We start from the raw sequence: 144,179 nt of genomic DNA, 5'->3' as shown, positions 1-144,179 counted from the left end.
GGTTATTACTGAAGGAGAGGCAACCAGAGAGCCCTCTGCTGGTAAGAGAGGTTGATGGTCTCTCTCAGAGCTAGAGAGCCCTCTGCTGGTAAGAGAGGTCAATGCTTTCTCTCAGAGCCAGAGAGCCCTCTGCTGGTAAGAGAGGTCAATGCTTTCTCTCAGAGCCAGAGAGCCCTCTACTGGTAAGAGAGGTTGATGCTTTCTCTCAGAGCCCTCTACTGGTAAGAGAGGTCAATGCTTTCTCTCAGAGCCAGAGAGCCCTCTACTGGTAAGAGAGGTTGATGCTTTCTCTCAGAGCCAGAGAGCCCTCTACTGGTAAGAGAGGTCAATGCTTTCTCTCAGAGCCAGAGAGCCCTCTACTGGTAAGAGAGGTTGATGCTTTCTCTCAGAGCCAGAGAGCCCTCTACTGGTAAGAGAGGTTGATGCTTTCTCTCAGAGCCAGAGAGCCCTCTACTGGTAAGAGAGGTCAATGCTTTCTCTCAGAGCCAGAGAGCCCTCTACTGGTAAGAGAGGTCGATGCTTTCTCTCAGAGCCAGAGAGCCCTCTACTGGTAAGAGAGGTCGATGCTTTCTCTCAGAGCCAGAGAGCCCTCTACTGGTAAGAGAGGTTGGTGCTCTCTCTCAGAGCCAGAGAGCCCTCTACTGGTAAGAGAGGTCGATGCTTTCTCTCAGAGCCAGAGAGAAAGCGCCTCCTGTGTGGGTTTTATTCAGATCCGCCTTGGCAATTTTGAGACAGCAGCTCAGTGTGTGTGGGCGGGGCCCCTTGAGTATGACAGCCTGTCAACTTCCTGTGACGACAAGACCTAGACAGGAAGTGTTTCTCCTGGGAGTTCAAATGCATAACTTTGGCTGCACCTCAACCATAATTCACCCCCTTCCTGTCTCCTCCCTCCTCCTCTCCTCTCCTCCCTCTCTCCTCTCCTCCCTCCTCCTCTCCTCCCTCCTCCTCTCCTCCCTCCCTCCTCTCCTCTCCTCATCTCCTCTCCTCCCTCCTCCTCTCCTCTCCCCTCCTCTCCTCCCTCCTCCTCTCCTCTCCTCCCTCCTCCTCTCCTCCCTCCTCCTCTCCTCTCCTCCCTCCTCCTCTCCTCTCTCTCCTCTCCTCTCCTCTCCTCCCTCCTCCCCTCTCCTCCCTCCTCCTCCTCTCCTCTCCCCTCTCCTCTCCTCTCTGACCCTCATCCCTTCCTAAGCAGCTGTGACTCATCTGAACAAACATCCTAATCCACCTCACCACTGGAGCTATAGGCCTAATACACACACACACACACACACACACACACACACACACACACACACACACAACTCCTCAGGTCAGTTACCAGAAACAGATGATTCAGCCAGTCAACTCCTCAGGTCAGTTACCAGAAACAGATGATTCAGCCAGTCAACTCCTCAGGTCAGTTACCAGAAACAGATGATTCAGCCAGTCAACTCCTCAGGTCAGTTACCAGAAACAGATGATTCAGCCAGTCAACTCCTCAGGTCAGTTACCAGAAACAGATGATTCAGCCAGTCAACTCCTCAGGTCAGTTACCAGAAACAGATGATTCAGCCAGTCAACTCCTCAGGTCAGTTACCAGAAACAGATGATTCAGCCAGTCAACTCCCCAGATCAGTTACCAGAAACAGATGATTCAGCCAGTCAACTCCTCAGGTCAGTTACCAGAAACAGATGATTCAGCCAGTCAACTCCTCAGGTCAGTTACCAGAAACAGATGATTCAGCCAGTCAACTCCTCAGGTCAGTTACCAGAAACAGATGATTCAGCAAGTCAACTCCTCAGGTCAGTTACCAGAAACAGATGATTCAGCCAGTCAACTCCCCAGGTCAGTTACCAGAAACAGATGATTCAGCCAGTCAACTCCTCAGGTCAGTTACCAGAAACAGATGATTCAGCAAGTCAACTCCTCAGGTCAGTTACCAGAAACAGATGATTCAGCCAGTCAACTCCTCAGGTCAGTTACCAGAAACAGATGATTCAGCCAGTCAACTCCTCAGGTCAGTTACCAGAAACAGATGATTCAGCCAGTCAACTCCTCAGGTCAGTTACCAGAAACAGATGATTCAGCCAGTCAACTCCCCAGGTCAGTTACCAGAAACAGATGATTCAGCCAGTCAACTCCTCAGGTCAGTTACCAGAAACAGATGATTCAGCCAGTCAACTCCTCAGGTCAGTTACCAGAAACAGATGATTCAGCCAGTCAACTCCCCAGGTCAGTTACCAGAAACAGATGATTCAGCCAGTCAACTCCTCAGGTCAGTTACCAGAAACAGATGATTCAGCAAGTCAACTCCTCAGGTCAGTTACCAGAAACAGATGATTCAGCAAGTCAACTCCTCAGGTCAGTTACCAGAAACAGATGATTCAGCCAGTCAACTCCTCAGGTCAGTTACCAGAAACAGATGATTCAGCCAGTCAACTCCCCAGGTCAGTTACCAGAAACAGATGATTCAGCCAGTCAACTCCCCAGGTCAGTTACCAGAAACAGATGATTCAGCAAGTCAACTCCTCAGGTCAGTTACCAGAAACAGATGATTCAGCAAGTCAACTCCTCAGGTCAGTTACCAGAAACAGATGATTCAGCCAGTCAACTCCTCAGGTCAGTTACCAGAAACAGATGATTCAGCCAGTCAACTCCCCAGGTCAGTTACCAGAAACAGATGATTCAGCCAGGCAACTCCTCAGGTCAGTTACCAGAAACAGATGATTCAGCCAGTCAACTCCTCAGGTCAGTTACCAGAAACAGATGATTCAGCCAGTCAACTCCTCAGGTCAGTTACCAGAAACAGATGATTCAGCCAGTCAACTCCCCAGGTCAGTTACCAGAAACAGATGATTCAGCCAGTCAACTCCCCAGGTCAGTTACCAGAAACAGATGATTCAGCCAGTCAACTCCTCAGGTCAGTTACCAGAAACAGATGATTCAGCCAGTCAACTCCTCAGGTCAGTTACCAGAAACAGATGATTCAGCAAGTCAACTCCTCAGGTCAGTTACCAGAAACAGATGATTCAGCCAGTCAACTCCCCAGGTCAGTTACCAGAAACAGATGATTCAGCCAGTCAACTCCCCAGGTCAGTTACCAGAAACAGATGATTCAGCCAGTCAACTCCCCAGATCAGTTACCAGAAACAGATGATTCAGCCAGTCAACTCCCCAGGTCAGTTACCAGAAACAGATGATTCAGCCAGTCAACTCCTCAGGTCAGTTACCAGAAACAGATGATTCAGCCAGTCAACTCCTCAGGTCAGTTACCAGAAACAGATGATTCAGCCAGTCAACTCCTCACCGCAGGATGTTGGGCTTTTATCAACCAAGTGTCTTCTACAGGTATATGTGTCTTACATTCTCCTCTAGTCGGTTGATTCCCACCACACCCCTCTGCCTCACAGGAAGAAGCTGCGTCTCAGACGTAATCCATAGATACGGAACGGTAAACTCCAGTTCAGATACGGAACGGTAAACTCCAGTTCAGATACGGAACGATAAACTCCAGTTCAGATATGGAACGGTAAACTCCGGTTCAGATACGGAACGGTAAACTCCAGTTCAGATACGGAACGGTAAACTCCAGTTCAGATACGGAACGGTAAACTCCAGTTCAGATACGGAACGGTAAACTCCAGTTCAGATACGGAACGGTAAACTCCAGTTCAGATACGGAACGGTAAACTCCAGTTCAGATACGGAACGGTAAACTCCAGTTCAGATACGGAACGGTAAACTCCAGTTCAGATACGGAACGGTAAACTCCAGTTCAGATACGGAACGGTAAACTCCAGTTCAGATACGGAACGGTAAACTCCGGTTCAGATACGGAACGGTAAACTCCGGTTCAGATACGGAACGATAAACTCCAGTTCAGATACGCAACACTAAACTCCAGGTTTGCCTCTTCTATCTGTGCACGAGGGAGTATTAGTCCCATGTCCCAGTCTGAACAACATGCATCCGTTCTCTTCCTCCGTTACTGACCCCCGAAAATAACGGCAGGTGCATTGTTGTCCTCCTCGCGCTGTTGCTCACTCTATTTAGCTAATTATGATCCCCAGGACACGACAGTGCAGGAGAGAAGGAGGGGTGGGATTCATAAGAGGATTAGAACGCCTGAGCCATCTGTGTTCAGGGGGAATTAACCACTACTGTACCGTACACACAATCAGGCAGACAGACAGAGACAGGCACACACACACACAAGCACTGATACACGCAGACACACAAACAAAGACAGAAAGACAGGAGTACAGACATAGAAAACACCAAAAAGTGTAATGACATTGGGCGATTGTCATTGGGTCTACACTCTTCTAGCCTGAATTAATGTACAGTGGGGCAAAAAAGTATTTAGTCAGCCACCAATTGTGCAAGTTCTCCTACTTAAATAGATGAGAGAGGCCTGTAATTTTCATCATAGGTACACTTCAACTACGACAGACAAAAGTAGAAAAAAAATCCAGAAAATCACATTGTAGGATTTTTAATGAATTTATTTGCAAATTATGGTGGGAAAAAAGTACTTGTTTGTTGGCAATGACAGAGGTCAAACGTTTTCTGTAAGTCTTCACAAGGTTTTCACACACTGTTGCTGGTATTTTGGCCCATTCCTTCATGCAGATCTCCTCTAGAGCAGTGATGTTTTGGGGCTGTGCTGGGCAACACGGACTTTCAACTCCCTCCAAAGATTTTCTATAGGGTTGAGATCTGGAGACTGGCTAGGCCACTCCAGGACCTTGAAATGCTTCTTACGAAGCCACTCCTTCGTTGCCCGGGCGGTGTGTTTGGGATCATTGTCATGCTGAAAGACCCAGCCACGTTTCATCTTCAATGCCCTTGCTGATGGAAGGAGGTTTTCACTCAAAATCTCACAATACATGGCCCCATTCATTCTGTCCTTTACACGGATCAGTCGTCCTGGTCCCTTTGCAGAAAAACAAAGCATGCCCCAAAGCATGATGTTTCCACCCCTGCTTCACAGTAGGAATGGTGTTCTTTGGATGCAACTCAGCATTCTTTGTCCTCCAAACACGACGAGTTGAGTTTTTACCAAAAAGTTATATTTTGGTTTCATCTGACCATATGACATTCTCCCAATCTTCTTCTGAATCATCCAAATGCTCTCTAGCAAACTTCAGACGGGCCTGGACATGTACTGGCTTAAGCAGGGGGACACGTCTGGCACAGCAGGATTTGAGTCCCTGGCGGCGTAGTGTGTTACTGATGGTAGGCTTTGTTACTTTGGTCCCAGCTCTCTGCAGGTCATTCACTAGGTCCCCCCATGTGGTTCCATTAATACAGGTAACGAGTGGAGGACAGAGGAGCCTCTTAAAGAAGAAGTTACAGGTCTGTGAGAGCCAGAAATCTTGCTTGTTTGTAGGTGACCAAATACTTATTTTCCACCAAAATGTGCAAATAAATTCATTAAAAATCCTACAATGTGATTTTCTGGACTTTTTTCCCTAATTTTGTCTGTCATAGTTGAAGTGTACCTATGATTAAAATTACAGGCCTCTCTCATCTTTTTAAGTGGGAGAACTTGCACAATTGGTGGCTGACTAAATACTTTTTTTGCCCCACTGCATGTGTCTGTCTGACAAAAGAAAAAAACAGTTGGGACAGCTGAAAAGATATGGGACTGTTCTGAGATGACAGCTGAAAAGATATGGGACTGTTCTGAGATGACAGCTGAAAATATATGGGACTGTTCTGAGATGACAGCTGAAAGGATATGGGACTGTCCTGAGAGGACAGCTGAAAAGATATGGGACTGTCCTGAGATGACAGCTGAAAAGATATGGGACTGTCCTGAGATGACAGCTAAAAAGATATGGGACTGTTCTGAGATGACAGCTGAAAAGATATGGGACCGTCCTGAGATGACAGCTGAAAAGATATGGGACTGTCCTGAGATGACAGTTGAAAAGATATGGGACTGTTCTGAGATGAGAGCTGAAAAGATATGGGACTTTTCTGAGATGACAGCTGAAAAGATATGGGACTGTTCTGAGGTGAGAGCTGAAAATATATGGGACTGTTCTGAGATGACAGCTGAAAAAATACGGGCTGTCCTGAGATGACACCTGAAAAGGGACTGAGATACAGGACTGTCCTGTGATGACACCTGAAAAGGGACTGAGATACAGGACTGTCCTGTGATGACACCTGAAAAGGGACTGAGATACGGGACTGTCCTGTGATGACACCTGAAAAGGGACTGAGATACAGGACTGTCCTGTGATGACACCTGAAAAGGGACTGAGATACAGGACTGTCCTGTGATGACACCTGAAAAGGGACTGAGATACGGGACTGTCCTGTGATGACACCTGGAAAGGGACTGAGATACAGGACTGTCCTGTGATGACACCTGAAAAGGGACTGAGATACGGGACTGTCCTGTGATGACACCTGGAAAGGGACTGAGATACGGGACTGTCCTGTGATGACACCTGGAAAGGGACTGAGATACGGGACTGTCCTGTGATGACACCTGAAAAGGGACTGAGATACAGGACTGTCCTGTGATGACACCTGAAAAGGGACTGAGATACGGGACTGTCCTGTGATGACACCTGAAAAGGGACTGAGATACAGGACTGTCCTGTGATGACACCTGAAAAGGGACTGAGATACAGGACTGTCCTGTGATGACACCTGAAAAGGGACTGAGATACAGTACTGAAAATAGTTGATAAAATATTGAATTTGTCCTTTAATACTATGGCCCATAGAAACACATTGAATAACACATTCATAAATGGCAGTAAAGACAATCCTAAGGAATAAGGTTTTGAAGTGTCTGTCCTACATCTAAGATATAAGATAAGATATAAGATAAGATATAAGATAAGATATGAGATAAGATATAAGATAAGATATGAGATAAGATATAAGATAAGATATAAGATAAGATATGAGATAAGATATAAGATAAGATATGAGATAAGATATAAGATAAGATATGAGATAAGATATAAGATAAGATATGAGATAAGATATAAGATAAGATATGAGATAAGATATAAGATAAGATATGAGATAAGATATAAGATAAGGTATGAGATAAGATATAAGATAAGATATGAGATAAGATATAAGATAAGGTATGAGATAAGATATAAGATAAGATATGAGATAAGATATAAGATAAGATATAAGATAAGATATGAGATAAGATATAAGATAAGATATGAGATAAGATATGAGATAAGATATGAGATAGGATATAAGATAAGATATGAGATAAGATATAAGATAAGATATGAGATAAGATATAAGATAAGATATGAGATAAGATATGAGATAAGATATAAGATAAGATATAAGATAAGATATAAGATAAGATATGAGTTAAGATATAAGATAAGATATGAGATAAGATATAAGATAAGATATAAGATAAGATATAAGATAAGATATGAGATAAGATATGAGATAAGATATGAGATAAGATATGAGATAAGATATAAAATAGCAGGAAATATTTTTGCCTTTTTGGACACACATTTATCCCCTTATTTTTGTTGGTACTAACTACAGTTCTTTGCGAAAGTATTCATCCCCCTTGGTGTTTTTCCTATTTTGTTGCATTTCAACCTGTAATTTAAATAGATTTTTATTTGGATGTCATGTAATGGACATACACAAAAGAGTAAAAATTTAGTGAAATGAAATGAAAAAAATGACTTGTTTCAAAAAATTAAACAAAATATAAAACTGGAAAAGTGGTGCGTGCATATGTATTCACCCCCTTTTCTATGAAGCCCTGAAATAAGATCTGGTGCAACCAATTACCTTCAGAAGTCACACAGTTAGTTAAATAAAGTCCACCTGTGTGCCATCTAAGTGTCACATGATAAGTCACATGATCTCAGTATATATTCACCCGTTCTGCAAGGCCCAGAGTCTGCAACACGACCAAGCAAGCGGTACCATGAAGACCAAGGAGTTCTCCAAACAGATCAGGGACAAAGTTGTGGAGAAGTACAGATCAGGGTTGGGTTATAAAAATATATCAACATTTTTGAACATTAAATGTATTGTAAAAAATGTAAAGAATTTGGTACCACAACAAACCTGCCAAGAGAGGGCCGCCCACCAAAACTCACACACCAGGCAAGTATGGCATTAAACAGAGAGGCAACAAAGAGACCAAAGATAACCCTGAAGGAGCTGCAAAGCTCCACAGCAGAGATAGGAGTATCTGTCCATAGGACCACTTTAAGCCGTACACTCCAGAGTTGGGCTTTACGGAAGAGTGTCCAGAAAAAATCCATTGCTTAAAGAAAAAAATGAGCAAACACGTTTGGTGTTCACCAAAAGGCATGTGGGAGACTCCCCAAACATATGGAAGAAGGTACTCCGGTCAGATGAGACAAAAATGTAGCTTTTTGGCCATCAAGAAAAATGCTATGTCTGGCGCAAACCCAACATTTCTCACCACCCTGAGAACTCCATCCCCACAGGGAGCTAGGGTATAACAAATGCTGCCCTGCCATACCCACTGATGTCCCTGCCCTGGGCCCCCGTAATACACACTCTATACACACCGGACACACGCACACACAGACAGACAATACAGACAGACAATACAGACAGACAATACAGACAGACAATACAGACAGACAAGACAGACCAGACAGGGAACATCAGAATAGACAAACAGTGATGTTGAAGGTTAGGTAGCCTCAGATATCGGAGGAAAACTGCTGGAAATAGACATCAGCAGAGACTGAGAAATAGACATTAGAATGTAAAATCGAGGGAGATTCCAGTCAGCTGAGGTCACCAGCCCAGGTCAACACCTGCACAATGATTCCCGTAGCAACCAAAACGCCCCCTTGACAACGCTGAAACCACCCCAGAAGCCCCCTGTTGAATCAACAAGTTCTCTACGGAGACGATATATTTTATGGTGGCTGGTGGGGTGGTTCTGAAAACACCACACACACACACACACACACACACACACACACACACATCGTAGTTAAGACATTCTGCCACAAAGTAGGCTACCAGGATAAATATAGTTTGTCCATGTAATGTATCTGTCTATCTTACCTTCAGTAGATGCACACGCCCGGCCCACAAAACAACGAACGACAGATGTGCGTGAACAGCAGGAGATTCTGCGCGCAGCCTATGGAGACTTTAACCATGACATCATAAAAATAATGCTTTATTTGTCCAGTGCCTTATGAGTTTTTATTTTCTTGGGAAGGCTTCCACCTTTAAAGAGGGTATGTACTGTAGAACATTTGTCTCTGGAGGTGCTGTAGAACCAAAAAAAAAAGGTCCCTAATTGGACATAAATTCTGTCCAGAAATAACCAATGGCCAATTGGGGCACAACTTCCCACACCCATGAGCAAAAGCATATCGTTTGCCTAAAAATATTATTTGTGTGGTTTCCTGAGATAATATTCTATTACAGTGCATTCGGGAAAGTATTCTGTCCCCTTCACTTTTTCCACGTTTTGTTACGTTGTAAAATGTATTACATTTATTTTATTTCTTCATGAATCTGCATACAATACCCCATAATGACATCACAATACCCCATAATGACATCACAATACCCCATAATGACATCACAATACCCCATAATGACATCACAATACCCCATAATGACAAGGCAAAACAAGTTTTTAGAAATGTTTGCAAATGTATTACTATAAAAAACTGAAATATTACATTTACAGTAGTATATTCAGACCCTTTACTTAGTACTTTGTTAAAGCACCTTTGGCAGTGATTACAGCATTGAGTCTTCTTGGGTATGACGCTACATGCTTGGCACACCTGTATTTGGGGAGTTACTCCCATTCTTCTCTGCAGATCCTTTCAAGCTCTGTCAGGTTGGATGGGGAGCATCGATGCACAGAGATGTTCGATTGGGTTCAAGTCCGGGCTTTGGCTGGGCCACTCTTGGAAGGTGAACCTTCACCCCCAGTATGAGTTCCTGAGTACTCTGGAGAAGGTTTTCATCAAGTATCTCTCTGTACTTTTATCTGTTCATCTTTCCCTCGATCCTGACTAGTCTCCCAGTCCCTGCCACTGAAAAACATCCCCACAGCATGATGCTGCCACTATCATGCTTCACAGTAGGGATGGTGCCAGGTTTCCTCCAGATGTGACAGTTGGCATTCAGGCCAAAGAGTTTAATCTTGGTTTCATCAGACCAGATAATCTTGTTTCTCATGGTCTGAGAGTATGCCTTTTGGCAAACTCCAAGTGTGCTGTCATGTGATTTTTACTGAGGAGTGACTTCCGTCTGGCCAGTCTACCATAAAGGCCTGATTGGTAGAGTGCAGCAGAGATGGTTGTCCTTCTGGAAGGTTCTCCCATCTCCACAGAAGAACTCTGGAGATCTGGCGGAGTGGCCATTGGGTTCTTGGTCACCTCCCTGACCAAGGCCCTTCTCTCTCCCCCGATTACTCAGTTTGGCCGGGTGGCCAGCTCTAGGAAGAGTCTTGGTGGTTTCCAACTTCTTCCACTTAAGAATGATGGAGGCCACTGTTTTCTTGGGGACCTTCAATGCCTAGACACAATCTTGTCTCAGAGCTTTACGGACAATTAATTTGACCTCATGGCTTGGTTTTTGCTCTGACATGCACTATCAACTGTGGGATCTTATGTAGACAAGTGTGTGTCATTCCAAATCATGTCCAATCAATTGAATTTACCACAGGTAGACTCCAATCAAGTTGTGAAAACATCTCAAGGAAAATCAATGGAAATAGGATGCACCTGAGCTCAATTTCGAGTCTCATAGCAAAGGGTCTGAAAACTTACAGTTGAAGTCGGAAGTTTACGTACACCTTAGCCAAATATATTTAATTTCCGTTTTTCACAATTCCTGACATTTAACCCTAGTAAAAATTCCCTGTTTTAGGTCAGTTAGGATCACCACTTTCTTTTAAGAATGTTAAATGTCAGAATAATAGTAGAGAGAATTATTTATTTCAGCTTTTATTTATTTTATCACATCCCCAGTGGGTCAAAAGTTTACACACACTCAATTAGTATTTGGTAGCATTGCCTTTAAATTGTTTAACTTTGGTAAAATGTTTTGGGTAGCGTTCCACAAGCTTCAGGGCTTTGTGATGGCCACTCCAATTCCTTGACTTTGTTGCCCTTAAGCCAATTTGCCACAACTTTGGAAGTATGCTTGGCGTCATTGTCCATTTGGAAGACCCATTTGCGACCAAGCTTTATCTTCCTGACTGATGTCTTGAGATTTTTTGTCAATATATCCACATAATTTCCCTGCCTCATGACGCCATCTATTTTGTGAAGTGCACCAGTCCACCTGTAATGTGGATATAGATTCTTTCGTACCTGTTTCCTCCAGCATCGTCACAAGGTCCTTTGCTGTTGTTCTGGGATTGATTTGCACTTTTCACACCAAAGTACGTTCATCTCTAGGAGACAGAATGCGTCTCCTTCCTGAGGGGTATGACGGCTGTGTGGTCCCATGGTGTTTATTCTTGCGTACTATTGTTTGTACAGATTAACATGGTACCTTCAGGTGTTTGGAAATTGCTCCCAAGGATTAACCAGACATGTGGAGGTCTACAAATTTTCTTGGCTGATTTCTTTTGATTTTCCCATGATGTCAAGCAAAGAGGCACTGAGTTTGAAGGTTGGCCTTGAAATACATCCACAGGTACACCTCCAATTGGCTCAAATGATGTAAATTAGCTTCTCAGAAGCTTCTAAAGCTATGACATCATTTTCTGGAATTTCCAAGCTGTTTAAAGGCACAGTCAACTGTGATGTGGCTGATATCTTTAGATTTTTTTTGAAGGTAGGCCGTGAAATACATCCACATGAACACGTCCAAGTGACTCAAATGTCAAGCAAAGAGGCACTGAGTTTGAATGTCTATGTGTCAGGGGAGAAGCTCCAGGTGGTATCCGATTTTAAGTACCTTGGCATCATACTTGATTCCAACCTCTCTTTTAAAAAGCATGTGAAAAAGGTAATTCAAATAACCAAATTCAACCTAGCTAATTTCCGATTTATACGAAATTGTTTGACTACAGAGGTAGCAAAACTGTACTTCAAATCTATGATACTCCCCCACTTAACATACTGCTTGACTAGTTGGGCCCAAGCTTGCTGTACAACATTAAAACCTATTCAGTCTGTCTACAAACAGGCTCTCAAAGTGCTTGATAGGAAGCCCAATAGCCATCATCATTGTCACATTCTTAGAAAGCATGAGCTCTTGAGTTGGGAAAATCTTGTGCAATACACCGACGCATGTCTTGTATTCAAGATCCTTAATGGCCTGGCTCCCCCTCCACTCAATATTTTTGTTAAACAGAAAACCCAGACATATGGCAGCAGATCCACAAGGTCTGCCATGAGAGGTAGTTCCCCTAAGGAAAAGCACCTTTAGTAAATCTGTATTCTCTGTGAGAGCTTCCCATGTCTGGAATACACTGCCATCAGACACACATAACTGCACCACATATCACACTTTCACAAAATGCTTGAAGACATGGCTAAAGGTCAATCAGATTTGTGAACATGGTCCCTAGCTGTGTGTTGCCGCTTTCCATGTTGTCTGTTGTCTGTAGCTTGTGAGGTGTGGAAACACTTTGTTGCTTTTATGAATTTTGTCTTGCTGCTTTTTGTTTTATGTTGCTCTGTCTGTATGCTACGTCTTGGTTGTCTTATGGTACTCTGTCTGTATGCTACGTCTTGCTTGTCCTATGTTGCTATGTCTGTATGCTACGTCTTGCTTGTCCTATGTTGCTATGTCTGTATGCTACGTCTTGCTTGTCCTATGTTGCTCTGTCTGTATGCTATGTCTTGCTTGTCCTATGTTGCTATGTCTGTATGCTACGTCTTGCTTGTCCTATGTTGCTCTGTCTGTATGCTATGTCTTGCTTGTCCTATGTTGCTATGTCTTGCTTGTTCTATGCTGCTATTGTCTATATTGTAATTGTTTTTAATAACCTGCCCAGGGACTGCGGTTGAAAATTAGCCGGCTGGCTAAAACCGGCACTTTTACTGAAACGTTGATTAATGTGCCCTGTCCCTGTAAAAAAAAAAAAAATGATGTAAATTAGCCTATCAGAAGCTTCTAAATCCATGACATAATTTTCTGGAATTTTACAGTACGGTATTTCTGTTGTTTATTTGCAATAAATCTGCAAACATTTTCAAAAACCTGTTTTCGCTTTGTCATTATGCGGGATTGAGTGTAGATTGATAAGAAAAAAACTAGTTTTTAATCAATTTTAGAATAAGGCTGTAACAAGTGAAGGGATCTGTATTCTCTCTGAATGCACTGTACATGTTTATGAATCATACAGCCAAATTCCAAGACAAATTGTGACGTAAACAATAATCATCTAGTACAGTGGCTTCAGGAAGTCTTCACATCTCTTGACTATTTCCACATTTTGTTGTGTCACAGCCTGAATTTAAAATGGCTTATATTGATATTTTGTGTCACTGGCTTACTCACAACACCCCATGATGTCAAAGTAGAATTATGTTTTTCAAAAGTTTATCAAATGAATTGAACATGAAAAGCTGAAATGTCTTGAGTCAAAAAGTATTCAACCCCTTTGTTTTGGCAAGCCTAAATAAGTTCAGGAGTAAAAATGTGCTTAACAAGTCACATAATAAGTTGCATGAGTGCAATAAAAGTGTTTAACTTGATTTTTGAATGACTACCTCATCTATGTACCCCACACATACAACTGTTTGTAATGTTCCTCAGTTAAGCAGTGAATTTCAAACACAGATTCAATCAACCACAATGTCCAGGGAGGTTTTCCAATGTCTCACAAGGAAGGGCACCTATTGGTAGACAGGTAAAAATAAGAAACGGACATTGAATATCTCTTTGAGCATGGTGAAGTTACTAATTGCACATTGGATGGTGTATCAATACACCCAGACACTACAAAGATACAAACGTCCTTCCTAACTCAGTTGCCAGGAAGGAAGGAAGGAAGGAAGGAAGGAAGGAAGGAAGGAAGGAAGGAAGGAAGGAAGGAAGGAAGGAAGGAAACTGCTCAGGGATTTCACCATGAGGCCAATGGCGACTATAAAACAGTAACAGAGTTTAATGGCTGTGATAGGAGAAAACTGAGGATGGATCAACAACATTGTAGTTACTCCACAATACTAACCTGATTGACAGAGTGAAAAGAAGGAAGCCTGCACAGACTAAAAAATATTAGAAAAACATGCGTCCTGTTTACAGCAATGTACTAAAGTAATACTGCAAAAGATGTGGCAAAGCAATAAACCTTTTGTCCTGAATACAAAGTGTTATGTTTTGGAAAAATACAATACAACACATTACCTCATATCACTCTCCAAATTTGCAAGCATAGTGGTGGCTGCACCATGTTATGGGTCTGCTTGTAATCGTTAAGGACTGGGGAAAATTCTAGAGGAAAACCTGGTTCAATCTGCTTTCCAACAGTCTACCAATACTTTCTGAAGGCACTATATACAATGTATATTTTTGTGAAATGCAGACTTCATATGGATAAATTGGTTTCCAGAGCTCTGTTAACTCTACTGTGTTTTGTCAAAGAGTGGATGCTGTGCTAATGCTGAGTGGTCACTTCTCGTGGCTGGAGTTCTTGGGGGAGATTTATATGGCAGAGCCCTCAGCAGTTTGTTTACAACTGTGCCAAGTTTGTGTCGGATCGCGGCCTGCCCCGGAGCGCTGTCAGATCAATAGCCGGGATGATCCGAGACCTGTTCCCTCAGCTAGCTGGTCAGTCAGATCTTTAACCTTTATTCAGCGATTCTTAAACTTTTTTCACCTCGAGAAATTGACCATCCTCCAGTGAACCAAATCGTCCACCAACAACCAAAATTAAGAAGAAACTGTTTGTGATTCTAGATATATTCTCATAACTTGTGACCAACCTCTGACATGCCCAGGGCCCACTTTGGGTCCCAAACCATAGTTGAAGAAACCCTGCCTTTCTCATATTGATATATTGCATGTTTATTTCCCCTAGATTGGACTTGCCCAAAATGCTTTCCTTAATCTCTGATTGGCTGACAGTGTTTGCCCCGCATCCCTCCTGTTCACCAGAGCACACTCTTCCACTTCCTAACTGACACCTGTGTCACTGGGCGTGTGTCTGTGTTGAAGTGATGGTGTATATACACAAAGTTCTGTTGCCATCATCTAGGCAAATGCTGCTACAAGCTGTTGTGGGCGGAACCAGTCACCTGTCAATCAGACAGAAACACCTGGAGGTGGATGTACCCCCTACACCCTTCCCCCAGGCACAGGTGATATAGAACGTGTGTGTGTGGTTCCACTCTCTCTCTCTGGACGATGATGAGTGTGTTCTGTCTCTCTGGACAATGATGAGGGTGTATTGTCTCTCAGGGTGATGATGAGGGTGTACTGTCTCTCAGGGTGATGATGAGGGTGTTCTGTCTCTCAGGGTGATGATGAGGGTGTACTGTCTCAGGGTGATGATGAGAGTGTTCTGCCTCTCAGGGTGATGATGAGTGTGTACTGTCTCTCAGGGTGATGATGAGGATGTTCTGTCTCTCAGGGTGATGATGAGGGTGTACTGTCTCTCAGGGTGATGATGAGTGTACTGTCTCTCAGGGTGATGATGAGGATGTTCTGTCTCTCAGGGTGATGATGAGTGTGTACTGGCTCTCAGGGTGATGATGAGTGTGTACTGTCTCTCAGGGTGATGATGAGTGTGTACTGTCTCTCAGGGTGATGATGAGGATGTTCTGTCTCTCAGGGTGATGATGAGTGTGTACTGTCTCTCAGGGTGATGATGAGGGTGTTCTGTCTCTCAGGGTGATGATGAGGGTGTACTGTCTCTCAGGGTGATGATGAGTGTACTGTCTCTCAGGGTGATGATGTGGGTGTTCTGTCTCTCAGAGTGATGATGAGTGTGTACTGGCTCTCAGGGTGATGATGAGTGTGTACTGGCTCTCAGGGTGATGATGAGAGTGTTCTGTCTCTCAGGGTGATGATGAGTGTACTGTCTCTCAGGGTGATGATGAGGATGTTCTGTCTCTCAGAGTGATGATGAGTGTGTAATGTCTCTCAGGGTGATGATGTGGGTATTCTGTCTCTCAGAGTGATGATGAGTGTGTAATGTCTCTGGAAGAGCTCCGGAGGCTCAAAGAGGAGGAGGGGCCAGACTGAACATACCACAGGACCATAGTCTAGACGGACAGGTAGACACACACACACACATACACACACACTGCTAGCTTGCCTGCCCCGGTCTGCTAATTGCTAGCTTGCCTGCCCCGGTCTGCTAACTGCTAACTTGCCTGCCCCGGTCTGCTAACTGCTAGCCCCTGTTAATTGATTGCTTGCTAACCCGGTCTGCTAACTGCTAGCTTGCCAGCCCCGGTCTGCTAACTGCTAGCCTCAGCCTACTAACTGTTAGCGTGTTAGCATCGGCCTGCTAACTGTCTGAATCGCCGCGTCCCCAGTCAGCCCAACCACTCACTGGACCCATATGTTCACTTGGCTATGCATGCCTCTCTCTAATATCAATATGCCTCGTCCATTACTGTCCTGGTTAGTGATTACTGTCTCATTTCACTATAGAGCCTTTAGCCCTGCTCAATATGCCTTAACCAACCATGTTGTCCCACCTCCTATATATGCGATAACATCACCTGGTTTAAACGTCTCTAGAAACTATATCTCTCTCATCATTACTCAATGCCTAGGTTTACCTCCAATGTACTCACATCGTACCTTACCTTTGTCTGTACACTATGCCTTGAATCTATGCTATCGTGCCCAGAAACTTGCTCCTTTTACTCTCTGTTCCGAACGTGCTAGACGGCCAGTTCGTATAGCATTTAGCCGTACCCTTATCCTACTTCTCCTCTGTTCCTCTGGTGATGTAGAGGGTAATCCAGGTCCTGCTGTGCCTAGCTCCACCCCCACTCCTTAGGTGCTCTCATTGGTTGACTTCTGTAACCGCAAAGCCTTGGTTTTATGCATGATAACATTAGAAGCCTACTCCCTAAGTTTGTTTTACTCACTGCTTTTGCACACTCTGCCAACCCGGATGTCTTAGCCGTGTCTGAATCCTGGCTTAGGAAAACCACCAAAAACCCTGAAATCTCCATCGCTAACTATAACATTTTCCGCCAAGATAGAACTGCCAAAGGGGGCGGTGTTGCAATCTGCTGCAAAAATAGCCTGCAGAGTTCTGTATTACTATCCAAGTCTGTACCCAAACAATTTGAGCTTCTACTTCTAAAAATTCACCTTTCCAGAAACAAGTCTCTCACTGTTGCCACTTGCTATAGACCTCCCTCTGCCCCAAGCTGTGCCCTCGATACCATATGTGAATTGATTGCCCCCCCATCTATCTTCTGAGCTCCTAGCTACTAGCTACTAGGTGACCTAAACTGGGACATGCTTAATAACACCCCTGCCATCCTACAATCCAAACTTGATGCCCTCAATCTCACACAAATTATCAATGAACCTACCAGGTACAACTCCAAATCCGTAAACACGGGCACCCTCATAGATGTCATCCTAACTAACTCGCCCTCCAAATAGACCTCCAAGACCACCCCTCAATGCTGTCAAACGCTCCCTAAAACACTTAAGCAAGCAGGCCTTTCTAATCGACCTGGCCGGGGTATCCTGGAATGACATTGACCTCATCCCGTCAGTAGATGATGCCTGGCTATTCTTTAAAAATGCCTTCCTCATCATCTTAAATAAGCATGCCCTATTCAAAAAATGTAGAACTAGGAATAGATATAGTCCTTGGTTCACTCCAGACCTGTCTGCTCTTGACCAGCACAAAAACATCCTGTGGTGTTCTGCATTAGCATCAAACAGCCCCCGTGATATGCAACTTTTCAGGGAAGTTAGGAACAAATATACACAGGCAGTTAGGAAAGCTAAGGCTAGCTTTTTCAAACAGAAATTTGCATCCTGTAGTACTAACTCAAAAACGTTCTAGGACACTGTAAAGTCCATGGAGAATAAGAACACCTCCTCCCAGCTGCCCACTGCACTGAGGCTTGGAAACACTGTCACCACCGATAAATCCGCTATAATTGAGAATTGCAATAAGCATTTCTCTACGGCTGGCCATGTTTTCCACCTGGCTAACCCTAACCTGGTCAACTACCCGGCACCCTCCACAGCAACCCACCAAAGCCCCCACCATTTCTCCTTTACCCAAATCCAGATAGCTGATGTTCTGAAAGAGCTACAAAATCTGGACCCCTACAAATCAGCCGGGCTAGACAATCTGGACCTTCTCTTTCTAAAATTATCTGCCGAAATTGTTGCAACCCCTATTACTAGCCTGTTCAACCTCTCTTTCGTATCGTCCGAGAATCCCAAAGATTGGAAAGCTGCCACGATCATCCCCCTCTTCAAAGGGGGTGACACTCTAGACCCAAATGGCTACAGACCTATATCCATCCTACCCTGTCTTTCTAAGGTCTTCGAAAGCCAAGTTAACAAACAGATTACCGACCATTTCAAATCCCACCGTACCTTCTCCGCTATGCAATCTGGTTTCAGAGCTGGTCATGGGTGCACCTCAGCCACGCTCAAGGTCCTAAACGACATCATAACCGCCATCGATTAGAGACATTACTGTGCAGCCGTATTCATCGACCTGGTCAAGGCTTTTGACTCGGTCAATCACCACATTCTTATTGGCAGACTGGACAGGTTTCTCAAATGATTGCCTCGCCTAGTTTACCAACTACTTCTCTGATAGAGTTCAGTGTGTCAAATCGGAGGGCCTGTTGTCCGGACCTCTGGCAGTCTCTATGGGGGTGCCACAGGGTTCAATTCCCGGGCTGAATCTCTTCTCTGTATACATCAATGATGTTGCTCTTGCTGCTGGTGATTCTCTGATACACCTCTACGCAGACGACACCATTCTGTATACTTCTGGACCCTCTTTCTCTCACGTTAAGCATCTCCAATCCAAAATTAAATCTAGAATTGGCTTCCTATATCGCAACAAAGCATCCTTCACTCATGCTGCCAAACATACTGACCATCCTACCGATCCTCGACTTCGGTGATGTCATCTATAAAATAGCCTCCAACACTCTACTCAACAAACTGGATGCAGTCTATCACAGTGCCATCCGTTTTGTCACCAAAACCCCATACACTACCCACCATTGCGACCTGTACGCTCTCGTTGGTTCGCCCTCGCTTAATACTCGTCGCCAAACCCACTGGCTACAGGTTATCTACAAGTCTCTGCTAGGTAAAGCCTCGCCTTATCTCAGCTCACTGGTCCCCATAGCAGCACCCACTCGTAGCACGCGCTCCAGCAGGTACAGTGCCTTGCGAAAGTATTCGGCCCCCTTGAACTTTGCGACCTTTTGCCACATTTCAGGCTTCAAACATAAAGATATAAAACTGTATTTTTTTGTGAAGAATCAACAACAAGTGGGACACAATCATGAAGTGGAACGACATTTATTGGATATTTCAAACTTTTTTAACAAATCAAAAACTGAAAAATTGGGCGTGCAAAATTATGCAGCCCCTTTACTTTCAGTGCAGCAAACTCTCTCCAGAAGTTCAGTGAGGATCTCTGAATGATCCAATGTTGACCTAAATGACTAATGATGATAAATACAATCCACCTGTGTGTAATCAAGTCTCCGTATAAATGCACCTCACTGTGATAGTCTCAGAGGTCCGTTAAAAGCGCAGAGAGCATCATGAAGAACAAGGAACACACCAGGAAGGTCCGAGATACTGTTGTGAAGAAGTTTAAAGCCGGATTTGGATACAAAAAGATTTCCCAAGCTTTAAACATCCCAAGGAGCACTGTGCAAGCGATAATATTGAAATGGAAGGAGTATCAGACCACTGCAAATCTACCAAGACCTGGCCGTCCCTCTAAACTTTCAGCTCATACAAGGAGAAGACTGATCAGAGATGCAGCCAAGAGGCCTATGATCACTCTGGATGAACTGCAGAGATCTACAGCTGAGGTGGGAGACTCTGTCCATAGGACAACAATCAGTCGTATATTGCACAAATCTGGCCTTTATGGAAGAGTGGCAAGAAGAAAGCCATTTCTTAAAGATATCCATAAAAAGTGTTGTTTAAAGTTTGCCACAAGCCACCTGGGAGACACACCAAACATGTGGAAGAAGGTGCTCTGGTCAGATGAAAACAAAATGGAACTTTTTGGCAACAATGCAAAACGTTATGTTTGGCGTAAAAGCAACACAGCTGAACACACCATCCCCACTGTCAAACATGGTGGTGGCAGCATCATGGTTTGGGCCTGCTTTTCTTCAGCAGGGACAGGGAAGATGGTTAAAATTGATGGGAAGATGGATGGAGCCAAATACAGGACCATTCTGGAAGAAAACCTGAGTCTGCAAAAGACCTGAGACTGGGATGGAGATTTGTCTCCCAACAAGACAATGATCCTAAACATAAAGCAAAATCTACAATGGAATGGTTCAAAAATAAACATATCCAGGTGTTAGAATGGCCAAGTCAAAGTCCAGACCTGAATCCAATCGAGAATCTGTGGAAAGAACTGAACACTGCTGTTCACAAATGCTCTCCATCCAACCTCACTGAGCTCGAGCTGTTTTGCAAGGAGGAATGGGAAAAAATGTCAGTCTCTCGATGTGCAAAACTGATAGAGACATACCCCAAGCGACTTACAGCTGTAATCGCAGCAAAAGGTGGCGCTACAAAGTATTAACTTAAGGGGGCTGAATAATTTTGCACGCCCAATATTTCAGTTTTTGATTTGTTAAAAAAGTTTGAAATATCCAATAAATGTCGTTCCACTTCATGATTGTGTCCCACTTGTTGTTGATTCTTAACAAAAAAATACAGTTTTATATCTTTATGTTTGAAGCCTGAAATGTGGCAAAAGGTCGCAAAGTTCAAGGGGGCCGAATACTTTTGCAAGGCACTGTATATCTCACTGGTCACCACCAAAGCCAATTCCTCCTTTGGTCATCTTTCCTTTCAGTTCTCTGCTGCCAATGACTGGAACGAACTGCAAAAATCTCTGAAGCTGGAGACTCATATCTCCGTCACTAATTTTAAGCACCAGCTGTCAGAAAAGCTCACAGATCACTGCACCTGTTCATAGCCCATGTAAACAGCCCATCTATCTACCTACCTCATCCCCATACTGTATTTATTTATTTATCTTGCTGCTTTGCACCCCAGTATCTCTACTTGCACATTCATCTTCTGCCTATCTACCATTCCAGTGTTTTATTGCTATATTGTAATTACTTCACCACCATGGCCTGTTTATTTCCTTATCTTACCTCATTTGCACTCACTGTATATAGACTTTTTGTTTTCTTTTGTTCTACTGTATTATTGACTGTGTTTTGTTCATTCCATGTGTAACTCTGTGTTGTTGTAAGTGTCAAACTGCTTTGCTTTATCTTGGCCAGGTCGCAGTTGTAAATGAGAACTTGTTCTCAACTGGCCTACCTGGTTAAATAAAAATAAAAACACACACCACTGTGGAGTGGAGTACTGTGACTATGTAGTTGTACTGTTTCTCCAGAAGGGGGCAGACCTTGTCCAGTCTACTGTGAAAGCCAGAGGAGAGCTGCTGCTGGGGAGACTGTTGAAGAAGAGCTGCTGCTAGGGAGACTGCTGAAAGAGGCTGGGGTTACAGACACAGCCAAACTCAAGAGGAGGTGAGAGGGTCTGGGCAAGAGGCTGGGGTTACAGACACAGCCAAACCCAAGAGGAGGTGAGAGGGTCTGGGCAAGAGGCTGGGGTTACAGACACAGTCAAACCCAAGAGGAGGTGAGAGGGTCTGGGCAAGAGGCTGGGGTTACAGACACAGCCAAACCCAAGAGGAGGTGAGAGGGTCTGGGCAAGAGGCTGGGGTTACAGACACAGTCAAACCCAAGAGGAGGTGAGAGGGTCTGGGCAAGAGGCTGGGGTTACAGACACAGCCAAACCCAAGAGGAGGTGAGAGGGTCTGGTAAAGAGGCTGGGGTTACAGACACAGCCAAACCCAAGAGGAGGTGAGAGGGTCTGGGGAAGAGGCTGGGGTTACAGACACAGCCAAACCCAAGAGGAGGTGAGAGGGTCTGGGCAAGAGGCTGGGGTTACAGACACAGCCAAACCCAAGAGGAGGTGAGAGGGTCTGGTAAAGAGGCTGGGGTTACAGACACAGTCAAACCCAAGAGGAGGTGAGAGGGTCTGGGCAAGAGGCTGGGGTTACAGACACAGCCAAACCCAAGAGGAGGTGAGAGGGTCTGGTAAAGAGGCTGGGGTTACAGACACATGTTTTGTTAAAAAAAACACAGTAATAAACAATATTTCAACTACAGTCCTTTAAAAGTTGTGAGCTTAGAGGTACCCAGCGTCATCACGGCGTCATTGCTCCAGACCACCACAAGGGGGAGTTAGAGCACTCATTATGCATTTGGGTCCCAAGGTTTTTATGTGACAAATCATATTGAGTGGTTCCAATGACGAATTTGACGCAAGCCACCAGTCCCTGGTGACTTTCTTCAGCAAAGATGGCTGACGAAACTTTATAGTGGAAACAAATGTAAGTAATTATAACGTCATAATGAGTCAAGCAAAAAATGTTCAATTGACAGGAATATGTTAGTCAAATGATTGTGCATATTTTTGTCATAAAGTTAATTTATGAAAATCGCTATTTAGCAAGTTTATTTCCAATTCAAATCCAAGACCAGGTGTATCAAACTCCATTATTTGAATGATGCTGTGTCTGCATGTATGTATTACATTTATACACTTCAACAGTGTTTACCACTCCTGCTCCTGGGACATCAGCGATTACACATTGCAACTATGCAATAGACTAGAAACATGATTTAAGTAAAGGCTGATTTGTAATTCATATATACAGAATAAAAAACAGTACTTCGTGCCAGCACGCCCACAAGCGAGCCACTCAGGCGGAGAATGACATGTGGAAGAGGGGGAGGAACGAGATGGGAGTAACAATCCAGGCTATTTCCTCTGAGACCTGCATAAGAATGCAATGAAAGAAGCAAGGAGCAGGTTTCGCACCCTCAACATTCTAGCCTGAAGTCCAGCACGCCATCGACTGTGCATAAATGTATTATTTGGGGTTGGGGCTGATTGTGGCTAAAAACAACTTTATCTTTTGGAATCATGAACATGAGGAAAGGGGACTATTATTATTAGCTTTTCACAAGCGTAGCAGGATGGGCTATTAGCTGAACAATACACTATTCAACCTTTACTAAAGAATTGTCTAATAGCAGAGCTAGGTGTGAACCCCCCCCCACCCCTCCCCAACCTGAGCTAGGTGTGAACCCCCCCCCCCACCCCTCCCCAACCTGAGCTAGGTGTGAACCCCCCCCCCACCCCTCCCCAACCTGAGCTAGGTGTGAACCCCCCCCACCCCTCCCCAACCTGAGCTAGGTGTGAACCCCCCCCCACCCCTCCCCAACTTGAGCTAGGTGTGAACCCCCCCCCCCCCCCAACTTGAGCTAGGTGTGAACCCCCCCACCCCTCCCCAACTTGAGCTAGGTGTGAACCCCCCCCACCCCTCCCCAACCTGAGCTAGGTGTGAACCCCCCCACCCCTCCCCAACCTGAGCTAGGTGTGAACCCCCCCCCCCCACCCCTCCCCAACCTGAGCTAGGTGTGAACCCCCCCCACCCCTCCCCAACCTGAGCTAGGTGTGAACCCCCCCCCACCCCTCCCCAACTTGAGATAGGTGTGAACCCCCCCCACCCCTCCCCAACCTGAGCTAGGTGTGAACCCCCCCCCACCCCTCCCCAACTTGAGCTAGGTGTGAACCCCCCCCCCAACTTGAGCTAGGTGTGAACCCCCCCCCCACCCCTCCCCAACTTGAGCTCGGTGTGAACCCCCCCACCCCTCCCCAACCTGAGCTAGGTGTGAACCCCCCCCCACCCCTCCCCAACCTGAGCTAGGTGTGAACCCCCCCCCCACCCCTCCCCAACCTGAGCTAGGTGTGAACCCCCCCACCCCTCCCCAACTTGAGCTAGGTGTGAACCCCCCCCCACCCCTCCCCAACCTGAGCTAGGTGTGAACCCCCCCACCCCCCCACCCCTCCCCAACCTGAGCTAGGTGTGAACCCCCCCCCACCCCTCCCCAACTTGAGCTAGGTGTGAACCCCCCCCCCACCCCTCCCCAACCTGAGCTAGGTGTGAACCCCCCCCCCCCCCACCCCTCCCCAACCTGAGCTAGGTGTGAACCCCCCCCCACCCCTCCCCAACCTGAGCTAGGTGTGAACCCCCCCCCACCCCTCCCCAACTTGAGCTAGGTGTGAACCCCCCCCACCCCTCCCCAACTTGAGCTAGGTGTGAACCCCCCCCACCCCTCCCCAACTTGAGCTAGGTGTGAAACCCCTCCCCTCCCCTCCCCAACTTGCAACAAATAATTTGTATATACCTTTCCACATCTACCTACACACTACACACCTACACACGGTTAATGTTCTGAAAAAAAAAAAATATATATATATATATATATTGGTCATTGCTCCAGAGTGGCGCAGTGGTCTAAGGCACTGCATCTTGGAGCAAGATGCTTTACTTCAGTCCCTGGTTCTAATTCAGGCTGTATCACATCCGCAGCCATAGGGCGGCGTACAATCGGCCCAACATCATCTGGGTTTGGCCGGGGTAGGCCGACATTGTAAATAAGAATTTGTTCTTACCTGACTTGCCTAGTTAAATAAAGGGTACATTTAAAAACAACTGGTGGCAACTGCAGCACAATCAATAGGAGAGGAACAGGGGCTGGTGCTGAAAATATAGCGAACTTGTTGCACGGCAACAGATGGGGGAAACCTACACCAGTCGAGCATTTCATTTCAACAATAATCTTCATTTGAATTTGACTTTACAAACAACAAGAGGGCTTAATTTGAGTATTTCTTCGGAGCCTAGACCTTTATGAAATAACTTAACTGGCTGAGGTAGGCTATGTGAGGGCGAAGGCCCATATAAAGAACTTAACTGGCTGAGGTAGGCTATGTGGGGGCGAAGGCCCATATAAAGAACTTAACTGGCTGAGGTAGGCTATGTGGGGGCGAAGGCCCATATAAAGTAACTTAACTGGCTGAGGTAGGCTATGTGGGGGCGAAGGCCCATATAAAGAACTTAACTGGCTGAGGTAGGCTATGTGAGGGCGAAGGCCCATATAAAGAACTTAACTGGCTGAGGTAGGCTATGTGGGGGCGAAGGCCCATATAAAGAACTTAACTGGCTGAGGTAGTCTATGTGGGGGCGAAGGCCCATATAAAGAACTTAACTGGCTGAGGTAGGCTATGTGGGGGCGAAGGCCCATATAAAGAACTTAACTGGCTGAGGTAGGCTATGTGGGGGCGAAGGCCCATATAAAGAACTTAACTGGCTGAGGTAGGCTATGTGGGGGCGAAGGCCCATATAAAGAACTTAACTGGCTGAGGTAGGCTATGTGGGGGCGAAGGCCCATATAAAGAACTTAACTGGCTGAGGTAGGCTATGTGGGGGCGAAGGCCCATATAAAGAACTTAACTGGCTGAGGTAGGCTATGTGGGGGCGAAGGCCCATATAAAGAACTTAACTGGCTGAGGTAGTCTATGTGAGGGCGAAGGCCCATATAAAGAACTTAACTGGCTGAGGTAGGCTATGTGGGGGCGAAGGCCCATATGAAGAACTTAACTTGCTGAGGTAGGCTATGTGGGGGCGAAGGCCCATATAAAGAACTTAACTGGCTGAGGTAGGCTATGTGAGGGCGAAGGCCCATATAAAGAACTTAACTGGCTGAGGTAGGCTATGTGGGGGCGAAGGCCCATATAAAGTAACTTAACTGGCTGAGGTAGGCTATGTGGGGGCGAAGGCCCATATAAAGAACTTAACTGGCTGAGGTAGGCTATGTGGGGGCGAAGGCCCATATAAAGTAACTTAACTGGCTGAGGTAGGCTATGTGGGGGCGAAGGCCCATATAAAGTAACTTAACTGGCTGAGGTAGGCTATGTGGGGGCGAAGGCCCATATAAAGAACTTAACTGGCTGAGGTAGGCTATGTGGGGGCGAAGGCCCATATAAAGAACTTAACTGGCTGAGGTAGGCTATGTGGGGGCGAAGGCCCATATAAAGTAACTTAACTGGCTGAGGTAGGCTATGTGGGGGCGAAGGCCCATATAAAGAACTTAACTGGCTGAGGTAGGCTATGTGAGGGCGAAGGCCCATATAAAGAACTTAACTGGCTGAGGTAGGCTATGTGGGGGTGAAGGCCCATATAAAGAACTTAACTGGCTGAGGTAGGCTATGTGGGGGCGAAGGCCCATATAAAGAACTTAACTGGCTGAGGTAGTCTATGTGGGGGCGAAGGCCCATATAAAGAACTTAACTGGCTGAGGTAGGCTATGTTGGGGCGAAGGCCCATATAAAGAACTTAACTGCCTGAGGTAGTCTATGTGAGGGCGAAGGCCCATATAAAGAACTTAACTGGCTGAGGTAGGCTATGTGGGGGCGAAGGCCCATATAAAGAACTTAACTTGCTGAGGTAGGCTATGTGGGGGCGAAGGCCCATATAAAGAACTTAACTGGCTGAGGTAGGCTATGTGGGGGCGAAGGCCCATATAAAGAACTTAACTGGCTGAGGTAGGCTATGTGGGGGCGAAGGCCCATATAAAGTAACTTAACTGGCTGAGGTAGGCTATGTGGGGGCGAAGGCCCATATAAAGAACTTAACTGGCTGAGGTAGGCTATGTGGGGGCGAAGGCCCATATAAAGTAACTTAACTGGCTGAGGTAGGCTATGTGGGGGCGAAGGCCCATATAAAGTAACTTAACTGGCTGAGGTAGGCTATGTGGGGGCGAAGGCCCATATAAAGAACTTAACTGGCTGAGGTAGGCTATGTGGGGGCGAAGGCCCATATAAAGTAACTTAACTGGCTGAGGTAGGCTATGTGGGGGCGAAGGCCCATATAAAGAACTTAACTGGCTGAGGTAGGCTATGTGGGGGCGAAGGCCCATATAAAGAACTTAACTGGCTGAGGTAGGCTATGTGGGGGCGAAGGCCCATATAAAGTAACTTAACTGGCTGAGGTAGGCTATGTGGGGGCGAAGGCCCATATAAAGTAACTTAACTGGCTGAGGTAGGCTATGTGGGGGCGAAGGCCCATATAAAGTAACTTAACTGGCTGAGGTAGGCTATGTGGGTGCGAAGGCCCATATAAAGAACTTAACTGGCTGAGGTAGGCTATGTGGGGGCGAAGGCCCATATAAAGAACTTAACTGGCTGAGGTAGCCTATGTGGGGGCGAAGGCCCATATAAAGTAACTTAACTGGCTGAGGTAGGCTATGTGGGGGCGAAGGCCCATATAAAGTAACTTAACTGGCTGAGGTAGGCTATGTGGGTGCGAAGGCCCATATAAAGAACTTAACTGGCTGAGGTAGGCTATGTGGGGGCGAAGGCCCATATAAAGTAACTTAACTGGCTGAGGTAGGCTATGTGGGGGCGAAGGCCCATATAAAGTAACTTAACTAGCTGAGGTAGGCTATGTGGGTGCGAAGGCCCATATTAAGAACTTAACTGGCTGAGGTAGGCTATGTGGGGGCGAAGGCCCATATAAAGTAACTTAACTGGCTGAGGTAGTCTGAGGCTTAACAGCCTAATAGAAGTAGGATTTATTTTATTTTATTTGGTCTACTTACAATTGCAACTGGTCAAAAATGTAGCATTCGACATAGAACAATCATTTAAATAGAAAAAGTCTGCACGTTCAAACTAAAACAATGTAATTAAAAAAGAAAGTACATATTTGTAAACCCCAAAATTTAAAAGTAATTGGAAAGGTAGATACAAATGATGTGTGTCATTGGTGTTTACAATAAAGAAAGAACAAGAATGTAAACAAGACGCTGTGTTTTTATGTACAGTAGTGATGGACAACTGGAGGCATTTTGAAAACACCTGTTTTGCACAACTATAGCAGGTGAAGCCCATCATGCAAACGGTTCCTATTAGCAGGACAATAGACTTTTTTTATAGCCCAACTACTGTGGTGAAAATCCCTCAACTTGCAATGTATTCGATTGCTTAAGTACTCTAAAGTGTTACATTTCTAACTCAAAACAGCAGTCCAGTATTTATTCATCAACATCTTTATGCTCTGTTAATAGAATAACAAGAAAAAAAAATGCAAATGCAGATGTTTTTATATAAACTACATTATTAGTCACACTTCCACCCAGCTCCACGACCACAGGTAAAACCTTGCTGAGATGATCAACGATTTCCCTTTTTCTCGGAATAGAAACACCATAATGTTAATAAAATTAATGAAGCCAAATTTCTTAAAATCAATCCCATTTACCATGTTATTAAAAAAAAGGTTTTAAATTCTTTGGTAATGCCAATATGGAAAACTATCAAATGCTTCTCAAAGATGCCCTCTGGTGGTCAAACTAGCAATAACTTGCATTAACAGAAAAAATGGCTGACAATTAGATAACGTGCCACAGAATGCTGCAGCAGCACGAAAAGGTGAGCTGCAGTATAACACAACCCTTTAAATGTGGAACCACTGTACTGCTTAAAAATTATGACAAGGGCTTTGATATGTTATTCATCAGGACAGATATATTTCCATTCAGTTATCAACATCGTAATAACACTGGGAGAAAGCTTAGTAATATGAATATGGTCAGATAAAGCAAAATGTCACATTGTTAACAATGCATTTGATGAAATCTTCAATGGGATGTACAGTATGAATGATGTTCTCAACTAATTATCAAGTCATATTTTTTAAGACAAATCACCTAACCAGTTACAAAATATGCTAATTCAAAAAATAGTTATTCAGCAAAGAGACGGAATGTACATCAATCAAATCAAATCAAATCTTATTTGTTACATGCTTGTAAACCAACAGTGAAATGCTTACTGACGTGCCCTTCCCCAACAATGCAGAGAGAGAAAAAAAATTATATATATTAGAAAAATAATAACATGACGACAGGGTTTTATGGCTTGGGAGTAGAAGCTGTTCAGGGTCCTGTTGTTTCTAGACTTGGTGCATCAGCACCGCTTGCCGTGCGGTAGCAGAGAGAACTGTCTATGACTTAGGTGGCTGGAGTCTTTGACCATTTTTAGGGCCTTCCTCTGACACCGCCTGGTATAGAGGTCCTGGATGGCAGGGAGCTCAGCCCCAGCTCAGCCCTAGTGACTACCATCTGTAGTGCCTTATGGTCGGATACCAGGCAGTTTCCATACCAGGTGGTGATGCAGCCAGTCAAAATGCTCTCAATGGTGCAGCTGTAGAACTGTTTGAGGATCCAATCAAAATCAAATCAAATCAAATGTATTTGTCACATACACATGGTTAGCAGATGTTAATGCGAGTGTAGCGAAATGCTTGTGCTTCTAGTTCCGACAGTGCAGTAATAACCAACGAGTAATCTAACCTAACAATTCCAAAACTACTACCTTATACACACAAGTGTAAAGGGATAAAGAATATGTACATAAAGATATATTTAATTTTTAACCCAGGCAAGTCAGTTAAGAACAAATTCTTATTTTCAATAATGGCCTAGGAACCGTGGGTTAACTGCCTGTTCAGGGGCAGAACAACAGATATGTATGTACCTTGTCAGCTTGGGGATTTGAACTTACGGTTGCTAGTCCAACGCTCTAACCACTAGGCTACCCTGCCGCCCCATATATGAATGAGTGATGGTACAGAACGGCATAGGCAAGATGCAGTAGATGGTGTTGAGAACAGTATATACATATGAGATGAGTAATGTAGGGTATGTAATGAGGGCCGAATCTTTTGAACCTCCTGAGGGGGAAGAAACATTGTCATGCCTTCACAACTGTGTTGGTTTGTGTGGACCATGATAGATTCTTAGTGACACCGAGGAACTTGAGGCTCTCGACCCACTCCACTACAGCCCTGTTTGTGTGGATGGGGGTGTGCCACCCCCCATTTCCTGTAGTCACGATCAGCTCCTTTGTCTTGCTGACTTTGAGGGAGAGGTTGTTGTCCTGGCAAAACACTGCCAGGTCACTGACCTTCACCCTATAGGCTGTCTCATCGTTGTCGGTGATCAGGCTTACTTACCACTGTTGTGTCGTCAGCAAACTTAATGCTGATGTTTCGGTGTCATGCGCGGCCACGCAGTTGTTGATGAACAGGGAGTACAGGAGGGTAATGGATCAGTGAAGCAATTATTTTTCTTTCGGCTCTATACTCCAAAAGTTTGGATTTGAAATAAACCAATGAATATGAATGTGAGATTTATTTGAGTGTATTTTTTATCCATATCAGGTGAACCATTTAGAAATTACACCACTTTTTGTACACCATCCCCCCATTTTAGGACACTAAAAGTTATGGGACAAATGCACCTGTATGTGTATTGAAGTAGTCAAAAGTTTAGTAGGTCCCATATTCCTACCACATAATGATTACACCAAGCATGTACTTTCTAAACGGTTCACCCGATATGGATGAAAATACCCTTCAGTTGAAGCTGACAGTCTGCACTAACCTCATACGCATTGTATCATTTCAACTCCAAAGTGCTGGAGTACAGAGCCAACAAAAAAAAACATGTCACTGCTCCAATAATTATGAAGGCCACACTGTATGTGAGAATGAATCGAGCGGACAGGAAGCAGGCTCTCTGTGGCAAGAACAAACGCTTCATGACCAATAAGTGGTGCGATAGGAGGGGGGGTAGCAATATAGGAACTTGCGAGCTTCTGCTTGGAATACTTGGACATCAAATGTCGTCCTTTTAACCTTCCGAGAGAGTTCTCAGGGATTATCGCCATGGCTGTGTACATCCCGACCCCTTAAGCTGGCACCAAAAAGGCTCTCAAAGATGTTCATTGGACCCTGAACAAACTGGAGACAGCGTATCCTGAGCCAGCATTCATTGTCGGAGGGGGACATTAACAAAAGTAATTTAAGGACTGTGCCGTATTACTATCAACACATTGACTTTCCAACTCACGGACATTCAACTCTTGACTACTGCTATGTGCCTTTTCCACAATTTTATAAGGCCCATCCTCCCTTTGGCAAAGCTGACCACGACTCCATTTTGCTCCTCCCTACCTGCAAACAAAGATTCAAGAGGGAAGTTCTGGTGGTCAGGTCTGTACAACGCTGGTCTGACCAATCAGAATCCATGCTACAAGACAGTTTTGATCACGTGCCCTGGAATATGTTTCGGGTAGATAGTATGGTTAAACTACAAACACGAACCTACGTAGATCGTTCAAGATGCCGAGACACAGGTATCGGGACAAAGTAGAGGAGAAATTCAGTGAGTCGGACACGAGGCATATGTGGCAGGAACTTCTAATGATTACTGATTACTAAAAGAAAGCCAGTCACGTCGCGGAAACCAATGCCGCCCTACCAGACGAGCTAAACACCTTTTTCTCACGCTTTGAGCATAACAACTCTGAGTTGCAGAGGAGAGCCCCTTGCGGTGTCCATGGAGGACATATGTAAGTCATTCAAGTGCGTTAACCCTTTCAAGGCAGCCGGCCCAGACATTGTGTTTTCGGACATTTTCTCTCTCTAGCTCAAGCCATTATCCCCACCTGCTTCACGATGTCCACTATCATCCTAAGTGTCCAAGAAGGGGAAAGTAACTGACCTGATTGACTACCGACCCGTAGCACTCACTTGCTTCGAGAGGCTAGTCAAAGATCACATCACCTCCTCTCTCCCCGACACACTTGACCCTAACACTCGACCCTACCGCCCGACAGATCCACGGAAGATGCAATTGCCATTGCACTGCACACTGCCGTCACCCAGCTGGACAAAAGTAATGCATATGTCAGGATGCTGTTCATTGACTACAGCTCTGCCTTCAATTCCATAGTGCCCTCTAAGCTCAACATAAAGCCCACAGCCCTGGGTTTGAACTCCTCCCTATGCAACTGGGTCCTGGACTTCCTGACAGGCCGCCCTCATGTGGTGAAGGTAGAAAACATTACCTCCTCCACACTGATCCTCAACATGGGGGCCCCACAAGGGTGCGTCCTCAGTCCCCTCCTGTATTCCCTGTATACCCACGACTGCGTGGCCTCACACAGTTCCAACTCCATCATCAAGTTAGCTGATGACACGACAGTAGTAGGGGCCTGATTTCCAACACCGACGGCGTGGTGCCAGGTAAACAACCTCTCCCTCAATGTCAGCAAAACAAAGGGAGCTGATTGTGGACTTCAAGAGGAACCAGGCCGGGCACGCCCAAATCCTCATCAATGTGGCCAGCATGTAGATGGTCAAAAACTAATAGTTCCTCTGCGTAGTCATTTCCGAAGAGCTGAAATGGTCAAACCACATTGACACCATGGTGAATAAGGCATGACAGCGACACTTCAACCTTCAACAAGAGGGCTCTCAAAATGTTCTACAGTTCCACCATCGGGAGCATACTGTCGGGTTGCATCACAGCCGGGTATGTCAACTCCACCGCCACTGACCACAAGGCTCTACAGAGGGTTGTTCGCTCAGCCGAACGCACCATCGGGAGCATACTGTCGGGTTGCATCACAGCCGGGTACGTCAACTCCACCGCCGCTGACCACAAGGCTCTACAGAGGGTTGTTCGCTCAGCCGAATGCACCATCGGGAGCATACTGTCGGGTTGCATCACAGCCTGCTACGTCAACTCCACCGCCACTGACCACAAGGCTCTACAGAGCGTTGTTCGCTCAGCCAAACGCACCATCGGGAGCATACTGTCAGGTTGCATCACAGCCTGCTACGTCAACTCCACCGCCACTGACCACAAGGCTCTACAGAGCGTTGTTCGCTCAGCCAAACGCACCATCGGGAGCATACTGTCAGGTTGCATCACAGCCGGGTACGTCAACTCCACCGCCACTGACCACAAAGCTCTACAGAGGGTTGTTCGCTCAGCCGAACACACCATTGGGTGCACACTGCCTGCCCTCCAGGGACCTCAGCCAGCCCAACCATGGCCTGTCCTCCCGGATTCCATCACTCAGACGCAGACAGTATGAGAGGTATCATGGCAAAAAACTGCACCTTGCCAAGCATTTGCCATACCAAGCAGTGATGCAGCCAGTCAAGATGCTCTCAATATTGTGCAGCTATAAAACGTTTTGAGGATCTGAGGACCCATGCCAAATCTTTTAAGCCTCCTGGGGGAGAAGAGGCATCAGAGCCAGCGTAGTAGGATTCTTCTTCCATAGAAAGATCTTATGCTTTGCAATAATGGAAAGATTTTCAGAGTTGACATGTTAGACTGCAGTGTTTCATTTTCGCTTCAATAATTGAAATAACACCTCAAGTACTTCCTCTCATCAGGTGCATCGATTTATTTTTGTCAAAACTGCAACATTTCGCTTGCACCATTTAAACAGGCTTCCAACGGGAAGTGCAAATGAATCCTTCCAATTTCTGAATCCCGGGCTGAATCAAACACATGGAATCTGAGACGACATAACTTGAGTATGAGGAGAGACATGCTAAAAACAGTACCACATTGGTTGCAGTGAGAGTGATCCATACCATGGGCAGTTAGGCTGGAGAAGAGGGATCTTTTTCCATTTGAGGGTGACGGAAATGTGTAAGAAGTGAAAAGCCCCTCTGCAGAGTCACACATATTCTAACCTCCAGGCTATTCCCGAAAACTGTAGACGGCAAAGAATATATTGTAAACTATATCCTCCTGTATTGTATTTACTCTAAAATGTTTATTCTATTCTACTTTCGTTTACTTTAGGTTCATTCTCATCGTTAATTATTTCTTATTGTTGTTGCATTGTCCAGAAGGAACCTGCCACCAGTAAGCATTTCGCTGGGTGTGTATCCTGTACATATGACATATAAAACGTGGAACTATATTGCCCTTACATCTGTTATTGTTAGCGTTCGGGAAGCATTCACAGCGTTGTGCTCCCTTTCCAAATACATTCTTAACAATGTTTTTCAAAACAACAATACATTTGAATCATGGATTGAATGTGTAAGATACATTTCGAGGTCTGTTGCCGAGAGTCTTGGACGTTTGAAGTCCTGCTCCCTTTGAAATATGACAAAATCAACATTAATTTATTCAAAATGTAGATGTTAACTATGTTCTTTATTATTGAGAGGAATAACTCATAGCCGTATGGCTGAAGGTTCTGTTGATTAGACACATAAAGGCCTAACTAACCATTTTAATCATGGAAATCCATGCTTAATAAAACATTAGTATACATTGTTTTTTTAATAATATAAAATGAATTTAATTTTCTTACAATGACAACAGGTGGAGACAACATACAGGCGGTGTGTTGTGCGCCTCACCAATCACGACACAGAACGCAGCGAAGAGCAGCCGTAGCTGTTTTAACCTCACTTATGGATTCATCTAGCTAACATTTTGAGCTGTGCATCTATTTTCAGATAGTTACCATTAATTGCGTGACTATCTACCAGATCTAGAAACACCGTCGGGAAATGTCACATAGCGACTAGACAGTGCACTGTTGAGCGAAGTAGTCTGCCTGCCTACCTTTGAAGTCTACCCCGTTGCGCACTGGCTATATGCTTGGTCAGTCTGCTCTTCCGTGTGTCTCTTGGTGAATGGGACGTTGTAAAACGGCATTAACCGACTATTGTTGGATAAATGACTCACTCATGAAAGTCTCTTCGAGGTCTTGCGGACAGAGCCAGCGGCTGAATGGGAAATGAATGTGACCGGGAAACAGCTACCAGAACAGATAGTGCGTCCAGCCAGCCTCTTGGTTCCAACTTGGGCAAGTACAGGCTCTCTCTCTCTGCCTTTTTAAAATACCCTACTAAATATGTATTTTGTTTAGTTTGTTTAATCAGATATGCCCCCAGTTCTGCTGGAAAGAAAATGTCAGGATTTAAAACAAAATATCACATCAGTAGATAATTTCCCCCATGGATGCTTGAGAAGCAGGAAGTAGGAGAATTTTTATAAATATTCCATCATGTAGCTCGCTATGCAGCTTGCACTCAAAGAAAGTTGTTTTTATTCTACCTTGACACAATCTATTCTGCATTCACGCGTTCATTGTGTTCCTATATGGATGAGTTATTCTGTTCCTACATGGCGTGTGGTTCTCAATAATCGCCGATTTGTCCTCCTGCAACGCTATAGGTAAATAAGATGATCAAAGTAGATTGAAGTTGTGATTGTAAAAAGTACACAATGAACCCTTTTACCTTATTCTCAACCTGCTGGTAGAGCCTTTTTTTTTGACAGTGGATTTAAAAGTTGATGTGAAAACAATCTTAACTTGAACACGATTGGTCAACTCAGCCCCCTGCATCAATTGAAATAATTTGTATTCTTTTGCGTTTCTGCAGTTCAGTCATGGCTGTGGTACTCTAATTTAGCCCAGTCAGAGGAACTGTAAGAAAACTCGGGAGTTGGTCCCCAAAGATATGGGATAAAAGGCAGGAATTCGGTTGGTGAGGGATTAATGTTCCACTATTCCTGCTAGTACTGTAGAGACCTTGAAGAGGAGGAATGTGAAATAAATAGTCAAAATGTAAAAAGACTCAAAAAGCTAAAATTGGCCAACCAGGTGGTTCATATCTCAGTACTGTGGACTAAGAAAAGGGTACTTACTATATTATAACAAATACTTAATTTAGTCAAACATATGATTGAATTGTTGACAACACACTAGATTATGCATCATAACATAGCATTCATTGTCCTCTGAGATCAAGGTCCAATCCACCAATCTGATATTTCAGTCCCCCCCTCCTCCCTAACGTGACCTTAATTGTTACTTGTTAATAATTGTTGTTTGTTAATAATTGTTACTTGTTAATAATTCCCCCTTATGTTCTTCCATTAATGAAAGTGAATATCCCTAATTTATTTGTTTTTATAAAACAACCCTCCAATTTATTTATTTTTATTTCACCTTTTTTAAACCAGGTAGGCTAGTTGTTCTCATTTACAACTGCGACCTGGCCAAGATAAAGCATAGCAGTGTGAACAGACAACACAGAGTTACACATGGTGTAAACAATTAACAATATCAGACAGACCTGTAGTGATGCAAGTTGATTATTTGATATAAGAGAATCCACAGTTCCTACACCCATTTTTATTTAATTTTTTACGTATAAATTAAATGTAATTTTGATATCATAGATGGTCAGTCCTTGCACCCATAGCTCTGCCTATACATTTGAGAGTGGTTCCATTTCTCCAGGCCCATCCGTCTTTTTTTTTTCCACTACCAAAACAAAGGCAGGGTTGGCAGTTTGTTATGGTTTCTAGCTTTTAAAAAGGTTGATATGACCGTAATCATAAGTAGAGCGGTAACTTCAGACACACACACACACAAAGATAGTAGCGTACAAAACATTAAACAATAAAACATTCATAAGAACACAAGTGAATAACAGAAGCATTGTCTTCTGCTATGAATCTCAGTAATGATTCAAGGTGTTTAACCATTCATCTTCTTCCCACGGGATCAACAGCCCCTATTTCCACAGATGCTCTGGGTTTTTTTTTAAGGATAATTACGGAGACAATTGGACGTCTGTATACCATTTTGTTGTTTATTTGTTCTAAATGGATTTGATGCTCTGTTGCTTTTCAATGTGAGCCTCTAAACTGCCCCGGTCTGCCCTTTAAAACTCTTTAGAATTATGTTTACACTCTTCTTTTTCTGTTTAGATGACTCCACGTCCTATAGCTGTAGATTCAGCCATAAGGCTCAAGCCCAACGAATGGGAAAGATACTACCTGATCTAGTCATGTCAATTAGTTCTAGTCTTAAGTGTCATGGGATGGGCCTACCTGGCGCTCGTTAAGTCCCATCACTTCAGTTACATTCCCCAAGGAATGATCATCCATTGTGAGGTATATTCAATGTTCAACATTCCTGTCTGTGGTGCCAGAGGCCAAGCAGTATGTGTACTATCAAGCCATGTTGTAGTCTGCCTTCAGGATCTGATCTTTTTGGGTTATTATTCTTTAATGAAACACCTCCTTTGATTTTTGCTGTAATGAAAACTGTGATGTACATGGGGGGGAGCATGCACAACTCCCCCTGGTCAAAGGCCTGGAGGTTCCTCTTAGCATGGAACATAATTACACCCCAGTGGAGTGTGAAAGTCGATGGAGTTGTAGCCAGGAAATCAATCAGGCTTAATATTAAACCATGTGAGTCCTACTGACGTTTCTGTTTGGAAAATGTCATATCCACAGCCACCTTGGTGGCTTTTAACTTGACTCTCTATATGATACTGGCTGTAAGCGATGCAATCTCAACCAGATAATGATTCTCCTATATATGATTCCTATAAGTTCAGCTAGGCTGATACCGATTTTAAAATCCTTTCCTGAGATGTTTACTTATCAAATAAAAAAAAAATGCAACTCCTCCACTGCATTGTTATTAGTGACCCACAACATTTTCATTTTGATCTAAGGCAGAGAAAGAGACCTCATGAATTTGAATGATGTCCAATGCATTTCAAAATGAGATTTTTTTTTTTGTTGCCTTCTCTAAAAATGGGATATTTCCGAAGTGTTTGCTCACACCAGGTTCTACTGATTTGCATAATACCTGTTTAACCTCGCTGTCATACTGCTGATGATGTGTAATTATTATTAATATTATATTTACTGTGTATCATTATGCTGGATTGTATTCCCCTTGAATTCCTGAATGATCACAGATCACAATAGGTGTACTTTTGGTGTAATTTTGACCGCCCAAAATGGTATTACAATTTAGGATATTCCCTTAAAAGTGTAAACAGATTATGCTTGGCCCTCAACTGAGCATCGCTTTGCTGACATTATCCCTCGAGGGAAGGTTTAAATGACCTCCAACCAGAGGGAAGGTTTAAATGACCTCCAACCAGAGGGAAGGTTTAAATGACCTCCAACCAGAGGGAAGGTTTAAATTACCTCCAACCAGAGGGAAGGTTTAAATGACTTCCAACCAGAGGGAAGGTTTAAATGACCTCCAACCAGAGGGAAGGTTTAAATGACCTCCAACGAGAGGGAAGGTTTAAATGACCTCCAACCAGAGGGAAGGTTTAAATGACCTCCAACCAGAGGGAAGATTTAAATGACTTCCAACCAGAGGGAAGGTTTAAATGACTTCCAACCAGAGGGAAGGTTTAAATGACCTCCAACCAGAGGGAAGGTTTAAATGACCTCCAACCAGAGGGAAGATTTAAATTACCTCCAACCAGAGGGAAGGTTTAAATGACTTCCAACCAGAGGGAAGGTTTAAATGACCTCCAACCAGAGGGAAGGTTTAAATGACCTCCAACCAGAGGGAAGGTTTAAATGACCTCCAACCAGAGGGAAGGTTTAAATGACCTCCAACCAGAGGGAAGGTTTAAATGACCTCCAACCAGAGGGAAGATTTAAATGACCTCCAACCAGAGGGAAGGTTTAAATGACTTCCAACCAGAGGGAAGGTTTAAATGACCTCCAACCAGAGGGAAGGTTTAAATGACCTCCAACCAGAGGGAAGATTTAAATGACCTCCAACCAGAGGAAAGGTTTAAATGACTTCCAACCAGAGGGAAGGTTTAAATGACCTTCAGTTCACCTGTGTTCTACTGGGTTCATCTGTATTCTTCTTAGTTCATCTGTATTCTACTGAGTTCATCTTTATTCTACTAAATTCACCTATATTCTACTAAGTTCATCTGTATTCTACTGAGTTCACCTGTATTCTACTTAGTTCACCTGTATTCTACTGAGTTCACCTGTATTCTACTGAGTTCACCTGTATTCTACTGAGTTCACCTGTATTCTACCGAGTTCACCTGTATTCTACTGAATTCATCTGTGTTCTACTGAGTTCACCTATGTCCTACTGAGTTCACCTGTATTCTACTGAGTTCATTTGTATTCTACCACACCTGTATTCTACTGGGTTCACCTGTATTATTCTTAGTTCATCTGTATTCTACTTAGTTCATATTTATTCTACTAAATTCACCTGTATTTTACTAAGTTCATCTGTATTCTACTGAGTTCACCTGTATTCTACTTAGTTCACCTGTATTCTACTTAGTTCACCTGTGTTCATCTGAGTTCACCTGTGTTCATCTGAGTTCACCTGTGTTCTACTGAGTTCACCTGTGTTCTACTGAGTTCACTTGTATTCTACTTAGTTCACCTGTATTCTACTGAGTTCACCTGTATTCTACTGTGTTCACCTGCATTCTACTGTGTTCACCTGCATTCTACTGAGTTCACCTGTATTCTACTGACTTCACCTGTATTCTACTGAGTTCATTTTGATTCTAAACTGAGATCACAAAGGGAAACAGATAGAAGACCAAGCTTGACGATAGCACTGATTACGACACCTACTAAGAACACCCAGTACTTGCCATGTATCTATATCCTTTTGTGAATATATCTATCCATTGCTGCATGTGAAATAGTTTGTATGCTTTAATAATTAATGACATTATGACAAATGTAAAGAAAATGTTGAAAAATGTAATCATTTCAAATAAGCTACATTACGCGTTATGTTGGCTGACATTGCAGGGTGGCAGATAGCCTAGTGGTTAGAGCGTTGGACTTGTCACCAAAACTGTTGCAAGATCAAATCCCCAAACTGACAAGGTAAAAATCTGTCATTCTGCCCCTGAACAAGGCAGTTAACCCTCTGTTCCTAGGCCATTGAAAATAAGAATGTGTTCTTTTAACTGACTTGCCTATTTAAATAAATGTTAAATATATATATTTTTTAATTGTTAGCTACGCTATTCTTACGAACCACGTAGCTTTACAGCAGTTACCTAATGTTAGTTGGCTACTAATACATTGAAGTTGCCAGGCATTATATTAACTGTCTGCTATCTAACTAACTTCCCAAAGTTGAATGACTTGATTATTTACATTCTAAGTGTTATTAGTCATGCGATTCAACAACGATCTACTCCGATTTCAGAGCACTCTCGCGCAGAATAACTCATGAATTTACGAATGCTCGTTGAATATGGCCGGTGTCAGTAAACATAGGCAAAAATAAATGCAATTGTTGCCAGCAGCACAGATACAGTCACCAACGCGCTGGATAACATGAAAACAGCCTAATCAGCTCTGCTAGGGCGAGTAAAATAGTCAGTGAGGTGTTCTCTCACTTGTGTCTGGAAGTAGCTAGCCAACGTTAGCCAGTTAGCTTGGGTGCTTGACTGCCGTTGAAAGCTCGGATCAAACCTACTCCTCGGCCAGAGAGTTCTGTGTGGGCTCTAAACGCTCTGAGAGTGAAACACTCCGAATTTATGAACGGACAATCTGACAACGCACTGGATTTACATCTGACAACGCACTGGATTTACATCTGACAACGCTCTGGATTTACGAAGGGTTTAGCTAGTGATTTGTTATGCTAACAAGCTAGCAAGAGGTTGCATAACAATAGCATCAACTTCCGGTAGACAGGCGAAGCCTAGTACACTCAACTGCAAGGATACCGTTTGTTTACAGTATCCTAAAATGAACTAAAAGTATGTAGTTAGTATGGGTATTCGAACCAAGCTTATGTGTTCACTGTGTTCACTGCTATGAACTGTACTTCAGTTCTGTTTTAAGTGGCTTTCCCACTAAACTTGAACCACATTGTCATTCTGTAATCTGCGATGATGGAATTTATTAAAATTATTCAAAACAATACCTACCTGGAACCAGATGAAACATGGTGAGGTTTTTGTAAAAGGAAGTGTAGTTACTATGCAGTTCTCAGGTAATTATCATTTTAATAATTCATTTCTAAGTAACGTTCTAAGCAGTGGTCTGTAAAATCAAGTGTTACTATATTTACCCTAATGAGCTGCCCCATAATGCATCAGCATTTAAGACATCCTACACAAACACTTCATAGAAATAATCCATTATTTGAAATATTCATTCAACACTGTAATCATTTGTGACACTGGTGTGGGTCTGTTTACCAGATGACATTTGTTCTATGTCAAGATAAGACCAGTGTTACCATGAATCCTGAAAGTCATGAATATTTCATGTACAGTATATTTTGTTTCACTGCCCAGCTCTGTTTCCTCCCAGTTCATCATTTTGTTATTGTAGCCTTTGGTAAGAACGTTGAGACGGTAACCTAAAGGTTGCTAGTTCGAATCCCCAAGCCGAAAATGTGCACAACCTGCCGATGTGCACCTTGAGCAAGTCACTGAATTATAATCGCTCCAGGGACGCTGGACAACGGTGACCCTGGGCTTGACTCCACTTTCCGAGGGTGTCTCAGAGGGATGTTGGGATATGCAGAACACACATTGCAATTTACACAGGCGTATTAGTACGCACTTCTACACATGTGAAATAGAACAAATATAAACCAAATTATTATTATAAAATATGTTTCTATTGGGGTGAGAACTTTATTCATGAATTAATTAATTTATACTTATTTATTTATAGAGATGGTGGCAGTGCTCTTATTGTCCATTCAGGAACCCTCACCCATTCACCCACAATGTTGTCATTACGACTCTGAACCACTTCCCTGTGGTTTTTAACGTGTGGCTGTGTTCGGGCTTGTTAAACATCATGTTTTTGCGGTACGTTACTACGGAAAAAACCTCCAACGACAAACGTAGTGAAAACCTCCATTTAGGTAGATATTATTTGCAGTCATTGGCTTATTGCACTAATAAGATGCCAGGATTCAATTTACGCTTTCTTTTCACCCCAACTGCATCCCCTAGAGAGAGAATGCCAGATATAATTATTGTCTTGTGTCCCCTCATGTATATTGTCCAGATGCGTTTTCCCTTAGTCGCTACATAACGCTTTAAATAATAGTTATCTCCTTCTGGAAGTCAAGGGAAAATGCCTGACCTAAATTCCAAAACTGTCTTTGAAAAAGAATTGGGACCCTCCTCTACAACTTTAAAAGAGGCATGGATCAAACATTTGTGCTATCAAGAGATTACATCCCATCTACTTCCTAACGCGGTATGGGAATCAAACATAGTACCTTTATAGAGTCAAGTATTTTATTTAAAAGAAATGTTTTAACTAGGCAAGTCAGTTAAGAACAAATTCTTATTTACAATGACTGCCTGGGAACAGTGGGTTAACTGTCTTGTTCAAGGGCAGAATGACCGATTTCTACCTTGTCAGCTCAGGGATTCGATCTAGCAACCTTTCGGTTACTGGCACACAACACTAACCACCTGCCGCAAAAACCTGTTGTCTCTTTGTCATTATGGGCTATTGTGTGTAGATTGATGAGGGGAAACAATTAATTTAATACAATTTTAGAATAAGGCTGTAACCGTAACAAAATGTGGAAAAAGTCAAGTGGTCTGAATACTTTCCCGAATGCACTGTACGGTACTTAGGGCTTCAACAAAAAATGCTGCTTAGTTAAGCATTGTTTTAATTCAAATGTATTGTTTCGTTTTATCTGTATTGCCTCTGATAAAATCCGATAATACCCGAGTGGAGCTTTGTTAAGAAAGACAGAGTTCTAGAATTTTCAAAGATTTGAAATAATTTGCCAAATGTGCTTTCTGTTCATTTTTGATCGTCCTTGCAGGTTTTTTTCCTTTCTTCTTCTAGCCTATTAGGGCAAAAAAGCAAGAGATGGAACGACAAACAAGGCATAGAAATAATCCATGGAGGATATCATGTGAACAGAAGTAAAAGCACAACACTTTAGAGGGGGGAAAAAGTTTGTAAAAAAAAAAAATACAAAAGCCTTTTTTTTTTTTGTGAAGCAGCTCTTTGAGTTCCTGTTGTTAGTGAGAGAACTAGGTCACTATAGCAACACAGTAACTCAGGCAGGTAAAATGTATTTTTTTTCTATCTATCTCAACAGACAAAATCTGGAATTGCCCTGCTGTATAACAAGGAGACCAGTAATACTTATGATGTCCATCTGAAGCTGACCAAAGAGGTGTTGACCATACAGAAGCTGGATGTGGTTTGCACGAGAGGGGGTGACCCACAATTAAATGTAAGTACTGAGGCTTTACCTTGACATTAGGGGGTGGGTTTGCCCATACTTGGGTTAACCAGGCACACATAACTAACACTTTAAACTCAAACTGGTATTTGTGCTCCTGTTACTCATTGTTCATTGACAAGAAATGACTTCAGTTCCGTTCACATTAATACCTATCCCTGATGATGACGAGACCACAGCTGACTCAAGCTTTTCACATCCTGACACTGATGTGTATAGCTTACGATAGCTTTAGTTGGATGTAATGGGGACATGAAAGATGTGATTCACATTTAGCCTTAGTATAGTAGCTTTAGTTGATATGCTTTGCGTCAACCCTTTCTAAAGAAGCCACACCCTCTTGTGTACATTTGTTTTAATATACTGTATTGAAAGTATCTAAAATGGCAGGGGCGGACTGGCCATCTGGCAATTCTGGAAAATGCCAGATGGGCTGCACCATTTTTTTTGTTGGGTCTGTTAAGATTTACAAAGTCAAGTGTTTCATCAAATAGAAGAGAATATGGATAGTTAAACATGTAAAGGGTGCCTTTAAATGTTTGGTCAAACAGTAAAATGCATTATCCTCATGATTCCGGTAATTCAATTGTCTGCCCTGCCGCTGTGCCTGTTCCCTCGCTTGGGCCTGCTGCTGTGATGAGCGAGCCACTCTCCTCTCCCTTGACGCGCTCAATCATTTTTTGTTTGTTCTGATTAAGATTTCAAAATGCAATTGCGGGAAAAACACAGCTTAGGAAGTTTCCTCACCTTGTCCACGTCGAAGAAAGGATGGTCTCAACTTGCTGTTTGTACAGTGCCTTCAAAACACAGGAAGTTGGTGGCACCTTAATTGGGGACGACTGGCTCGTGGCCGGAGCGGAATGGAATCAAATACATCAAACATGAGGCCATTCCATTCTCTCCATTATCCATTATTTATTAAGTCAGTTAAGAATAAATTCTTATTTACAATGACTGCCTACACCGGCCAAACCCAGACGACGCACCAGCCAAACCCAGACGACGCACCAGCCAAACCCAGACGACGCTGGGCCAATTGTGCGCCACCCTATGAGACTAACAATCACAGCCGGTTGTGATATAGCTTGGATTTGAACCAGGGTGTCTGTAGTGATGCCTGCGTCACTCAGGAGCCCCATAAGAGTGTAAACCCTGTCTAAGCCAGGGAAGGGGGTTTCTTACTAAGCTATATGGAATTGTTTTAGGAAGATATTAATATTAAGACCTCTTGAATTATCAAAAAAATATATAAAAAAGTATTTGATGACACATTCACCTCAAATATAAAATATATTTTGATTTGTTTAACACGTTTTTGGTTACTACTTGATTCCATATGTGTTATTTCATAGTTTTGATGTCTTAACTATTATTTTACAATGTAGAAAATAGTAAAAATAATGAAAAACCCTAGAATGAGTAGGTTTAGGTTGGAGTCATTAAAACTTGTTTTTCAACCACTCCACAAATCTCTTGTTAACAAACTATAGTTTTTGGCAAGTCGGTTAGGACATCTACTTTGTGCATGACACAAGTAATTTTTCCAACAATTGTTTACAGACAGATTATTTCACTTATAATTCACTGTATCACATTTCCAGTGGGTCAGAAGTTTACATAAAACTAAGTTGACTGAGCCTTTAAACAGCTTGGAAAATTCCAGAAAATTATGTCATGGCTTTAGAAGCTTCTGATAGGCTAATTGATATAATTTGAGTCAATTGGAGGTGTACTTGTGGATGTGTTTCAAGGCCTACCTTCAAACTCAGTGCCTCTTTGCTTGACATCATGAGAAAATCAAAAGAAATCAGCCAAGACCTCAGGAAATAAATTATAGACCTCCACAAGTCTGGTTTATCCTTGGGAGCATTGATCAAACGCCGGAAGGTACCACGTTCATCTGTACAAGCAATAGTACGCAAGTATAAACACAATGGGACCACGCAGCCGTCATACAGATCAGGAAGGAGACATATTTTGTCTCCTAGATATGAATGTACATTGGTGCGAAAAGTGCAAATCAATCCCAGAACAACAGCAAAGGACCTTGTGAAGATACTGGAGGAAACAGGTACAAAAGTCTATATCCACAGTAAAACAAGTCCTAGTTCGACATAACCTGATAGGCCGCTCAGCAAGTGAGAAGACACTGCTCCAAAACCATCATAAAAAAGCCAGACTACGGTTTGCAACTGCACATAGGGACAAAGATTGTACTTTTTTGAGAAATGTCCTCTGGTCTGATGAAACAAAAATAGAACTGTTTGGCCATAATGACCATCGTTATGCTTGGAGGAAAAAGGGGGAGGCTTGCAAGCTGAAGAACACCATCCCAACCGTGAAGCATGGGGCTGGCAGCATTATGTTGTGGGGGTGCTTTGCTGCAGGAGGGACTGGTGCATTTCACAAAATAGATGGCATCATGAGGAGGGAAATTATGTGGATATATTGAAGCAACATCTCAAGACATCAGTCAGAAAGTTAAAGCTTGGTCGAAAATGGGTCTTCCAAATGGACAATGACCCCAAGCATACTTCCAAACTTATGGCAAGATGGCTTAAGGACAACAAAGTCAAGGTATTGGAGTGGCCATCTCAAAGCCCTGACCTCAATCCTTTTGTTGGCAGACATTTGTTGGCAGAACTGAAAAAGCGTGTGTGGGCAAGGAGGCCTACAAACCTGACTCAGTTACACCAGCTCTGTCAGGAGGAATGGGCCAAAATTCACCCAACGTTTTGTGGGAAGCTTGTGGAAGGCTACCCGAAACTTTTGACCCAAATTAAACCATTTAAAGGAAATGCTTCCGAATTCTGATTGAGTGTATGTAAACTTCTGACCCACTGGGAATGTGATGAAAGAAATACAAAGTTGAATAAATCATTCTCTCTACTATCATTCTGACATTTCACATTCTTAACATAAAGTCGTGATCCTAACTGACTTAAGACAGGGAATTTTTAGTAGGATAAAATTAGAGTACATGGCCATTAAGGCCAGATCGATCTTCGAGATGTTCAAACGTTCATAGGAAAGGTCAAATAATAATCACAGTGGCAACTGGTCAGCACCTCAGGAGTAAATGTCAGTTGACTTGTCATAGCTGATCATTAAGAGGTCGTGACAGAATATATGTTAGACAGAGAGAGAGAGAGAGAGAGAGAGAGAGAGAGGCAGAGAGAGGGAGAGGCAGAGAGAGAGGGAGAGGGAAAGAGAGGGTCGAAACAGTTGGTCTGGGACAAAGTAGCACAACCAGTGAACAGGTCAGGATTCCATAGCTGCAGGCAGAACATCAGAAACTGGAACAGCAACACAACAATGTAGCACGTCTGTTGAACAGGTCAGGGTTCCATAGCTGCAGGCAGAACAGTAAACACTGGATTAGCAGCATGATCAGGTGGACTGGGGACAGCCAGGAGTCGTCAGGCCAGGTATTCCTGAGCCATGGTCCTAGGGCTCAGGTCCTCCAGGAGTGGAGATAGAGAGAGAGATAAGAGAATTAGAGAGATTATACCTAAATTCACACCAGACACCAGATAAGACAGGGAAATTACACCAGATATAACTGGCTGACCGTAGCCCCCCGGCACATACACTATTGCAGCACAGGTACTGGAGACTGAGACGGGGGGTCGGGGACACTGTGACCCCGTCCAAAGTGCTTTGCCAAAGCACAGCACCCACACCACCAAAAGGATATTGCTACCCTAAGACAAGTGCGAGCATAGCCCACGAAGATACCCCACCCACTGCCCGAGGACATGAAAAAATATCACGTCAGTGACTCAACCAACTCATGTTGAGTATAGTGAAGGAAGCCTGGCACAACATGATGCACCCCTCCCAAGGACGGCATGGGAGAGCACAAGCAAGCCAGTGACTCAGCCCCCGTAATAGGGTCAGAGGCAGAGAATCCCAGTGGAGAGAGGGGAGCCAGCCAGGCAGAGACAGCCAGGATGGTTCGTCATTCCAGTGCCTTGCCATTCACCTTCACACGCTGGGCCAGACAACACTCAATCATAGGACCTACTGAAGAGATGAGTCTTCAGTAAGGACCTAAAGGTTGAGACCGAGTCTGCCTCTCTCACATAGATTGGCAGACCCTTCCATAAAAATGTAGCTTTATGGAAGAAAGCCCTGCCTCCAGCTCTTTGCTTAGAAATTCTAAGAAAATTAAGTAGGCCTGCATCTTGTGACTGTAGCAGACGTGTACGTATGTACGGCAGGACCAAATCAGCGAGATAGGTCCATGTAAGGAGCAAGTCCATGTAATACTTGGTAGGTTATCAGTAAAACCTTGAAATCAGCCCTCGGCTTAACAGAAAGCCAGTGTAGAGAGGCTAGCACTGGAGTAATATGCTTATTTTTGGGGGGTTCTAGTCAAGATTCTAACAGCGATATTTAGCACTAGCTGAAGTTTATTTAGCGCTATCCAGGTGGACAAGGAGTGAAGCATTGCAGTAGTTCAATGTTGATGTGACATTAGCATGGCTTAGATTTTCTGCATTTTTTTTGGTAAAGAGTGTCCGATTGTTTTGCAATGTTACGAACATGTAAAAAGGCTGCTCCTGAAATATTTTGAATATGTTCGTCAAAAGAAATATCAGGATCCAGAGCAACGCCAATGTCCTTCAAAGTTTTATTTGAGACGACTGTACAACCATCAAGATTCATTGTCAGATCCGACAGAAGTTTCTTGGGACCTAGAACTAGCATCTCTGTTTTGTCCGAGTTTAAAAGTAGAACATAAGCCGCCATCCACTTCCTTATGTCTGAAACACAGGCTTCCAGGGTAGGTGATTTTGGAGCTTCACCATGTTTCATCAAAATATACAGCTGTGTGTCATCTGCATAGCAGTGAAAGTTGACATTGTGTTTCCAAATACACCCAATCACTACATAGATACGTGGCGTCCTTACTAACTCAGTTGCCGGAGAGGAAGGAAACAGCTGAGGGATTTCACCATGAGACCAATGGTGACTTTAAAACAATTACAGAGTTTAATGGCTGTGATAGGAGAAAACTGAGGATGGATCAACAACATTTTAGTTCCTCCACAATACTAACCTAATCGACAGAGTGACAAGAAGGAAGCCTGTACACACAAAAAATATTCCAAAACATGCATCCAGTTTGCACCAATGTAATATTGCTAAATATCTATACTTTGATTTACTGAGTACCATTCTCCATATTTTCAAACATAGTGGTGGCTGCATCGTGTTAAGAATATGCTTGTAATCATTAAGGAGGTTTTCAGGATAAAAAAAAAGAAGCAGAAGGGAGCTAAGCACAGGAAAAATCCTAGAGGAAAACCTGCTTTCCACCAGACACTGGGAGATTAATTCACCTTTGTTAGAATTTTTTTTTCAAATGTTTCTTTTACTTTGAAATTAGAGTATTATGTGTAGGTCGTTGACAAAAAAAAAAGTCAAATTAAAACCAATTTTAATCCCACTTTGTAATACAACAAAATGTGGGGGAAAAAATCAAGGGGTGTGAACACTCTGAAGGAACCGTATACTTCATATTTCTCAACTCTCAATATTTAGCTCAATGGCAACTATTTTAAAACGAAGGAATTTGAAATGGCTTTGAGATATGGAGCGGTAACACGCTCTAAATCCTCACCGGCCATTACGAGCCCATAGGCCAATAGGTAGCCTACAATTGCAAAGTTTTTTAAATATTTACTGTTGGATGACTACATGGCTAGTAGCAGTGGGTATTGTATTTAGAGTTATGAGATCTAGATTAAGGATGAAACGTTTACCGGTTTCACGATAAACCACGGTAACATTCCAGACGGTTTGTCTTACCGTTTCAAATGTTAATTATCATTAAAACCGTGTTTGAATACCACAGTTTGAAAAACTCATGGTAAATACTGTGTAGGTTTTGTTTTGTGTGAAAACATGGAGGAAGGCAGGGAACGTGCTCAGGAGATTTTTCAGTCTTCAAAGAGGACCAAATCTGAAGTGTGGTCGTATTTTGGGTTTTACAAGAGTGCTGAGGGAAACTTAATCGAAGATGATCAACCCGTCTGCAGAATATGCAAAAAAAAAAAAAAAAAACGCACTTCAAATCTCTCGAGTCATCTTTGTGACCACCACCCACTACTTTATAGCGAATGCAAGGTAAGTTAACTTTTACCTCAATGCATGATGTGGAGACTTCGGAATGGGGGGGAAAATGTCATAGTTTGTCTAACTTGTTAATAGCTTGTCAATAATGTAAACTGAAGCGTTCAGTTTGACCTACTGTTGTAAAACACGACGCGTTGTCTGCAGACTCTATTCGCCCATTACACACGATAACACGTTATGTAGTTTAGTCACCCAACCAACACATTTTGTTCATTTAAAATCCGTCAGTCGTCGACTTGGTTGTAAAAGTGTTCCAACAGGAGACTCCTATACAAGACTCCTGTAATGATGTCAATTGTTGGGCTCATTGCAATTACTATCACTGTCTACTTAAGACTCATTTGTATTTATGTACATTTGTGCATGGGGTCATTGCATATACTAAAATGTAACTTTGAAGATAGACTGTGTGTGTGTGTGAGTGAATAATTATAACAATAATTCTAATGTAACAACACTAATAATAATAATAATGCATTTGCCATTGACTTGTTTACAGAGTGGCCATGCAGCAGGCAAACCCAGTGATGCTACTGGTCCCTCCTCATCTACAGTTGTGACACAGACAAGGCAGGCTACTTATGCATCCACATCAAAAAATGTTCAAGACTTCACTGCAGCTCTTTCATATTACATTACAAAGGACATGATGCCATTTCAAACTGTTGAGAGGCCTGGCTTTCTGAGGCTGATGAAGGCTGCCGTGCCTCGAGGCCTGGCTTTCTGAGGCTGATGAAGGCTGCCGTGCCTCGAGGCCTGGCTTTCTGAGGCTGATGAAGGCTGCCGTGCCTCGAGGCCTGGCTTTCTGAGGCTGATGAAGGCTGCCGTGCCTCGCTAAAAAGTGCCATCACGAACATTCTTTTCCAAGCCTGAAATCCCAAACTTGTACTACCAGGTTAAATCTGATGTTGGAAAAAGTTTGGCTCAAGACACATGGTTTTCTGCAACTACTGACCTCTGGAACAGTGAAAGCTAAGGGTGGTCAACCCTACAACTGTGGAACCCTACAACTGTGGAAACACAGTTGTTCCTAGAAGATCATTCGGCTCACAACATCAGAGTTTTTTGAAAATATTTTGGAAGAGTGGGGGAGGGGTCAACAAAAATACCTGGTCTACATAACCACAGACAACGCAACAAACATTATTTGTTTAAATCTTTATTTAACTAGGCAAGTCAGTTAAGAAGAAATTCTTACTTTCAATGATGGCCTAAGGAACAGTGGGTTAACTGTTCCCAGGTGGTCTAACATACATACAGGATGTTAGACCAGCAGCACATTATGTAGGTGACCAAATACTTATTTTCCACCAAAATGTGCAAATAAATTCATAAAAAATCCTACAATGTGATTTTCTGCATTTTTTTCTCATTTTGTCTGTCATAGTTGAAGTGTACTTATGATGAAAATTACAGGCCTCTCTCATATTTTTAAGTGGGAGAACTTGCACAATTGGTGGCTGACTAAATACTTTTTTTGCCCCACTGTAGATGTACATTACCATTCAAAAGTTTAGGGTCACTTAGAAATGTCCTTGTTTTTGAAAGAGAAAATATGTTTTTGTCCATTTAAAATAACATAAAATTGATCAGAAATAGGGTGTAGACATTGTTTATATTATAAATGACTATTGTAGCTGAAAACGGCAGATTTATTTATGGAATATCTACACTGGTCACGATAACAACACACACCCGTAGCACGCGCTCCAGCAGGTATATGTCACTGGTCATCCCCAAAGCCAACACCTCCTTTGGCCGCCTTTCCTTCCAGTTCTCTGCTGCTAATGACTGGAACGAATTGCAAAAACTGCTGAAGCTGGAGACTTATATTTCCCTCACTAACTTTAAACATCAGCTATCTGAGCAGCTAACCGATCGCTGCAGCTGTACATAGCCCATCTGTAAATAGCCCATACAATCTACCTACCTCATCCCCATATTGTTTTTATTAACTTTTCTGCTCTTTTGCACATCAGTATTTCTACTTGCTCATCACCATCTGCTCATTTATCATTCCAGTGTTAATTTGCTAAATTGTAATTACTTCGCTATTATGGCCTATTTATTGCCTTACCTCATCACTCCATTTGCACACACTGTACATAGACTATTTTTTGTGTTATTGACTGTACGCTTGTTTATTCCATGTGTAACTTTGTGTTGTTTGTGTCGCATTACTTTGCATTATCTTGGCCAGGTCGCAGAACTTGTTCTCAACTAGCCTTCCTGGTTAAATAAAGGTGAAAAAAATAAAAAAATAAAAATAGGTGTAAAGAGGCATTCCAATGGCACGTTGTATTAGCCAATCCAAGTTTATCGTTTTAAAAGGCTAATTGATCATTAGACAACCCTTTTCCAATTATGTCAGCACAGATGAAAACTGTTGTTCTGATTTAAAGAAGCAAGAAGTCTGTCCCTCTTTAGACTTGTTGGAGCATCAGCAATGAGGCCCTTTATCTACTTGCCCAGATTCAGATGAACTCATGGATACCATTTTGATGTCTCTGTATGAACATTAGAGGTAGTTTTGCCAGCCAATGCTAACTAGCATTAGCGCAATGACTGGAAGTTTTTTTTTTTTACCTTTATTTAACTAGGCAAGTCAGTTAAGAAGAAATTCTTACTTTCAATGACGGCCTAAGGAACAGTGGGTTAACTGCCTGTTCAGGGGCAGAATGACAGATTTGTACCTTGTCAGCTCGGGGATTTGAACTTACAACCTTCCGGTTGCTAGTCCAACGCTCTAACCACTAGGCTACTAGCATTCTAAACTACCTTGAACTTCCTTCATACTGGACACAAAGACATAAAAATGGTATCCGGTGGGAGTTGGCAGCAGGCACTGTGATATGGGCTGGTGTGTATAAAGTGCCAGGGACGGATTCTTGTCCCAGTCCTCCCCTGATAAGAAGCTGTTACTGCGTTCTTTATTTATTTTTCTATGGAGGCATGCTGTATCTTTCAATGCTATGGTTTTGATCGTAAAGACTATCAACTGGAAATTTAGCACCACAGTGTTACACTCCAAACTTGTTTCAATATTTAAATATTATTTTACCAAGGTCAATTCCCATTTTTTAAAGCACAGAACTGTCGTACTCCGAAGACAGGCAGCTCGAGGTCTGGGTATCAGCATCAAAGTAAGTGGTTCATTTTCATCAATACAAATACTGGGCCTTTTAATTGGGGGATTTCAATGCACACATGGTATAGATGAGGAAGTTCCTGGTACTTTGTCTGCTAGATCAACGTACAGTTCACACATGGTACAGATGAGGAAGTTACTGCGTCTGCTACAGTTGAAAGTCGGAAGTTTACATGCACCTTAGCCAAATACATTTAAGCTCAGTTTTTCAAAATTCCTATAATTTAATCCAAGTAAAAAATCCCTGTCTTAGGTCAGTTATGATCACCACTTTATTTTAAGAATGTGAAATGTCAGAATAATAGTAGAGAGAATAATTTCAGCTTTTATTTATTTTATCACATTCCCAGTGGGTCAGAAGTTTACATACACTCAATTAGTATTTGGTAGCATTGCCTTTAAATTGTTTAACTTGGATCAAACTTTTCGGGTAGCCTTCCACAAGCTTCCTACAATAAGGTGGGTGAATTTTGGCCCATTCCTCCTGACAGAGCTGGTATGACTGAGTCAGGTTTGTAGGCCTCCTTGCTCGCACACGCTTTTTCAGTTCTGCCCACGAATGTTCTATAGGATTGAGGTCAGGGCTTTGTGATGGCCACTCCAATACCTTGACTTTGTTGTCCTTAAGCCATTTTGCCACAACTTTGGAAGTATGCTTGGGGTCATTGTCCATTTGGAAGACCCAAGATTTAACTTTCAGACTGATGTCTTGAGATGTTTTTTTTCAATATATCCACATAATTTTCCTCCCTCATGATGCCATCTATTTTGTGAATAGCACCAGTCCCTCCTGCAGCAAAGCACCTCCACAACATAATGCTGCCACCCCCGTGCTTCACGGTTGGGATGGTGTTCTTCGGCTTGCAAGCCTCCCTCTTTTTCCTCCAAACAGTTCTATTTTTGTTTCATCAGACCAGAGGACATTTCTCCAAAAAGTACGATCTTTGTCCCCATGTGCAGTTGCAAACTGCAGTCTGGCTTTTTTTGGCGGTTTTGGAGCAGTGGCTTCTTGCTTGCTGAGCGGCCTTTCAGGTTATGTCGATATAGGACTCATTTTACTGTGGATATAGATACTTTTGGACCTGTTTCCAACAGCATCTTCACAAGGTCCTTTGCTGTTGTTTCTGGGATTGATTCGCACCAAAGTACGTTCATCTCTAGGAGACAGAATGCGTCTCCTTCCTGAGCGGTATGACGGCTGCGTGGTCCCATGGTGTTTATACTTGCGTACTATTATTTGTACAGATGAACGTGGTACCTTCAGGTGTTAATAAATTGTTCCCAAGGACGAATCAGACTTGTGGAGGTCCACCATTTTCTTCTGAGGTCTGAGGCTCATTTCTTTTGATTTTCCCGTGATGTCAAGCAAAGAGGCACTGAGTTTGAAGGTAGGCCTTGAAATACATCCACAGGTACACCTCCAATTGACTCAAATTATGTAAATTATGTCAATTAGCCTATCAGAAGCTTCTAAGCCACATAATTTTCTGGAATTTTCCAAGCTGTTTAAAGGCACAGTCAACTTAGTGTATGTAAACTTCTGACCCACTGAAATTGTGATACAGTGAATTATAAGTGAAATAATCTGTCTGTAAACAATTGTTGGAAAAATTACTTGTGTCATGCACAAAGTCGATGTCCTTAACCGACTTGCCAAAACTATAGTTTGTTAACAAAAAATGTGTGGAGAGGTTTAAAAACGAGTTTTAATGACTCCAACTTAAGGGTATGTAAACTTCCGACTTCAACTGTATATCAACGTACAGTTCTTTGTGGAATGAAACTTTGATCTGCTTGCTTGTTCAGTGCATATTTTCCGTAGATTTATATGAAGTTACACTTTGTGATTAATAATGACCTTTCTCTTGTGACTCTCAGGGCGGTGCTGAGCATAAAGTGCCTGTGGTCATTTCAAAGATATTTAAAGATCAAGCAGGTAAGTATTGAATGTTTCTCCCAGTGATGTGGACTGAAACATCTGACATTTACACTGCTGTTAAGAAGGATATCAAGTTACAACATTTTAGGTTAAGTTGCTTTTATGTCATGCAGTTACTGTATGACTACTAAACCAGAATGCAGTTGCTCAGGTATAGATGGAAATCTGCTGATGAGGTATAAATCAGTGGTTTAATTGTAATGGATAGAAACTAGACACGTTCTGTTTCAACTTAGCCATTAGAACCCCCCCCCCCCCCCCCCCCCCCCCCCTCCCTTCTGGTAGTGAAAGCATGAATGCATGCTTCTAATAACCCAGAGAGTAAGTTAACATCTTGCCTCTAATCAACCAGAGAGGAAGTTAACATCTTGCCTTTAATAAACCAGAGAGGAAGTTAACATCCTGCCTTTAATAACCCAGAGAGGAAGTTAACATCCTGCCTCTAATAACCCAGAGAGGAAGTTAACATCCTGCCTCTAATAACTCAGAGAGGAAAATGTCTTTAATAAACCAGAGAGGAAGTTAACATCCTGCCTCTAATAACCCAGATAGGAATATGTCTTTAATAAACCAGAGAGGAAAGTTAACATCCTGCCTCTAATAACCCAGAGAGGAAGTTAACATCCTGCCTCTAATAACCCAGAGAGGAAGTTAACGTCCTGCCTCTAATAACCCAGAGAGGAAGTTAACATCCTGCCTCTAATAACCCAGATAGGAATATGTCTTTAATAAACCAGAGAGGAAAGTTAACATCCTGCCTCTAATAACCCAGAGAGGAAGTTAACATCCTGCCTCTAATGAACCATAGAGGAACATGTCTTTAATTAACCAGAGAGAAACATGTCTTTAATTAACCAGAGAGAAACATGTCTTTAATTAACCAGAGAGAAACATGTCTTTAATTAACCATAGAGGAACATGCCTTTAATTAACCAGAGAGAAACATGTCTTTAATTAACCAGAGAGGAACATGCCTTTAATTAACCAGAGAGGAACATGTCTTTAATTAACCAGAGAGAAACATGTCTTTAATTAACCAGAGAGGAACATGTCTTTAATTAACCAGAGAGAAACATGTCTTTAATTAACCAGAGAGGAACATGTCTTTAATAACCCAGAGAGGAACATGTCTTTAATAACCCAGAGAGGAAGTTAACGTCCTGCCTCTAATAACCCAGAGAGGAAGTCAACGTCCTTCTTCAAGAGAGCCATGGAAATCTTTTCACCAGTTAAGAAGTTTCATTGTTTAGTAAATCGCTGCTGCAAATGACTTATTAGTTCCATATTTCATGGTTTCCTGTGTTCCTGAGAGCTCTGTGGTGTCAGTGGAGATTAAGCAGACAGGAACATTGATTGCTATTTCCATCGTGAATGGGAATTAGTAATTATTTTCTAATGTTTTCATTAACCTTTGACTCTCAACGATTGCCTCCTGCAGCAGATCAAACTGGGAAGCTGTTCGTCGGGGACGCTATGTTACAGGTTAGTAACACTGGCTCTTAGCTTTTATCTGTCAAAGCTGCCTGAGGTCAGAGGTGAGAGACAGAGAGATATGCTCTTTTGAATTTGAATTGAGCTGCCCTCTTCCATCGGAGTGTGAGTTGTAATTTCAAAAGATGCTATTTGACCCTGCCACAAAATACATAGAATTTGAATTTGATCATAGATCCAACCGATAAACAAAAATGTATATTTATTTGCTTAACTTTTCTGCTCTGTGTGTGTTCTCTCATCAGATTCAACGTATGGCTGTAAAATAACCGAACAATATTTACACTTTTAAATCAGTTAGTTTGCTAACTGTGCTTCATACTCTCTCCTTTACTCTGTTTAGATCAATGGCATTAATGTCGAACATTGTAGTCATGAAGAAGCTGTGAGTATCATTTAATTAGCTGCTGCACAGACATTGTCACGTACTCTTTTCCCAGATTTGAAAGCAAAATCATTCCACGTGATTGCCAAAAGCTGAGACATGCTTCGTCAAGCGAACAGCTCTGTCATGTCATACAGGAGACTAATTTAGTTTGTCTTGTTTTCTCGTCCTGACTGTGACAAATCAATATGGAGTATATTCATTAGACAAAAGCTGCACAGAACTTGAGTCTCCGAGTTTAGGGGAACTATCAGCAATTCTAGCTCTCATGCTCTCTCTCTCTCTCTCTCTCTCTCTCTCTCTCTCTCTCTCCCTCTCTCTGTCTCTCCTCTCTCTCTCCTCCCCCCCCCCCCCTCCCTCTCTCTCTCTCTCTCTCTCTCTCTCTCGCTCTCTGTCTCTCTCTACTTAGCTCCAAACAGCTGTTCTCTTCTATTCACCTCCAGAACGTCAGAGACATCATGAGCAATTCATTTCGGGAAAATGTAAAGCGTATATAGCCAAGCTGTCTCAATAGTCACCGGCTATAGCAACAAGGGCAAACGACTGATGTTGTTGGGAAGAAGTAGAATATATTAATTGCTGACAACAAAGCTGAGGGTAGTTGGAAAGGAAAGGCTTTCATTTGGATACAAATCTGAAAAATAAGCATGAACATTTGTATAATTGTAGGCCTACTGCTAAAAAACAACCTTATTTCTTGACTTGGCTCTGTCTGTGCCATATCAAGTGCAGATACCTTCTAGAAATCAGATAATGGGTTTGTGTGATCTCAGACATTGAGAGAGTAATTACTTTATATTATTGGCTTGTATTTTGCTAGCTTCTCACCAGGCAAATGAATGGCTATATTTGAAGTTATGGTATTGTATGTGATTACTGAAGTGACATCAATTCAGACAGGGCTTAACTGCTGATTGCATATTCTGTATTTTGCTCAAGTGGTGCGTTGCGTGTGCTTAAGTGCTGTACAGCTACATGTACTTGTGGCTTGCTATTTTATTCATCTGAGATGACAAGCTCTCATTCTCTCTCTCTCTCTCTCTCTCTCTCTCTCTATCTCTCTCTCTCTCTCTCTCTCTCTCTCTCTCTCTCTCTCTCTCTCTCTCTCTCATCCTCCCATTCTCTCTCTCATCCTCCCATTCTCTCTCTCATCCTCCCATTCTCTCTCTCTCTCTCTCTCTCTATCTCTCTCTCTCTCTCCTCTGGCAGGTTCATCTCCTGCGGACTGCCGGGGAGGAAGTCACCATCACTGTGCGGTACCTCAGGGAAGTTCCATCTTTTCTAAAGCTCCCATTGGGTAAGAGTTCTGAGTGGATTCACCATTACATGTTTCATGTCGTATTCTGTACTGTAACTAGAGGCATCACTACAGATACAGCCTGGATTTGAACCAGGGTATCACAACCGCCCGTGATTGGGAGTTTGGCCCAGGTTTGGCCGGTGTAGATCGTTATTGTAAATACGAATTTGTTCTTAACTGACTTGCCTAGTTAAATAAAAAGCAAAACATTTTTATTAACCTCTGAGGTTTGCTGTATTCTTCAGAAGATTGGCTAGAACAGTAGCTGGGGCTTCAGTACCTAAGCTAATGCCACATCAAACACCTGCATTTGTCTTTGTTGGCCTCCCTGCTTGACCTACAGCATGCAAGAATACACAGTGAAGGGGAAAGTCATGCAACAGACTGCTGTCATCTGCTCTTACATTGTTGTTTTTTTTGGTCTGTTTTTGACCATGTGATCACCCAATAGCACCCAATAGCTTTGATGTCCAGAATCCTAGCAACCTTATTGAGTCTAGAAATGGACCTTTGAAGTTGTCGGCTTGATGACTCAACAATGAAGAAGTAGAGCTTTATGCTGATTGGTTGGATGAGAGAGTGTAAAAAGAGCTCCATTAGACCTAGTTGTATTCTTAGCTATGCTAATGAACCACATGGTCCGGGTCCCAGGTTAGACACATACTAGCACAAGAATCTTAAGATTCTCTACTGACTGGCCACGGTGTTATGATACCTGTGGTGCCCAGAGAGGCAGCCACGGTGTTATGATACCTGAGGTGCCCAGAGAGAACAATGCTGTCTCTATACTGTATACACTGTTTATCATCTGTACATTCTATATATATATATATATATATATATATATTCTGTCTATATATATTCAATATTCTGTCTGTTTATTCTGTTTACTGTGGCACATTCTGTTCATGTACTGTACATGAACCTGGCCTATAAAGGTGATTGAGGTAGAGCCTAAGGCTGATTTTGAGGCTGATTCTCAGGCTGAGGCTAATTCCCAGGCTGATTTCTGAGACTGATTCCCAGGCTGATTTCTGAGACTGATTCCCAGGCTGATTTCTGAGACTGATTCCCAGGCTGATTTCTGAGACCGATTCTGAGACTGAGGCTGATTCTCAGGCTGATTCTGCGGCTGAGGCTGAACACATGAAGTATTTCATGTTTCAACAATATAACATTTGCTCTCATGGTTTTCAGGCTCTCCTGTACCACCCGCTGATCAAAGTAGCAGAGTATCTTCACCACTATGTGACAGTGGTTTACATTTAAATGGGAATTCTAGCAACACGGTAAGTAAACCTTTATACAATTGCATTGTTTTTCTTCCATTAAATGTGCTTGTGATTCCAGTAGCAGGCATTAAAGTCACACTAATACAAACTGACAATTTGAGAAAGCTCCCAATACCCGGTTTGAGGATTTGATATCTGGTTTAGACTGAGGGAGGCGGTGAGGATGGAAGTTGACAGGTATTCCTACAGTCTCCCCGTAGCCAGATTTAAAGCACAATTCTTGAAATTAACAAAGCATTGCTACAACCATGCTCACTTGGCAGTGAACCAATGATGTAGATGGAAGCCAATCAGAGTGATCTTAGCATGTGGCAAAGCGACGTTGCCTTCCTCGGCCCTGAAGTAATGTAACCCATGTTCATAACAGCTCCCAGATTCTGTAGTATTAGTGGATATGACAGGGACTAGTTTAGGAGGGCAGGATACTGTTGTGGCTCCTCTCATGAGACCTGTCTCCCTGAAAAACATCTTGAACCTCTGCGATCTACTGGCAATAGGGGAAACTGAGTGTACTATTGAAACCGAGACCGTTAGTACACGCTACAAAAAATATTTTAACTGGCCAATTGTTCCTTGTCTTGCAGCTAGACTGTGAGTGGTTTCCCATTCTACATTCTTCACAGTGATTTGAATGTTCCTGGTCTAAAAACAGTGCAGAATATTTTCCCAGCATGCACATTTCCTGCCATGCAAATGGACCTTCTTGCAACAGCTATCTATAGTTTTCACACCTGATGGAAACCAAAAGCACACTCCGATTGTGTTTTGTAATCTCTAGTACTGGTACCTGACTGACCTTAAGCTTTATTATGAATGAGTGTAGCATATTCAATTCTCAAAAGACTTCATTCCCTGGTAGTCTTTGAACATGAAATATTTAGGATGGCGCAGGAAGGACGTCAGAAGGCCCCATTTTCAGAGGAAATCTAGCCCTGTGTCTGTTCAGTCTATTGTTATCTTCCCCAACAGCTAGAGAATGTCAATCCTGGAGCACTGAGCTCTGTGGACTGCATTATCACTGCATTATCACTGTATTCAATTGCGGTATCGCTGCATCATCTCTGCATTATCACTGTATTAACGGTGTTGTCACTGTATTCGCTGCAGTATCACTGTATACTCACTGCATAATCACCACGTAATCGCTGCATTATCACTGCATTAACAACATGGTCACTGTGTTCGCTGCAGTATCACTGTATACTCACTGCATAATCACTACATAATCACTGCATTATCACTGCATTAACAACATGGTCACTGTATTCGCTGCAGTATCACTGTATACTCACTGCATAATCACTACATAATCACTGCATTATCACTGCATTAACAACATGGTCACTGTATTCGCTGCAGTATCACTGTATACTCACTGCATAATCACTACATAATCACTGCATTATCACTGCATTAACAACATGGTCACTGTATTCGCTGCAGTATCACTGTATACTCACTGCATAATCACTTCATAATCACTGCATTATCATTGTATTAACAACACGGTCACTGTATTCACTGCAGTATCACTGTATACGCACTGCATAATCACTGCACTATCACTGTACTAACAACATGACCACTGTATTCACTGCAGTATCACTGTATACTCACTGCATAATCACTACATAATCACTGCATTATCACTGTATTAACAACATGGTCACTGTATTCACTGCAGTATCACTGTATACTCACTGCATAATCACTACATAATCACTGCATAATCACTGTATTAACAACATGGTCACTGTATTCGCTGCAGTATCACTGTATACTCACTGCATAATCACTGCATTAACAGCATGGTCACTGTATTCACTGCAGTATCACGGCATAATCACTGCATTAACTATATTATCATTGTATTCACTGCACTATTACTGCATTCATGTGTTCTTTTCAACTGTGGGATAATATACTCTGACACATGCTTACCTATGCGTAAACAGGTCAGGTTTTGACTTAATGCGACATCATGGATCAGCTGTCTGGGTTCTCGTAATAGATCATCTGTCTGGGTTCTCGTAATAGATCAGCTGTCTGGGTTCTCGTAATAGATCAGCTGTCTGGGTTCTCGTAATAGATCATCTGTCTGGGTTCTCATAATAGATCATCTGTCTGGGTTCTCGTAATAGATCAGCTGTCTGGGTTCTCGTAATAGATCAGCTGTCTGGGTTCTCGTAATAGATCAGCTGTCTGGGTTCTCGTAATAGATCAGCTGTCTGGGTTCTCGTAATAGATCAGCTGGCTGGGTTCTCGTAATAGATCAGCTGGCTGGGTTCTCGTAATAGATCAGCTGTCTGGGTTCTCGTAATAGATCAGCTGTCTGGGTTCTCGTAATAGATCAGCTGTCTGGGTTGTCGTAATAGATCAGCTGTCTGGGTTCTCGTAATAGATCAGCTGGCTGGGTTCTCGTAATAGATCAGCTGGCTGGGTTCTCTACATTAAATTCTGAGGTTGAGAGTGCAGGTGGCTGACAAACACGATTAGCTGGTCGGTTTTCTAACCAGCAAAAGCTTCACGCTACGACAAACTGCTCCAGTCAAGAGTAGTAGGCTAACTAACACCAGTCTAATTCGGTTTATTATTTCCTTAAAGCGTTTGTTTTTATTCCTTGCTCTTTTTCAATGCAGTATCAATTATGCCTCCTAGTGTTTTTCATAGTGAAAAAGTAGGACTGAAATGACAGCCATGTTTTAGTTTGGTTTATTCTACAGAATTATATAATATATCAGTGAACAAACTTTCAAGCATGTAGACTAAATACTGGAAACCATGTAGACTAAATACTGTAAAAGAAATAGACTAAATACTGGAAACCATGTAGACTAAATACTGTAAACCAAATAGACTAAATACTGGAAACCATGTAGACTAAATACTGTAAACCATGTAGACTAAATACTGGAAACCATGTAGACTAAATACTGTAAACCAAATAGCCTAAATACTGGAAACCATGTAGACTAAATACTGGAAACCATGTAGACTAAATACTGGAAACCATGTAGACTAAATACTGGAAACCATGTAGACTAAATACTGGAAACCATGTAGACTAAATACTGGAAACCATGTAGACTAAATACTGGAAACCATGTAGACTAAATACTGGAAACCATGTAGACTAAATACTGGAAACCAAATAGACTAAATACTGGAAACCAAATAGACTAAATACTGGAAACCAAATAGACTAAATACTGGAAACCATGTAGACTAAATACTGGAAACCATGTAGACTGAATACTGTAAACCAAATAGACTAAATACTGTAAACCAAATAGACTAAATACTGTAAACCAAGTAGACTAAATACTGGAAACCATGTAGACTAAATACTGGAAACCAAATAGACTAAATACTGGCAACCATGTAGACTAAATACTGTAAACCAAATAGACTAAATACTGGAAACCATGTAGACTAAATACTGGAAACCATGTAGACTAAATACTAGAAACTATGTAGACTAAATACTTGAAACCATGTAGACTAAATACTAGAAACCATGTAGACTAAATACTTGATACCATGTAGACTAAATACTAGAAAACATGGTTGACTGGCCTTTTTTCACCTGATTCTCTCTGCAACTAAAGGAGGTACGATCTTAGAAAAAAAGGCGCTATCTTTAACCTAAAAGGGTTATTTGGCTGGCCTGACAGGAGAACCCTTTAAAGATCCCTTTTTGGTTCTAGGTAGAAACATTTTTCTTCCAGGTAGTACTCTTTTGGGTGCCATGTAGAACCCTTTCCACAGAGAGTTGGATCCCTGGATCCCAAAAGGGTTCTACCTGGAACCCTTCTACCTGGATCCCAAAGGGGTTCTACCTGGAACCCTTCTACCTGGATCCCAAAAGGGTTCTACCTGGATCCCAAAAGGGTTCTCCTATGGGGACAGCCAAAGACCCCTTATGGAACCCCTTTTTTTCTAAGCGTGTAGATGAAGCGTGTAGATGAAGCGTGTAGATAAAGCGTGTAGATGAAGCGTGTAGATGAAGCGTGTAGATGAAGCGTGTAGATGAAGCGTGTAGATGACACTGCTGGTGGGAAAACATAGTGCCCTGTAATTGCATAGTTAACACATAATGCTTAACCCAGACAATATTTCCCCCACTATTTTGCCTTCCTTTAGCATTCTTGTGTTTGCATTGCCTGCAGGTGATTATAATTCTCTAAGCTTGTCATCTCCTGTCTCCGGCGTTGACATTGAAATGATTGACAGTGTTTTCCTTTCATTGCCCCCAGGATAGCTTCCTATGGATTCATTTACATGCCTCCAAAATAATTACGCTTCGGTCTATTTTGTCGTCTCAGAAATATCACGAGCTATGGGAGAGTGAATGATATGAAGGACAGGAGTGGCAGCTTAGCATCTTGTTTCCCAGGTCCTTGGTGAAAACTGACAACTCGTCACGATAGTATTCCATTTCTTGTCATCTTTACCACTCCCTTGCGCAGCACAACTTGAAAGTCAAGTGTAATTATTAAGCATTGGTCTCTAATTGCTCTCTACATGAACTGACAAAGGGAGAATCATTTGCTCTGAAAAGTAGACATAATTGGTCATAGCCTTTGATTTGCTCAGAGGGGAGGAAAAGCAAATCATTTGTGCAAGAATATGTGCCAGGTGCTGCGATTGACTTGTAGAGAAATGCCATTGTGAAATCCCAGGACACAGTAAGTAAAAGGTGTGCTCGCTAGGTGACCATAATGATCATCAATAATTAATAGCATACAGTAGCTAGGAAGTAACAAGGATATCATCCTTTCAAGTGCAGTAGGAACTGAAAGTAGGACATTGTTGTTTTCGAATGCACTTTGAATGCACAATGATTAAAGTGACCTAGCCTGTGATTGAGACGAGACCATCACTGTCTTCTTCACTTGTACCCTGTAGGCTCCATCCTCGCCTTCCTCACCCTCGGCTAATGAGCCAAAGTATGAGAAGCGCTGGCTGGATGCAGTGTCCCTACCCTTGTTGATGGCCCGAGTCTCTAAATACAAAGCCGGAACGGATAAATTAAGGTAAGGTAATCCTGTGTGATGAAATTCACCTCTGAGGCGCACAGTTCACCAAGCGCTGCTGTTGGTTTTGCAAGCACTTTTCATTTAGGTGAAAGGTTGTAACTCCAATATCTATGCACAGGCATGCAATGTGTTAAAAGGTCAGCACTGCTGCAGGGCCCAGATGGTGAAGCCATGATAGGATGGGAAGGTTTAACTTTAATACACTGAATTGGTTCTTTTTAGAGATTTAAACAATATCAAATGAAGGCAGGAAATCCCAGGCAATGTTATTTTCATTCCTTCCTCTGCTAGATAACATGATGTAAGAGATATGGCTGTCCTCTAGATCCCTAATGGAGCTGTTATTTAGAAAGAAATAAAGTGGTAATCAATGGGTATCTTTCTTACGTAGAACTCAAATAAGTTATCGTTGTTAGTCACAACCTGATACAATATGATGCATTATGGTGCTTGTTTCTGTCAATTCCAAAGAAAAATGAACTCCATGTATGAAAAGAGTGGAAGTATAATAATTTTTTAAAAATTGTATTGATACCCATAATCACACTTTTCACGCTTAATCCTTGAAGACAAGACTAAGTGGACATATTTTATGAGAAGTAAAGCATTTCTTCAGGCATATTAATGGGAAGACTTCAAATAAACATAAGACAGAGATTGAGTATGGCTGATGCAAACAACGTCTTGATTGCAGATATTCCATTTTATGAGTTCAATCCTAATGAAGGATGATACCGGATTAGTGTTATTATCGTTAACAACGTGGCATAACTTCATTTGAATAACTGAGTGGTTATGATTAACTTTTTACCAGAATGTGTATGTAAACATGAGACATGAATCATCTGTGAACAAGATTCTTTCTCTCTCTTGTCATCATTACCCCCCACCATCTACATCATTTCCCCCACCAGCCACATAATTGTCCCTACCATCTACATCATTTCCCCCACCAGCTACATCATTATCCCTACCAACTACATCATTTCCCCCAACAGCTACATCATTATCTCTACCATCTACATCATTTCCCCCACCAGCTACATCATTATCCCTACCATCTACATCATTTCCCCCACCAGCTACATAATTATCCCTACCATCTACATCATTTACCCCACCAGCTACATCATTATCCCTACCATCTACATCATTTCCCCCACCAGCTACATCATTATCCCTACCATCTACATTATTTCCCCCACCAGCTACATAATTATCCCTACCATCTACATCATTTCCCCCACCAGCTACATCATTATCCCTACCATCTACATCATTTCCCCCACCAGCTACATCATTATCCCTACCATCTACATCATTTCCCCCACCAGCTACATCATTATCCCTACCATCTACATCATTTCCCCCACCAGCTGCATCATTATCCCTACCATCTACATCATTTCCCCCACCAGCTACATCATTATCCCTACCATCTACATCATTGTCTCCATGGTCTACATCATTATTCCATCAGCTAAATCATTATCCCCACCAGCCACATCATTATCCCACCAGTTAAATCATTATCCCACCAGCTAAATCATTATCTCCATGGTCTACATCATTATTCCATCAGCTAAATCATTATCCCCACCAGCCACATCATTATCCCACCAGTTAAATCATTATCTCCATGGTCTATATCATTATCCTCACCTACTAAATCATTATTCCTAACAGCTACATCATTATCCTCACCAGCTACATCATTATCCCACCAGCTAAATCATTATCCCACCAGTTAAAGCATTATCTCCATGGTCTACATCATTATCCTCACCTACTAAATCATTATTCCTAACAGCTATATCATTATCCCACCAGTTACATAATTATCCCACCGGCTATATCATTATCCCCACCATCTACATCAATTTTCCCACCAATTACATCATTATCCCCACCAGCTACATCCTTATATGTATATACTGCACTCAATACCATCTACTGTATCTTGCCTATGCCGCTCTGTACCATCACTCATTCATATATCTTTATGTACATATTCTTTATCCCCTTACACTTGTGTCTATAAGGTATTAGTTTTGGAATTGTTAGCTAGATTACTTGTTGGTTATTACTGCATTGTCGGAACTAGAAGCACAAGCATTTCGCTACACTTGCATTAACATCTGCTAACCATGTGTATGTGACAAATAAAATTTGATTTGATTTGATTATCCCCACCAGCTACTTCATTATCCCCACCAGCTACATCATTATCCTCACCTTCTAAATCATTATCTCCACCAGCTACATCATTATCCCACCCGCTCCCTGTCTCTATTGCTCTTATTGAAGTCTCGATTGCTCTTGACATCCCCTGAAAAAGTGTGTACAGGCAAGGAGGCCTACAAACCTGACTCAGTTACATCAGCTCTGTCAGGAATGGGCCAAAATTCACCCAAGCTTTTGGAAGGCTACCTGAAATGTTTGACCCAAGTTAAACAATTTAAAGGCAATGCTACCAAATACTAATTCAGTGTATGTAAACTTTTGACCCACTGGGAATGTGATGAAAGAAATAAAATCTGAAATAAATCATTCTCTCTACTATTATTCTAACATTTCACATCCTTAAAATAAAGTGGTGATCCTAACTGACCTAAGACAGGGAATTTTTACTAGGATTAAATGTCAGGGATTGTGAAAAACTGAGTTTAAATGTATTTGGCTAAGGTGTATGTAAACTTCCGACTTCATCTGTACTTGCATACATACATGCATACATACATACATACATACATACGTACGTATGTCCGTACATACATAAACTCAGAAAAAAAATAAACTCCCCTTTTCCAGGACCCTGTCTTTCAAAGATATTTCGTAAAAGTCCAAATAGCTTCACAGATCTTCATTGTAAAGGCTTTAAACACTGTTTCCCCTGCTTGTTCAAAGACCCCCCAAAAATAAATGAAAATGCACCTGTGGAACCGTTGTTAAGACACTAACAGCTTACAGATAGTAGGAAATTAAGGTCACAGTTATGAAAATGTAGGACACTAAAGAGGTCTTTCTACTGACTCTGAAAAACACCAAAAGACCCTGCTCATCTGCGTGAACGTGCCTTAGGCATGCTGCAAGGAGGCATGAGGACTGCAGATGTGGCCAGGGCAATAAATCGCAATGTCCGTACTGTGAGACACCTAAGTCAGCGCTCCAGGGAGACATGATGGACAGCTGATCGTCCTCGCCGTGGCAGACCACATGTAACAACCCCAGCACAGGATCGGTACATCCGAACATCACACCTGTAGGACAGGTAGAGGATTGCCAAAACAACTGCCCGAGTTACACCAGGAACACGCAATCCCTCCATCAGTGCTCAGACTGTCCACAATAGGCTGAGAGAGGCTGGACTGAGGACTTGTAGGCTTGTTGTAAGGCGGGTCCTCACCAGACATCACCGGCAACAACGTCACCTATAGGCACAAACCCACCGTCGCTGGACCAGACAGGACTGGCAAAAAGTGCTCTTCACTGACGAGTCGCGGTTTTGTCTCACCAGGGGTGATGGTCGGATTCGCGTTTATTGTCGAACGAATGAGCGTTACACCAAGGCCTGTACTCTGGAGCGGGATCTATTTGGAGGTGGAGGGTCCGTCATGGTCTGGGGCGGTGTGTCACAGCATCATTGGACTGAGCTTGTTGTCATTGCAGACAATCTCAACGCTGTGCGTTACAGGGATGACATCCTGCTCCCTCATGTGGTACCCTTCCTGCAGGCTCATCCTGACCCTCAGCATGACAAGGCCACCAGCCATGCTGTTAATTCTGTGCATGATTTCCTGCAAGACAGGAATGTCAGTGTTCTGCCATTGCCAGCGAAGGGTCTGGATCTCAACGGCCAAGACAGAGACAGTCTGGGTTTTAGAGGACCAAGACAGAGACAGTCTGGGTTTTAGAGGACCAAGACAGAGACAGTCTGGGTTTTAGAGGACCAAGACAGAGACAGTCTGGGTTTTAGAGGACCAAGACAGAGACAGTCTGGGTTTCTGAGGACCAAGACAGAGACAGTCTGGGTTTCTGAGGACCAAGACAGAGCAGTCTGGGTTTTTGAGGACCAAGACAGAGACAGTCTGGGTTTTAGAGGACCAAGACAGAGACAGTCTGGGTTTTAGAGGACCACGCTGCAGTGTGCTGATAGTTGAAGCAGAACATTCCACTATCCAGGCAATCTCAGAAACAAGTCAAGCAGACAGAGTAAAGCTGTATCTATCACTGCGGCTTGCATTCATTCAGATAATGTTATCTCCAAACGGTTGTTTTATATGTTTTGATCTCTCTCTTCATATATATTCTCACTGCATTTTATATAGGGCAATTTACACGTGCACCCTACCCTACACATCAAGAGGATTTGTACTTAACTTTACAATTGAGCATCCCTCAGTCTGCACTCAGTGGAACAAAGATTTATAACAAGCCAATTGTACACTTGCATTGCATATTATTAAGGGCGTTTTCAACAGAAGAACCAAGGTTTCCTAAAGGATCTTTGTAACATTGTAACACGATGTCTGAGTTTCAGGGAGAGTGTGTGCAAGCTCTGGTTATTTTAATCATTGATTGCAGTGCTTTCATAATTCTCTACGTTGTCCTCATGTTTCTCAACATCCCTCTATAGAAGATTCTCCTCAAATCAAAATCAAATCAAATGTATTTATAAAGCCCTTCTTACATCAGCTGATGTCTCAAAGTGCTGTACAGAAACCCAGCCTAAAACCCCAACCAGCAAGCACTGCAGGTGTAGAAGCACGGTATATCCTCAAATTTCTCTTCTCAACATCCCCCTACAGAACATTCTCCTCAAATTTCTCTTCTCAACATCCCCCTACAGAACATTATCCTCATATTTCTCAACATCCCTCTATAGAACATTCTCCTCATATTTCTCTTCTCAACATCCCTCTATAGAACATTCTCCTCATATTTCTCTTCTCAACATCCCCTTCAGAACATTCTCCTCATATTTCTCTTCTCAACATCCCTCTATAGAACATTCTCCTCATATTTATCTTCTCAACATCCCTCTATAGAACATTCTCCTCATATTTCTCTTCTCAACATCCCCCTACAGAACATTCTCCTCATATTTCTCTTCTCAACATCCCCCTACAGAACATTCTCCTCATATTTCTCTTCTCAACATCCCCTACAGAACATTATCCTCATATTTCTCTTCTCAACATCCCCCTACAGAACATTCTCCTCATATTTCTCTTCTCAACATCCCTCTATAGAACATTATCATCATGTTTCTCAACATCCCTCTACAGAACATTCTCCTCATATTTCTCTTCTCAACATCCCGTACAGAACATTCTCCTCATATTTCTCTTCTCAACATCCCGTACAGAACATTCTCCTCATATTTCTCAACATCCCCTTCAGAACATTCTCCTCATATTTCTCAACATCCCTCTATAGAACATTCTCCTCATATTTCTCTTCTCAACATCCCTCTATAGAACATTCTCCTCATATTTCTCTTCTCAACATCCCTCTATAGAACATTCTCCTCATATTTCTCTTCTCAACATCCCCTTCAGAACATTCTCCTCATATTTCTCAACATCCCGTACAGAACATTCTCCTCATATTTCTCAACATCCCGTACAGAACATTCTCCTCATATTTCTCAACATCCCGTACAGAACATTCTCCTCATATTTCTCAACATCCCGTACAGAACATTCTCCTCATATTTCTCGACATCCCTCTATAGAACATTCTCCTCGTATTTCTCAACATCCCCTTCAGAACATATTCACTGCTGGATGTCCAACACTTCATCCCAGCCTATGGAGAGTTTGCTTAACATTTGACACTTTTCAAGATCTGTGTGATAAATGTGATTGCCTAACCGTCAGAGAAAAGCTGTTTTGATGGCATCGTCATGTTCAATGCTGTTTTTGTTTTAAAACTATTGACAGTTGTTTCTAAGTCTAATTGATCTGGAGTGTTTTTCAAATGCACAAAAAAATGAAATGGTAACAAGCGTCACCTTTAAATATAAATGATGAAAGGGATTCGATGCACCTGTACGCCATTTTACCCTGCCGGTGTCCTTATCGGTGACATGCAACAAACGATGATGTACTTTGAAACCGAGCTGTAATTTGCAACCATCTGATATTCTGATTTTGCGCTTGCTCCTGAAGTCATTCGGGTGTGCTGTGGCCATTACATATGCAATCAAATATCTCAGAATTAAGTCTTTTTTTTTTTTTTTTCTCTATACTTTTCTCTCTCTAGTAAAGTGTGGAGTGCATTGTAAAGATCAGCCAAAATAAAGGCTATAACGCTACAGAATGTGGAATCTGTTTAAGAGTGTATATGTACTTGTTCAGGGCTCTGTATTTCCTTAATTCTCTATGTTAGTTGCTATGGTTATCGAATGCAGGTGAACTGTAATGTTAATTAGCATCGTAACACTGCCTGTCCTCACTTCAGTGAAAGAAACAGCTTGGTTTAAAGGTTTTCCACTCTGACCATTCTAGTTCAAAAAAAGTGCTTTTAACTGTACAGTACTGTACATCTCTAACCTGAACGTTCGTACCCCCTCCAGGTCGAACAGCTTTGAAGTCTGCGCCTTAGATGGAACGAGCATCAATATTCTACAATTTTGCACTGCAGCAGAAAGCACTGACTGGCTTCAAGCAATATCAACCAATATCAGTGATTTGACACTGGAGAATGTAAGTCTACTGTATAACCAGGTAAAAATGTATTATTTTAAATTTTTTTATCCAGATACAGATTGAATGGACAGGATCAAGGGCCAAAGCACAAGTAACTCAACAGAAGATGTGTGCTAAAATCCCAGGGGTATCCGAATTTTTGAATTCCATTCTCATTAGAATGTGATGCCTATTATTAATGTCCTCTCCTTCTCTTCTAGAAAATAGGTATTCATGGGCATAATGAATTAGTGCCTTGTAGTAATCCATCATTAATACTCTCACGTGATCGCTAGCGTTTAGCTATCTCATTTCCATTATTCCCTGTTGATTAGTACACTGATGATCTATCACTATGTGTCGCTAAGGATCCAGAAAGGCTGCTCTGAGCTACACAACTACACAGCTGCTCTTTTTTCTAAAGTAGGATTCATTCAGTCGTGCGTCACCTGATTATGGATGAGTAGTCGGATGGATGAGTAGTCGGATGGATGAGTAGTCGGATGGATGAGTAGTCGGATGGCGAAACGTTCATTCAGCATGTAATTGTGAGAGGAGCTGGTGAAGCAGAACTCCTGACTTTTATTGTGGTGACCAACAACCTAGAAATAGACTGTGACATCCTAATGGGTCCTGGCATGTTCATCAACAGAGAATGACTTGATATGATACTGCAGCTGACTTGCAGCTTGCTTATTAGAACGTCAGTTGTTGTTGATTTGACCATGCCACAGTATCAGTCTCAGTAAAATATAAGAGCTAGTCTGACCATGCCACGGTATCAGTAAAGTATAAGAGCTGGTCTGACCATGCCACAGTATCAGTAAAGTATAAGAGCTGGTCTGACCATGCCACAGTATCAGTAAAGTATAAGAGCTGGTCTGACCATGCCACGGTATCAGTAAAGTATAAGAGCTGGTCTGACCATGCCACAGTATCAGTAAAGTATAAGAGCTAGTCTGACCATGCCACAGTATCAGTAAAGTATAAGAGCTAGTCTGACCATTCACAGTATCAGTAAAGTATAAGAGCTGGTCTGACCATGCCACAGTATCAGTAAAGTATAAGAGCTGGTCTGACCATGCCACGGTATCAGTAAAGTATAAGAGCTGGTCTGACCATGCCACGGTATCAGTAAAGTATAAGAGCTAGTCTGACCATGCCACGGTATCAGTAAAGTATAAGAGCTAGTCTGACCATGCCACGGTATCAGTAAAGTATAAGAGCTAGTCTGACCATGCCACAGTATCAGTAAAGTATAAGAGCTGGTCTGACCATGCCACAGTATCAGTAAAGTATAAGAACTAGTCTGACCATGCCACAGTATCAGTAAAGTATAAGAGCTAGTTTGACCATGCCACAGTATCAGTAAAGTATAAGAGCTAGTCTGACCATGCCACAGTATCAGTAAAGTATAAGAGCTGGTCTGACCATGCCACGGTATCAGTAAAGTATAAGAGCTAGTCTGACCATGCCACGGTATCAGTAAAGTATAAGAGCTAGTCTGACCATTCACAGTATCAGTAAAGTATAAGAGCTGGTCTGACCATGCCACAGTATCAGTAAAGTATAAGAGCTAGTCTGACCATGCCACGGTATCAGTAAAGTATAAGAGCTAGTCTGACCATGCCACGGTATCAGTAAAGTATAAGAGCTGGTCTGACCATGCCACGGTATCAGTAAATTATAAGAGCTGGTCTGACCATGCCACAGTATCAGTAAATTATAAGAGCTGGTCTGACCATGCCACCGTAGCAGCATGGGATTTGTTATAAAGTTATAAAGTTCTGTGTGGTTTCATTGCATCCAATGTCAGTGTCCACAGTAAGATAACACAAGGAGTGCGCCTGTGGATTTGCCAGCTCTAACGCAGTTCCACTTAAAATTGCAATCCCTTGTTTTCTCCTCTAACAGATGAAAATGATTAACAGATATTGCTCTCCGGATGATCAGGTATGTCCTCACCCCATGAGCTATACGTATCTTCGTCTATAGCTATCTTCATCTATAGCTATCTATAGCTGTCTACATCTATAGCTATCTTCATCTATAGCTATCTATAGCTGTCTACATCTATAGCTATCTTCATCTATAGCTATCTATAGCTGTATACATCTATAGCTATCTATAGCTATCTACATCTATAGCTATCTTCATCTACAGCTATTTATAGCTATCTTCATCTACAGCTATCTATAGCTATCTTCATCTATAGCTATCTATAGCTGTCTACATCTATAGCTATCTTCATCTACAGCTATTTATAGCTATCTTCATCTACAGCTATCTATAGCTATCTTCATCTATAGCTATCTATAGCTGTATACATCTATAGCTATCTTCATCTACAGCTATCTATAGCTATCTTCATCTACAGCTATCTATAGCTATCTTCATCTATAGCTATCTATAGCTGTCTACATCTATAGCTATCTTCATCTACAGCTATTTATAGCTATCTTCATCTACAGCTATCTATAGCTATCTTCATCTATAGCTATCTATAGCTGTATACATCTATAGCTATCTTCATCTACAGCTATCTATAGCTATCTTCATCTACAGCTATCTATAGCTATCTACATCTATAGCTATCTTCATCTATAGCTATCTATAGCTGTCTACATCTATAGCTATCTTCATCTACAGCTATCTATAGCTATCTTCATCTATAGCTGTCTATAGCTGTCTACATCTATAGCTATCTTCATCTATAGCTATTTATAGCTATCTTCATCTACAGCTATCTATAGCTATCTTCATCTATAGCTATCTATAGCTATCTACATCTATAGCTATCTTCATCTACAGCTATTTATAGCTATCTTCATCTACAGCTATCTATAGCTATCTTCATCTATAGCTATCTATAGCTGTCTACATCTATAGCTATCTTCATCTACAGCTATTTATAGCTATCTTCATCTACAGCTATCTATAGCTATCTTCATCTATAGCTATCTATAGCTGTATACATCTATAGCTATCTTCATCTACAGCTATCTATAGCTATATTCATCTATAGCTATCTATAGCTGTCTACATCTATAGCTATCTTCATCTATAGCTATTTATAGCTATCTTCATCTACAGCTATCTATAGCTATCTTCATCTATAGCTATCTATAGCTGTATACATCTATAGCTATCTTCATCTATAGCTATTTATAGCTATCTTCATCTACAGCTATCTTCATCTATAGATATCTATAGCTGTCTACATCTATAGCTATCTTCATCTATAGCTATCTTCATCTACAGCTATCTATAGCTATCTTCATCTATAGCTATCTATAGCTGTATACATCTATAGCTGTATACATCTATAGCTATCTTCATCTACAGCTATCTTCATTTATAGCTATCTTCATCTATAGCTAAATTGATCTATAACTATCTTTAACTATAACTATTGTCATCTGTAACTATGTTCATCAAACTCAGCAAAAATAAATGTCAACTGTGTTTATTTTCAGCAAACTTAACATGTGTAAATATTTGAATGAATGCAGGTGTAGAAGCACGGTGGCAAGGAAAAACTCCCTAGAAAGGCCAAAACCTAGGAAGAAACCTAGAGAGGAACCAGGCTATGAGGGGTGGCCAGTCCTCTTCTGGCTGTGCCGGGTGGAGATTATAACAGAACATGGCCAAGATGTCTAAATGTTCGTAAATTACCAGCCTTTCTAGGGAGTTTTTCCTAGCCACCGTGCTTCTACACCTGCATTGCTTGCTGTTTGGGGTTTTAGGCTGGGTTTCTGTACAGCACTTTGAGATATCAACTGATGTACGAAGGGCTATATAAATAAATTTGATTTGATTATGTTGGGATGTACCGATCCTATGCAGGAGTTGTTACATGTGGTCTGTCACTGCAAGGATGATCAGCTGTCCGTCATGTCTCCCTGTAGCGCTGTCTTAGCCGTCTCACAGTACAGACATTGCAATTTATTGCCCTGGCCACATCTGCAGTCCTCATGCCTCCTTGCAGCATGCTTGAGGCACGTTCACGCAGATGAGCAGGGACCCTGGGCATTTTCGTTTTTTTTTTTTTCAGAGTCAATAGAAAGGCCTCTTTAGTGTCCTAAGTTTTCATAACTGTGACCTTAATTGCCTACCGTCTGTAAGCTGTTAGTGTCTTAACGACAGTTCCACAGGTGCATGTTCATTAATTGCTTATGGGTCTTTGAACAAGCATGGGAAACAATGTTATTAAACCCTTTACAATGAAGATCTGTGAAGTTATTTGGATTTTAACAAATGATCTTTGAAATACAGGATCCTGAAAAAGGGATGTTTCTTTTTTTGCTGAGTTTCTAACTCTGTAACTATAGCTACAGTTGAAGTTGGAAGTTTACAAACATCTTAGCCAAATACATTTAAACTCTGTTTTTCACAATTCCTGACATTTAATCCTAGTAAAAATTCCCTGTCTTAGGTCAGTTATGATCACCACTTTATTTTAAGAATGTGAAATGTCAGAATAATAGTATAGAGAATGATTTATTTAAGCTTTTATTTCTTTCATCACATTCCCAGTGGGTCAGAAGTTTACATACACTCACTTAGTACTTGGTAGCAATTGCCTTTAAATTGTTTAACTTGGGTCAAATGTTACGGGTAGCCTTCCACAAGCTTGCCACAATAAATTGGGTGAATTTTGGCCCATTCCTTCTGACAGAGGTGGTGTAACTCAGTCAGGTTTGTAGGCCTCCTTGCTCGCACACGCTTTTTCAGTTCTGCCCACAAATGTTCTATTGGATTGAGGTCAGGGCTTTGTGATGGCCACTCCAATACCTTTACTTTGTTGTCCTTAAGCTATTTTGCCACAACTTTGGAAGTGTGCTTGGGGTCATTGTCCATTTGGAAGACCCCGCGACCAAGCTTTAACTTCTTGACTGATGCCTTGAGATGTTGCTTCAATATATCCACATAATTTTCCTGTCTCATGAAGCCATCTATTTTGTGAAGTGCACCAGTCCCTCCAGCAGCAAAGCACCCCCACAACATGATACTGCCACCCCCGTGCTTCACAGTTGGGATGGTGTTCCTTGGCTTGCAAGCCTCTCCCTTTTTCCTCCAAACATAAGGATGGTCATTATGGCCAAACAGTTCTATTTTTGTCTCATCAGACCAGAGGACATTTCTCCAAAAAGTACGATCTTTGTCCCCATGTGAAGTTGCAAACCGTAGTCTGGCTTTTTTATGGCGGTTAAGGAGCAGTGGCTTCTTCCTAGCTGAGCGGCCTTTCAGGTTATGTTGATATAGGACTCGTTTTACTGTGGATATAGATGCTTTTGTACCAGTTTCCTCCAGCATCTTCACAATGTCCTTTGTTGTTGTTCTGGGATTGATTTGCACTTTTCGCACCAAAGTACGTTCATCTTTAGGAGACAGAACGCGTCTCCTTCCTGAGCTGTATGATGGCTATGTGGTCCCATTGTGTTTATACTTGGGTACTATTGTTTTTAATGATGTCAATTAGCCTATCAGAAGCTTCTAAAGCCATGACATCACTTTCTGGAATTTTCCAAGCTGTTTAAAGGCACACTCAACTTAGTGAATGTAAACTTCTGACCCACTGGAATTGTGATACAGTGAATTATAAGTGAAATAATCTTTCTGTAAACAATTGTTGGGAAAATGACTTGTGTCATGCACAAAGTAGATGTCCTAACCGACTTGCCAAAAACTATAGTTTGTTAACAAGACATTTGTGGAGTGGTTGAAAAACGTGTTTTAATGTCTCCAACCTGGGTGTATGTAAACTTCCGACTTCATCTGTATCTTTAATAAAGACAGATCCACTCATAGCATATTGGTTCATTAAAAATAACACAAAAAAAATGCAACCGAATGGATTTTCATCCCTTGAACCTTGCCTCTGCAGATTGTCCACATGGGTTGGGTGTGTGGAAACCCGCATCCTGATGATGCTGCTCCATCCAGTACCTTCAAGTTCCTGGCATTGAGAGGCCCTTGGCTCTACATCTTCAGGAGTCCTCCTGTACGAACCTCTCATTGATTTCCTCCTCATCCATTAACTGTTCAGGAGTCCAAGGATTTACACGTTCAGATTTTATTCCACCATGATAGTCCATTAAATTTTCCTTTAGCCGGGAGCATGTTGGTGGGCTATGCTCAGTGTGTAGCTACAGTTCAGGTTATTCTGTGGTGGGCTACGCTCAGTGTGTAGCTACAGTTCAGGTTATTCTGTGGTGGGCTACGCTCAGTGTGTAGCTACAGTTCAGGTTATTCTGTGGTGGGCTACGCTCAGTGTGTAGCTACAGTTCAGGTTATTCTGTGGTGGGCTACGCTCAGTGTGTAGCTACAGTTCAGGTTATTCTGTGGTGAGCTACGCTCAGTGTGTAGCTACAGTTCAGGTTATTCTGTGGTGGGCTACGCTCAGTGTGTAGCTACAGTTCAGGTTATTCTGTGGTGGGCTACGCTCAGTGTGTAGCTACAGTTCAGGTTATTCTGTGGTGGGCTACGCTCAGTGTGTAGCTACAGTTCAGGTTATTCTGTGGTGGGCTACGCTCAGTGTGTAGCTACAGTTCAGGTTATTCTGTGGTGGGCTACGCTCAGTGTGTAGCTACAGTTCAGGTTATTCTGGATCTTTTCATTCCTGCTTTTACAATTACATCGTCTATTTCTGAAATGAGTTTTGACCCCGAACCACCGACAATACAAATCATGGGTATTGAAACCATGTAATTGTCTTCCCAAGGTTAGGTTATTTGATTGGGTAAGATGGGTTAATGTAGAGCTTCCAAATGACGTTTGTCAGGCACACTATGTGTTGGTTCATTTACTGTGGTTCAAAGTGTCTTAAATCCTGTCTGTAAGACATTACATTGATGAGAAGATGAAGGCTTATAATATACTCTCACTTTTGTCGTCCCCCCCCCATCTCAGGTTAGTGCAACTGACTGGGGACAAGCTGAAACCCTGTATATCCTTTATGAGGTTCTGTTCAAGGTTCACAAGGTACTTTCAAAATTCGCATGCAGAATAAGATACTAGGATCGACTGTCGGCGGAATTTGAATTATGTGCATGTTACTCTAAATTTCGCGTGGATCATGTGTTGATGTAGATCTGCACCAGTTACTCATATAGAAGGCTGTTCATATCAAGTTAAAATATGGTTCCCAGTGAATAGAACTGATGATTATGATGATGTTGGATGTGGTGTTGTAGCTGTGGATGGCAGAGGACTGTTGGATCCAGGCCAAGTTCTACCTTGGCCTCCAGCAGGATGAGGAGCTGCAGGACGGAGAGCCTTTCTGTTTCAGTATCCTGGTCGGCCACGGCCAGAGTCACACCTTCAGTGTGGAGATGACCTCTGACCTCTCCGTGTGGGAGAAGTCCTTCCAAAGAGCCGTCTTCATGGAGGTGCAGAGAGTCGGGGTAAGTGGAGAACAGCAAAGTGGTTTGTTTGGAAATGACGTGATGCTTGGGGGTTCTTAGAAGTAGTGCTGAGATATGACTGACATTTTGCTAATTTTGAACTGGGCCACATTCCCCAGAGAGCCTTCATAGTGTTATCACACATTGAAAAATGTTAACTGCAGCGAAATACAGTGCCAACCCAGTGGGAACACCACATCATTCCAGAGTGGATTACTGGGTAATAATAGGTTGAGTCGTTGATCAATGAGAAATAATTCAAGTTTAAGAACAAGACTAAATCAAATCTAACTTTAAATTAACTTTCACAGAAAGTTTGAGTTGATTTGCTCCTATTCTTTATCTTCAATTGTTGGTTGAGGTGGAGACGTGAATCCAACATATCAATTATTCATTTAAATGATATATGAGTGATATGGTGTTGTGAGTGATATGGTGTTGTGAGTGATATGGTGTTGTGAGTGATATGGTGTTGTGAGTGATAAGGTGTTGTGAGTGATATGGTGTTGTGAGTGATATGGTGTTGTGAGTGATAAGGTGTTGTGAGTGATATGGTGTTGTGAGTGATATGGTGTTGTGAGAGATATGGTGTTGTGAGTGATATGGTGTTGTGAGTGATAGGGTGTTGTGAGTGATATGGTGTTGTGAGTGATAAGGTGTTGTGAGTGATATGGTGTTGTGAGTGATATGGTGTTGTGAGAGATATGGTGTTGTGAGTGATATGGTGTTGTGAGTGATATGGTGTTGTGAGTGATAGGGTGTTGTGAGTGATATGGTGTTGTGAGTGATATGGTGTTGTGAGAGATATGGTGTTGTGAGTGATATGGTGTTGTGAGTGATATGGTGTTGTGAGTGATAGGGTGTTGTGAGTGATAAGGTGTTGTGAGTGATAGGGTGTTGTGAGTGATATGGTGTTGTGAGTGATATGGTGTTGTGAGTGATATGGTGTTGTGAGTGATATGGTGTTGTGAGTGATATGGTGTTGTGAGTGATATGGTGTTGTGAGTGATATGGTGTTGTGAGTGATATGGTGTTGTGAGTGATATGGTGTTGTGAGTGATATGGTGTTGTGAGTGATATGGTGTTGTGAGTGATAGGGTGTTGTGAGTGATATGGCGTTGTGAGTGATATGGCGTTGTGAGTGATATGGCGTTGTGAGTGATATGGTGTGGTATTGGTATGTGGTATGGTCACATTTCTTTTGCTCTCTGTTAAACCTACCCTGTGGAATGACTTTGACAGGAAGAGTGAATCTATTTTTTTTTTATTTTTTTTCCCAGTGTAGATTTGCTCAACAATCACTCTCACGATAGCACATTGGTAAGAGCCAAGTGTCATAGCTGGGACAAGGGACAAGTGTCATAGCTGAGCAGGGCCTGATTAAAATCCTGAATAGAAGACCAAAGGACATCTGTAGATACATCATTTGTCCAGTAGGAGGTGCTTCCCAGTCTATTGTTTTATTCTTCTTCTGATCGTGGATATACTGTAACGTTGAAGACAAGACATTGTTTTAAAGGTACAAATTCAACATATTTTAAACAAAGTTTGTCTATGTTGAAATGTGGTTACCAATGATGACATTATCCCGTGGTTGAAATTTCACCCTCAAAAAAAAAAACAGTTAACTTTTTTATTTTTATTTTTTAAATCCAATGTATTTTCCATGTAGATTCCACGTCATGTTGACCGATTACGTTGAAACAACATTGATTCAACCAGTTTGTGCCTGGTGGGAATTCATTAAATTCAGCAATGCATTCATTTTTATAATCTCTTAATTTTAGTGGATTATTCAAGAGAAGTACTCAGAGTTCACGTGACAAAGCTTTGCAAAATGTATGTCACTATGAGGAAGAACATACTTAATGCATTTTTTTTGGGGGGGGGGGGGGGGCACGATACAACTGCTAGAGGCTATGTGATAGTTTTTTTATGGAAACTTTAATTTGTCCAAGTAGGTGACATTTCCAAGATACAAAGTGGATTTTAATTACTGATCCAGGGCTGCTTTTAATTTCTCTGACAAGGAAATCAATTGCACAGAGAATTGGAAGACGGCAGTTTCTTTTCACGGTTTGTTCTTTTTGAAAACATTAGTGTTAGTTTAATAAAATGTAGCTTAAAGGGATCTAAAGAATTAGTCCTCACCTCATTGAACCATTAAATTGCCTGTTACAGTAAGGTCTGTAACAATATGGTGATGAGCTCTGGTACGGTAAGGTCTGCAACAATATGGTGATGAGCTCTGGTACGGTAAGGTCTACAACAGTATGGTGATGAGCTCTGGTACGGTAAGGTCTGTAACAATATGGTGATGAGCTCTGGTACGGTAAGGTCTGCAACAATATGGTGATGAGCTCTGGTACAGTAAGGTCTGCAACAATATGGTGATGAGCTCTGGTACGGTAAGGTCTGCAACAGTATGGTGATGAGCTCTGTTACCGTAAGGTCTGCAACAATATGGTGATGAGCTCTGGTACGGTAAGGTCTACAACAATATGGTGATGAGCTCTGGTACGGTAAGGTCTACAACAGTATGGTGATGAGCTCTGTTACGGTAAGGTCTGCAACAATATGGTGATGAGCTCTGTTACAGTAAGGTCTGAAACATGATGGTGATGAGCTCTGTTACCGTAAGGTCTGAAACATGATGGTGATGAGCTCTGTTACCGTAAGGTCTGAAACATGATGGTGATGAGCTCTGTTACGGTAAGGTCTGAAACATGATGGTGATGAGCTCTGTTACAGTAAGGTCTGTAGCATAATGGTGATGAGCTCTGTTACCGTAAGGTCTGCAACAATATGGTGATGAGCTCTGTTACAGTAAGGTCTGCAACAATATGGTGATGAGCTCTGGTACGGTAAGGTCTGAAACAATATGGTGATGAGCTCTGTTACCGTAAGGTCTGCAACAATATGGTGATGAGCTCTGTTACAGTAAGGTCTGCAACAATATGGTGATGACCTCTTTCACGGTAAAGTCTACAACAGTATGGTGATGAGCTCTGTTACAGTAAGGTCTGCAACAATATGGTGATGACCTCTTTTACGGTAAGGTCTGCAACAATATGGTGATGAGCTCTGTTACAGTAAGGTCTGCAACAATATGGTGATGAGCTCTGTTACCGTAAGGTCTGCAACAATATGGTGATGAGCTCTGTTACAGTAAGGTCTGAAACAATATGGTGATGAGCTCTGGTACGGTAAGGTCTGCAACAATATGGTGATGAGCTTTGGTACGGTAAGGTCTGTAGCATAATGGTGATGAGCTCTGTTACCGTAAGGTCTGCAACAGTATGGTGATGAGCTCTGTTACAGTAAGGTCTGCAACAATATGGTGATGAGCTCTGTTACAGTAAGGTCTACAACAGTATGGTGATGAGCTCTGGTACGGTAAGGTCTGCAACAATATGGTGATGAGCTCTGTTACAGTAAGGTCTGAAACATGATGGTGATGAGCTCTGTTACAGTAAGGTCTGTAGCATAATGGTGATGAGCTCTGTTACCGTAAGATCTGTAGCATAATGTTGATGAGCTCTGTTACCGTAAGGTCTGAAACAATATGGTGATGAGCTCTGTTACCGTAAGGTCTGCAACAATATGGTGATGAGCTCTGTTACGGTAAGGTCTGTAACAATATGGTGATGAGCTCTGTTACGGTAAGGTCTGAAACAATATGGTGATGACCTCTTTTACGGTAAGGTCTGCAACAATATGGTGATGAGCTCTGTTACCGTAAGGTCTGCAACATGATGGTGATGAGCTCTGTTACGGTAAGGTCTGCAACAATATGGTGATGAACTCTGTTACAGTAAGGTCTGAAACAATATGGTGATGAGCTCTGTTACAGTAAGGTCTGAAACAATATGGTGATGAGCTCTGTTAAGGTAAGGTCTGAAACATGATGGTGATGAGCTCTGTTACAGTAAGGTCTGAAACAATATGGTGATGAGCTCTGTTACAGTAAGGTCTGAAACATGATGGTGATGAGCTCTGTTACAGTAAGGTCTGGAGCATAATGGTGATGAGCTCTGTTACAGTAAGGTCTGAATCAATATGGTGATGAGCTCTGTTACAGTAAGGTCTACAACAATATGGTGATGAGCTCTGTTACAGTAAGGTCTGAAACATGATGGTGATGAGCTCTGTTACAGTAAGGTCTGAAACAATATGGTGATGAGCTCTGTTACAGTAAGGTCTGAAACATGATGGTGATGAGCTCTGTTACAGTAAGGTCTACAACAATATGGTGATGAGCTCTGTTACAGTAAGGTCTGAAACATGATGGTGATGAGCTCTGTTACGGTAAGGTCTGAAACAATATGGTGATGAGCTCTGTTACAGTAAGGTCTGAAACATGATGGTGATGAGCTCTGTTACAGTAAGGTCTGAAACATGATGGTGATGAGCTCTGTTACAGTAAGGTCTGCAACATGATGGTGATGAGCTCTCTTACAGTAAGGTCTGAAACAATATGGTGATGAGCTCTGTTACAGTAAGGTCTGAAACATGATGGTGATGAGCTCTGTTACAGTAAGGTCTGAAACAATATGGTGATGAGCTCTGTTACAGTAAGGTCTGAAACATGATGGTGATGAGCTCTCTTACAGTAAGGTCTGAAACAATATGGTGATGAGCTCTGTTACCGTAAGGTCTACAACAATATGGTGATGAGCTCTGTTACAGTAAGGTCTGAAACATGATGGTGATGAGCTCTGTTACAGTAAGGTCTGAAACAATATGGTGATGAGCTCTGTTACAGTAAGGTCTGAAACATGATGGTGATGAGCTCTGTTACGGTAAGGTCTGAAACAATATGGTGATGAGCTCTGTTACAGTAAGGTCTGAAACAATATGGTGATGAGCTCTGTTACAGTAAGGTCTACAACAATATGGTGATGAGCTCTGTTACAGTAAGGTCTGAAACATGATGGTGATGAGCTCTGTTACGGTAAGGTCTGAAACAATATGGTGATGAGCTCTGTTACAGTAAGGTCTGAAACAATATGGTGATGAGCTCTGTTACGGTAAGGTCTGAAACATGATGGTGATGAGCTCTGTTACAGTAAGGTCTGCAACAATATGGTGATGAGCTCTGTTACAGTAAGGTCTACAACAGTATGGTGATGAGCTCTGGTACGGTAAGGTCTGCAACAATATGGTGATGAGCTCTGTTACAGTAAGGTCTGAAACATGATGGTGATGAGCTCTGTTACAGTAAGGTCTGTAGCATAATGGTGATGAGCTCTGTTACCGTAAGATCTGTAGCATAATGTTGATGAGCTCTGTTACCGTAAGGTCTGAAACAATATGGTGATGAGCTCTGTTACCGTAAGGTCTGCAACAATATGGTGATGAGCTCTGTTACGGTAAGGTCTGTAACAATATGGTGATGAGCTCTGTTACGGTAAGGTCTGAAACAATATGGTGATGACCTCTTTTACGGTAAGGTCTGCAACAATATGGTGATGAGCTCTGTTACCGTAAGGTCTGCAACATGATGGTGATGAGCTCTGTTACGGTAAGGTCTGCAACAATATGGTGATGAACTCTGTTACAGTAAGGTCTGAAACAATATGGTGATGAGCTCTGTTACAGTAAGGTCTGAAACAATATGGTGATGAGCTCTGTTAAGGTAAGGTCTGAAACATGATGGTGATGAGCTCTGTTACAGTAAGGTCTGAAACAATATGGTGATGAGCTCTGTTACAGTAAGGTCTGAAACATGATGGTGATGAGCTCTGTTACAGTAAGGTCTGGAGCATAATGGTGATGAGCTCTGTTACAGTAAGGTCTGAATCAATATGGTGATGAGCTCTGTTACAGTAAGGTCTACAACAATATGGTGATGAGCTCTGTTACAGTAAGGTCTGAAACATGATGGTGATGAGCTCTGTTACAGTAAGGTCTGAAACAATATGGTGATGAGCTCTGTTACAGTAAGGTCTGAAACATGATGGTGATGAGCTCTGTTACAGTAAGGTCTACAACAATATGGTGATGAGCTCTGTTACAGTAAGGTCTGAAACATGATGGTGATGAGCTCTGTTACGGTAAGGTCTGAAACAATATGGTGATGAGCTCTGTTACAGTAAGGTCTGAAACATGATGGTGATGAGCTCTGTTACAGTAAGGTCTGAAACATGATGGTGATGAGCTCTGTTACAGTAAGGTCTGCAACATGATGGTGATGAGCTCTCTTACAGTAAGGTCTGAAACAATATGGTGATGAGCTCTGTTACAGTAAGGTCTGAAACATGATGGTGATGAGCTCTGTTACAGTAAGGTCTGAAACAATATGGTGATGAGCTCTGTTACAGTAAGGTCTGAAACATGATGGTGATGAGCTCTCTTACAGTAAGGTCTGAAACAATATGGTGATGAGCTCTGTTACCGTAAGGTCTACAACAATATGGTGATGAGCTCTGTTACAGTAAGGTCTGAAACATGATGGTGATGAGCTCTGTTACAGTAAGGTCTGAAACAATATGGTGATGAGCTCTGTTACAGTAAGGTCTGAAACATGATGGTGATGAGCTCTGTTACGGTAAGGTCTGAAACAATATGGTGATGAGCTCTGTTACAGTAAGGTCTGAAACAATATGGTGATGAGCTCTGTTACAGTAAGGTCTACAACAATATGGTGATGAGCTCTGTTACAGTAAGGTCTGAAACATGATGGTGATGAGCTCTGTTACGGTAAGGTCTGAAACAATATGGTGATGAGCTCTGTTACAGTAAGGTCTGAAACAATATGGTGATGAGCTCTGTTACGGTAAGGTCTGAAACATGATGGTGATGAGCTCTGTTACAGTAAGGTCTGAAACATGATGGTGATGAACTCTGTTACGGTAAGGTCTGAAACAATATGGTGATGAGCTCTGTTACGGTAAGGTCTGAAACATGATGGTGATGAGCTCTGTTACGGTAAGGTCTGAAACAATATGGTGATGAGCTCTGTTACAGTAAGGTCTGAAACACGATGGTGATGAGCTCTGTTACGGTAAGGTCTGAAACATGATGGTGATGAGCTCTGTTACGGTAAGGTCTGAAACAATATGGTGATGAGCTCTGTTACAGTAAGGTCTGAAACATGATGGTGATGAGCTCTGTTACAGTAAGGTCTGAAACATGATGGTCTTTCTTTCAGCATTTAATGTATTGTTATTTAATCTTTAATATTATCTTGACCTGTATATGTAAAAGATGTGCTAAAGGTTAGACTGCATTAAATGACTTAGATACTCATCATTACAGCCAAAAGGTACAGTCTCTTACACCTAGACTGACTCACCTCAGCTAATGATAGGAATAACCTACTCAATCTACACAGTGGGCCTGCTACTGTCAACCGTGTGTATAGAGGTGTTATTGATTGTTTCAAGACAAAAGTACCAATAGGGTCATTTCTGATACTCACGTAGAGCATTTTAAAGGAATGTACACGGCTTCATAACACCTGAAGTGTCTCTATGAGTGTTCCAGGACACTTCATAACACCTGAAGTGTCTCTATGAGTGTTCCAGGACACTTCATAACACCCGAAGTGTCTTTATGAGTGTTCCAGGACACTTCATAACACCTGACTTAGCACTGTCTGTTCAACTGGACACTCGTCGAAACCTTTACAGATACTTTTTTCACAATTAGATTTTTCCCCACAATAACTATGCTCCCTTTTTTTTAAAACTCATTTCTTTTCATGATCATTCATTTGAACCAAGAGTTTTTTTTTTAAATTATACAAATAAAAAGTATGCTAGATGTCAAGTCGGGACCTCATGGAATGGCCGGCAGGGTTCTGTATAATCCTCCTCTTCAAAAGCAGCCAACCAAAGGCAAAAGGCTGAGTAAAAAGCACAGTTAAGCCTGAGGGCTATGATGCTCAGGAACCCCTTTAACTACAGACATGTATAAATAATACAGAGGAAAGAACCTGTCAGAAGAGATGTAAATCACCGCAGTGCTGAAATACATTTCAAGGGCAAAGTGTGAACCGACAAAAAAATTCCACAATTTGGTACCGCATCAACTGTCCTCACCAACCCATGTCAGTTATTCTGTTAAGGCCATCCGACTGTTAAATACTGTTAAATAGCCATCACTAGCACATTAGAGGCTGCTGCCCTATATATATATATATAGACTTGAAATCACTGGCCACATTAATAATGGAACACTAGTCACTTTAATAATGTTTACAGTATATACTGTATTCTATACTATTTAGTATCTTAGTCTATGTCTTACTCATCTCATATGTACATACTGGATTCTGTTCTATTCTACTGTATCTTAGTCTATGCCGCTCTGACGATTGCTCATCCAAATATTTATATATTCTTAATTCAATTCCTTTACTTAGATTTGTGTGTATTGTTGTGAAATTGTTAGATATAACTGCACTGTTGGCGCTAGAAACACAAGCATTTCGCTACACCCGCAATAACATCTGCTAAACAAGTGTATGTGACAAATACCATTTTATTTGATTTTGATATTAAACTAGCAAATGTAATCACACAGCTTTAAATGGTTTACCAGACGCAGGTTCCTAAAATTCATTGGCTGTTGAGAAAATAAGTCATCAATCTGACAATCTTTGAAGGCAAATATTTCCCTTTTATGTTCCATAGAGTGCGTGTGCGGTCATGGATAGTTTAGGATCATGAGTCAATTAAGTTTCCTCTTAATTCTGAGGACATTCATTCCTTAGGCAAGTTCTCAACTGTACCAGAAGAAAATGTCAACATATGAACTGCAGACTCAAACAAAATTAAGCCCAATGAAATAACAGCCTCTCTTAATCTTTCATAGAATGAACCCTTGAAAGCAGGAACAGATTGGAATGTCCTGTGTGCTCTGATGTATCCTGTACTTCAGTGGACTGGGACTTGCTGTTTATTGAAAAAAGTTTTTTCTAAATACAACATTAATACGACGTACAGTAGTTGGCCTTGTTCACTTTGAAGGACATAGTTGGCCTTGTACACTATGAAGGACATAGTTGGCCTTGTACACTATGAAGGATATAGTTGGCCTTGTACACTATGAAGGACATAGTTGGCCTTGTACACTATGAAGGACATAGTTGGCCTTGTACACTATGAAGTACATAGTTGGCCTTGTACACTATGAAGGACATAGTTGGCCTTGTACACTATGAAGGACATAGTTGGCCTTGTACACTATGAAGGACATAGTTGGCCTTGTACACTATGAAGGACATAGTTGGCCTTGTAAATTACAAAGGACATGGTTGGCTTTGTACACTATGAAGGACATAGTTGGCCTTGTACACTATGAAGGACATAGTTGGCCTTGTAAATTACAAAGGACATGGTTGGCTTTGTACACTATGAAGGACATAGTTGGCCTTGTACACTACGAAGGACATAGGTAGCCTTGTACACTATGAAGGACATAGTTGGCCTTGTACACTATGAAGGACATAGTTGGCCTTGTACACTATGAAGGACATAGTTGGCCTTGTACACTATGAAGGACATAGTTGGCCTTGTACACAATGAAGGACATAGTTGGCCTTGTAAATTACAAAGGACATGGTTGGCCTTGTACACTATGAAGAACATAGTTGGCCTTGTACACTATGAAGGACATAGTTGGCCTTGTACACTATGAAGGACATAGTTGGCCTTGTAAATTACAAAGGACATGGTTGGCTTTGTACACTATGAAGGACATAGTTGGCCTTGTACACTATGAAGGACATAGTTGGCCTTGTAAATTACAAAGGACATGGGAGGCTTTGTACACTATGAAGGACATAGTTGGCCTTGTACACTATGAAGGACATAGTTGGCCTTGTAAATTACAAAGACATGGTTGGCCTTGTACACTATGAAGAACATAGTTGGCCTTGTACACTATGAAGGACATAGTTGGCCTTGTAAATTACAAAGGACATGGTTGGCGTTGTACACCATGAAAGACATAGTTGGCCTTGTACACTATGAAGGACATAGTTGGCCTTGTAAATTACAAAGGACATGGTTGGCTTCGTACACTATGAAGGACATAGTTGGCCTTGTACACTATGAAGGACATAGTTGGCCTTGTAAATTACAAAGGACATGGTTGGCTTTGTACACTATGAAGGACATAGTTGGCCTTGTACACTATGAAGGACATAGTTGGCCTTGTACACTATGAAGGACATAGTTGGCCTTGTACACTATGAAGGACATAGTTGGCCTTGTACACTATGAAGGACATAGTTGGCCTTGTACACTATGAAGGACATAGTTGGCCTTGTAAATTACAAAGGACATGGTTGGCTTTGTACACTATGAAGGACATAGTTGGCCTTGTATACTATGAAGGACATAGTTGGCCTTGTACACTATGAAGGACATAGTTGGCCTTGTACACTATGAAGGACATAGTTGGCCTTGTAAATTACAAAGGACATGGTTGGCTTTGTACACTATGAAGGACATAGTTGGCCTTGTACACTATGAAGGACATAGTTGGCCTTGTAAATTACAAAGGACATGGTTGGCTTTGTACACAATGAAGGACATAGTTGGCCTTGTACACTATGAAGGACATAGTTGGCCTTGTACACTATGAAGGACATAGTTGGCCTTGTACACTATGAAGGACATAGTTGGCCTTATACACTATGAAGGACATAGTTGGCCTTGTACACTATGAAGGACATAGTTGGCCTTGTACACTATGAAGGACATAGTTGGCCTTGTAAATTACAAAGGACATGGTTGGCTTTGTACACTATGAAGGACATAGTTGGCCTTGTATACTATGAAGGACATAGTTGGCCTTGTACACTATGACGGACATAGTTGGCATTGTAAATTACAAAGGACATGGTTGGCTTTGTACACTATGAAGGACATAGTTGGCCTTGTACACTATGAAGGACATAGTTGGCCTTGTACACTATGAAGGACATAGTTGGCCTTGTACACTATGAAGGACATAGTTGGCCTTGTACACTATGAAGGACATAGTTGGCCTTGTACACTATGAAGGACATAGTTGGCCTTGTAAATTACAAAGGACATGGTTGGCTTTGTACACTATGAAGGACATAGTTGGCCTTGTATACTATGAAGGACATAGTTGGCCTTGTACACTATGAAGGACATAGTTGGCCTTGTACACTATGAAGGACATAGTTGGCCTTGTAAATTACAAAGGACATGGTTGGCTTTGTACACTATGAAGGACATAGTTGGCCTTGTATACTATGAAGGACATAGTTGGCCTTGTACACTATGACGGACATAGTTGGCATTGTAAATTACAAAGGACATGGTTGGCTTTGTACACTATGAAGGACATAGTTGGCCTTGTACACTATGAAGGACATAGTTGGCCTTGTTCACTATGAAGGACATAGTTGGCATTGTAAATTACAAAAGACATGGTTGGCTTTGTACACTATGAAGGACATAGTTGGCCTTGTTCACTATGAAGGACATAGTTGGCCTTGTTCACTATGAAGGACATAGTTGGCCTTGTAAATTACAAAGGACATAGTTGGCCTTGTTTACTACTAAGGACATACGGTACATTCGGAAAGTATTCAGACCCCTGGACGTTTTCTACATTTTGTTACGTTACAGCCTTGTTCTAAAATGGATTAAAGGCATTTTTTCCCTCATCAATCTACACACAATACCCCATATTGACAAAGCATTTTTTTTGCATATTTATACAAAATTTAAAAACAGAAATATCTTATTTACCTACGTATTCAGACCCTTTGCTATGAGAATCAAATTGAGCTCAGGTGCATTCTGTTTCCATTGATTATCCTTGAGATGTTTTTACAACTTGATTGGAGTCCACCTGTGGTAAATTCAATTGATTGGACATGATTTGGAAAGGCACACACCTGTCTATAAAAGGTCCCACAGTTGACAGTGCATGTCAGAGCAAAAACCAAGCCATGAGATGGAAGGAATTGTCCTTAGAGCTCCGAGACAGGTTTGTGTCGAGGCACAGATCTGGTGAAGGGTACCAAAACATTTCTGCAGCATTGAAGGTCCCCAAGGACACGGTGGCCTCCATCATTTTTAAATGGAATAGGTTTGGAACCAACAAGACTCTTCCTAGAGCTGGCAGCCTGGCCAAACTGAGCAATCAAGGGAGAAGGGCCTTGGTCAGGGAGGTGACTAAGAACGCGATGGTCACTCTGACAGAGCTCCAGAGTTCCTCTGTGGAGATGGGAGAACCTTCCAGAAGGACAACCATCTCTGCAGCACTCCACCAATCAGGCCTTTATGGTAGAGAGGCCAGACGGAAGCCACTTCTCAATAAAAGGCTCATGACAGCCTGCTTGGAGTTTGCCAGAAGGCACCTAAAGGACACTCAGACCATGAGAAACAAGATTCTCTGGTCTGATGAAACCAAGATTGAACTCTTTGGCCCGAATGCCAAGCGTCATGTCTGGAGGAAACTAGCACCATCCCTACGGTGTAGCATGGTGTTGGCAGCATCATGCTGTGGGGATGTTTTTCAGCGGCAGGGACTGGGAGACTAGTCCGGATCGAGGGAAAGACGAACATAGCAAAGTACAAAAAGATCCTTGATGAAAACCTGCACCAGAGTGCTCAGGACCTCAGACTAGGGTGAAGGTTCAACCTTCCAACAGGACAAAGACCCTAAGCACACAGCCATTACAACACAGGAGTGGCTTCGTGACAACTCTCTGAATGTCCTTGAGTGGCCCAGCTAGAGCCCAGACTTGAACCCGATCTAACATCTCTGGAGAGACCTGAATATAGCTGTGCTGCAACACTCCCCATCCAACCTGACAGAGCTTGAGCGGATCTACAGAAAAGAATGGGAGAAACTCACCAAATACAGATGTGCCAAGCTTGTAGCGTCATACCAAGGAAGTCTCAAGGCTGTAATCACTGCCAAAGGTGCTTCAACAAAGTACTTAATAAAGGGTCTGAATACTTATCCAAATGTGATTTAAAAAAAAAAAATATGTATACATTTGCAAACATTTCTAAAAACTCGATTTGGCCTTGTACACTAGGATATAGTTACCCTTGTACACTACCAAGGACATAGTGTACAAGGCCAACTATATCCTTCATAGTGTACAAGGCCAACTATATCCTTCATAGTGTACAAGGCCAACTATATCATTGGTAGTGTACAAGGCCAACTGTGTCCTTCATAGTGTACAAGGCCAACTATTTTTCGTTGTGTACAAGGGTAACTATGTAGGACGTAGTTGGCCTTGTACACTATGAAGGATATAGTTGGCCTTGTACACTATGAAGGATATAGTTGGCCTTGTACACTATGACGACTCTGGGAGGAATCCCTGTCCTGCCGAAGACAGATTAAATCCACTTCATGTTCAAAGTGATCAAGCATTATGGTCCATGTCTCAGCAGAACCACAAATACAAATAGAATAGAATAAATTGTCCATGTGTATTCTCTGAGTGAGCCTAGTCTGAACATTATACTGAGGTGTTAACAGCTGATAGTGAGCCTAGTCTGAACATTATCCTGATGTGTTAACAGCTGATAGTGAGCCTAGTCTGAACATTATCCTGAGGTGTTAACAGCTGATACAGTGAGCCTAGTCTGAACATTATCCTGATGTGTTAACAGCTGATACAGTGAGCCTAGTCTGAACATTATCCTGAGGTGTTAACAGCTGATACAGTGAGCCTAGTCTGAACATTATCCTGATGTGTTAACAGCTGATACAGTGAGCCTAGTCTGAACATTATCCTGAGGTGTTAACAGCTGATACAGTGAGCCTAGTCTGAACATTATCCTGATGTGTTAACAGCTGATAGTGAGCCTAGTCTGAACATTATCCTGAGGTGTTAACAGCTGATACAGTGAGCCTAGTCTGAACATTATCCTGATGTGTTAACAGCTGATACAGTGAGCCTAGTCTGAACATTATCCTGAGGTGTTAACAGCTGATACAGTGAGCTTAGTCTGAACATTATCCTGATGTGTTAACAGCTGATACAGTGAGCCTAGTCTGAACATTATCCTGAGGTGTTAACAGCTGATACAGTGAGCCTAGTCTGAACATTATCCTGAGGTGTTAACAGCTGATACAGTGAGCCTAGTCTGAACATTATCCTGATGTGTTAACAGCTGATAGTGAGCCTAGTCTGAACATTATCCCGAGGTGTTAACATCTGATACAGTGAGCCTAGTCTGAACATTATCCTGAGGTGTTAACATCTGATACAGTGAGCCTAGTCTGAACATTATCCTGAGGTGTTAACAGCTGATACAGTGAGCCTAGTCTGAACATTATCCTGATGTGTTAACAGCTGATACAGTGAGCCTAGTCTGAACATTATCCTGAGGTGTTAGCAGCTGATACAGTGAGCTTAGTCTGAACATTATCCTGATGTGTTAACAGCTGATACAGTGAGCCTAGTCTGAACATTATCCTGAGGTGTTAACAGCTGATACAGTGAGCCTAGTCTGAACATTATCCTGAGGTGTTAACAGCTGATACAGTGAGCCTAGTCTGAACATTATCCTGAGGTGTTAACAGCTGATACAGTGAGCCTAGTCTGAACATTATCCTGAGGTGTTAACAGCTGATACAGTGAGCCTAGTCTGAACATTATCCTGATGTGTTAACAGCTGATAGTGAGCCTAGTCTGAACATTATCCTGAGGTGTTAACAGCGGATACAGTGAGCCTAGTCTGAACATTATCCTGATGTGTTAACAGCTGATACAGTGAGCCTAGTCTGAACATTATCCTGAGGTGTTAACAGCTGATACAGTGAGCTTAGTCTGAACATTATCCTGATGTGTTAACAGCTGATACAGTGAGCCTAGTCTGAACATTATCCTGAGGTGTTAACAGCTGATACAGTGAGCCTAGTCTGAACATTATCCTGAGGTGTTAACAGCTGATACAGTGAGCCTAGTCTGAACATTATCCTGATGTGTTAACAGCTGATAGTGAGCCTAGTCTGAACATTATCCCGAGGTGTTAACATCTGATACAGTGAGCCTAGTCTGAACATTATCCTGAGGTGTTAACATCTGATACAGTGAGCCTAGTCTGAACATTATCCTGATGTGTTAACAGCTGATAGTGAGCCTAGTCTGAACATTATCCTGAGGTGTTAACAGCTGATACAGTGAGCCTAGTCTGAACATTATCCTGATGTGTTAACAGCTGATACAGTGAGCCTAGTCTGAACATTATCCTGAGGTGTTAACAGCTGATAGAGTGAGCCTAGTCTGAACATTATCCTGATGTGTTAACAGCTGATACAGTGAGCCTAGTCTGAACATTATCCTGAGGTGTTAACAGCTGAAACAGTGAGCATAGTTTGAACATTATCCTGAGGTGTTAACATCTGATACAGTGAGCCTAGTCTGAACATTATCCTGAGGTGTTAACAGCTGATACAGTGAGCCTAGTCTGAACATTCTCCCGAGGTGTTAACAGCTGATACAGTGAGCCTAGTCTGAACATTATCCCGAGGTGTTAACAGCTGATACAGTGAGCCTAGTCTGAACATTATCCCGGGGTGTTAACAGCTGATACAGTGAGCCTAGTCTGAACATTACCCGAGGTGTTAACATCTGATACAGTGAGCCTAGTCTGAACATTATCCTGAGGTGTTAACAGCTGATACAGTGAGCCTAGTCTGAACATTATCCCGAGGTGCTAACAGCTGATACAGTGAGCCTAGTCTGAACATTATCCCGAGGTGTTAACAGCTGATACAGTGAGCCTAGTCTGAACATTATCCCGGGGTGTTAACAGCTGATACAGTGAGCCTAGTCTGAACATTACCCTAGGTGTTAACAGCTGATACAGTGAGCCTAGTCTGAACATTATCCTGAGGTGTTAACAGCTGAAACAGTGAGCATAGTCTGAACATTATCCTGAGGTGTTAACATCTGATACAGTGAGCCTAGTCTGAACATTATCCTGAGGTGTTAACAGCTGATACAGTGAGCCTAGTCTGAACATTATCCCGAGGTGTTAACAGCTGATACAGTGAGCCTAGGCTGAACATTATCCTGAGGTGTTAACATCTGATACAGTGAGCCTAGTCTGAACATTATCCTGAGGTGTTAACAGCTGATACAGTGACCCTAGTCTGAACATTATCCTGAGGTGTTAACAGCTGATACAGTGAGCCTAGTCTGAACATTATCCTGATGTGTTAACAGCTTATACAGTGAGCCTAGTCTGAACATTATCCTGAGGTGTTAACAGCTTATACAGTGAGCTTAGTCTAAACATTATCCTGAGGTGCACAGTGTGGGCAGCACAAACGGCATAATTAAAATGTGGTCTTACCCCTCTGTCACTGTGAAAAAGCATTAATAATTAGCATTTTCCACCATTCATTATGTAAACTTGGGACAAGCCTCCTGTAGTTTCAGACCAGAGTTGAACTAAGCCTCCTGTAGTTTCAGACCAGAGTTGAACTAAGCCTCCTGTAGTTTCAGACCAGAGTTGAACTAAGTCTCCTGTGGTTTCAGAAAAGCTGTCAACAGAGTTGAACTTGGGCTGTCTCCTGTGGATTCATATCGGAGTTGAACTTGGGCTAAGCCCGGAACTGAAAACTGATTGGATGGGCGTCAGCTTTAAAAAAATAAAAAATAAACATTATTTAGGACAAATGTACACTGTCTGTCCCTTACATTTTTACATGGAGTTAAGTTTTTATTTAACCCTTATTTTCCCAAGTAAGTTGACTGAGAACACATTCTCATTTACAGCAACAACCTGGGAAACAGTTACAGGAATGAGCCAATTGTAAGCTGGGGATGATTAGGTGACTGTGTGAGGGCTCGATAGGGAATTTAGCCAGGACACCCGTTTAACATCTGATCTGAAAGACAGCAACCTACACAGGGCAATGTCCCAAATCACTGCCCTGGGGCATTGGGATATTTTTTTAGACCAGAGGTGTTTGGAAGGCCTATTGGCCCTCCAAACACCACATCCAGCAGCATCTGGTCTCCCATCCAGGGACCGACCCTGCTTAGGTTCAGAAGCAAGCAATGGGATGCAGGGTGCTATGCTGCTGGTGTTGGAGCATTCACATTAAACTTAGACAGGGTTATACTCATGAGCCAATTTAATATATGTTTTTTGTTGTATTGTGTTGAGTAGAACGACAGCACTAACCCTATCTCTGGAATAGAAGTTTCTTAAAACCACTGCATGTTGAATTCTCCCAATCCCTGTTGAGGAAGCTGTCCAATTAGCAACGTGTAGTCTGTGTTTAGCGTGACACAACAAATTATCACACAAGGATTTTTTTTCTTTCTTTTCATGGCAACTCAATTTCATCCAGGCACCTCTGTGGAGAAGAGGTTATTTTTAAACAGCAAGACACTCAAGAGTCCAACTGCATTCACTGTTCACTGGTAGTCAATCATTAAAAACAGCAGGTTTCCCCAACAGCCTTGTGAGAGAGAGAGTGTGAAAGGAGCAACACCTGAAATTCACAGCAAAATGTGTCAAAGTGACCGAAGCGGTAAGGAACGGTAGTTGTATCCCTTTTTTGAGTTCAGCTTCGTTTGCTGAAGAACGGAAACATGGGGAAGATAGGGTTTCTACACAGCACCTTATTCATTTCCACAAAGATCTACACTTCACTACAGAGACACATGCTCACACATCACTGCTTTCAGTAAGACTTGTGAAAAGCATTATGTCACACGTTTGGTTGTTCTTGTCGGGGGGGCAGTAAAATGGAAGGCTACAGACTGGAGGCAACCCTGTAGATATTTCACTTTGTTCTTTTAAATGTTCTATTGTCAGGTTCTGAACAAACAGAGTAAAAACTCAAACTGACAACTAAGGAAAAGCTCAAACCAAGTTTATTCACCCACTGGGTCATACAGCTGCAAAGATAAGTTATGATGACACAAGCATAGCTATTTTATAACCTCTTACTAGCTTGGGTCAACTCCTTACACATCTAGACAGCCAATACACATCAAATCAAATTGATTTAGTCACATGTGCCCGAATACAACAGTTAGAGTGACTATATACAGGGGGGGGGGGGGGGGTGGTATCGGTACAGAGTCAATGTGTGGGGGGCACCGGATCGTTGAGGTAATATGTATATGTAGGTACAGGTGTTAAAGTGAGATAATAACAGAGAGTAGCAGCGGTGTGTGTGTGTGTGTGTGTGTGTGTGTGTGTGGGGGGGGGGGGGGGGGGGCAATGCAAATAATCTGGGTAGCCATTTGTTTAGTTACATCTCTGTTGCTAGGCAGGAACTTAATTGGTTCCTCCCACTGGTGTAGTCATGGCCCTGCCTTATGCTAAAACATTGATGGGCGTGTAAATAATTATGCTTGACACGAGACTGCAGTAGGAGGGTCGTTGTGGTGGGCCACTCTGTGTGAACATAGGACATCAGTAGGAGGGTCGTTGTGGTGGGCCCCTCTGTGTGACATAGGACATCAGTAGGAGGGTCGTTGTGGTGGGCCCCTCTGGCCCCACCTCTAGAGGTTTTTCTCACTTCATCTGTTGACTTGACCTGGAGCCGAATTCCTCGCTCCTTCCTAGTTACGCAGCTGGCCTGCCTATCAGTGACGACCTGTTGCCCTTCAGCTGGCCTGCATATCAGTGACGACCTGTTGCCCTTCAGCTGGCCTGCTTATCAGTGACGACCTGTTGCCCTTCAGCTGGCCTGCTTATCAGTGACAACCTGTTGCCCTTCAGCTGGCCTGCTTATCAGTGACGACCTGTTGCCCTTCAGCTGGCCTGCTTATCAGTGACGACCTGTTGCCCTTCAGCTGGCCTGCTTATCAGTGACGACCTGTTGTCCTTCAGCTGGCCTGCTTATCAGAGACGACCTGTTGCACTTCGCCTCCCTCCTTAGAAACATTGATATTAAACAATAACATGTTTGAACAGAATATTAAGTTTATGCACTCCCCCTTGTCTCACTCAGTAACTTTCCATACACCCCAGATCCTATCCACCCTCCATTGACCCCAACCTATTACATTCCTAATACGTGTAAAGTAATCAATACGTTCTAGTATGGTAACATGAATAAGTATATTTTAACTAGTTTAGAAGAATTCTCAATTGACACAATCTAAATTCCTCTCAAGCATATTGGATTGAACACACCTGCAGCAATAGCAGAGCTATATAAATGGATAGCCTATTTCTGCATTGCACGTTCACAATTATGTTTGTTGATCCTTTAAGAGGGTTGGGTGTATTCAAAGCTCAGAGGAAGTTCAAGCATTGGAAGAAATTCATTTCACAATAATCCATATGTAGACTGTACTCTGACCCCGACAGCAGTTCCTAAGCTTTCACACACAAAAAAAAAAGCTTAAACAGGATCCCCTAACTACTCATTTTGTAAACCATTCACCTAACATACACCCTCAATGAAAACACAATGAACATGTACATTATTTCAACATTTCTTCAGGAGCTGCTTTGTTCTGATAACCCCCCCCCCCCCCCCCACACACACACACACATTTTTTTGTTTTTGTTGCAGAATATCCTTTTACTTTGAGATGCTCTAGACTGACATATTGAATCTTTCCGTTACACTATGTACAGTGCCTTGCGAAAGTATTCGGCCCCCTTGAACTTTGCGACCTTTTGCCACATTTCAGGCTTCAAACATAAAGATATAAAACTGTATTTTTTTGTGAAGAATCAACAACAAGTGGGACACAATCATGAAGTGGAACGACATTTATTGGATATTTCAAACTTTTTTAACAAATCAAAAACTGAAAAATTGGGCGTGCAAAATTATTCAGCCCCCTTAAGTTAATACTTTGTAGCGCCACCTTTTGCTGCGATTACAGCTGTAAGTCGCTTGGGGTATGTCTCTATCAGTTTTGCACATCGAGAGACTGACATTTTTTCCCATTTCTTCTTGCAAAACAGCTCGAGCTCAGTGAGGTTGGATGGAGAGCATTTGTGAACAGCAGTTTTCAGTTCTTTCCACAGATTCTCGATTGGATTCAGGTCTGGACTTTGACTTGGCCATTCTAACACCTGGATATGTTTATTTTTGAACCATTCCATTGTAGATTTTGCTTTATGTTTTGGATCATTGTCTTGTTGGAAGACAAATCTCCGTCCCAGTCTCAGGTCTTTTGCAGACTCCATCAGGTTTTCTTCCAGAATGGTCCTGTATTTGGCTCCATCCATCTTCCCATCAATTTTAACCATCTTCCCTGTCCCTGCTGAAGAAAAGCAGGCCCAAACCATGATGCTGCCACCACCATGTTTGACAGTGGGGATGGTGTGTTCAGCTGTGTTGCTTTTACGCCAAACATAACGTTTTGCATTGTTGCCAAAAAGTTCCATTTTGGTTTCATCTGACCAGAGCAACTTCTTCCACATGTTTGGTATGTCTCCCAGGTGGCTTGTGGCAAACTTTAAACAACACTTTTTATGGATATCTTTAAGAAATGGCTTTCTTCTTGCCACTCTTCCATAAAGGCCAGATTTGTGCAATATACGACTGATTGTTGTCCTATGGACAGAGTCTCCCACCTCAGCTGTAGATCTCTGCAGTTCATCCAGAGTGATCATGGGCCTCTTGGCTGCATCTCTGATCAGTCTTTTCCTTGTATGAGCTGAAAGTTTAGAGGGACGGCCAGGTCTTGGTAGATTTGCAGTGGTCTGATACTCCTTCCATTTCAGTATTATCGCTTGCACAGTGCTCCTTGGGATGTTTAAAGCTTGGGAAATCTTTTTGTATCCAAATCCGGCTTTAAACTTCTTCACAACAGTATCTCGGACCTGCCTGGTGTGTTCCTTGTTCTTCATGATGCTCTCTGCGCTTTTAACGGACCATCACAGTGCAGGTGCATTTATAAGGAGACTTGATTACACACAGGTGGATTGTATTTCACACAGGTGGATTGTAGTCATTTAGGTCAACATTGGATCATTCAAAGATCCTCACTGAACTTCTGGAGAGAGTTTGCTGCACTGAAAGTAAAGGGGCTGAATAATTTTGCACGCCCAATTTTTCAGTTTTTGATTTGTTAAAAAAGTTTGAAATATCCAATAAATGTCGTTCCACTTCATGATTGTGTCCCACTTGTTGTTGATTCTTCACAAAAAAATACAGTTTTATATCTTTATGTTTGAAGCCTGAAATGTGGCAAAAGGTTGCAAAGTTCAAGGGGGCCGAATACTTTCGCAAGGCACTGTATATGTTGAAATGTGTGATTTGTTCTCTAAATACCGATCTGTCTCTCAACAGTCAAAGACCTACATGTGCAGCAGCCAGAGTAAAGTACTGTGTTTGACCATAGACTTTGGATCTGGCTTCACTTGTTCTGAGAGCTCCTCGAAGGTGAGTCATCGTTCATTCACTATTCTAACTGAATGTTCAACAGGCTATACAGTAGGGGGGGATATTATCCATGCTAGACTGGTTAATACCTACTGTTTATTGATTAGTTAGTAATAATAAACCCTTGCTCTATTGTCAACTTTTATCCTCTGTAGAAGATATTATGGAGATACAAATTCTCTCAACTGAAAGGCTCCTCTGATGATGGGAAAACAAGGGTGAAACTCCTCTTCAAGAACGCTGAAAACAAACAGATAGAGATGAAGGTACACTCTATACTCCTCTGTAAACCGGTCATCTCTGGGTACCTGTCGCAAGACCCACTGGTCGATGCTCATTTGTAAAACCCTCTTAGGCCTCACTCCCCCATATCTGAGACATCTACTGCAGCCCTCATCCTCCACTTACAACACCCGTTCTGCCTGTCACATTCTGTTAAAGGTCCCCAAAGCACACATATCCCTGGGTTGCCCCTCCTTTCAGTTCGCTGCAGCTAGTGGCTGGAATGAGCTGTAAAAAAAACACTCAAACTGGACAGTTTTATCTCTTCATTCAAAGACTCAATCATGGACACTCTTACTGACAGTTGTGGCTGCTTCGCGAGATGTATTGTTGTCTCTACCTTCTTGCCCTTTGTGCTGTTGTCTGTGCCCAGTAATGTTTGTACCATGTTTTGTGCTGCTACCATGTTGTGCTGCTACCATGTTGTGCTGCTACCATGTTGTGCTGCTGTTGCCATGTTGTGCTGCTGTTGCCATGTTGTGCTGCTGTTGCCATGTTGTGCTGCTGTTGCCATGTTGTGCTGCTGTTGCCATGTTGTGCTGCTGTTGCCATGTTGTGCTGCTGTTGCCATGTTGTGCTGCTGTTGCCATGTTGTGTTGATGCTGCCATGTTGTGTTGCTACCATGTTATTGTCATGCTGTGTTGCTACCATGCTGTGTTGCCATGTGTTGCTGCCATGCTATGTTGTTGTCTTTAGGTCTCTCTTTATGTAGTGTTGTGTTGTCTCTTGTCGTAATGTGTGTTTATATCCAATATATATATATATTTTTAAGTATTATTTTTAATCCCAGCCCCCATCCCTGCAAGAGGCTTCTTTCTTGCCTTTTGGTGGGCCGTTATTGTAAATAAGACTGACTTGCCTAGTTAAATAATTAAGGTTAAATTAAATAAACATCTACTCAAGTTCCATTGCATTGCAGTGACCTCTCTGAGGAGTGTATTGGTAGAATATTGTGCTCCACAGAAGGCTGGTGGCACCTTTAAATCGAGGTGGTTTTTTAATGCGTTTCATTCCCTTCACGTCGTTCCAGCCATTACTATGAGCAGTCCTCCCCTCGGCCGCCTCCACTCCCGTGGACACTTAATAAAATCATCTTTTGCTACCTCATCAATATACAGAATCAAACTATCTCTGGTAAATACCATGTTGGGAACCACTAGAGTAATATTATTAACTAAAATTATAGTTGTTTTTTTGTTGTTAGTAGTAGTAATAAATACAAGTGCCTATTTGTTACAAAAGTAATTGGGACATTTTTATGTATGCATAACATTTTTGTAAGATGTTATGCGAACTCTTAAGAGTAATTGTTATAATTTGTATTCCGTGTTTTTCTTTCCATTGCAGGAGCTGGAGTTCTCCAATCTGACGGCAGTCCTCCATTGTATTCATTCGTTTATTGCTTCCAAAGTGGCCTCTGTGGACCCCGTCTTTGTCAACAGTCAAAGCATCTCTGGAAAGTACATGATTTAGACACCTCTTTGTGTCGTCGTGTACAGTTTAGTCACATGAGCTAATTGACTATTTTATGCACATTCAAATTAAATTGATGTATATCTTGTTCCTGTTATTTTTGTAAGGCTCTTGTTAAATAATAATAAGGACAATATTTTAAAAAACCATATTTGACTTTGGAAGTAGAGGATATTTATACTTGCATTAATTGGTTGTTATTGACATTACAGTATGAATATGCTTAAAATTATAGATTTTTTTTTTCTTCCTACATATTCATGGGTTGCATGTTTTGTCACAATATTGTTTTGAGCGTTCGTTTTGAACTGATGCCTGAACTGAGCATTTTACTCAAAGCATTGTCAATGAGTGCTGATGAAGATTTCATCATAAGTGCATTACAGTAGCTTGGAAATTAAAAAGGAGGCAAATAATTAGTAGGAAAACCTTTTGTCATCTTTTTGACGTCACCAGATTGGCTTTAGATGCAGTGTAACGTTAGCTAGCTAGCGTAGATTGAGGGAAGGCCACCAGATTGGCTTTAGATGCAGTGTAACGTTAGCTAGCTAGCTAAGATTGAGGGAAGGCCACCAGATTTTTAGCTAGCTAACATTACCATTGCAAAATTTTTTTTTTACAAACTGATAGCTAACGACAACATTGCCATGTGTCTACAGTAAATTTGACGACATGTTAATTCTGGCAATGTTGTTTCCTACTAAATATTTGATTACTTTATCAGTCATCATATTTCCAGGCACTATCGTGTAATTTAGACGAAACAGTTGTTAGCCTGGGCGTATCACCGCTTTAGAGCACCACTATGGCGGCGCCGATAGTGGACGGCTTGAGAACGTTCATGACGGCATGACGCGACCCAGTGACGGAGGTACAACCTATGAATAAGCCTACAGTCACAAAGAGGGTTTCTATGTTCTAGGTTCACTGCAAAGTTTTGAATTCATGTGTAGGTTTTTTTTTCTTCCATATTTGCAAAGTAAAAGCAGAACAGATTATACTGTACAAATCAATACACGTGAAAACATTTTGGAATTAGTATTCTACTGGGCTATACTCTCTGGTTGATTTAACTTATTCCGAGACTTCAGCATGACTTCAGAGCATGGCTGCTGCGTGATTTTGGAAAAAGAGTGTCTAGAGAGTTTTGTGTTGAGGCGCACAAATGCAGGGCTTGGTGGAGGCGTTCGTGACACCAGAGGGTGTTTTAGTTTATGTAGACAGTCACTGCTAGTCACTGATATTCTCCCATAACAAAGGGTTGTGCGGAAGGACACTGGGGAAGAGGATGCAGGCTTATTGTAGCAAAGCTATCTTAGGATACCTTATCTGTCAGATGACTAAAATGCTAGTTTATGAAATGAAATCAACATGTATGTTTTAAGTTTTGTAATCTTTTACTTTATGAAGCCATGCAGTCTGACAGTCATTATTACAAACGCTTACCATGATACACATCTGTGTGTATTTTCACTCAGCCTCTTTTGTTTTATTTTCTATTACTAAATAAATCCCAAATCATTCTTTCCTTGTTGTCAAATGGTCTTTTAATGAAGTCTGCGCCCTACCTTAAAATGTTCACAGCTATTGATGGTGGAAATAAACGCAGACTAACAAATCAATATTCTTGATTTGCTGCGGAACAAAGACTGCTTGAGAGTCTTGAATAGGGCAAGAAGGAAATTGAGACCAGTGACAGGAAAAAAACTCTTCGTTAAATTATACAGCAATAACATTTAGCTGAAAACTTTGTTGTCCCGTTCTTGGATCCAAAACGTTGTTTACTGGGGCTCTGCTTGGCATTTGGTTTTCCTAATTGGAGGATGGAAGGTATTCTGCCACCTACCCGCTAGCTTGACTTTGATCAGATTGCTAAGTTTTGTTTTGTTGAGCTCTGTATGGAATGTCTAAAGAGCCGAAACAAATGGTGAAGAAACAAACAAAATTATGCACGACTGAATTGTCTGCTGAATGTTCCAATGCTCTCCAATTGTCTTTCAAATCCATCTCATTAGATGGCCAGTCCCTCAGGTTCTCCACTGCAGGGGCAACCTCCGGGCACTTCTTCCCAGTGGTTCAGAATGTCACACCACATGCAACTGTCGGTGCACAATCTTTCACTTTTTCTATACACTGTACCTGCTAGGCCAGGGCCTCCCAGCCGGTGCTAAACAGGGACTGGAACAGAAGGCGCTGTACAACAGGCTCCTAAATAGTACCTCTCACACCTGTAGACTGAGCCATTTGCACCGTTCAGGTTTCTTCCGTAGCACCATCATTTTTTGGGTGAAGACAAGTGCAGAAACAAAAATCTGAACCCGATATACAGAATGTCTCTGTGAGAGAAATCAAGACACCATGAAGAACAACAACAAGATGGAGAGTTTCGACGAACATCCTGAAGACATAGACCATGTCCTTCCGCTGAACTGAAGTCACGCCTGCTTGGTAATGCTATGCAGTTTCATCAGCAATTTGTCAAGTACAGAGCTCAAGTGCCTCACTCAATCTCCCGGGGGGCCATGACACCCACTCTTGACGACAGAGGCAACAGTAAGCTCTGAATGCTAACTGAAGCATTTGTGATTAGGGGCGTCTGAGGACATCTCCAGGAGAACTGGTACCTACTCTCTTATTACACGAAATCCTGAAGACTGTTTTAGAGAATTAGAAAAAATAGGTTACTGTACTGTTAAATTAAGCCAATTACAAATAACAACGTGAGAGGACAGAAGGATATGGGAGCAGGAGCGTGAACATAAAAAATAAAACAAATTGACTATCTGAAAGAAACGCATAACATCTGTGGACACACAGTTAGCCACTGTAGTGGAACGAAAACTGCCTGACAGAAAATATCCAACCTTGCAAGGAGATAAATCACTATCAATGCAGCAGGACTACAGGGAATAAACAGTGTCAGTCACTTTGACACGAACAATACATTGGGAGGAATTCTGATGTTAGCAAAAGCCTTCTATTAAAATGACATGTCATACGATTGTACATTTATGCAAAATCTTCCATTGTAACGGTTACCACATTACAATAACATCTCAGAATTTTACAAATATACATATAATATATAACATGGCCAGTATCTAAATGTCATTACTCTATAAAATACAGGATGGTACCTTTCTTATGGATAGAATGGCAGTGATGTTTCCTGCTCAGACATAATAAAGGCCAAGGTAATCTCACGCTGAGTCAGAAAGGTAAATTTTTTCCCTTTCTTTTTCCTAGCTCAAATAAGCACGACTTTGATGCACAATTCAATGGCGAGACATGCATGGTGAGATACATGGAAGAATAAGTTGTATCCCTTCTTGACGTGTCTTCGCTGTCTTCTAAATGCGTAGGCAGCGCAGGCAAAGTGTGCAGCTGAAGAAAACAAGGTTTGAAGTGTTTCTGCAACGTAGTCAACCAAGTATAACTGAACCTCTTATAAGGCCAGACACTATGAAACCAGACCAACGAGACCGTTTTCTCCTCGCCGACACAGACGACAAGAGTCTCTTCTCTGAGACAAAACGTCAAAAAGGTGGGCAAATATGTTGTTCGATCGGAGCTTTGGTGTAACTTCTTGAAATACTCATCATAGCAGTTACTAGGGGTTGCTTTAAACATGTCACGCATTAAATAATATTTTTTTATAATATATATATATATATATATATATATATATATATATATATTTCTGCGATTGACTTACTGTACATGCAGGTTTCACCAAACCATGGCTGGACATTTCAACCTGATTAAATATGCCATTGTATACTGCGCAATTCTTATGAGGTTTTTAAGTGACGAGGCCAGAAACTCCAAACGTGAGTACTATCTCTTTTGTTTATTTATTGTTTCTATCGATTATTTTATTACCTCTGCATGATTCAATTAAACACAGATGTATTTTGTATCTTGCACATATTCTATATTCTAAATCGTGTCAACTTTACCACCCGAGGACATAAAAAAACTTTTAGAATACTATGGATTATATAATTGAGAAGTTGGTCATTAGAGAACAGTCTAATTCCTTCATCCGGGGAGGATGGGGGAATTAGACTGTTCTCTAATGACCAACTTTTACCTGGCAGTCTCCCTCCCAATAGGGATTTGCTAGTGCGATGTATCTCGGGGAGATTGTCAGGGAGGAAATGCAGCTATTAAATAGGGCATATTAAACATTCATCTTTTTAAAATGTTTTTTTTTTAAAGAAAATGAAAACCCACATGATAGTTGATATGAGAAGGGTATCAGATGTGTGCAATTGAAAGCCTTGTGAAAGTGACATGTGACTGCTCATTCTAAAGCCCTATTGTCCGAGGGGTTATTTCCTGAATCACATCAGTCTGTATTGGGTTCAGTATCTACTTCCCCCTCCACGGAATGTCATGATGTCGATACAAGTCACTTCGGGTAACCGAGAGAGGTTACTAATTATCTCCTGCTCAGCCACATTAGGTGCCATTCAAAAGATATATACAACTTTCCTTCACTGCTTTACAGGAGATATAGTAACAGAGCAGAGTGTCACTGTCACTTTCTTTTATATTTTATTGTTATATTTTACTAGGAAAGTCAGTTAAGAACAGATTCTTATTTTCAATGACGGCCTAGGAACAGTGGGTTAACTGTCTTGTTCAGGGGCAGAACGACAGATTTGTACCTTGTCAGCTCGGGGGTTTGAACTTTCCGGTTACTAGGCCAACGCTCTAACCACTAGGCTACCTGCCGCCCCTTTCTTCTTTGCCAAATTACTACAAATTACTACTTTATTATTTTCCTAATAATATTCTTTAAAAAAAAAATGTGTATACATTCTCTAACAATTTGTAAATAAATATAAACGCTCTCTATATGATGGTTCCATATTATATAGCACGGTGGGTTTCTAGTTTTTTTATTTTTCTCTTCCAGGAGCATCATTTGACAATGAGGGATTGCTATTTTCCTCTTTTCAAGAAAGCCTTCAGATGGTGGAAACAGCATTATGTCACACCAGGACAGAGTAATGAACCTAATGACAATGTGTGCATGGTTCATGTGAGAGTGTTCCTAGATACATTACTTTCACCTTTTTTTTGTTTTTAAAGCAGGGGGGGGGGGGGGGGGTCCACTATTTCACTACTTATCTGCCAATTCCACTGAATCACAGGCGAGGCACACTCCGGTCCCCAATGCAGCTGTTTACATTTCTCCGGCAAGCAGAGCCTGAGACCCAAGAGATTTCCAGAGCTGCAGAGGTGTTTGACACAACTTTATATATTCTAAAGGACAGAGCCAGCCGGAGACATAAAAGGGCTCTTGTTGCATCAGGTAGGTCTATGGTCATATTTCACGTCAACCGTTATCACACACTATGCTATATGCTTGCAATGGACAGCTGAAAAAAGGTCATGTCTATTCTGTGGTTTATTCAAATAACTTCCTGTGTGGTTCTACCTGGAGTCAGTTACTGGTACGAAATAGAAGAGATGCATGCTGGATGCTCACTTCACTTAGAGTTAAACGTCAAAGATGAGCCTCTCGCATATACAGTGTCAGCAATATTATTGAATTGCAAAATGGCTGCCCTGACCAGCCTAATTAGACGATCTGTTGCCGACTATTTGCATTAGTTAACTCAGTGCTGTCACTTCTCAAGAGCTCCTTTCATTGGAGGACTTGGCGCTGATTGCAGACCTGTCAGGTTGTCCTCCACCCGTTCTCCCAGCCTTCTGTCACAACGATTGCCTCGCCAACAAGTACCGTTCCATATCTGGAGTCTGCAATAATAGGTGTCTGGTATATTTCCTATATCGTTGTCATTAAATCTGAACATCCACAATACGTTTTGTTTATACTTACATTTTACATTTCTCAAAATAGGTTAGAAAGTAGATTTTGTTTTCTTTATAGATTCAAAAAATGACTGTACTATTTGATGTTTTTTTAAGTAACTAGAAATTGAATCCCCCCCGCCCCCCACACACACACACAAGCTAAACACACACACACACACACACACACAGCTATTTTCTGTTGATTTCCACACAATTCCTCTAGAAACTCCCACCATGCACTATAATTAATTTATTCTCTGTGTTGTGTTGCAATCGGAGATGGCATCCACACCTGTTTTGTATTGTGGGGTATTCTGACAGATTTAAACATATTTTTCAGGCAGAAGCCTTTCTGGGGCACAGCCAACAGCGCCTTGGCCAGATGGCTTCCGGCAGAATATGAAGACGGAGAAAGACAACCAAAGGGCTGGAACCATGGGCAACTATATAATGGCTTCCAACTTCCCCCGGTAATCTCTAAATTGTGAGACTGCAGGTGCACCATGTTTTCATAAAAAAAAAGCTACTTGAAAGGAGTCTACTTTAGTTTTCCAGTGTTATCTGCTTTCTATTAAAACGTGTGTAGAATATCCATTGCATTTAAATAACTACAAAATTAGGTTAGTAAATGATATGGACAGCACACATGCTGCATGCAATTCATTAGTCAGGTACCAGAGATATGAACTATTTCTGGTTATAGAAAATATATATATATATTTTTTTATCATACTGAGAATATGTTAATGTTGTTTTTTTTTGCCAAGAGGAATATTATCCGATTTGCATTTATATTTGCATTTCAGATATTTTCAGCCGTTGTATTTCATGTTATCGCCACACACTGACTGGATTTTTAAAAACGGGAGAAAAACCTCATTAAAATATACATTACATTACGTAGCTACACAGCCTGCAGTTTGCACAGTGTTTAACCCACTAAATGGAACCTGTAATTTATTTGCCTGTATTACAACATATTTTTTTTACTGTGATTCTGAAGCTACTGTAAATCCCAATTTTTCCTCCGAGGTTGTGAAGTTGGTAAAACACTCCTTGAAACTAACTGAAATTGTCCGTGAAAATGTAACTAAATGTAATCTAAAATGTAACATATGTAATCCCCAAAAGTAACTATAAATCACGAGAGGGCCTTAAACAATAGCTGGTAATGCTGAAAATATTAAAATCTCACCTTTCTGATAAAAAAAATGTGTTGTAAATTGTTGAGGTATAGTCACTTTTGAGGACACAAGCTCAAGTAAATACAACTATGATAAAATATGACAAAAAATATTTTGATATGATGTATTTCTTACTGAACAAAACTATATGAATAAGGTTTGAAATTACTGATATGCTTTCTAAATACAGCATAATTAAATGACTAACTACATTATTTAACCTTCCTTATACCTGTAAAATACATATTTCTGCATAAGTGTCTCTCCTGATCAAAACATCTGCCCCACTGCTGGGAACATCACAGAGCTCCGGCTTAGCTTCCTGAACTCAATAGGAACTGGCCTATCTTCTTATATTAATCGTCCGTCTGTGACAAACAGAAAGTGTATTTTTGTTTAAAATCTACAAATTGTTTTAGATTACTGGCTAAAAAGCGAACTCTAAATGTTCTAGAGAGATGAAACCACTTCCTCCTGCTGTGCTATGATGTAAGGAAACCACTCCTCTTTCGATTCTGGTTAGGGCCAGTTTGCGCTGTTCTGTGAAGGGAGTAGTACACAGTGTTGTACGAGATCTTCATTTTCTTGGAAGTTTCTCACATGGAATAGCCTTCATTTCTTAGAACAAGAATAGACTGACGAGTTTCAGAAGAAAGTGCTTTGTTTATGGCCATTTTGAGCCTGTAATCGAACCCACAAATGCTGATGCTCCAGATACTCAATTAGTCTAAAGAAGGCCAGTTTTATTGCTTCTTTAATTAGCACCACCGTTTTCAGCTGTGCTAACATAATTGCAAAAGGGTTTTCTAATAATCAATTAGCCTTTTAAAATTATAAACCTGGATTAGCTAATACAACGTGCCATTGGAACACAGGAATGATGGTTGCTGATAATGGGCTTCTGTACGCCTATCTTGATATTCCATTAAATCTGCCGTTTCCAGCTACAATAGTCATTAACAATGTCTACACTGTATTTCTGATCAATTTGATGTTATTTTTAATGGACCAAAAAAAAGGACATTTGTAAGTGACCCCAAACTTTTGAACGGTAGTGTACACGGCGAGAAGTTGCTTAACGTGACCACACTCCCGGGTAGGGTACATCCGTAGAGTACTCTCATGTAATAAGCCTAACTTTGGCGGCATCCTAAGCAAACTACTGACACTTTTTTGATGTTTTAATGAAGGTTTTCAGCAGCGTCATTACTAACATACGTGGTTGTCACAACACCTCATTTTTTTTTTTACCTTTATTTAACTAGGCAAGTCAGTTTCAAACTAATTTTTATTTACGATGACGGCCTACCGCGGGCAAACCCTAACCCGGACGATGCTGGGCCAATTGTGCGCCACACTACAGTATGGGGACTCCCAATCACGGGCGGTTGTGATTACAGCCAGGAATCGAGATGCAGTGCCTTAGACTGCTGCGTCACTCGGTAGCGCAAATTATTTGCATGATACGTCTTCTGCCACTCTATTGTTTTACCCTGCTAACATCGACAGTAGAGCTAATACAGCTGTCACTGTTTGTTAACCCCTAGCTTTTTTTTGCCTGTAAACTGGCTGGCTAGCGAGAGAAGTTAATCACGATTGAATTAGCTAGTCTTAGATATGTCGCGTAACTACCTCCAGTGTTTGCCTGCCCTTGAAGGGTCTAGGTATTTAGAAAGTTGATTCTTGTTGGCTTGCCTATACAGTACCAGTCAAAAGTTTGGACACACCTACTCAATTCAGGGATTTTTATATATTTGTACTATTTTCTACATTGTAGAATAATGGTGAAGACATGAAAACTATTAAATAACACATATGTAATGACCAAAAAAGTGTTAAACAAATCAAAATTATGTAATACATGTATCACTAGCCACTTTAAACTATGCCGCTTTGTTTACATACTCATCTCATATGTATATACTGTACTCGATATCATCTACTGTATCTTGCCTATGCTGCTCTGTACCATCACTCATTCATATATCCTTATGTACATATTCTTTATCCCCTTACACTGTGTATAAGACAGTAGTTTTGGAATTGTTAGTTAGATTACTTGTTGGTTATTACTGCATTGTCGGAACTAGAAGCACAAGCATTTCGCTACACTCGCATTAACATCTGCTAACCATGTGTATGTGACAAATAACATTTGATTTGATTTGATTTGAAAATATATTTTATAGATTCTTCAAAGTAGCCACCCTTTACCTTGATGGCAACTTTTGCACGCTCTTGGCATTCTCTCAACCAGCTTCATGAGAAATTATTTTCCAACAGTCTTGAAGGAGCTCACGCATATGCTGAGCACTTGATGGCTGCTTTTCCTACATTCTGCGGTCCAACTCATCTCAAAACATCCCAATTAGGTTGAGGTCGGGTGATTGTGGAGGCCAGGTCATCTGGTACAGCACTCCATCACTCTCCTTTTTGGTAAAATAGCCCTTACACAGCCTGGATGTGTGTTGGGTCATTGTCCTGTTGAAAAACAAATAATAGTCCCACTAAGCGTAAACCAGATGGGATGGCGTTCTTGCCATAATATGGACTATTTTACCAAATAGGGCTATCTTCTGTATACCACCCCTACCTTGTCACAACACAACTGATTGGCTGAAAAACATTAAGGAAAGAAATTCCACAAATGTACTTTTAGGAAGGCACACCTGTTAGTTGAAATGCATTCCAGGTGACTACCTCATGAAGCTGGTTGAGAGAATGCAAAGAGTGTGCAAAGCTGTCATCAAGGCAAAGGGTGGCTACTTTGAAGAATCTCGAATATACAATATATTTAGATTTCTTTAACACTTTCTGGGTTACTGCATGATTCCATATGTGTTATTTCATAGTTTAGATGTCTTCACTATTATTCTACAGTGTAGAAAATAGTAAAAATTTAAGAAACATCCTGTAATGAGGAGGTGTGTCTAAACTTTTGACTGGTACTGTATGTCCTTTCAACTTTCCTGGAGACCAGCTGGGGAGACCATCCTACCAAATGGCCCAAAGTAGCCTACGGTAATACAGCACCTAGTTGGTGGAATCTCCAGGTTTGCATTAATATCCAAATGCTGAAGAATATTATAGCTGTCATTTGGTTGGATACAGTTCACTAATCCTTACTATGAGCTAACTAGCAAGCTTTATGCCATACACACAGCTATTTAGATAGAAACAGGTGTTACACGCGATGAAGTGCTTTGAACACTCCTAGATTAATCAAATAACCAGAGCCCAAAGCTGGTAGAGGCAGCCTGCTGGTAGAGGCAGCCTGCTTGTAGAGGCAGCCTGCTAGTAGAGGCAGCCTGCTGGTGGAGGCAGCCTGCTGGTGGAGGCAGCCTGCTGGTGGAGGCAGCCTGCTGGTGGAGGCAGCCTGCAGGTAGAGGCAACCTGCAGGTAGAGGCAACCTGCTAGTAGAGGCAGCCTGCTGGTGGAGGCAGCCTGCTGGTGGAGGCAGCCTGCTGGTGGAGGCAGCCTGCTGGTAGAGGCAGCCTGCTGGTGGAGGCAGCCTGCTGGTAGAGGCAGCCTGCTGGTGGAGGCAGCCTGCTGGTGGAGGCAGCCTGCTGGTAGAGGCAGCCTGCTGGTAGAGGCAGCCTGCTGGTAGAGGCAGCCTGCTGGTGGAGGCAGCCTGCTGGTGGAGGCAGCCTGCTGGTAGAGGCAGCCTGCAGGTAGAGGCAGCCTGCTGGTGGAGGCAGCCTGCTGGTGGAGGCAACCTGCTGGTAGAGGCAGCCTGCAGGTAGAGGCAGCCTGCTGGTAGAGGCAGCCTGCTGGTAGAGGCAGCCTGCTGGTAGAGGCAGGCTGCTGGTAGAGGCAGCCTGCTGGTGGAGGCAGCCTGCTGCTGGAGGCAGCCTGCTGGTGGAGGCAGCCTGCTGGTAGAGGCAGCCTGCTGGTAGAGGCAGCCTGCAGGTAGAGGCAGCCTGCAGGTAGAGGCAGCCTACAGGTAGAGGCAGCCTGCAGGTAGAGGCAGCCTGCAGGTAGAGGCAGCCTGCAGGTAGAGGCAGCTTGCTGGTAGAGGCAGCCTGCAGGTAGAGGCAGCCTGCAGGTAGAGGCAGCCTGCAGGTAGAGGCAGCCTGCTGGTAGAGGCAGCCTGCTGGTAGAAAGCCCAAAGCTTTCCGTCATCATAGCGGCCTAACAGCCTGAAACCATGATGTTCTTTTCACCTGGTTCTTGGGCAGTGCTGGTCTTTTCTCCTACTGTTGTTCAAACAAACAGCGTGTTTTTAGATAGCATGTTTAAGAAAGTCCGTTAGAATCGTCACTTTCGACTGATGATCGTGATCGTACATTCCATTCGACAGTCTATCTGTTCATGCTAAACATTTTTACGTTCAGAATGAAAGTGTTTTTAGTTATGATGTAGTTGATTAAGACAACATGGAAGTCTCAAGCATATCCCAAATGTTTCTAGAATGATAAAAAAAAAAAACATCTCTTATCTGGTAATGAGTAAAGTTGGCAATTTAACAGAGGAGAAACGGGAGTACTGAGTCTGTACTGTACTCAGGGGACCTGGGCATGTTAAGCCCTGCTTCGCCGTGTGTATCTATTCCAGGCATGTTGCCACGTTCATGTGCTAGTCAGAACTAGGAAGCTGTGACATTTTCCACGTGCTAACAGGTTGTAACGTGCCGCGTTTCCACGTGCTAACAGGTTGTAAGGTGCCGCGTTTCCCCGTGCTAACTGGTTGTAAGGTGCCGCGTTTCCCCGTGCTAACAGGTTGTAAGGTGCCGCGTTTCCCCGTGCTAACAGGTTGTAAGGTGCCGCGTTTCCACGTGCTAACAGGTTGTAAGGTGCCGCATTTCCCCGTGCTAACTGGTTGTAAGGTGCCGCGTTTCCACGTGCTAACTAGTTGTAAGGTGCCGCGTTTCCACGTGCGGCGGTCAACAAGTTAGCGAGTCAAACATTTCTGAGAGTCCTAGTTCCGACTAGCATGTGAACGTGGCGTGTGCTTTGTCAGTGTCGTAGGTGTCGTCAGTGTCGTAGGGTTCAGCTAGGAGTTAGCTAGGAGCTAGGAGTTGTTGGATAGTCGGAAGAGAGAATGAAAGGCGGAAAATATTCACTGATTTGTCTGTGAGAACCAGGGCTATCGCTCAATGCAAGCCATTTCTTTTTTTTACCCCTTTTTCTCCCCAATTGTTTAGTAGCTACTATCTTGTCTCATTGCTACAACTCCCGTATGGGACCAGCCGTACTGCTTCTTAACACAGCGCGTGTCCAACCCGGAAGCCGGCCGCACCAGTGTGTCGGAGGCTACACCGTGCACCCGGCAACCTTGGCTAGCACGCACTGCGCCCAGCCCGCCACAGGAGTCGCTGGTGCGCGATGAGACAAGGAGATCCCTACCAACCAATCCCTCCCTAACCCGGACGACGCTAGGCCAATTGTGCGTCGCCCCACGGACCTCCCGGTCGCGGCCGGTTACGACCGGTTACGACAGAGCCTGGGCGCGAACCCAGGGACTCTGATGGCACAGCTGGCGCTGCAGTACAGCGCCCTTAACCACTGCGCCACCCGGGAGGCACAATGCAAGCCATTTCAATCTATGGTTTCCACGGATCGATTTATAAGCAAATCTGCCAGGTTGAAACCTGTACCAGAACCATGCAGGTCCCATAAACATGTGATTTTTAAATCTAAGAGGTTATTTAAAGGCCATCTTTGTTGAGAGACAAGGACATGGGCTATGGTCATGCTTGCAGTGTACTTGTGTTTGTGAACAGTGAAGCTGTTGATTTCTTCATTATCCTGTACGAGGACTAGTTTAGAACCACCAAAAACACAGACGCTCCAAAATATCAACATTTCTCATCTAACCTCATCTAACCTCATCATGTTCCCACTGTATTACCAGGTACATGAAGTCATCATGTTCCCACTGTATTACCAGGTACATGAAGTCATCATGTTCCCCCCACTGTATTACCAGGTACATGAAGTCATCATGTTCCCACTGTATTACCAGGTACATGAAGTCATCATGTTCCCACTGTATTACCAGGTACATGAAGTCATCATGTTCCCACTGTATTACCAGGTACATGAAGTCATCATGTTCCCACTGTATTACCAGGTACATGAAGTCATCATGTTCCCCCACTGTATTACCAGGTACATGAAGTCATCATGTTCCCACTGTATTACCAGGTACATGAAGTCATCATGTTCCCACTGTATTACCAGGTACATGAAGTCATCATGTTCCCACTGTATTACCAGGTACATGAAGTCATCATGTTCCCCCCACTGTATTACCAGGTACATGAAGTCATCATGTTCCCCCCACTGTATTACCAGGTACATGAAGTCATCATGTTCCCCCCACTGTATTACCAGGTACATGAAGTCATCATGTTCCCCCCACTGTATTACCAGGTACATGAAGTCATCATGTTCCCACTGTATTACCAGGTACATGAAGTCATCATGTTCCCACTGTATTACCAGGTACATGAAGTCATCATGTTCCCCCCACTGTATTACCAGGTACATGAAGTCATCATGTTCCCCCCACTGTATTACCAGGTACATGAAGTCATCATGTTCCCCCCCACTGTATTACCAGGTACATGAAGTCATCATGTTCCCCCCACTGTATTACCAGGTACATGAAGTCATCATGTTCCCACTGTATTACCAGGTACATGAAGTCATCATGTTCCCACTGTATTACCAGGTACATGAAGTCATCATGTTCCCCCCACTGTATTACCAGGTACATGAAGTCATCATGTTCCCACTGTATTACCAGGTACATGAAGTCATCATGTTCCCCCCACTGTATTACCAGGTACATGAAGTCATCATGTTCCCCCCACTGTATTACCAGGTACATGAAGTCATCATGTTCCCCCCCACTGTATTACCAGGTACATGAAGTCATCATGTTCCCCCCACTGTATTACCAGGTACATGAAGTCATCATGTTCCCCCCACTGTATTACCAGGTACATGAAGTCATCATGTTCCCCCCACTGTATTACCAGGTACATGAAGTCATCATGTTCCCACTGTATTACCAGGTACATGAAGTCATCATGTTCCCACTGTATTACCAGGTACATGAAGTCATCATGTTCCCCCCACTGTATTACCAGGTACATGAAGTCATCATGTTCCCCCCACTGTATTACCAGGTACATGAAGTCATCATGTTCCCACTGTATTACCAGGTACATGAAGTCATCATGTTCCCACTGTATTACCAGGTACATGAAGTCATCATGTTCCCCCCACTGTATTACCAGGTACATGAAGTCATCATGTTCCCCCCACTGTATTACCAGGTACATGAAGTCATCATGTTCCCCCCACTGTATTACCAGGTACATGAAGTCATCATGTTCCCACTGTATTACCAGGTACATGAAGTCATCATGTTCCCCCCACTGTATTACCAGGTACATGAAGTCATCATGTTCCCCCCACTGTATTACCAGGTACATGAAGTCATCATGTTCCCCCCACTGTATTACCAGGTACATGAAGTCATCATGTTCCCACTGTATTACCAGGTACATGAAGTCATCATGTTCCCCCCACTGTATTACCAGGTACATGAAGTCAGCAAGAAGATACTGCAGAGCTCCAGCAGACCGATGTTGCTAGATGCTGCTTATTGTCAGATGCTAGTGGACTGGGGCCAGTACATCGACCATGACATATCCTTCACTCCTCAAAGCACAAGCAGAGCTGCTTTCTTGGGAGGACTGGACTGTTTAAAGACGTGTGAAAACATAAACCCCTGTTTCCCTATTGAGGTAACCACTCGTAATCACCCCTAATGAATACGCTTTCACATCAGTTGTCTGTCTGCTTCCCAAATCCTACCAATCCCTTTTAATTAAGGAGACAAAAGTGTTGTAAAGTATAGCTTTTGGAAAACAACATGTTTGGCTCAGACTAACTTGTGTTCTTTCTTTCAGACATTCCCTGATGACAAACTGTCTGGGAACAGAAGCTGTGTGCCATTCTTTCGTTCATCGCCAGCCTGCTTCTCCGGTAATGCACAGGCTGCGACGACGGACATCAAACAAGTGCTACAGCGTCAACAAATGAACTCAATCACGTCTTTCCTGGATGCATCCACTGTATATGGCCACACCCCATATTTACAGAGTGCCCTTCGAGACCTCTCAAACTCTGAGGGTCGGCTGGCTGTCAACAGCAGATTCACTGACCATAGTGGCAGACCCTACCTGCCCTTTGTCCCCAACACCCCGTCTCCATGCTTCCAAGATCCAGGGGATCTGCAGGGGGAAAGGGTGGATTGTTTTCTGGCTGGGGACAGCAGGGTGAATGAGGTTCTGACCCTGGCGGCTCTACACACTTTGTGGATGAGGGAACACAATAGAATCGCAGAGGCCTTGAATAGCCTCAACCCACACTGGAGCTCAGAGATTATTTACCAAGAGGCCCGTAAGATCATCGGAGCTCTGCACCAGGCAAGTCCTACTGTACATGATGGAACGTCACGATAATATTGTATGAATTCTATTAAAATACATAGTCGTGTAGTATTTTCACTTTGGGGGAGCCTTGCTTTGTTGTGGGATGACCCAGCACCAGGCAAGTCCTACTGTACATGATGGAACGTCTTTGTTGTGGGATGACCCAGCACCAGGCAAGTCCTACTGTACATGATGGAACGTCTTTGTTGTGGGATGACCCAGCACCAGGCAAGCCCTACTGTACATGATGGAACGTCTTTGTTGTGGGATGACCCAGCACCAGGCAAGTCCTACTGTGAATGATGGAACGTCTTTGTTGTGGGATGACCCAGCACCCCTAGTTCCTGGTTCCTGATGTATGGTGTTAGTTATTGTAGTGAGATTATCAGAGTGTTATTAGCATTATCCAAGTAAAAAAAACGTATTTATTTTAGGTCAGAGGTCAATCTCTTAATTCAGAGTTCTTATCTGTATCAGAACGGGGTTTGATTTTAAAGTGCACAAATAACTTCTTAAAAACGGCCATTGGTCTTACATTAGTCAAAATACAAAAAAAAGATGTAATCAATTATACTGAACACAAATATAAACGCAACATGTAAAGTGTTGGTCCCATGTTTCATGAGCTGAAATAAAAGATCCCCACATTTTTCCATGGGCACAAAAAGCTTATTTCTGTTAATGAACATCCCTGTTAGTGAACAGTTCTCCTTTGCCAAGATAATCCATCCACCTGACAGGTGTGGCATTTCAAGAAGCTGATTAAACAGCGTGATCATTACACAGGTGCACCTACAATAAAAGGCCACTCTAAAAGGTGCAGTTTTGTCACACAACACAATGTCACAGACGTCTCATGTTTTGAGGGAGCGTGCAATTTGCATGCTGACTACAAGATTGTCCAACAGAGCTGCTGATGTTGATTTCTCTACCATAAGCCGCCTCTAACATTGTTTTAGAGAATTTGGCAGAACGTCCAACTGGCCTCACAACCATAGACAACGTGTAACTACGCCAACCCAAGACCTCCACAACCACAGACCACGTGTAACTACGCCAGCCCAGGACCTCCACAACCACAGACCACGTGTAACTACGCCAACCCAGGACCTCCACAACCACAGACCACGTGTAACTACGCCAACCCAGGACCTCCACAACCACAGACCACGTGTAACTACGCCAACCCAGGACCTCCACAACCACAGACCACATGTAACTACGCCAACCCAGGACCTCCACAACCACAGACCACATGTAACTACGCCAACCCAGGACCTCCACAACCACAGACCACATGTAACTACGCCAACCCAGGACCTCCACAACCACAGACCACATGTAACTACGCCAACCCAGGACCTCCACAACTACAGACCACATGTAACTACGCCAACCCAGGACCTCCACAACTACAGACCACATGTAACTACGCCAACCCAGGACCTCCACAACCACAGACCACATGTAACTACGCCAACCCAGGACCTCCACAACCACAGACCACATGTAACTACGCCAACCCAGGACCTCCACAACCACAGACCACATGTAACTACGCCAGCCCAGGACCTCCTTTTGATGGGGAAAACCGCCTTTTGATTGGCTGGGCCTGGCTCCCCAGTGGTTGGCCTATTCCCTCCAAGGCCCAATCATGGCTGTGCCCCTGCCCAGTCATGTTAAATCCATAGATCAGGGCGTACTGAAGTTATTTAAATGGATAGATTTCCTTAAATTAACTGTAACTGTAAAATCGTTGATATTGTTTCGTTCACTTCTAATCTTTTCAGGTCGAAAGTCAGTTTAGAAAGTCAAGAGGGGATCAACATGCTTGCTTAGTCCATCTGGCATAGAATGAGGCGAACCGAATCGCCTGCATGCACTTCTGCCATTTCAAAATGTGGTAGAAAATGGCCCCATGGCAATCCCAGAGTGGATATAAGGATAACACTATAACCCTCGTGGTGTTCGTTTTAACTGCTTAGGAATCCCCCTTGACCACAGAGACAGGGAATTATGAAGATTAAAGGCCAGGTAGACTACTAAATACTGTCGCCTGTCTCAGCGGGATAAAAACGGCGTTATATTGGTCAAATAAGAATCTGTAAGGCTAAACGCAACCCAGCCCTCCTTACATTGAAATGACAGGGAGAGAACATATGATGTCTTGTTGGAGAGAAGTTAAATGAGTGCATCAACCACCAGAAAACAGTTGTTTCAACAAAGTCTCCGAAGGGTTGATTTTCTATAAGATGATCAAATTGTCTGTCTTGTCAAATGTAAAGAGAGCAAGGCTTCACATACTTACTGTACATACTGCAGTCTCTGTGTGATACAGTGTCCTGTACATACTGCAGGGTCTATGTGTGTGATACAGTGTCCTGTACATACTGCAGTCTCTGTGTGTAATACAGTGTCCTGTACATACTGCAGTGTCTCTGTGTGTTATACAGTGCCCTGTACATACTGCAGTGTCTCTGTGTGTTATACAGTGCCCTGTACATACTGCAGTCTCTGTGTGTAATACAGTGTCCTGTACATACTGCAGTCTCTGTGTGTTATACAGTGCCCTGTACATACTGCAGTCTCTGTGTGTAATACAGTGTCCTGTACATACTGCAGTGTCTCTGTGTGTTATACAGGGTCCTGTACATACTGCAGTGTCTCTGTGTGTTATACAGTGTCCTGTACATACTGCAGTCTCTGTGTGTTATACAGTGCCCTGTACATACTGCAGTGTCTCTGTGTGTTATACAGTGCCCTGTACATACTGCAGTGTCTCTGTGTGTTATACAGTGCCCTGTACATACTGCAGTCTCTGTGTGTAATACAGTGTCCTGTACATACTGCAGTCTCTGTGTGTAATACAGTGTCCTGTACATACTGCAGTCTCTGTGTGTTATACAGTGCCCTGTACATACTGCAGTCTCTGTGTGTAATACAGTGTCCTGTACATACTGCAGTCTCTGTGTGTTATACAGTGCCCTGTACATACTGCAGTCTCTGTGTGTAATACAGTGTCCTGTACATACTGCAGTGTCTCTGTGTGTTATACAGGGTCCTGTACATACTGCAGTGTCTCTGTGTGTTATACAGTGTCCTGTACATACTGCAGTCTCTGTGTGTTATACAGTGCCCTGTACATACTGCAGTGTCTCTGTGTGTAATACAGTGTCCTGTACATACTGCAGTCTCTGTGTGTTATACAGTGCCCTGTACATACTGCAGTCTCTGTGTGTAATACAGTGTCCTGTACATACTGCAGTCTCTGTGTGTAATACAGTGTCCTGTACATACTGCAGTCTCTGTGTGTTATACAGTGCCCTGTACATACTGCAGTCTCTGTGTGTAATACAGTGTCCTGTACATACTGCAGTGTCTCTGTGTGTTATACAGTGTCCTGTACATACTGCAGTGTCTCTGTGTGTTATACAGTGCCCTGTACATACTGCAGTGTCTCTGTGTGTTATACAGTGCCCTGTACATACTGCAGTCTCTGTGTGTAATACAGTGTCCTGTACATACTGCAGTCTCTGTGTGTTATACAGTGCCCTGTACATACTGCAGTCTCTGTGTGTAATACAGTGTCCTGTACATACTGCAGTGTCTCTGTGTGTTATACAGGGTCCTGTACATACTGCAGTGTCTCTGTGTGTTATACAGTGTCCTGTACATACTGCAGTCTCTGTGTGTTATACAGTGCCCTGTACATACTGCAGTGTCTCTGTGTGTTATACAGTGCCCTGTACATACTGCAGTGTCTCTGTGTGTTATACAGTGCCCTGTACATACTGCAGTCTCTGTGTGTAATACAGTGTCCTGTACATACTGCAGTCTCTGTGTGTAATACAGTGTCCTGTACATACTGCAGTCTCTGTGTGTTATACAGTGCCCTGTACATACTGCAGTCTCTGTGTGTAATACAGTGTCCTGTACATACTGCAGTGTCTCTGTGTGTTATACAGTGTCCTGTACATACTGCAGTGTCTGTGTGTGATACAGTGCCCTGTACATACTGCAGTGTCTCTGTGTGTTATACAGTGTCCTGTACATACTGCAGTGTCTGTGTGTGATACAGTGCCCTGTACATACTGCAGTGTCTCTGTGTGTTATACAGTGCCCTGTACATACTGCAGTCTCTGTGTGTAATACAGTGCCCTGTACATACTGCAGTGTCTCTGTGTGTTATACAGTGTCCTGTACATACTGCAGTCTCTGTGTGTTATACAGTGTCCTGTACATACTGCAGTGTCTCTGTGTGTTATACAGGGTCCTGTACATACTGCAGTGTCTGTGTGTGTTATACAGTGTCCTCTGTAATTATTAGGACGGTGAAGCATGTTTTTCTTCTCATGGCTCTATACTACCAAAAATGTGAATTTGAAATAAACCCATGACTGTGATTTTAAAGTGTAGATTGAGGGTATTTTCATTCATATCGGGTGAACTGATGTGAAATTATAGCACTTTTTGTACACAGCCCCCTTATTTTAGGGGAGAAAACGTGTTAGGACAAATTCATGTATGTGTATTAAAGTAGTGAAAGTGAAGTGTTTTGGTCCAATATCCACAGCACTCATAGACTACATCAAGCTTGTGACTCTACCCATTTGCTCTTTGTTTTGGTTTGTGTTCCAGATTATTTTCTGACCAATAGAAATCAATGATAAATAATGTCTTTTCTTTTCCATTTTTTTTGGAGTCACTTTCAATGTAAATGAACACTTCTACATGAATGTGGACGCTACCAGGATTACAGATAATGCTGAATGAATCGTGAATAGTGATGAGGGAGAAAGTTACAGACACAGAAATGTCATACCCCCACATAAATGCAAACCTCCCCTGTTATTGTAATGGTGAGAGGTTTAGCATGTCGTGGGGGTATGATGTGAAATGCTAACCTCCCGTTATTGTAATGGTGAGAGGTTAGCATGTCTTGGGGGTATGATGTGAAATGCTAACCTCCCTGTTATTGTAATGGTGAGAGGTTTAGCATGTCTTGGGGGTATGATGTGAAATGCTAACCTCCCCTGTTATTGTAATGGTGAGAGGTTTAGCATGTCTTGGGGGTATGATATGAAATGCTAACCTCCCCTGTTATTGTAATGGTGAGAGGTTAGCATGTTTTGGGGGTATGATGTGAAATGCTAACCTCCCCTGTTATTGTAATGGTGAGAGGTTAGCATGTCGTGGGGGTATGATATGAAATGCTAACCTCCCCTGTTATTGTAATGGTGAGAGGTTAGCATGTTTTGGGGGTATGATGTGAAATGCTAACCTCCCCTTTTATTGTAATGGTGAGAGGTTAGCATGTTTTTGGGGTATGATGTGAAATGCTAACCTCCCCTGTTATTGTAATGGTGAGAGGTTAGCATGTCTTGGGGGTATGATATGAAATGCTAACCTCCCCTGTTATTGTAATGGTGAGAGGTTAGCGTGTCTTGGGGGTATGACATTTGTGCATGTGTAACTTTCTCACTCATTATTATTCAGGATTCATTCATGATGATCCTAAATCTTGGTAGCATCCACATTAATGTAGGCGTGTTAAGAAACGTTTTCTATTCTTATTTACAATAAAAGTTACTCCAAAATGACACGATACATTATTTACATTGAGGCCAAATGACATTTTCTGAGGTGAACCACAGGGGAACAAATAAACAATATCTCCAAGCTCGCATAAAATATCCCAAAATACCATCTCAGTAGAATATATTCAGATGAATGTATACAGCCTGTCCTAGATAATCTTGCTAATTTTCTGCAAGGATATCTGGTGGCAGTGCATTAATCTGAACCCTGAGGGTAACTTGTCCTGTTCCAACTTGGACTACAGTAAATATATATTTTTAATGGACTGGACATGGAAACTTGTAGTTTGCAAAATGTATTCTTAAAAAAAAAATAAAAAAAACTTAAAGTCTCCTTTTTGCTTTGTTCTGTATTTGCCCCCAGATTATAACCACCAGGGATTATGTTCCCAAAATTATTGGAAGAGAGGCTTTTGATCTTTACATTGGTCCCTATGGGGGCTATGATGCAACTACAGAGCCCTCAGCCTCCAATGTATTCTCGACTGCTGCATTCCGATTCGGCCATGCCACTATTCCCTCAGTTCTCCGGAGACTCAACCAGAGCTTCCAGGAGCATGAACACTTCTCCTCTTTGAGTCTGCATAAGACTTTCTTCAGTCCCTGGCGACTCATCAAAGAGGGTTGGTATTCTCATATGCTGCATACATACTTCGGGGCGGCAGGTAGCCTAGTGGTTAGAGCTGTAGGGACCAATAACCGAAAGGTTGCTGGATTGAATCCCCGAGCTGACAAGGTAAAAATCTGTCGTTCTGCCCCTGAACGAGGCAGTTAACCCACTGTTCTCCGGGAAGGCTGTCATTGTAAATAAGAATTTGTTCTAAACTGACTTGCCTAGTTAAATAAAGGTTCAATTTAATAAATAAATACATTACTATTGGAACTAATAGGGTGGACTGTTGCATACTAAACACTGAAAAGGGCCAATCCTTAGATAAAACAATAACAAAGGGTGTCCCCCACCTCTGTTTTGTTAAAGGCTATCACAGGAGTCTCATTTCAGGCTATACAGCATGATGTTTTTGTGCAGTACACACCCAGACTGGCCTCCTCTACTTAATGTAACCTCTGAAGTCTATAACTACATGTACCTTACTACAGTTGACATGGCGACTCCCTTTTTAAAGTACTCTTAGTGCTCTTAGTACTGTTCATGGGATATTGTTAATCTGACAGAGACTTGGCACTGTTATTTGGAATTTTAAATAGGAATAATCATGTGAGCTGCTCCAGAATACATTACTGAACATCCAAAGTGATGCATAACTATACCAGCCAAAGCCGGTTCTCAGTGGTTACTAGCAGACTGAATGATTTAGCCCCACAGATATGCATTTTATTGCAATGAAAGGGATCATATTCACATAACTAGCTCTGCTGGAGGCATGTGAAACTTACATAACTACCCTAGAACTAATTTGACTGGAAGTATTTGCGGAGAATAATAATGTGTTTATAGTGCAAAGTGTATTGTGAAATGTTGTCATCTTTTTTTCATTTTTTTCACGAAAGGTGGACTAGAGCCAGTCCTCCGAGGCCTGTTGGGGACGCCGGCGACTGTAGTGAGCCCAGAAAACCTACTGACTGAGGAGCTGACAGAGAGACTGGTTGTGCTTACTGTCCCAGGGGGCTTGGACTTGGCCGCACTCAACCTGCAGAGGGGACGTGATCATGGACTTCCAGGTCAGTGTTACCCATAAACAGGAGTCAATAATTAGGACAATTTAAACTAAATCTATTTGAAATCCAACCTAATTTAAAAAAAAATAGGTATTAATCACTCTGCACAACTCCACTGTGAGGATCTGTTTTGAATCCTCTAGTAAGCAGGCATAATGCAATTGCGCCATAATTACGTCCCAGGTTACAATGACTGGAGGACGTTCTGTGGACTGGACAGAATAGAGACTCGAGACGACTTCAGAGAAGTTGTAAAAGATGCAAGTGTTGTTGGGAAGATCATGGACTTGTTTCGACATCCTGACAACATTGACGTGTGGCTAGGAGGACTGGTAGAGGAACCTCTGTCTGGCTCCAGGACTGGTCCACTCTTTTCATGTCTCATTGGAAAGCAGATAAAGATGATTCGAGATGGGGACAGGTGAGTTTATTGAAACACGTGAACAGATGCTACGTAGAAAACATACACTATATCCATGGAGGGGTTTGGAAGGTAACTGGTAGTACGTGGGGCGGCAGGGTAGCCTAGTGGTTAGAGCGTTGGACTAGTAACCGGAAGGTTGCAAGTTCAAACCCCCGAGCTGACAAGGTCGTTCTGCCCCTGAACAGGCAGTTCAGGGGCAGAAAATAAGAATTTGTTCTTAACTTTTTATTTATTTTTATTTCACCTTTATTTAACCAGGTAGGCTAGTTGACTTGCCTAGTTAAATAAAGGTAAAATAAATTACAAAATTTAAAAAATACGTACATTGTTGTAGTATTTGCTGCTTGGACCCCTATAGCCTTCTTTTGACTATATTGGACTGATAATTATTTTCAATTACTGTGTGGGTTTTTTTTTCAGGTTCTGGTGGGAGAGTGAGGGTGTGTTTACACTGGGTCAGAGGGTGGAACTACTAAGGCATTCTCTATCTCGCGTGATCTGTGACAACAGTGAAGTGAAAGAGGCCCCACTTGACCCCTTCAGGTTTGGGAAATACCCTGACGGTTTTCTCTTGTGTGACAATATACCATCAATGAACTTGGAGGCCTGGAGAGAGGAGCCTAGCCCAGGTATGATGTAATTTACAAACGCAGTATTTGTGGTTTAGTGAGTCTGCCAGATCAGAGGCAGATGAACACGTGTCATATTGATAGGTGTGTTATATTGATAGGTGTGTTATGTTGATAGGTGTGTTATGTTGATAGGTGTGTTATGTTGATAGGTGTGTTATATTGATAGGTGTGTTATATTGATAGGTGTGTTATATTGATAGGTGTGTTATATTGATAGGTGTGTTATGTTGATAGGTGTGTTATGTTGATAGGTGTGTTATATTGATAGGTGTGTTATATTGATAGGTGTGTTATATTGAAAGGTGTGTTATATTGATAGGTGTGTTATATTGATAGGTGTGTTATATTGATAGGGGTGTTATATTGATAGGTGTGTTATATTGATAGGTGTGTTATATTGATAGGTGTGTTATATTGATAGGTGTGTGAATTGGACCATTTTGCTGTCCTGCCCGAGCATTCAAAATGTAACGAGTACTTTTGGGTGTCGGGGGGAAAATGTATGGTGTAAAAAAATATATTATTTTCTTTAGGAATGTAAGTGAAGTAAAAGTTGCCAAAAATATAAATAGTAAAGTACAGATATCCCCCAAAACGACTTAAGTAGTACTTCTAAAATGTTTTATTTAAAGGACAAATCCACCCAGAACCCCTCATTAATATTCAGTGTCAAATAACACTAATATGTGAGACTAATATTTTTTATGAACAAGTTTTTAATTTTGGCGTTATAATATGATTGGTAGCAACATGGGAAATCATTGTGGAAATCTGTTGCAGCTCAAGTCGTCTATGAAATCCACAATGCAATGATCTCTGTATGGGCTGGCTGACTAGCTAGCTAGGTAGCTGCACACAAGAATACTGAAGACAATAGCAGTACGTAAAGTAGCTAGTTAGCTGTAAAAATCGGTCAAACAAACTGCACTATCAATTTAAGAGTCGACAATCTCACTAACCTGTAGATTGATGTGGGTCTAACATTAGCAATGGCAGATATACTTTTGAGGAGATGGAAAACGTCAATAGTACGTCAATGGGCTGCACTGTTCATTCTGGGACAAAGAGCGCTCTCCTTCAAGGAGTGAATGGGAGTCTATTGGGCTCAAATACCCAACATTAGCAGTACAACATTACAAATCTTTTCCGAGATGTAAGATTTTATTTATTTTACCTTTTTTTAACCAGGTAGGCAAGTTGAGAACAAGTTCTCATTTACAAATGCGACCTGGCCAAGATAAAGCAAAGCAGTTCGACAGATACAACGACACAGAGTTACACATGGAGTAAAACAAACATACAGTCAATAATACAGTATAAACAAGTCTATATACAATGTGAGTAAATGAGGTGAGAAGGGAGGTAAAGATAATTAACTTGCTATCTGTAATATCGTATAGCTTTGGAACAGTGACGTTACGTATTTTCGAGGAAAATAGTCAACTTTCTCGACATACACACTGACTTTGAGAAGGGGTTGCGTGACGATTGGCTTAGCAACGTGCAACGCAGCTTGACAACGTGAACGTGATTGGTCGACAGTCGGTGTGGGGCGTTATACCTTCCTTCATTCATTGGATTCTCACCTCTTTTCTATCTCTGGCAACCGCACCATGCAATGCACCCTGGATTAAAGAGGAAGGCAAATAGGAGAAATGTGCTTGATCCTCTGTTAAATTACACATTTCTCCAGGTTGGAATATCGCAACAATATGATCAATGGCTCATTTGAGAGAAGAGTTATGACGTCGGCCAGTATTGAAATCTGACACGTGTGATAGACGTTTTAGAGATCTAAAAGTTGAGTTCCTATTAAGTTCCAGTGGAGTGAGAGAGACTTTACCACAGTACTACGTCATACTGAGAGAGACTTTACCACAGTACTACGTCATACTGAGAGAGACTTTACCACAGTACTACGTCATACTGAGAGAGACTTTACCACAGTACTACGTCCTACTGAGAGAGACTTTACCACAGTACTACTGAGAGAGAGACTTTACCACAGTACTACGTCATACTGAGAGAGACTTTACCACAGTACTACGTCATACTGAGAGAGACTTTACCACAGTACTACGTCATACTGAGAGAGACTTTACCACAGTATTACTGAGCGACTTTACCACAGTACTACGTCATACTGAGAGAGAGACTTTACCACAGTACTACTGAGAGGGACTTTACCACAGTACTACGTCATACTGAGAGAGACTTTACCACAGTACTACGTCATACTGAGAGAGACTTTACCACAGTACTACGTCATACTGAGAGAGACTTTACCACAGTACTACGTCATACTGAGAGAGACTTTACCACAGTATTACTGAGAGACTTTACCACAGTACTACGTCATACTGAGAGAGAGACTTTACCACAGTACTACTGAGAGAGACTTTACCACAGTACTACGTCATACTGAGAGAGACTTTACCACAGTACTACGTCATACTGAGAGAGACTTTACCACAGTACTACGTCATACTGAGAGAGAGACTTTACCACAGTACTACGTCATACTGGGAGAGAGACTTTACCACAGTACTACTGAGAGAGACTTTACCACAGTACTACTGAGAGAGACTTTACCACAGTACTACGTCATACTGAGAGAGACTTTACCACAGTACTACGTCATACTGAGAGACTTTACCACAGTACTACTGAGAGAGACTTTACCACAGTACTACGTCATACTGAGAGAGAGACTTTACCACAGTACTACGTCATACTGAGAGAGACTTTACCACAGTACTACGTCATACTGAGAGAGACTTTACCACAGTATTACTGAGCGACTTTACCACAGTACTACGTCATACTGAGAGAGAGACTTTACCACAGTACTACTGAGAGGGACTTTACCACAGTACTACGTCATACAGAGAGAGACTTTACCACAGTACTACGTCATACTGAGAGAGAGACTTTACCACAGTACTACTGAGAGGGACTTTACCACAGTACTACGTCATACTGAGAGAGACTTTACCACAGTACTACGTCATACTGAGAGAGACTTTACCACAGTACTACGTCATACTGAGAGAGACTTTACCACAGTACTACGTCATACTGAGAGAGACTTTACCACAGTATTACTGAGACTTTACCACAGTACTACGTCATACTGAGAGAGAGACTTTACCACAGTACTACTGAGAGAGACTTTACCACAGTACTACGTCATACTGAGAGAGACTTTACCACAGTACTACGTCATACTGAGAGAGACTTTACCACAGTACTACGTCATACTGAGAGAGAGACTTTACCACAGTACTACGTCATACTGGGAGAGAGACTTTACCACAGTACTACTGAGAGAGACTTTACCACAGTACTACTGAGAGAGACTTTACCATAGTACTACGTCATACTGAGAGAGACTTTACCACAGTACTACGTCATACTGAGAGACTTTACCACAGTACTACTGAGAGAGACTTTACCACAGTACTACGTCATACTGAGAGAGAGACTTTACCACAGTACTACGTCATACTGAGAGAGAGACTTTACCACAGTACTACTGAGAGAGACTTTACCACAGTACTACGTCATACTGAGAGAGACTTTACCACAGTACTACGTCATACTGAGAGAGACTTTACCACAGTATTACTGAGCGACTTTACCACAGTACTACGTCATACTGAGAGAGAGACTTTACCACAGTACTACTGAGAGGGACTTTACCACAGTACTACGTCATACTGAGAGAGACTTTACCACAGTACTACGTCATACTGAGAGAGACTTTACCACAGTACTACGTCATACTGAGAGAGACTTTACCACAGTACTACGTCATACTGAGAGAGACTTTACCACAGTATTACTGAGAGACTTTACCACAGTACTACGTCATACTGAGAGAGAGACTTTACCACAGTACTACTGAGAGAGACTTTACCACAGTACTACGTCATACTGAGAGAGACTTTACCACAGTACTACGTCATACTGAGAGAGACTTTACCACAGTACTACGTCATACTGAGAGACTTTACCACAGTACTACGTCATACTGGGAGAGAGACTTTACCACAGTACTACTGAGAGAGACTTTACCACAGTACTACTGAGAGAGACTTTACCACAGTACTACGTCATACTGAGAGAGACTTTACCACAGTACTACGTCATACTGAGAGACTTTACCACAGTACTACTGAGAGAGACTTTACCACAGTACTACGTCATACTGAGAGAGAGACTTTACCACAGTACTACGTCATACTGAGAGAGACTTTACCACAGTACTACGTCATACTGAGAGAGAGACTTTACCACAGTACTACGTCATACTAGGAGAGAGACTTTACCACAGTACTACATCATACTGAGAGAGACTTTACCACAGTACTACTGAGAGAGACTTTACCACAGTACTACGTCATACTGAGAGAGACTTTACCACAGTACTACGTCATACTGAGAGACTTTACCACAGTACTACTGAGAGAGACTTTACCACAGTACTACGTCATACTGAGAGAGAGACTTTACCACAGTACTACGTCATACTGAGAGAGAGACTTTACCACAGTACTACGTCATACTGAGAGAGACTTTACCACAGTACTACGTTATTCTGAGAGACTTTACCACAGTACTACTGAGAGAGACTTTACCACAGTACTACTGAGAGAGACTTTACCACAGTACTACGTCATACTGAGAGAGACTTTACCACAGTACTACGTCATACTGAGAGAGACTTTACCACAGTACTACTGAGAGAGACTTTACCACAGTACTACTGAGAGAGACTTTACCACAGTACTACTGAGAGAGACTTTACCACAGTACTACTGAGAGAGACTTTACCACAGTACTACGTCATACTGAGAGAGACTTTACCACAGTACTACGTCATACTGAGAGAGACTTTACCACAGTACTACGTCATACTGAGAGAGACTTTACCACAGTACTACGTCATACTGGGAGGGAGACTTTACCACAGTACTACGTCATACTGAGAGATAGACTTTACCACAGTACTACATCATACTGAGAGACTTTACCACAGTACTACGTCATACTGAGAGAGAGACTTTACCACAGTACTACTGAGAGAGACTTTACCACAGTACTACTGAGAGAGACTTTACCACAGTACTACTGAGAGAGACTTTACCACAGTACTACTGAGGGAGACTTTACCACAGTACTACATCATACTGAGAGAGACTTTACCACAGTACTACTGAGAGAGACTTTACCACAGTACCACGCCATACCTGCTGGATATCTGCCTGCTTGAACACTAATAACACAGATACACACGAAAACATGAAATGACCCAGGGAATCAATAGAACATCATTCAGAGATGTACAAAAAAAACAACAATCTAACTTTCAAAATGGCTGACCCTTTCCTTTAATGAAGTACTTTACACCACTACGCTGCACCAGAATCACAGAATTTCAATCAGAAGCCAAGTTGAAGAGAAACGTAATACCAGTAGTTAGTGAGAGGAAATCAGTCTTCCATCCAATCAAATATATTGAATTCTGTGATGTAACCAAGGATACTACCAGTGACAATCTAATCCACCCAGTACTATCTGTCTCACCCTGTATTAACTTCTGTGTCATCTTGCCTTGGTTCTTAACCCCCCCCCCCCCCCCCCCCGGTACTCTTAAAGCAACACCATTGTGGGGTGAAAAGTGTGAAAGCACGATGTCGCCTGCAGTCACTTTGTGAATTTTAAATAGGAATTATGTCTATGAGTGATTGCATAGCCTGAGGAAACACACATTGAATACACATTGTATTTCCCAATTTATTTTCAGACACCTACAGCTAAGACGAGAAGCAAGACATCCTCCATGAAAACATTGGCCTGTGTTTTATTTTGCTCTATGTTTTCATGCTTTTTATCCTGTATATTTTAACTACTGTTTCCCCTGCAACGCCTTTTTATCTTTGTGAATATCATTGTACTTCAGTGCAACGTATTTGGGATGAATAAAGTTATAAGAGGTAAACAAAGTCAGTGTATGCTTATTAAAAAAGACACAGCCATAATTACTGTCAATCATGTTTCCTCTCTCTATGTCATTTCTGTTCTTGGTAGGGGAGAGTGGGGTAAATGGGGCCGTCCTTGTTTCTAGGAAACCATACACCACATGAATCATTTGACCTACTATTTAGGAAGACGTAATAATTGAATGGAGTCTGTGAAGGAAGAAAGCACATGGAAAAACGGTAAGCAAGTCGGGTCCAGGTCAAAGAAATGTACTGCATTGAAGGTTTCATGATGCTTGTATCTAAACCAACGTAGATAGTTTTAAGATTGTTCTATACATCAGTTGGGGTCTGGATCAACTTCAATATGAGGTCATAAACCTATTATGAAAGTGCATCGTTCTAGCTGCATGGGCTAATATAGTCAAAATGTTTGCCTTGGGGTAAGTTGAGCCAATCGTTGAGCCGTGGCAAGTTGAGCAAATTTGAGTGTTTTTTTCCCCCAGGCGTAATGCAAGCATTATGACTGTGGATATGAGGTAACAGCAGGGCCTAGCCGATGTTAAAAGTGTTTTAAAAAAGTACAAAGTGTTTGTTAGGTGTTAATCCTGCATTTAATGCTTAAAATGCTTAAAAGACAAATAAGCGATTGTAATTGTGTTTGGGAAATAAAGAGATGTGATTTAAAAAAAAGTAGTGGTAATATTTAATTCAGGACAGACGTTTGTAAGTGGCTTAACTTACCCCATATCCCGGGTAAGTTGGGCCAAGAGACTAGAGAGAGAGGGAGACAAAAGACACCAGAGAGAGACCAGAGAGAGAGAGAGAGAGAGACCAGTGAGAGAGAGAGAGACCAGAGAGAGACCAGAAAGACACCAGAGAGAGAGAGAAAGAGAGACCAGAGAGAGAGATACCAGAGAGAGAGAGAGAGAGACCAGAGAGCGAGAGACCAGAGAGAGACCAGAGAGCGAGAGACCAGAGAGAGAGAGAGACCAGAGAGAGAGAGAGACCAGAGAGAGAGACCAGAGAGAGAGAGACCAGAGAGAGAGAGACCAGAGAGAGACCAGAGAGAGAGACCAGAGAGAGAGAGAGACCAGATAGAGAGACCAGAGAGAGAGAGACCAGAGAGAGAGAGACCAGAGAGAGAGAGACCAGAGAGAGAGACCAGAGAGAAAGACCCATACCACTCGTGCACACCAAAAATCTGAGGGGAATGGGGAGTCTTATTCAGGAATTGTTTGCTTTTCTAAAGTCTACCAACATTGCCAGCAGGCAAAATAGTTAGACAAGCTAGCTACTCTAACTTGATTGATAGCCTGAAATTGCCTCCTGGTAGCATATCTGGGCTAGCTAAAATTGCTAGGTGGCTAGTATTATTACAGAGAAACAACAACAACATATATACTTATTTTTTTTTAACAGGACAAATGTGAGGGGACATATGACTCTGCGGACCCTATGGGCCTGATGCATCTGATCACGTTCACACTAATGTTCATGACTCACCTCTGAAACACTTGTATGCAACAATATGCTATTCATGGGTGACTAACATTGATGCAAAACCAGCTTGGTGATGAGTTTAAGGAAGGAGATTTCCAACTGATACTTTATCTGGGGTAACCAGGGCAGTTTGTAGAGTTACGATGAGCCTGATGCTTTATCTGGGGTAACTAGGGCAGTTTGTAGAGTTACGATGAGTCTGATACTTCATCTGGGGTAACCAGGGCAGTTTGTAGAGTTACGATGAGTCTGATACTTCATCTGGGGTAACCAGGGCAGTTTGTAGAGTTACAATGCGTCTGATACTTTATCTGGGGTAACCAGGGCAGTTTGTAGAGTTTACGATGAGCCTGATGCTTTATCTGGGGTAACTAGGGCAGTTTGTAGAGTTACGATGAGTCTGATACTTTATCTGGGGTAACCAGGGCAGTTTGTAGAGTTACGATGAGCCTGATGCTTTATCTGGGGTAACCAGGGCAGTTTGTAGAGTTACGATGAGTCTGATACTTCATCTGGGGTAACCAGGGCAGTTTGTAGTGTTACGATGAGTCTGATACTTCATCTGGGGTAACTAGGGCAGTTTGTAGAGTTACGATGAGTCTGATATTTTATCTGGGGTAACCAGGGCAGTTTGTAGAGTTACAATGAGTCTGATACTTCATCTGGGGTAACCAGGGCAGTTTGTAGAGTTACGATGAGTCTGATACTTTATCTGGGGTAACCAGGGCAGTTTGTAGAGTTACGATGAGTCTGATACTTCATCTGGGGTAACCAGGGCAGTTCGTAGACTGCTGGCCTACATTACTAGCGTAAATTCTTCTTCTGACACAACAAGGGATTTAATCATTTGTATGAGCTGTTCTGATGGAATACATATCTAGCTAAAATAAAATAGAAACACTTTTTTTTTGTGTGAAAATGTGGTATTTTATAGAAGGATTTGGAAGGACTTCCAGCTGGCCGCAAGTTGACCATGATCCAAGTTGACCATTGATGTGCAGTTGTTTGAGGATCATGCCAGCGTCCCTTAAGCCCCAATCACTGAAAAACATGTCATTACAGAGCACCGGAATTATGATCAAATGCAAAGCAGTTATTAACAGGAGGAAACAGTGTAACCTGACGCCATTTTTACCTTTATTTAACTAGGCAAGTCAGTTAAGTCAAGTCACTTATTTTCAATGACGGCCTAAGAACAGTGGGTTAACTGCCTGTTCAGGGGCAGAACGACAGATTTGTACCTTGTCAGCTCGGGGGTTTGAACTTGCAACCTTCCGGTTTCTAGTCCAACGCTCTAACCACTAGGCTACCCTGCCACCTCTACACTCTAACCACTAGGGTACCTGCCACCTCTACACTCTAACCACTACCCTGCTACCCATGCGTGACACAGCCAGGTGTCTTCCACCCCAAGTTAAGTTGGACACCACCACAAGTCAGACCCTGTAACTTGGTACACTTTTTACATTTAGCTTGAAAGTTGAATGAACTGTTAGTGTCTAATAAAAAATAAACAAATAAAACACTAATTAAATAAGTTTTTCAGTGTCAGTCAAACGATTTGACTACAACAAAACTATATACATATATATTTGTTTGTGGAAAAAACTAATTTCAGTGAAATGTGTAGGTTGAAGCAAGTGTGTAGGCCGGTTGTGTATTGTAATGGCTTTTGGGGAGTTTTTGTGGGCATTATTGCTTTGGTCAAATTCGCAAACACTTTCTAAAAATAATTGTAATCATGATAAAATATCTTGAATAACACAACGTATGTACCAATAACCAATAGGCCAGTAACTAGCACCACACTAGAGTTGTACACTAGGGGATTGAGGTTATTTTTCATGTACATACACAAATGATGGTAACCCTTTATTTGAAGGAATCTTTTATCTACATATTGTTATACCCGTTAATCATGTTGCTAATTCATCTTTTCCATTGTGAGTTTATGTGTAAATATTCTACATTTGCAAACTGTTAAGTAGTGTACCACATAACAATGCTCTACTGTACAGTACAGTACGTAACTATCATATCAAATTCTAGACAAATTAGCGTTAGTGACGATCTCTATATCTATTCTGGCTTTTTTTTTTTTTTTTGTCAATAGGAATTTCTTTATCTTCGTATTCTGTGTTTGTATTCATTATGTTTCATCAGCATTTTCAGAGGAAACAGGCTTCCTTCTTCACGACATGCCAAAACTCAAGACAGCTAAATCACGTCAAACTCATTCCACCAAGGGCCAAGTGTCTGTGGATTTTTGGCTCCTCCCTTGTACTTGCTTGATGAAATAAGGTCATTAATTAGTAAATAACTCCCTTCACCTTGTTGTCTAGGTCTTAATTGAATGGAAAAACCATAACCCACAGGCATTAGGCCCTCCATGGAATGAGTTTGACACGCCTGGGCTATATGCTAGGATGAAGTTTTCTTGTGTATGGTTTTGAACATTGTGATGCTAGCCTGTGCCCAGCCCCAGCATGCAGAGGAAATGTTCATTCATAAAACACATTGCGCTATATGACAAGGTGAGAGGACATGTCGTACCCGAGGCTACGTGTGAAAATGTCCGGGTGTAACTTTGCTAAACTGCAACACAGTAAGTATATATTTTGTACTAGACAAATTTTGTTCTTGCTTATATGAGTGTTAAATCCCAAATGTTTCCAAAACTGTAGGCCTATTGGAAGTGAGACGTATTTGCATTTTAGTCAGCGGGATGGGATTAAACAGAGTGTCAGGATTCTATTCACGAGGGAGCCAGCTGTGATTAGTAGGCCTACCAGCTGAGAACCCCGCAGGCTGTGAACTGGTTATAGCCCACTTGGGTTCTTGAGAGCTACATTAAGCCTGAAACTGATATTTCTGGTGAAAGGTTGACAATATATGGCAATTGTGGCATCAGGCAAGTTGAGCTTGCTCTGCGGTTGCTCCATTAGGCAGCTGATTTTTAAAAACTGAACACAACCAACTGCTAATAATTCCAGTAGCCCAACGATGGAGCTACACTGGGGTGTCACTAAAACGGTCAGTCGTTTTTTGTTTTAAATGTTGTTTTCTCAGAAGTCTTCCTGTTATTAGAATGTCCTTATTTCAACTATCGTTCTCAAAGGTTGCTCAAGGCCTCCACCTTTTGTTGTGGTAAAGTACTCCCTGAATGGGATCTTATTCAAATTAGACACTTGTTTACATGGAAGGGCCCATACATCAGATATCTGCGTTGTTCAGATATCTGTACAAAGATGCTACCTGGGACATTTAGATTATCTTCCTTCAGATTGGAAATTTGTTTTGTGTCTAAAGAACTATTGTTTTGTTTTTTGTAGTTCTCTTTTCTTTTTTTTTAGAGGAACAACTTTGTGCTGGAATCAGCAGGTGGGTTCAGTACTTCCTTGATTAATGTGCATGGTGTGAGAAATTGCGACTTACTGAGTTATCATTTGTGAACATGTATTTTTCATGACCATTTCCTACAGCTCACAACTGGGAGCAACACCTGTTGTCTGGCGATTCCTCTGAATCCCTTTACAATTTTAACTTCTCTGAATATGCCCGTTCCTTAGTAATAAGCTTTTTATTAAATGCATCAGGGAGTGTTGTCTGTAGCAACGGCCACATTTCTCTCCTCTTATTTGTTGTTTCTCGTGTTGATGTCACAGTTGTCTCATTTTGTTCACTACCCTGCTTTTCTTTGAGACAACGTGTCTCTCAGCGGACAACTTAGCGATGCTGCTGAAATGCCAATTGGAAAGCAAAAAATAATATCTCAACAGAGATGTGGAAGCTTCTGTTCTGTATAAGGCTCTTCTGGATTACTCCAGCATGGTATGTTTAATCCCAGAGTCAGAACAAAGTGTTGGCAATGTGTAGACTTTGTCAATGGGAACTGTTTCTACCTTTCCAGAAGCCCAACATCAGCAGTCCAGCTAGAACACATGTCCTTGATGCCATCGGACAGCTCAAAATCAACAACTTCATAAAAGACACAGCGGAACGACGCTGGTTTTGTTGACAAGTGGATCCAGAAGAAGCTCCAACCATTCTTGGAATCTCCATTCGGGAATATCCATTCTGTCTCAGATCCAAGAAGTTCAGTTGTCAGACCTACCCAATTGTGCATGTAATGCCATGATACCCAGTGCCATCTTCAATGCAATGGGTGACATGCCTACAATTGAATAAGAAGTTAAGGTAACATAGGCTCTGTTCTCTGTCTCCGTGTTGATGCTCTAAGCAACCAGTCAGCCTCCATGGACAGAACAACAGAGTGATATTCACTCATTTCATCCATTCCTTTAGAGAAATGACTCATTGGGTAATAAATGATTCTGGAAAGCAGAAACATCCACACTTCTCTGGGCCAATCCACTCAAGTCATCTGCTTAGGGGGATTTAAATGATTTAGTTTCAGATCCCATCTGTCTCGAACACCAGTGGAAGCACTGACTGGCTCCTGAGGAACTTTGGCATCTTTTCTGTTTTTGCAGAACTGCATGAGTTACACGACCTCAATCCCGGCTTCTCGAGCGTAAGTGGCCTAAGTGTTTTGTCCGGATGGTTATCCCCTCAATAACATTGCTGTGCAACTCACTGACATGCGCCACTTTATTTTTTCTTTCCAGTTTTATTTGTAGAAGGAATCATTGTCGCTGCTAACCTCAACCAAAATGGCACAGTTGACATTGAACTCTGGAACATTGAATGATACAGATGACATTGAACTCTGGAACATTGAATGACACAGATAACATTGAATGACAGATAACATTGAATGACACAGATAACATTGCATGACACAGATGACATTGAACTCTGGAACATTGAATGACACAGATAACATTGAATGACAGAGATGACATTGAACTCTGGAACATTGAATGACACAAGATGACCTGAACATTCTGTTTTGAGCGGATGGAGAAAGGAGTCTTTCAAAAAATATTGGTGAGTTTCTGACGCAACTGAACGCAAAGGAAGAGCTAATGCATTTTGGAGGAAGGGGAGAGGGGGGTGGGGGGGGGGTGACTGCATGCTTTCAACTTGACAAATAGCAATCCCCTGTGTCTCCCCTGTGTCTTCCTTGGTGGAAAGTGAAAGACACCAAATGAGCAACCTATCAATCTTGTACTTTAATTTATCAGTGGCAAAGCCATGATGAGTTGTGCTGATGACCTCTGGTGTTTAAACAGATTCCTGACATCCATTCAGTCATTAACAATGTGATGAATTGGACGTTTACCATCAGCCTTCAATTCCCACAGTTGGAAATCCTTACTTGCATGGTTTGAAGACATGTTACTTTTCGTATGGTATGTAATTCACTTGTAGATGTCCCATCATCCATTTCGTATGACATGTTACGAATTGCAATTGCAAAGAGTAGAGAAACAAAGTGGAGTCACATTTCAACGGCTCAGACACGAGACGTATGTGTCAGGTTCTACAGATGATTTTTTACTTAACTAGGCAAGTCAGTTAAAGACAATTTCTCATTTACAATGACAGCCTACACCGGCCAAACCAGGAGGACGCTGGGCTAATTGTGCACCGCCCTATGGGACTCCCAATCATGGCCGGTTGTGATACAGCCTGGAATCGAACCAGGGTCTGTAGTGACGCTAATGCAGTGCCTTATACCACTGCGCCACTCAAGAGCCCAATCACAGATTGCAAAGGGAAAACTAGGCGCGTCTCGGACACCATCTTGTCCCAGGACAAGCTAAACCGCTTCGCTCGCTTTGAGGATAACACAGTGGCACCGACGCAGCCCGCTCCCAAGGACTGTGTGCTCTCATTCACCGTGGCCGACGTGAGTAAGACATTTTAGCGTTCATCCACCCGCACCAACCACCATACTTTATTTTTTTGCCTTTTAAGTAACTTTCTGTTTTATGTAGCCACACCATTGGTAACATACTACTTTGAGTGTCCCGGATTTACATTCACTATTTTACATCTAGTCCAGGTTGTGTGAGTAGGGGCAACTTCCTATTAAAATTAGCCATGGATTATTGCAAATGTCAAGTATATATATATATATATATATATATATATATATATATATATATATATATATATATATTTTTTTTTACCCATTTACAGCATAGAACTTCTGTGTAGAAGACAAGGAATCACAAGAGCCCTGCTGAAATACCTGGTGATATCTGTTCACGTTGTCTGTCTTCTGTTGTAGCGGACAGTTGACATGTTGCTTCCTTGTCTAAAGAAATCCATGTATGCTACTCCATATTTAAAAAAATCTAAATCACCATTCATGTCTTTTAGTTTACCAGCAGTGTCACGTTCTGACCTTTATTTCCTTTGTTTTGTCTTTATTTAGTATGGTCAGGGCGTGAGTTGAGGTGGGCAGTCTATGTTTGTTTTTCTATGTTGGGGTTTTGAGTTCAGCCTAGTATGGTTCTCAATCAGAGGCAGGTGTCGTTAGTTGTCTCTGATTGAGAATCATGCTCAGGTAGCCTGGGTTTCACTTTTGGTTTGTGGGTGTTTGTTTTCCGTGTGTGTGTTTGTTGCCACACGGTACTGTTTCGGTTTCACGTTTATTGTTTTGGAGTGTTCAGTTTATGTCTTTAAATAAACGTTATGGACACTTACCACGCTGCGCATTGGTCCTCCGATCCTCCTCGGAAGAGGAGGAATGCCGCTACAAGCAGGAAATGTGCAATGTGGCTGACTAGCTTATAATCAACCTGGGTCCATAATCCAACTACACAACCTATTCTGATCTCAAAGACTTTTTAAACATCTCAGAGGTAAAACAATTGGTTTGCTTTTTTTTGAAAGTGCACCAATGGATTCTTGTAATTTGATGCTGCTTACGTGGAGATTTGGCTGGATAAAGCAGAATGCATTCGTGTTCTGTCTTCTCCTCCCCAGGTGGCAGTTCTAGAGCTGATACTGGACCCCACGAACCTGTCAAATGCAACTCTTGCAAATGTATTTCCTATGGGTTCTTGGGTCTTCAGATCTATGGGTGATTGGTCCATTTTTCCAATCATTAGCGGAGGTTTCTGCAAAGGTTTGGATTTTGATTATTGATATTGAAATTGGTTTATTGTCATCTTGGCAAACCAGGAGTGGTCCTAAGCTATTGCCATCTATGTAATAGATTGTGAACTACTCAGAATAGCTAAGGCAAGTCTCCAGCCTCTCGTTTTACCTACTGTTAATTATTTATTTTTTATAGCAATGCTTTTTCTCTAATACCGCTTAAATAGAATCGTTTATCTAATTTTACAGAGAAGCCGGACGGCTATTGAGCCAGGACTGAGACACCCTCTAAAACCTGACACTGACGACACTAGTCCCAAAATTTCAGACACTAGAGAGTAGTGTTCCAGGTGTCTCTCCCGTCATTCCTCCCAAGCATTTCATCTCAGTCATCCCAAGGAATATCAGCTGTGACTCCACTGATTTTCATTGCAATTTTTACAACCCCAGAGATTTGAATCTTGCAATGGGGAATGTAGGATGTTGTGGACTAATCTAAATTTGACCCAGCTGATTGCAAAGCCTACTCATCCAAACTTAAAGGACCCTACAACATTAACGTCGATTGCCCTCATATTTACAAATACTCTCGAGTAATATGCTAGGAGTGGAGTGTTTGCTTTGGATATTAGTGACCGGTGACCATTGTCCCAAATCAGATTATTATCTGAATGTACAGGGTGCTACATTTTGGAAAGCTGTTACATCAATGAAGAGTTGTCTCCTCTTCTCTTCCCCCAATAGATTCATTTAGATTCTGGCCAATACTGACAATTGATATCAGTCATGCATTAAATCACAATTTTATCTTTGCGGGCTACATATTTGAACGCATTTCAAAGACAGCTCTTAAAAAAAGAGTAGTTTGGATGTTGATGTTGAAAATCTATTGAATGATACTAGAAATGCTGGTCAGGAGTTTTATTTTTGGAAATTCACTGACAAAGTAGTCCTGGATGTTTTGCTAACATTACACCAAAACAAATCCACAGGGGCTGATCATTTGGATCCCGGCCTAAGTGTGTAGCTCAGTAGCTCACATTTTTAATTTAACATTGTTTTCAAGAAGTATTCCAAAAACATGGAAATCCGGATATGTGCCACCCTCTAAGGGTGGGCATACAAATGATCTTGACAACTATCGCCCCATTTTAATACTACCTTGTTCACAGTAGCTAAGATTCTTGAAATCTTGGTTAAGGTGCAACTTTGTTTCTTTTTACCTGATAACTGTATTTTCAATATAAACCAATCAGGGTTTAGGCCTGGGCGTAGTACTACGACAGCAATCACGCTAGTTGTTAATGATCTTGTCAATGCCTTGGATGCTAAAAAGAACTGTGCTGCCATGTTCATTGACCTGTCAAAGGGTTGATCATTCTGTTATCAAGAATAGGCCTGGGATATACAGCCTGCTTTTTGATTTCAGAATTATCTTAGCAACATAACTCAGGCCATCTTGACAGATGGGGTTGAATCGGAATTTCTTGATATTCAAAAAGGTGTTCTTCAGGGTTCTATTTTGGGTCCATTATTGTTCACCTTGTATATTAATGACATAGGAAACACTGTTGTAACATTCATATATATGCAGATGACAGTTTAGTATTCCTGTGCCAACCCAGTGCAGCAGGCTATTTGTGAACTTCATCATGAAATCACTTACAGATCTTAAATTAGTGTTAAATACAAGTAAAACCAAGCTCATGCTGTTATCTAGGTCACAAAATGTTGACTCTGAGGACCTGTTCATGTGCGCTAATAATGGAGCCCAAATTGAGCTTGTTTCTCAATATAAGTACCTGGGTGTCTGGATTGATGCATATAGAGAATCTGACTAATAAGCTAAGATCTTTTTTTTAATTTATTATATCAAAATAAATTATATAAATAAATAAATTATGCCTCAGTATTGAAAATAGGAGAAAGATTGTTCAAACAACGCTTCTCCCTGTATTGGATTTTGGTGACATTGTTTACATACATGTGGCACAACATCTGTTTTAAAAATAAAATTTGATTTGATTTGAAACCCTTGGGCACAGTACACCATTCTGCAATACGTTTTATCACAGGGGGCAATTTTAGGACAAATCTTTGTCTGTGTAAAAATTTCAGGATGGACCTCTGTAAGAAGAGCTGCACTCTCTCATTTATTTACAAAGCAATCTTACAGAAACTCCCTTCATATGTAACCTCCTTAATTAAGTTAAGAATCATAAGTTACCAAACCCGTCCTCGGGAATGGGCAACACTAGAGATACCTTCAGTCTCCACAGATTTGGGAAAATCTGAGTTATTTTCTTTTTTTTGCCCCTAATTTGTGGAACAATCTGCAGAGTTCACTGCAGCTAGTTGTGCTGGTGCCAGTTTACATTATTGATTTGAGAACCTCTATGTAGTTGAATATGATTGGTTTTATTAAATATGTTTATTTTGTTTGCTGAATTCTATTGTTTTATACAAATACATGTGTGTATTTATTATTCTGTAAAATCTTGTAAATCTTGTAAAATTGATTTTTAATCTCAATGTGACTCCCTGCTAAAATAAAAATAGTGCAATGTGAGTTTCAGCTCTGTTTAAAGGGACTAATGATTATTGAATATGATTTGGCATATACAGTTGAAGTCAAAAGTTGAACTACACCCAGGTTGGAGTCATTAAAATTCATTTTTCAACCACTCAAAAAATGTCTTATTAACAAACTATAGTTTTGGCAAGTCGGTTAGGACATCTACTTTGTGTATGACACAAGTCATTTTTCCAACAATTGTTTACAGACAGATTATTTCACTTATAATTCACTGTATCACAATTCCAGTGGGTCAGAAGTTTACATACACTAAGTTGACTGTGCCTTTAAACAGCTTGGGAAATTCCTGAAAATTATGTTATGGCTTTAGAAGCTTCTGATAGAAAAATTTACAGAATTTGAGTCAATTGGAGGTGTATCTGCGGATGTATTTCAAGGCCTACCTTCAAACTCAGTGCCTCTTTGCTTGACATTATGGGACAATCAAAAGAAATCAGCCAAGACCTCAGAAAAAAAAAGTTGGGTTCATCCTTGGGAGCAATTTCCAAATGCCTGAAAGTACCACATTCATCTGTACAAACAATAGTACGCAAGTATAAACACCATGGGACCACACAGCTGTCATACTGCTCAGAAAGGAGACAAGTTTTGTCTCTTAGAGATGAATGTACTTTGATGTAAAAAGTGCACATCAATCCCAGAACAACAGCAAAGGACCTTGGGAACATGCTGGAGGAAACGGGTACAAAAGTATCTATATCCACAGTAAAACAAGTCCTATACCGACATAACCTGAAAGGCCGCTCAGCAAGGAAGAAGCCACTGCTCCAAATCCGCCATAAAAAAAGCCAGACTACGGTTTGCAACTGCACATGGGGACAAAGATCACACTTTTTGGAGAAATGTCCTCTGGTCTGATGAGACAAAAATAGAACTGTTTGGCCATAATGACCATTTGTTATGTTTGGAGGAAATAGGGAGGCTTGCAAGCCGAAGAACACCATCCCAACCGTGAAGCACGGGGGTGGCAGCATCATGTTGTGGGGGTGCTTTGCTGCATGGAGGGGCTGGTGCACTTCAATGGAGGGGCTGGTGCACTTAGATGGCATCATGAGGCAGGCAAATTGTGGATATAGTGAAGCAACATCTCAAGACATCTGTCAGGAAGTTAAAGCTTGGTCGCAAATGGGTTCTCCAAATAGACCACGACCCCAAGCATACTTCCAAAGTTGTGGCAAAATGGCTTAAGGACAACAAAGTCAAGGTATTGGAGTGGTCATCACAAAGCCTTGACCTCAATCCTATAGAAGATTTGTGGACAGAACTGAAGAAAGCATGTGCGAGCAAGGAGGCCTACAAACCTGACTCAGTTACGTCAGGAGGCCAAAATTCACCCAACTTATTGTGGGAAGCTTGTGGAAGGATACCTGAAATGTTTGACCCAAGTAAAAAAAAAAAAAATTAAAGGCAATGCTACCAAATACTAATTGAGTGTATTTAAACTTCTGACACACTGGGAATGTGATGAAAGAAAAAAGCTGAAATAAATCACTCTACTAATATTCTGACATTTCACATTCTTAAAATAAAGTGGTGATCCTAACTGACCTAAAACAGGGATTTTTTACAATGATTAAATGTCAGGAATTCTGAAAAACTGAGTTTAAATGTATTTTTCTAAGGTGTATGTAAACTTCCGACTTCAAATGTAACTGCCAAATGCTGTATATTCTAGATGTCTATTCTACACAATTGCTGTTAGTATGTGGTCTTGTCTTTTAATAAAACTGTTTTTGTCACACAGCATCAAGGGTAACGTGGTCCATCAACTGTCACTGAAGTAGTCCAAGCAAACCTTCATGTTCACCTTGGATTATATGACAGGCCAATCCATTGAAGTTAGGTAACACAATAACTCCTCAAACTCAAAATACTATGTCTGTGGGTGCTATCTGTTTGTTTCAGTGTGTTTCCTGGCATTATTGTTACACTTATTTTAAAAAATGCAATTAGCTTTCGGCTGCACTAAAGTCAATTTGAAGCAGACACAGAGGTGGCAGCAATTTTAACAACTCCTGAGCACAGTTTTAACTAACACAGATATACAAAATAACTCTGTGCTTTATTTTATACCTTTATTTAACTAGGCAAATCAGTTAAGAACAAATTCGTATTTTCAATGACGGCCTAGGAACAGTGGGTTAACTGCTTGTTCAGGGGCAGAACGACAGATTTGTACCTTGTCAGCTCGGGGGCTTGAACTTGCAACCTTCTCGTTGATAGTCCAACGCTCTAACCACTGCCACCCCATCAAAATACATATAGATTTACTAAAAACACCAAAGTCTATTTTATTCTATTTTTTTGCTAAATTTTTTTTTGACAGACGCTAACTAGCTAGCATAACATTTTTTTGACAGACGCTAACTAGCTAGCA

At 42.0% G+C, this 144,179-nt stretch overlaps 2 protein-coding genes and 1 long non-coding RNA gene across 3 annotated transcripts; all 3 read left to right on the top strand.

Annotated features, from left to right (window-relative positions):
• Positions 1-42,802: 42,802 nt before the first annotated feature.
• LOC110505924 (gamma-2-syntrophin-like) lies at positions 42,803-102,438 on the top strand (the record flags this gene model as incomplete). Its single annotated transcript, XM_036962738.1, has 16 exons — positions 42,803-42,967; positions 52,207-52,263; positions 54,147-54,204; positions 55,646-55,689; positions 56,042-56,083; positions 57,293-57,380; positions 58,581-58,672; positions 63,584-63,711; positions 70,295-70,424; positions 72,321-72,359; positions 76,294-76,410; positions 77,319-77,390; positions 77,603-77,812; positions 99,062-99,154; positions 99,310-99,420; positions 100,785-102,438. Coding segments are annotated over 16 exons (1,572 nt in total), but the record flags the coding sequence as incomplete, so codon positions are not given.
• A 3,650-nt stretch (positions 102,439-106,088) lies between these two features.
• tpo (thyroid peroxidase) lies at positions 106,089-131,349 on the top strand. Its single transcript, XM_036963018.1, has 10 exons — positions 106,089-106,233; positions 106,562-106,694; positions 107,080-107,209; positions 115,476-115,682; positions 115,848-116,366; positions 122,334-122,592; positions 123,482-123,652; positions 123,833-124,070; positions 124,494-124,702; positions 130,515-131,349. Exons 1-10 carry the CDS (start codon positions 106,095-106,097, stop codon positions 130,526-130,528), a joined length of 2,019 nt encoding a protein of 672 aa, XP_036818913.1. The 5' UTR covers positions 106,089-106,094; the 3' UTR covers positions 130,529-131,349.
• A 7,377-nt stretch (positions 131,350-138,726) lies between these two features.
• LOC118944315 lies at positions 138,727-141,867 on the top strand. Its single transcript, XR_005039550.1, has 3 exons — positions 138,727-138,968; positions 139,093-139,234; positions 139,456-141,867. It is a non-coding gene; the product is annotated as an uncharacterized LOC118944315 (long non-coding RNA).
• Positions 141,868-144,179: the final 2,312 nt, after the last annotated feature.

This window comes from Oncorhynchus mykiss, chromosome 25, assembly GCF_013265735.2.
Source record: "Oncorhynchus mykiss isolate Arlee chromosome 25, USDA_OmykA_1.1, whole genome shotgun sequence".
Classification (NCBI taxonomy): domain Eukaryota; kingdom Metazoa; phylum Chordata; class Actinopteri; order Salmoniformes; family Salmonidae; genus Oncorhynchus; species Oncorhynchus mykiss.
Note: the sequence above shows the minus strand (reverse complement) of the source record. Positions and strands in the feature narration are given on the sequence as shown.

Bases quoted from the DNA above. Each gene is read 5' to 3' on its own strand.
- tpo (XM_036963018.1), top strand. From the start codon at position 106,095: ATGCAGCTGTTTACATTTCTCCGGCAAGCAGAGCCTGAGACCCAAGAG. The intron at 122,593-123,481 runs GTTGGTATTCTC...TTTTCACGAAAG, and splicing joins CTGGCGACTCATCAAAGAGG to GTGGACTAGAGCCAGTCCTC. The intron at 123,653-123,832 runs GTCAGTGTTACC...ATTACGTCCCAG, and splicing joins ACGTGATCATGGACTTCCAG to GTTACAATGACTGGAGGACG.